Here is a 107996-nt window from a genome sequence, read left to right as displayed (position 1 = left end):
TTTTAAATTTGGATTCATTATTAACCGTTTGTTCTTTTTTTATTAGGTTCAACCGATCCGGGAACGGGATCAGCGCATGGATCAACCGTATGATGTACTCGGCCCTCGACAGGGGACATCCGACTTTCACTCACTTCCCTACCGACAAGCAGGTTCTGTGGTTTCGTCAGTTTGCGGTAAGTATTCTAATTTTTTACTTATATTTTAAATCTTTAATATAAATTTTCTACTAATTGTGTTTTTTTTCCAGCAAGAGTTCAACTGGAATTCCGATGAGACGCTCTTTATCTATCACCACTTCGTCCATAAAGTTATGGACAACTATGGGAAGCAGATCCACAAGTGGAAGAAGAAGTGGGAAATCAATAAGGTTCGATTTAATTTATTAAACTATTTTTTAATTTATTAAACTATTTTCTTTTTTTTTTTATTAAAAGGTCCCAAAGTCGATGAACGACACGGTCTGGAAGGAGTTGTGTGCGCATTGGGATAAGGAAGAGACGAAAGAAACTTCTTCCACCAACTCCACCAACCGCAGGAGCGACCGTAAAGGGAAAGGCATCTACAAGCATAACTTGGGTGCTCAATCTATTGCCACTCTGGGAGATCGCATGGTAAGTTCAACCGCTTTTTCTTCAATTATTTGAGTTTCAGAATTTTAATTTATTGTGCATTTCTTCTAATTTCTAATGTTTTTTTAATTTATGTTTTTTCAAGGCGGAAGAAAATGATGGCGAGCCGGTTGATGATCTCGCCCTAATGAGGAGGGCGTATACCAACAAGAAGACCGGCCAGATTGATGACGGTCTTGTGAGGGACGTGGTCGACCTGGTCCAAACTCAGGTGGTAGACGAAGTGTCTCAGCTTCAAACCGGGGATGACGCTTCGACGGCTTCGACCAACTTGTCCCGGTTTCGAATCAACGAAATCGTTGAATCCGTAAGTTCTTTTTTTTTAAAGTTCAATTCATTTATTTCTTGGTTTAAATTTTTAAATTTGGCTATTTTCTATTCAGTCGGTTCCAAAGAAGGAGGGACGTTTGGTCGGTTTGGGTCGTCGCACCCGGTCGGTTCTTCCTTCTTCTGCACCACCGCCCTTTGTTGATCCAGAAGTACTTACGGCTCAGTTGAAGGACAAGGATGATCGCATATCTTTGTTGGAGACCCAGATGGCGGCTCAACAGGCGGGCTATGAGGCACAGAGGAGGCTGAACCAGCAAATGATGGAGATGATGCAGAGGATGTACCCGAACGAGGTGTTCCCGGACGTGCCAGACCCGTAGTTTTTTTTTTCCAAAAACTCGGAATGTTTTATTTTTATTTGTGAAACTTTGAATATTAATTAATATGATTTCAATTTTAATTTTAAATTTATATTTTCGAATTTAAATTTCAAAAATTTTATTTTTTTAAAAAAAATTAATATTTTTTACATTCCGAAGAAATTAATTATATTTTTTATTCGATCGATCGATGCGTTATTGGACATAAATCCATCGATCGATCTGTTTATAAAAAAACGTTCTGAATATACCGAGGGACATCTTCCTCGGTATCCTCGGTATATACCGAGGGACATGTTCCTCGGAATATTCCGAGGAAGATTTCCCTCGGTATATTCCGATCGATCGATGGATATATGTCCAAAAAAGCATCGATCGATGAGCTTCCGAGGAAATATCCCGACGAAGTTCTCCCTCGGTATATTCCGAGGAGATTTCCGACAAACTAGTGATCCTCGGAATTCCGTCGGAAAATTCCGAGGAAAGAAGAAATTCCGAGGAATTATTTCCGAAGACTTGTTTCGTCGGTATATCGTCGGAATAACGTTATTCCGACGAAATTCCGACGATTTTTTCCCTCAGTATCCTTGCTGTTTTCTTGTAGTGTTCACTGAGTAATGCAGTTATCTGAAGCCTGAGGATTGTTGATCCACGAGCAATCCGTAATGTAGTTAACATGTTTACCAGTTCTTATCATTTCCGCTTCTAGATGAAAGGTAGGCGAAGGTAGCTTGCTCTAGGAACTTCACATGTTATTCGAAAAGGGTGAAATCCGGTTCTTCACTTAGTAGAGCTACCGGGTAGTGTACGACGACCTGTATCTAGCTCGTGGATCTACATATGAGTAATGCAGTTACCTGAAGCTTGAGGATCGTACCCTAAGTATTTACTTCACTGAGTAATGCAGTTACCTGAAGCCTGAGGATTGTTGATGAGATCAAGACTAGAATTTAGCACCAGGCAATTTTGTCTCGAGATTGTTAAGTCTCGCTGTTAACTTTGTGTTAAATGTATCAGCCCAGGGTCTTAACATACTTTCCATAAATTTCTTGGCACGTCTCCTGGCAAGTAACCTAGTGGTAGTGTTCAATATTCTCGTAGCTCTAGCTTGTACGTCAAGAAAGAAGTCACGAGACTTTAGCTGCCTTGATATGTTTCATTTTCACTCGGTGGTACGTTAACGTAGGGTACACTTCACCTTCTCTAATATTTCAGTTATATATGCTTTGGATCTTCTAAATCTGAATTAAAAATTTTTCGATGGTCCCTGAAACCATATAGTATATACAATACATGATTTGTCCCGTTGACCTTTTCCCCCGGTAAGTCAATTATCTCTTTGGGGACTAAATTTTCAGACAGTTAAATGGGTATATTCCCCGGATTTGGTGCCTGGATCAGTGAGAACACACAACACCCTACAAAATCTGAAAAAAATGTTAAATCCAAGCCAATGACACAGGCAAAAACTCACGAGGAGAGAGATGAGACGAAGGAGCAATTAAAACTATGGAGAGATGCAAATAAGAAGGAGCAATATCATGAACCTCCTCCTACCGTGAAGGTGAGATGAAATCAGCTAACAAGATTACAAAACATTTACCTCTATATATAGAGCTAAGAAATAAAGATCCATAATTTCATTTATATTTGAAGGTGCGTACACACCATAGTTCTGGCCTTTCCGATATGAAAATGGAATTTACGTTAGGATTGCCACCTCAAGTAGCTTACGACGTTTTAACTAATCCAGACAACATAACATACTCCAGAGAAATCAAAGGCCGCCCACTTCTGGTTTATTTCTTTAACTTATCATTATATAACTGTAACAAAAATAATCGAAGAAAAGCAATATTTTAGAGAGTGAGTTTTTTTTTTTCTTATGTAGAAAGCCGTATCAAGAAAAGTTATACCAGAGAAGGATGAAGATTATCAAGGGAGTATGGTGGACGTGGAGGTTGAGAACGAGTTGTCATGGAACTTCCTTTTCTTGTCAGGAACTATCCCAATACGTCTAAATGTCCTCGAAGACCCAAAAACACTTTATGTGAGAAACGTCTCTCTATCTCTCACGAGAATCAATGTTAGTGTTCAAGTCTTGGAAAATTTAATTAGGGTTTCTCCTGCTTATTGTCGGTAGGTACACTATCTGAAACAGCAAAATGGAATAAGGTTAATGGAAAATTTCGAGGGTAGGTTTACAGTGGAGCCAGTGTATGTTGATGCAGAACGCTTGTGCAAGCACAGGAAGCCAAAGAGTCGAGAAGAATACAGAAAATGTAGTGGTGGAAAAGGATTAATTGCGTCCAAGATTAAAGTGAACCAGACTTTTAGGCCTGCTTCTCCTTGGGATCTGCCACTAGTGTCTTCGTACGTTCGCCGGTTCACTGTCGAGACCACTAAGAAAGTGGCTGAAGATTTTCAAATGCGGGCTGGCGATATCCGAGGTTTTTGAAATGCACCAAAATCACATTATTATAAATTCGAATAGCATAATTTTTAAAGTTTAAAATTTCGTTATTTTCACCAAACAATGTAAGTATAACAAGTGAGCATGTTTAATTTGTCGTCTCCTATACTTTTCTGGCTATCATATGGCTTGTTTTTAACCACAATATGGCATGTCTGAATATATATATATGAGTCTTTGAGAAATATGTATTCATGTGAAGATTAATTTTAAAGATGGTTGTTTGCCAGGCAAGTAGTCTCGCATACAGTTTTGCCTAGAATATCCGACTTCTTTTCTTGAAGTTTTCTTGAATTTTAACACAAAATCAATTAATAAAGAATGTTGTATATTCTATTTATATACAAACTTACGTTACATCTTATTTCAGATGCGAAATTTGAAACATATAGCCTTGTGTGTGACATAATATCTGACGTTTGCAAGAGCGAAGTTACGAGAATTGAGCTGCCCACTTTCTTTCTTTTTTCCACAAACTGATTATATTAAAATTAAAAAGCCCTACGGCTTAGACGAACTACAACTGGAACAGTGTTCAACGACAAGAAGATAACAACTGGAGGTATACTCAGACAGTGTGACTAACAACAAATGTCGAACAATAACACAAAGGATAGATATGTTACAAAGGGAGACTTGCTCAAAGTAAAGAAACCTCTGAAAAGACTTCACTTGTACCTTTGAAACAATGCTCACAGCAGCGAGCAAGAAATAGTCGGAATCGACGTTGAAGAGACCTAACAGATAGGTTTGGACGGCAAAACTACCTGTTGAGGAGCTGGATGTGGCTGAGCAGCCCATTAGACCAGCGAAATCGGTACTAACACCGACTGAAATTTCCGACGAGACTATGTGAATCTCAAATAAGTCGGAAAGCATGGCCGTTAAGAGTTGAGAAACTCCGTAACAGTGACCAGAAGGCCTGAAATGCCTGAATTTAGATTTAAAATTCCAATATAGGGTTTTGCTGAGAGGTATGTCGCGCCAGTCTCACCAGAGAGCGATGATAAATCAAACTCTCCACGTCCGGTGGGACTCGTCGTTGTAGTGCAGAGCACAAGGGAGAATCGTTGTTGCAGGGCACACATAATGGAGATGGATACAGGTATACTTCGTCGAAGTGAGATAGAGGCGGTGGTGGTATTATCATTACCGGTGGGGAGGAGGTCAACATGAACGGCGGTGGAGAAGCAGGGAGCAGCAAGTACGGTGGAGCAGTAGACTCTACCGGCAAGGCAGATCTGGTTTAGCTTTGCCTCAACGCCACGATGTCGTCGGATCTCGTAGATGAAGCGGGTTGAAAGACCACCGGAGGTGAAGAGGAAGGGCTGAACATCCCCGAAGCAAATCACCACCCATACTTTAACAATCAAAAGCCAGTCCTCAAAGCTTTGATTTGCTAAGTATTGGAGAGAGACCAGCCTGGAGACGTTTTCTTCAACCAAAATCTCCACATTACTACACCAATCTTGCAGAGGTGGAGACCCGGCCCTTAAGGCTAGGTTTGGCACGTAACGATCAAGCTGCGTGTTCATGGATCTGAAGGGACGATAGGGATGCGTACTGGTTCGATTCAGAGGTGAATGGAGTAGATCTGGCGGGACCGGTGGGTCTGGTGGCTCTGGGGAACGAGGAGGAGGAGCGACGAGGTTCCCCGACAAGGTCCTCTCACCTAGAATGAACCGTTGTTCTGCTGAATCTACCTGACTCGAGGGTAGTAGCTTGAGCAGAGTCACACCTTCAGACAGCATGGAGCCAAACAGAGAAGAGACGCCGGAGTGAAGTGACGGAAAGGCCGGAGTGAAGTAACGGATAGACCGGAGAGAGTGGAGTTGCGGCGGTCAGAAGTGGAGCGGGGCGGAGGAGGAACACCGGAGGCAGAGGCTCATGTTGAAATCTTCGATCTGGCGGCTGCTTCGTAAGTCGTGCCTGGGAGCGTTGAAGGGCTTTTAATAAGACCCAACTCAGCTGCCCACTTTCTTATCTTTTGTTCGTAGCCGTATGTGTACGAAATTAAGGTTGACTTCAAGCATAACCAAATATCTCACGTCAATAATTAACCGACTTTGTACTTCGTATTGATTTAAATTCCTCTTGTTGATTGATGGGATGAAGCTAATCTTTAAAAAGTACAAGCTTTCCCAGAGAAAACATTGGCTAATGACTCGATAGAAAAGATCCCCACATGCCTGTTAAGAGAAACAAAAGCTGGTTTTGTATTTTGTGACAACTTTTTATTAATCTATGAATGCGGAAACAGAACATCAGTAATAGTTATAACAAAGTTAAATGAGGCCTAAACAAGATCCCATTTTGCCTGACCAAGAAAATGACAACTTAATTCCTCACAGAAATCAAATCTAGGTCATACGGATTTATATCGTATCCCAAGTTTTTCCTTTACCATGCTAGACCGCTTGGACAATTTTTGTAAATTTTAAACGATCGATTGGTTAATTCAAGATGTAAGAAGTGATGAAATTTTTGTTTCAGATAATGGAACACCATGTCTTCGAAACAGGTTGGAATGTTAGAAGAGATTTTATGAGGTCAATCTAGTGAGAATCTCCGTTGTTAGATCAATGGGGAGATCTTTGAGACTTGGACGGTCTTTAGACTCGTCTTTGTTAGGCTCTTGCTCCTCGCTTTTCATGTGGACAAGAAGTCAGGAGATGAGCATAAGCTTCCATGCATGTAGGTTCTCTAACTATATGTGGTCTACATTAGGGAATTTTAGCTATTTATACATAGATTTAATATTAAACCATTGAGGACTAGGAACCTGGTTGTCGTTTGTTGATGACTAACTGATTAAGTCGATGTGTTGATATTTATAAGTTGTTCTTATCGTTTCCATATAGCGTTCCGTTTAGTTAATTAGATTAGATAAGGAATTAGATGTCGAGAAAAAAAAAGATAAGGAAATAGATTTTATAACGAGTTTGGATTAGAAATGAGTTCACAATTTTTTTTTTTTTTTTTTTTGAGGGTGTTGACCATGTTCTAGACACAAAAGACACAAGTAACAAAAGTATTTCCTAAAACAATCCCAAACCACACACTCTTATTATTCTTTTAACTCAATAATTTCACTCAAGTCCTGTAGGAATACTTTGTTCATGTCTGAAGAAATTCTCAGGATCGAACTTAGCTTTAATCTTCACCAACCTCTCAAAGTTTCCCTTGAAGTATTTATTCCCCCATTCTCTTGCATCACTCCCCTTACCATTCATCCCCAAATCAAGATCTCTATAGTTCACATATGCGGCTCTAGGGCTTTTCGACACATACTGCTCCATGTAACTATACATATCCCTCATCCAGTCCATATGCTTGGCCTCGCTCGCTTTCCCGTCTTGCCACAAAGTCAGCCATTGGATCTTGAACAAAGTCCCACTCCTATGTGGGAAAGGTGTCTCTGTCTCAGGGATTTTCGCCATCATTCCTCCGTAAGGATTCCAGATAGTCAATGGTGAATCCTCTTCTAGAAGCTTTTTCCATAGCCCTTCTAGTCCTTCTATTGGAATTGGCTCCTCCACATAGTCTGACTTGGCTTTGAAGTAATTCTTGAACAAGGATTTTCCATCAAGTAGAGCTTCCGGTGGCGCGGTGCTCGGGAAACCAGCAATGTACATCAGTGACTTGATCCAGCTTGTCTCTACACAATCTTTCTTCATTAGTCCAAGCTGTGGAAAACTCCTCTGCATCACCTGTCAAAAAACCAGGGTTGAAAACTTGAAATTGTCATATTCAAACTTCTTTCCTAAATTCGTAATATACTTATAACCCAAATTAAATTGGGCGAATCTATTTTTAAGTTTTTGTTACAAAAATAACATTCAAGAAATAAAATGACCAAAATAGCCTTTTTTTTTTTTTTAACTTTTAATTTTTTATTTTTTTAAAGTTTGAAACCTTATCCCAAAGATCTTAACTCTAAATCATAAGTCTAGATCAATTAAACCTAGGGTTAATAAAACTTATTTTAGTCATTTTTTTAAAGCTATTTTTCTGACAAAAACTAAAAAATGTTTTTTAAGTCTATTTTTGTGACAAAAACAAAAAAATGGGGGAATTTCTCGATTAAATTTCATAATATTACAATATAAACCCATCACGTTACCTGCATCAGCCTATTAGCGTCACCAAGAAACTGGCCTTGGTACGAAACTGAGATAGTTCTTTCTTTGCTCTTAGGGGTCTTGCTCGCCGGCTGAATGATCGCGCGGATAAAGAGATCTTCGTCGAGCTTGTCGGCGACTTGTTGCCACTTGTACAAGATCCTAGTTCCGTCTTGCTCTAACGTCTTCGTGACAGTGAACACCGTCACTGTCTCAGGCACAGGAACGAGCTTTATTTTCCAAGCAAGAATGACACCGAAGCTTCCTCCACCGCCACCGCGAATTGCCCAGAAAACATCTTCTCCCATCGCCGCGCGGTTCAAGATTTTGCCGTCTGCGTCAACGATTCTGGCGTCGAGGACGTTATCAGCTCCGAGTCCGAACTTACGCATCATTGAACCGTATGCTCCGCCGATTATGTGGCCGCCGATGCCAAGGCTGGTGCATAAACCCGCCGGAAAACCATGGACTTTGCTTTTCTCTTGGATCCTTTAAACAGTGAAAAGTAAAGTGATTATATAATCAAAAGATGAAAAAAAAAGTGATTATATAATCGGGTCATAATCATAGCTTAACCATATTCCAGTTTTCAATATATTGGTTCGGTTTAAGAGTGGTTATAAAACCAGTCCCTTAACTGTAAAAAAAATAACGTAACAGTTCGGAATATTTCAATTGGTTAACCGGATTTTATGTTTGACAAACCGCATATATGTGATCTGCTCGGTTCTTTCTGGCATCTTATACCAAAAAGAATCACGAGTTCAAAAACGTTTTTTCTTAACTTATAGAGTGTGATAGTGACAACGCAGGAAACGCGAGCCGTAGCTTTAAAAGTTTTCTTAAAAACTAATAAGGTAAGAAAAAGTTATTAAATATTTTTACAATCCGTCCTGTTCCTTCTTTTTTAATAAATTGGAATAATTTTGTGTAAAACAAAATATATAAACATTATGTTTTTTTAAACTAGTGTAGCTAATACTACTTTTTGTGGCGTAGTGAAGGAAGGGTCGGGAGTATATAAATCGTTATAAAGGCGAGATAAATTAAAAAACTATAACAAATGATTCTCTCATCAAAAAGGACCAAACATACATAAAGATCCGTGGAGTAAAAAAGTATTTACCTGTAATAAACCTCTCCAATAGAAGCACCAGCGTGAACCCACGCGGTGTTACTTTCCAAATCAACGTTGATGTGCCTAAGCTTCGACAAATCAACGATCACAAACGCCGTTTCCATCTCGGAGACGTAAGATAGGCCTTCATAGTCATGACCGCCGCTTCTTAACCGCAAGTGAAGCTGCAGCTTCTTGGCACAAGCCACGGCGGCTTGAACGTGTGTTTCGTAAAGCGGCTCGAAAATAAACTCAGGCTTCGGATTTGAAGGCATCAAGTAACGGAGGTTCTGAGCGGACGTCTCTAACGCCATTTTGTAGGAAGAGGCGTTTAGGTCGCGAGTGAAGAACGAAGAGTCCATCGGAAACGAAGCGTCGGAGTTGTCGACCAAACACATCACGAAGTCTTGTTGGATTGTGGAAGATGAAAATGGAATGTGAGAAAGAGATAGTAATAGCAGCGCTACGAGAAACGCGTTTGCGTCTGTTATAATCGCAGACGCCATTTTTTGGTTTTTGTTTCTTGCTTATGAGGTTTTAAGGTTGCTTGATGAGTTCATATGTATCGTTGGGGTTTTATAGGGAGAGGGAAGAATTTTATACGTAAAGTTGATGTAATAATTACGTCATGCTCTTTTACTCATTACGATTACTATTTACGTAGTGTATAGTGTTCTGTTTTTTTTTTTGTTTTTTGAAAAAAGTGTTCTTCTGTTTTATTACAGTTTTGGAATCACTAACATTTATAGCCTTTTTGAAATGGGAGTTTATCCTTATAACATTTCCACAATAACTTCTTAATTTAATTAAAACTATCTTCAAATGCTATTCTATCTTTTCAAAAAAATTAGAGTACAATATAAAATGACTCCTAAACCAAAACTATTATAGTTTATTTATATTTTTATTAAATGTTAAATAAAAGAAATATAATTAGAATAAAATCAATCTTGTTTTGAAATTATTATATCTCTTATAAAAGAATAGGACTACTTTATTATAAAATAAAAATATAATTATACATTGGAGATGCTTTAATAGTAATATATAGTTTCTCAATATTCTAAAAATTGGTCTTGGAGGCGAATAGGCACCTGCGACAAATCTGGATGCCTAGGCGAGAAATCGGTTCTATCCAAAATAATTTTCTTAAAATCAGATTTATGCGATCTAAATCAGTTTAAACCGTTCTAAATTAGTTAAATCAATCTAAATTGGTCAAATCTCTAAAATCAAACAGTAATATTAGTTTAAATCAACAAGTTTGTCTAATTTCTTTTTTCTTTTGTATATCTAATTTTTATAATTCATCAAAATAATTTTATAATTAAACCTAAACCTAAAATCAAAATATCTTATATAAATGTAAAGTATATAAATAAAAAATTAATAATTTTTTAATGACTAGTTTCCGAATAATTTGCATAGTCGCTAGTCCTCTACTAAGCGTCTAGTTACCTCTAAAAATCTTTTTAACCATTGGAATTTCTAACTTAACTATGCATCTAATGAATTTTTTTTTAAGAAATAGTAACAGTGATTTCATTTATTTTGTACATATAGCTTACTTAATTGTGGAGATTTTTTTAGTTTGATGATTTGACTAAGAATTTATTAATATTTATATACATTAAGGGGATATCTTCAGCTGAGAGTTTGAAGTGATTTATTTTGAAATGAAAAATTCACTATAATTCAGACATTAGTTTTAAAAACTCATTTAAAATCTGTTATTATCGAACTTGACATTTTATTAAGTATTATGAAGTCCATTGTTATTGAAAATATTTTAAGTTGTATAGTTTTAAAATTTTCAAATGATTTTAGAGCGTTTAAATGGAGTTTTGTAGTTAAAAATAAAATAAAAACTCAAATTTCATGGTTTTATGTGATATTTAGAGTAGTTTAACAAAGTTCATTTTAAACTCTTAAATTCATATAAAATCATCTAAATTTTTATTAAAAAATCAAATCACCCGAAACTTTAAATTAAATATACTATATCTTTTCCCTAAGAGATATTGGGTTCAAGTTTTGGAAAAAATGTGATTATTAATAGGTATGTAGATTAATAAAATAAATTTTTTTTTTTTTGAAAATTGGATAAAATAAAAATTTACATGAGACATTTTTAACATTGTGCAAATACAAACGTATGGTTTACATCTTCACTAATAATCATATGTTACTTCTCATGAAGCATATAGAATTATTGGTTGTAAAACCGTTTTAAATAATACTCCCTCCGTTTGGGAATAGTTGACGTTCTAGTGATTTTTTTTTGTGTCAATATATTTGACGTTTACGGAGTCCAATGAGAATAATGAGAGAAGTTGATGTTTCTACCCTTGTAATATTAACGTGACTTTTAGCATCTTTATGACTAAATTACTAATCTAAAGCAATTGAAAAGGTTAAATTAGAGATTACATCAGTTTTCTTAATGTTTGTGCAAAACTGGAAAACGTCGAATAAAAAAATACTAAGGGAGTATTTAGAAAATTGGCATTAAAATTTTCTATTAGTCTTGAAACACTTTGGCATTAGTTCGCCCGAAAGCGCTCTTAAATTAAATATCTACGTATCAAATCATGAACGTGAATTATACATAGATGTCAATATGCCATCTTTCTGGATTGCACCGAATATAATGTCTTGCCTTGGCAAGTGCGAGTTCCCATAAAATCATAACTAACCTTTTTATTCAAATTATTTGTATTTGTTTCCTTATTTCTTAGCACAGCCATACGAGCAGGTTGCTAACCGAGTTATCTGTGACATTGGTGACTGAAAACCTAGCAGGATTTTATGGGAACTCCCATTTGGCAAGGAAACTTGCTCGTTTCTGTGAAGACAAAAATGAAAAATAAACCAAATAAAATTTCGTTGGTCAAGTGGTTTGACGAACAGTTTATTTACATTATAAAGTTTGGATTTTGATTCCTAAAAAATGTAAATTATACAGAATATTGAAAAAATCTTTAGAAAAAATCTTTACCATAACGTAAAAAGTACCATTTGGTATAGATCTCAGACGTATTCAGATGTAAATCACAGTTAGAATTGTAGTACGTAGTATCATATATGTAATGTCATAATTAACCGGCGTGAAAACATAAAATGAAATGAAATGAATCTGTTAATCTATAATTTGTTTTATTGCTAATTGATTATGACCCCAAGTTTATGGAGGAATACATGGTGCTCGAAAGTAGGTCATAATTTGTGGGCTTTGACTTTCGAGGTACAAGGTGCTTCATAATTTCAAAGATACTGACACCACCAGCTCCAGTAATTTTGGCTCAAAAGTTAATTTCATTTTCTTATATTTATCTTAGAATAAAATAATTTAATATAACCATATCTCTCCTTTTGACTTGTCTAATAAGATATTTACTTTATTATAGATTTTGATTCACATACATCTTCGGGAGTTCTGTTAAGTTCTATAATACAAAATGTCATATCAACCGTACACCCTTTGATATATTACATTGAGAAAGTTTAACATCTTTTCTTTTCTTATATGACTATTAGAAATGTCATATATGGTTATTAACTCAATGGACGTTAGATAGAACAAGAAATGTGTGAATTCTATCAACAATAAGTTCTAGACGACGTTGCATTATAACGTTTATTTTAACTACCTTTTAATATAAACATTTTACAGAGTTAACAACATTTTTTTTTTTTATAACCGAGTGTCTTGGCCCCACCGAAATGGTCTAGACCAGAGACCGAAGCGAGTAAAGATACTGTCAGGACGTCACTACGTGGTTCACTGTGAACGGTACCGGGTTTCACTGTGAACGGTACCGGGTTTAACAACGTTTCTTGTGGTTGTTAAATTTAAGATGTAAAACTCAAGGAATAGGAAGATTAAATTAATTCAATTATTTTCCTTGTGTTTTTCAAGAAATTCATTAGAAGTGTGTATTTCTAGAAGTAGACAAATGGTTGATTTTTTTTTAGTGCAGTACTATTTCTATTGTTTGATAAAAATATGTATAATACTATTTAACGATATAATCAACTGTTGAAACCACTAGACCACAAGCTCCACCATGCTTGTGAACGCGTATCCACTTTAGAAGTCAGCCTATAAAACGAGCATATAATTTTAAGTAATATGCCTCAGTTTTTTCATATCCTTTTTACTTTAAAGAGATTCCCAAAAATACCGTGTGTTTTACATCTTGTAGATTTCGGTTTTACTTGTTGTTCTAAAATGACTAGTACCTCGAATCATTTTTTTGATAGATTAGAAAAAGTAATAAAATATATAAAATTAACCTCCAAAGATTAACATAAAAAATCCATATTTGATATAACTTTTTAAAAATAACATGATTTATTAAAATGAAAATCAAATGAAAAATTTCATAGGATAGTATTTTTTAGTTTATTAAAAGGCAAAAATACACTTATACCCTAGAGTTAGCTAATCTAGATTTAGAATTTAGAGTTAAGGGTTAGAATTTTGAGAGTGTGATTTCCAATTTTAAAAAGTAAATATTAAAATTTTAGAATAAAAAAAGTTGTTTTGGTGACAAAAACTTAAAAATGACTATTTGAGGAATTGTCCAAATCAAATATACAAAGTTTAATCAATATATAAGCCACAAAATTTAACATTCTTTCTTTTATATAAAAATATTTCGAAAATATAAAATTTTTAAACAAACATTTTTAAAAATTAGTAACTTTATAAATTAATAAAATATCACAGTTTTGGAATTATTAATTTATAGAGATTTTACTGTAAGTTGTTTTGTGGATCAAATTGCTTAATTAAATGTGTTAAGTATAATATTTGATGAAAAAAATTACAAAATCAACAAAGTTTAATCAATATAAGGCGCAATAGTAAATTTCTTAAATGTTAGACTTAAGTACTTAACAATCAAATATGCAATATATACCCATAATCAAAAACTAGTATGTGTCTTTTGTCGTCCAAAATATATTTGTTCCATTATAGGAACTGGATTGCTTTTGCGTTTTGGTGTAAGACCTAAATAAGTAGTAAGATATTTTTCTCACAAATTCAAATACTAAGATAAGTGGTTATTTTTGTCACAGAAAAAAAAAAGATAAGGGGTGATTGATAGTATTTGTCGCCAATTTGGCTTAAATGCAACAAAGTGACATCAAAGGTCTTTATCTAAAGATTAATTATGCAATGGCATAAGTGGCACTTGCTTCCAAATCCTAGTTTTTAAAAATATTTTGAGATAATCACACTTAAGTAACTGTGAAATTTTACTTCTTTTACGAATCATAAGTCTTTCTATAATAGTATAGTATACCGGCGTTTTAATGATACGAAGTAGCCTTACGGGCGCACGGCGCATCAACTCTTTTTCTTTTGTTAAAGATACACCATTATCTCGATTCTTTAATACAAATGTAGATTGTATAACGTCACCTGGATTTAATGCTGTGCTCATCGCGCTATATTATAATTTGTAAATAGGGATTCTAATTTATGAGCAGTTTCTAGGGGTAAAAATGTGATGGGAAACAATCCCGTTAGAGGAGTCTAATTAAATAGCTAAACTTTGCCCACCACCTAAAAATTCTAAATCATTTTTATCGACACAGAATAGAAAACACTTCACGTGTTAGGATAATAATCTAATTTCTTTTAGTTGAAAAACAAACTCTACCGACAGTTCTTCTCAGTTGAAGAAAAATTGTAGGAAATTATTTCAAAAGTACAAAAAGTCAACTAATTTAGTTTACATAGGTATAAAATTATATGAAAGTTTTATAGAGACACTTCACATGTCTCTAAATAACAAAACAAAACGCTGTAGTAAGAATTAGCTGATTTTGAAAGAAAAAATTTACCACTATAGACCAACTTCTGGTTTAGATACGTCAAAATCACACGAAACACACAAAATTATGATTAATGTTTTGGTGTCAAGATCGACCCACTTAAAAAAGATGTTAATCTTATGGAATTATAGGTGCATGTGTATGTATTTTATCATTTTGAATTTGATCTAATGTTTTTGTTTAATGGCAAGTGTAATTGGGCATTGAGAAATTGCGCCGGTTAATGCGCGAATAGATAAAGCATTCAAAAGCTCGAATACAAATCAACAACGTCAGTTTTATATCTTCCAAATGATGCACTTCCAACTTTTGGTGGGTGGTCCGCTGCGTCGGTATGTTTATAATATGCACAGAGAGTGAGAGACATTTCCTAAGCTTTATGCGTATGCGGATATATTTCCTCTTCTGAAAAACAAAGCCACGGTTTGACATTTTTACATATTTTTAAAAAGGGGAAATTGGGCTCTGTAGCTATGAAAAAAACACTAATCAGCTAGATGGCCATTTTTCCTAATACACATGTACATGGTGTGACTTTTATATAATATTGTCATTTTGTCCTTCTATCCTACCTGCAAACAAAAACAATTTTCATTATTAATTATTAACAACAAAAGTAATTTGTGGTCCTACAACATACATATATTTTTTGCAAATTATTTTTTATTTGGTAAATCCATAATAGCTTTGGGAAGAAGAAGTCTATTTTTGCAAAGGCTTTAGCGGTGATGGACGGGAAGTATCGGAGATTCGAAAATCTACATATGCGACGAGCAATTCTAGGCGCGGTGCCAATATGACTGAACTCTTGCCGACTTCCCATGTACGTTTTGCGGAAAATACTTTTAACTAGTGTAAGTCATGGTTGCAATATTGTTCCATTCCATTTGACAATTTTATTATGTTTTATTCCATTTGACAATACTATTTTATCATGTTCCATTCCACTTGACAATCACTAAAGAGTGTTCTATTTTGTTTAAAAATAGAATTTGTAATTTTTTTAAGTTAATATTTGGGTTTAGGGTATATGGGTTTAGGGTTTAGGTTTTAGTATTTAGAAGGTGAGTGGTTATAGTTGGGGTCATCATTAACTTATTCTATGGAATCATAGACATTTCATAATTTCATCAAAATATATTATGCTATTTATTTTGTTCCATTCTATTTGAGTTTAGGGTTTATACTTTAGTGATTAGAGTTTAAAGTTTATATTTGGGTTGATGCTTATATTAGGGTTTAGGGTTTAGGGTTCATAATTTCATCAATATATTATGCTATTTATTTTGTTCCATTCTATTTGGGTTTAGGGTTTATATGTGAATTTATGGTTTAGTGATTAGGGTTTAGAGTTTATATTTGAGTTTAGGGTTTATTGATTAGGGTTTTAGATTTAGTATTTAGTATTTAGGGGTTGGGGTGGGATTGGGATAAAGTTTAGTATATAGAGGTTAGATTCATATACTATTTGAGTGGTATGAAATACACTTTTTATTAATTTTTTATTTATTTATATGAGGTAAAGAAGTGTTTGACGTAGCTGATTTACGTGAGGTGAAAATAACGGTGTTTTACTTTTATCTATAACACCAAGTGACAACGTTATGCATTCTCTTTTTTTATCACCGGAAACTTGCTAATAAAGAGGATATAACCAGAAAAAATATGAGACAAAAACTAGTTACTTAATAACGTCAAAATCAATGTTATTTTCTTAATTTTCATTCAAAACTTAGCTACTGAGCAAATTCTCCCTTTAAAAAGATAGGGTTAATAAATATTTTTTTACGGGAACTTTTGTTTTCTTTTTAAGAAATCTCCAGCTAGTCCATTGGTATTTTGAGAAATAAAACATATACCAGCAAGTGAAATTTTTTATTAAAAATAAGCAATATATAGTATATGATTATAAGGTTTTTATTGCAGGTAAGTTTCAACCCGCATAAAAAACATAACAATTTGGACTTTGTCTTGGAAAGAGGTCATATTAAATATATGTTTGTGAACATATGAATTACAATGAAGTGAAATTATGGCAAAGAAGATTAGGTTTGAATACAAGTTAAAATTTAATTTCAGCGGACCAAAACTCCCCAAATATGTACGGTCTGAATGAGTGTTATTTATATAATCAGACACATTAACAACCTTCCGTCAAACTAAAAAAAAAAATCAATAAATTTATATCGTTTTCTAGTTTCACCAACCGGCACATGGTCCGCATGCAAATCTTTAAATCTGCTTTGATTTATTTAACAATTAAAACCACAACACAAAAACAAATATTTATAAAATTCTCTGTATGGGGTTTTAACTCCAGATTGCATATTTATTTTCATTGTTGTACAACACTATTTTACAAGGGTCGAGACATACTAAACATGTCATGATCCACTATTAGTCATTCTCAACTTCTAGTAGATAATGCTTGCCACAAGATGCCAATAGTAAATATATGTTAGCATGTTACCACTTTTTCTATGACGTGGTGGTTGGATCGGGTCAACTCCGATTTAATCTGCCGATTAAGTGCTTAGTGAATATTGCAGAGCCAAACTATATCAAACAAATTAAAAATCAACATTAGATGTCGACCAATAGAACAAACATGATTTATGAACGTTTGGTCGAAATTTTCACATCGATCCTTCTGAATCTTGGATGTTAGTCATATACTCCTCACGTAGTTATGTGTGTTTTCTTGAGTGACATCAAACTTCTCCAATGTTTTAAGCGACATAAACTAAGACATTAATCATTTAACAAAGCCAAGTTCGCATGTTAGTTAGTTTAGCCATAAAGCTGCGAAATACTCCCACGCCCAAGCAGCAAGCACTAACAGAAACAGTCACATGTATCTATATTATTTTATTATATTATGCTAAAATATCTCTTCTGGATAAGCTCTAAAACTAATATCAATTTTATTGATGATTTGTTATGATATGTAATAATCATGATGATGTGAAAAAGCAAATATGTACTTTAAATCCTTTTATGTTCCTTTACATCCTTAATAATGTTTCATAATCAACGGTCTATATAATTTCACAACATAATGGACATAGCAAAATCATTACAATCTTCTTTTGTGTTCTTTTCCTAATAAAGGTAGGATATAACAAAGATTTTCTGAAATTGAGTTCAACTTGAAACTAAATTTCCCTAGTACTTCTTTTTTTAATGAATGTTAAATTAATTCAAAAAAACTCAGTTTTACATCTAGTGCTACTGGTTTTTAAACTTTACAAACCAACTCCACGACTAAGAATTTAATCTCGATCCAAACCAATATGAGAGAGCATCACGGTACAAGTTGTCTCCACTTCTCGATAACAGGCACAATCGGTTCCTTATAGCTTTGTCTATATGCTTCTCCATGGTGGCAGCCGGGATGTCCACCTCACCATGACGACGTTGGTTACGTTCTCTCCATATCATGTGAATGGCACACTGAAATGAGTATCTGATGCAGAATTTTGGTATACGGTCCAGTGTTATGTCTCCCACAAACCCTGAGATGGTAAGCCAACAGTTGGTATATCGTCTTTTTAAAATACCTCGAGTTAATTTCTCCCAAACCAGTGATGAGTAACTGCATTCGAAAAAAGTGTGGTCCCTTGTCTCCGTCGCACTTTTACACAACACACAAGTGGTGTCGATGCCACTGCTCCACTTCACTACTCGATCCATTGTGGATAATCGATTTAGCATTGCCAGCCATGTGATGAATGAGAATTTAGGAGTAGCATACTTGAACCAAACTCCCTCTGCCCAATGTACTTCTTGTCTTGCTTGGCGCAGCATGTGCCAAGTTTCACGGGTAGAATATTTTTTGTTGGATCACAATCGTCCTCATTCATCCTTTGTCTTTGACGGCAGAGAGTGATCTGCTGTTCAACCTCATTTAGCAGAGCAGTACGATGTCTTCTTCTTGCTCGCGTGGAACAGAGAACCTCATATACCGTTGCCTCACGTCTGAACCCAAGATCGATGATCCCTCTATCCCCCAACTTGTTCATAAGCGTACCCATCTCAAGCCATTTGTCATACCAGAACGACGTTGCCATCCCATTCCCAATGGCCTTCATATGAAACGTTTTTGCAATATCTCGTAGCTTTAAAAAATTTCTCCACATCCAAAAACCTTGCTGCGACTTCTCACCAATCTCCCAAAAATGTTTCTTTTTTGTTAGGTACATGCGAATCCATCTGCCCCACAAAGAGTTTCCTGACAGAAAACGCCATATTAACTTCAGTCCATTCACTGTGTTGACTTCCTTTAGCGAACGAAACCCCAAGCCTCCTTCACTTGTCGGCAAACACAGCTCTGACCAAGCAACTTTAACCCCTGAATTTTTCAGCTCGGGCCCAGTCCATAAGAACGCAGAACAGAGCTGCTCTATCTCCTTAATACACTTACTAGGGAGACGATAAGCAGAGGCTCAAAAATTCACTGTGCTCATTAGCACCGACTTTATCAGTTGCATACGACCCGCATAAGAGAGGAACCCATTTTTCCAGAGACTTGACAAAATAGAAAGTGCGTTGCATTAATTTCCCAAGTACTTCTCTTTACCGTGAAGTTTGTAAACCAATGTCAAGGTTTTTGAAATTCAGTTCACGAATCATGGTACCTTTTTAATCTGAGGAACTCGAAACTAAATTTCTCTAATACTTCTCATTACCTTGAAATTTGTAAACGAATAAGTGAAAACTTGTACCAAAACCAGTAACCTTTGTTTTTAAATGCGTCGTCCATAACTAACGAATATACAAACATGAAGCAGCAAAAACCAATATTAATTCCATCCAGCGTTTTGAAACCCGACCTGAACCCACGGTCGAACCGGTAAATCCAGACATCGTATAAAATCCGGTTTGGATTTTAGGGAAAAAAAACTATTATTTTAAAACGCGATAAAGCTACAAAAACCCGTTAAAACCCGAAACTCGTCTACCGCTTGAACCACTAGTTGAACCCATACATAACTCTTACTTATTATTTTCTTATTTTCAATTACATTAATAGAATTTTTTTTGTATTTTAATTGAGAAGCTATCTTTTTAGTTTTTCAAAAATAAAAAAAGATTATATCAACAATGGATTATGAATCTATTAACAATACTAGTTAATGTGAATTGGTATTAGTTTATTTTTGTTATTGATAATCTATTACAATTTTATGTTTTACCTTTGGCTTATTTTAGTTTTAAAGTTTAATTTTATTATTTCACTAGAAATATAAATATTTAAGTATTTTAAATCTTGATATATTATTATTATATGTCATAATCTTAACTTGTTACAAAATTGTTAAAATTCTAAATTATTTTTTGATATTTTGTATATAAAATGAAAATAAAAATAAATAAAACTAAAGTTAAGTATTTTCTAAATGTTTTTTAAAACATAAAAATTTAGTATATTTTTCAATAGTTAATATATTATTATATAACAAAATTAGTTAATTTATTAATCCATGGATCGTCCGTGGTCGATCCAATAACCCGGTGACTTTGGAAATAGTCCGGTTCGAGGGGTTTAAGAACATTGGTTCCATCTGTTTTCTAATGACTGGTGTTTAAAGTTGTTTTAATTGTAGTTGGAGTTTTGTGTTAATTTTCAATCAATTTTTTATTATTATAATCATTAATGAATATAATATTGATTTAGATGATACTGAGGTATATACTAGTATAGATGTCCTAACTATATATCATATTAAAGCTTTAAATTCCAATATTGACCAAGGAGAGACATGAGTACAGTTTATGTAAACCACCGTCTTCCCAACAATCTCTTCTTTCCCATTGTCCCCTTCGCTTCATATACATTTATTGTGTATAGACTTCACAGACCATAAAATTTTATCTTTTTAGTAAAATAACGGTATATACCAGTTCAACCCTCTTGTGCTAGGATTTCGATCATAAAGATTTGTAAAAGCCAGACCTGGCGATAAAATACATTTAGTTATTATACCCATACGAATTTGAGTTGATTACTCTTTATAACACATTTTGATTTTGAGTTTCTCTTGCATTCATAGACACTTTCCACTTGACACTTTTTTGTAAGGTTTACTGGATTTTTGGACAGCTATAACCTTAAGAGAAGGAAAATGTTAGTTTATTTATTATTTTTCTTATTGTGTACTCTATGATTTCATTTGCTTTCATTTGCTTTCATCTCAAAATCTAAAATATATTAAATAAAAATAATTATCATAATAAATTATATATAAAATTCTCTATCTTTTAAGATTCATTTTCATATATGTATGTTAACTTGTAAACAATATTAATTGTGGACGTGGATTCCAAAGCGTGGATAGTAGAGTTATACACTAGTTGTGGACCTGAACACTTTAACACAGAGTTAATTGGCTTATACCTTTAAGAGCTTGTTCTTCGCTATAGTCTCCGGTAAGAAGAAACCCAATAACCATGTTTCCAACGTTACTCTCACCGTCACCGCTGATACCATCACCACGATCGAGTTTTGGTTCTAACTCGTTAAAGGTCTCATATTTCGATCTGATGTACATCCATCTGCTGGAGACTTCCTCGTGACCACATCCAATACAACACAACTAACTCTCGATCTTCGATAAGACAGCTCGATCAGAGATGTCTTATCCATTGGAACTCGATCAAAGCTGTCTTATCAGAGATCGAGAGCTAGGTAGTTGCGTTGGATTGGATGTGGTCACATGGTAAATCTTCAGCATCCAAAAATGATATTTTTAGCGAGTTGGAACCGCTCGATCGTGGTGGTGGCCTCGGCGGTGCCGGTGACGGTGGGAGTAACGGTGGAAACGTGGTTATGTGGGTTTTTCCTTGCCGGAGACTATGGCGAAGAATAAGCTCTTAAAGGTATCAGCCAACGATTTTCGTGTTAAGATATCCATGTCCACAACTAGTATATAATTCTACACTTTGGTGTCCACGTCCACACTTAATTTTGTTTACACTTTATATATATATATATATATATATATATATATATATATGAAAATGGATCTTAAAAGATAGAGAATTTTATGTATAATTTATTATGACAATTATTTATATTTAATACATTTTATAATTTGAGATAAAAGTAAATGAAAACATAAAGTGAAATAAGAAGAGGGGAAAAATTCATGCGATGAGAAGAAAACATCTTTTATATTAAAAACATAAAGCCAATGAAAGAAAGCATAAAGTATAGGGTCATAAGAATCTTTTTGACATGAGAAAGTGTGTCTCAATGATTAATTGTCCTATAGTATAATTGAAAAGTGAGAAAGTGTCTCTAAGCAGCGTAAAAAAACTCTCTGAATTGCAGAAAGACATAAAAATATTGTTTTGTGTGAAACTATACATATTGACAATTTTAATCTAGAACCCTCACAAATATTGGCTCTAACTGATAGGCCTAATAACGGCCCAAATTCATAAATTTGGGCCGTATCATTTCACCTCTCCTACACACAGTCTTTCACATTTCACCCTCTTCCTAACGCTCGTCTTCGTGAGTTCATCTTCTTCCTCAAGAAAATAAACAGAGATCAAACAATTCAGTCCAATGAAAGCGAAAGAGAACCATCGCTCTCGATATCAAAACTTCAATCATACCGCATACTCCCCGAGTTTTCGGAATCCGTATCCTTCCGATCGCGGCGTATCGGAGAGTAATCATATCTTCTCCCTCTTTGTACTTTCACTGCCGTTTATTAACTAAGTTTTGACTATGCTTGAATAATATTGGATTATATTCTATTCGAAAAAAAGAGAGAGGTGAAAATGTTAAGTTGAGCACGTCAATGATCATGTACAAGGCCGGCGAGGTCTCATCCGCCGACTCTAGTCGTCTCTTCGTTTCGTATTTTTAAATTAAAATGAGAAAAATAAGAATAGTCGTCTCTCTGACTTGTCTAGAAGAAGAAGATGATAAGTCAACAAAACAAATGGAGCCATTGATTCCACGCTGCTTCCCCTTTGTGAGAAGGCTAATTATATTTAACTAAACTCTTCTTCCTCTGTTCTGACCTTTTCTCCGTCTCTTATTCACCAAGTCTTCCTTCTTGTCCCCACCATAGTTGCAATCCTTGAAGTCTTTGATCTTTTATTTTGTGCGTCTTATTTGGTCTATATTCTTGATTTCGTTTTTTTTTTCATAAAGCTCTTGTTTTCTGCCCGAGAGATTTGATTACTTGTTGCAGAAGACAAATGGGAACTGTTTGTTCATCTGGTTTCAAAGATGATGATCATGACCATGATGATAAGAAGCTGAGTCATGATCATGATAAGAAGCTGAGATCCACCGTTGATGATGATAAGTCAAGAGGTTTCTCTGGGAAGCTCAAGTCCATGACAAGAAGAAAGACCTCTGATCCGTATTATTCTGACCATTACGGTAGGAAAAGCTCCAAGCCTAATGAGAATCACGTCAACTTTTCCGGTGAACTCGGGCCCGTGCCTCCGTTAAGATCAGACTCTACCAAGGTTCTTATGTTTGTTAATATGTAATATGAATCATAATACTGTTTTATTGGGAACATGATCATATGAAATATTTTTCTTTTTATTTGTTTACCTCAGTTTATGCAGAGGAACTCGTTTCTGGGAAGGGCAGGGGTTATGGGGCTAGAGAAGGCGGTTGGAGTAATAGACACGTTAGGGAGCAGCATGTCTGGTATGAACCCGGTCAACGGGTTTCACTCGGGTGTTCTATCGTCGTCTCGTGGTCGCAAAGTCACTATATTGGCATTCGAAGTGGCCAACACGATAGCTAAAGGTGCTGCCTTGCTGCAATCCCTCTCTGAAGAGAGTCTCAAGCTTATGAAAAAGGATATGTTGCGTTCCAAGGGTGTTAAGAAGTTGGTTTCTACTGACACCATAGAGTTGCAAATTCTTGCTGCTTCTGACAAAAGGTTTGCTTGTTTTTTTTTCTATTTTATCTGCATTTGTTTATTTTTTTTTTCTTTATTTATTTCATATTTCTCTTTTGCAGGGAGGAACTTGATCTTTTCTCTGGAGAGGTTATAAGGTTTGGCAATATGTGCAAAGACCTACAGTGGCACAATCTTGATAGATATTTTAACAAGTAACTCTTCGTCGAGCAAATGTTTGTACAATGTGTTTTAGTCACTTGCATGCAAGTTGGATTTTCATTGTATCCGGCTCTATAACGTTTCAGGCTTGACACAGAGAACTCGGAGCATATAGTGCTCAAAGATGAGGCAGAGACAGCGATGCACGAGCTCGTCACTCTTGCCCGATTCACTTCTGTATGTTTTGTTCTTTTTTTTTCCCTTCACTTGCAAATAAATTCTTACATGACTCATTCTCATGTTGAAAGTTGCATTGAACTGTCAGGAATTATATCACGAGTGGCAAGCTTTGGATAGGTTTGAACAAGATTACAGGAGAAAGCTCGCAGAAGTGGAGTCTTTAAACCTTTCTAGGAGAGGTTGGTCTCCACGCTCGCTATTTATTCGATCAGCTCTACACTCTTTCTAGGACTCCCACTTCCATTTTCTTTTCATACATGTAGGAGAGAGTATCGTCATCTTACAAAATGAACTGAAACAACAGAGGAAACTCGTGCGGAGCTTGAAGAAGAAGTCGCTCTGGTCCCGGAATCTGGGAGAGGCAAGTGATTATTGAATTGCTGTGTCTTAGTGTGTGTTATATATGTTTATATATATATATATATATATATATATTCCAGTTATTATAATAACACCTTCTTCGGTTGCAGATAATCGAGAAGCTTGTGGATGTGGTTTGCTATATTCGTCAATCGATTGTGGAAGTTTTTGGCAACAACGGTAATAATTCTTTCTACTTATGGTCCTCTGATGACGACCCTACTTCTGTTAAATCGTGGATTAAAGACTCTGAACCAACAATAGGTCTAAAAGCCAATGAAGGGAAGCAGGGAAGAGAACGGTTAGGTGAAGCCGGTCTTTCGTTGCACTATGCTAATCTTATCCAGCAAATTGATAGTATTGTAAGCTTCCATCTTCTCATGCAGTCTTGTTATGATATTAAGAAGGGATTTGTATTTCTCTAGGTTGAAACTGATCTTTTGAAAATTCTAGGCGTCCCGACCTTCATCACTTCCTTCTAATGTAAGGGACACACTGTACAATGCATTACCTGTTTATGTCAAGACAGCTCTTCGTCCTCGGCTACAGAGTCTTGATCCTGAGGAAGAGGTTTGTCCCAAGAAGATCTCTGTTTCTTATTCTGTAGTCACTATTTATGCATTGTTTGGTTCTGTTTCTTCCTTGTTCCCTAACTTGTGAGTTTCTTCTGCAGCTTTCAGTATCTGAGATCAAAGCTGAAATGGAGAAGTCGCTTAAATGGCTTGTCCCATTCGCCACAAACACCACCAAGTAAGCTTTCCTTCACTACCATTCTTGGTTCAACATGTTCCTCCTTTTGTCATATCTTGAATCGATTTCTGCAGGGCGCATCAAGGCTTTGGATGGGTAGGCGAGTGGGCAAATTCAAAGTATAAGCCCGCCTCTCTCTCTCTCTCTTTTTTCCTCTCAACTAGAATTCTGAATCTTGAAAACTCCATATTATGCAAAACAGAATAGAGTTTGGGAAGAGTAAAAGCGAGAACAACGGGAACCCAACACGGCTTCAGACACTTCACCACGCGGATAAACTAAAAGTTGATTCATACGTACTTGAACTCGTCGTATGGCTTCATAGACTAATAAAGTCATCAAAGAAACGAGTTCACGGCGTTAAGCTTCCAGAAACCAACCATGGCTCTCAGCCCAACAACATAACCATCTCTAATACGCAACTATCTCTCTCCCCTGACTTCACCTATAAAAAACAACTCTCTCTAGAAGACAGGATGCTGTTGGACAGTGTACAAAGCACAAGATTTGGACCTAATCTAAGTAAGAGTCAAGAGTTCGTCTGCCTGAAGAAGAAGAACAAGAACAAGAAAGGAATCAAGATCTGGGCGCTGAGCAGAAGTACAGGTAACTCTCCAAAAGTCAATATTTCAGGTAAAAACTCTTCTAGTGATTTGGATGTCCTTGATGGTTTGAATTTCGCTTTCCGACAAGCGGTTTGAGAAAACCGGTTTTTGATACAATCTTCTGTATTTATATATTCTTATCATTTTTGTACAAAGCACACAGCATAAGGATACAATCATACAACAGTAATGTAATAGTTGAAACAGAACAAATACACACACTGTGGTTGGTTTAGTTGGATTTATGTTTCAGGTCAACTGTTTTCTTTGTTTCCATCAACTCCTCAGACAACCTTAATTAAAGAAGCTAACTACTCCACTTTGGTATGTCTATAAGATATGATACTTAGTAAACCGGAGAATGCACTTGAAAATAACTAAAAAAAAATAAACATGAAATTCGCCAAAATCCAAAAGAGGATGATCACAATCATTCTTCTCTGCCTTTTGGTTACATCATCTTCAGAGACTGCTCCACAAACCCAATTGGCCGCACCACTAGAACCAACAGGAGAAGTCACCAATTCACCAACAAAGCCACTAGGTTTTCCAGCTGAGAACCAGAACCAACCAATTCTTGGTCAACCATCTTCTGCTTCTTCTGTAAACCAGCCTTTAACCGGATTTAATCAGCCATCATCAACTGGACTCAACCAACCGATTCTTGGTCAACCATCTTCTTCTTCTTTAAACCAGCCTTTAACCGGGTTTAATCAGCCATCATCAACTGGATTTAACCAACCAATTTCTTCTTCATCTTCTAATTCTGCTCTCAACCAGCCATTTGGGAATCGAATCAACCAAAACAGTCTCTCCGGAAGCAACGTTCCATTTCTTAATGGAAACTCGAAGCTGGAAGTTCCCATTACAAAGTTTGTCTTCATCTGGATTGCTCTTCTCCTTGCTTTGCACGGTACAGACAGGAACTGAACCAATCTTATACACCATGTGGGACTTCTGTATAAAATTTGGTTTTCATGATATTTGTTCTATAACTTGTCCTTTTTGCTCATTTTGGATTCTACTGAAATGTTTGTTCTATAAGAGTGAGTAGTGTGTTATATGTACATTACTACTGAATGTTTTTTTACTTTTTTGTTATTTGATCAGTGTTCGGTTTCATGTCCAGGTGTGGTTCACTTTGATTTGGTTTTCCGTTTTCTAGCATATGGTATTATGGAGTAAATGAAGAAAACTGAAACCAACATATGATCCACTTTAAACTTCAACTCAAATTAAATATGATCACATTTTTAAAACTTTAAATTAAGACGAGTGGGTCTTCTCAACTTGTATAAAAATGTACCTTTTATTTCTAACTATTAAAGTAAAATGTTCATTTAAAACTCATACAGTGATGCTTAAGCTTTACCTTGCCAATAAAATTATCTCATCTAGAGAGAAGGAGAACATTTTTTTTTTTTATCAACAGAGAGAAGGAGAAGATTAAACCCGAGGTATAACGTTTTAGAGTAGCTAATCGGTCATTCGCTTTTATTTTTTTGGTATAGTGATGTTTTCCGAATTTCAAACACCCTCGTTGTTGAATCCAACACTTCATTGAATGGTCTTAGAGCATCTTTAGTGGTGAGAATCGTAAAAGTTTCTCATAAGAAAAAATAAAATAATAATTGAATTATAAAGTACGTAAAAAACGTTTAAACCATCGAGTATATGACAACTTTAATGCAGTCTCTTCTCTCCCTGAGAAAGTACCTTTTAAAGAAACGTTTTTTTGTCTCTTTCCTCCATCTGTGCACTCTCTCTCTCTTCACTTACCTTATTTTATTGATTTTTATTAACCGAAAATCAACACGAGAGCTTCCCAACAGTAGATATTTTGTTACTAGTTTTAGAAAAATGTTTTTGTTTCAAAATGTAACTAGTTTTCGTATTTCTAGGTAACTTTTACATTTATTGAATATAGTGTGACCAATCAAATTAAATAGACTTATTTTTTATTGATTAAATTATATCTAACCTATTTATTATAAAATACTTTTTAAAAACATAATAATTTTCTTAATCTTCGTGCTTTTATCCAAAACTACTTATATTATAAAACGGATGGAGTATTAATTAAAGAAAATGAAAAAGAAAGTTAAATAGGTGAGAGAGGTAAAAGTTTCTAAACTAACAAGTTTTTAGGAACCGTTAATATATTATGGTGACATATGCTTGTGTGTAATTGGTCTAGATTTAACATGACTGTTAAATTTTAGTTAGATAATCATTTATGTATTATTTGAGAAACATTACAACATTGTTTTGTATTCACGTGTCACCATGAGAATGAAACTCAGAATTCTTAGAAAAATAGGTTGGTTCATCTTAACTTATATTATACTTTTTATTAAACTAACTATTAAATTGATAAATAGTATACAAAAGAATATTCTCGCATTTTCCTTAAATAAAAGCTACAGAATTGCCTAATATGATTAACTTATATATGACAATCAATGATTATGAATAATAAATATTTGATAATAATGTTTGTATCTTAACTCTTTTTGTTTAATTTTATACTATTAAAAGATATTAAACAACCACATTAATCATATAATAAAAAAATAATTTTTTATATGTTATATTTTGAATTTTTAAAATGACTATAAATTATAAAAACGTTAAATGTCTCACGCTAAAATTTTATGATCAATGGTTTAACTTTTTTTGGTAATAACAAGATACAAATTATCATAAATCGTATGAATATGAAGTCTTATTTACTAGACATTCATATTATATATTAATATATAGTTTAAAATTAAACGATATAACATAGAAAAATATTTAAATATGATAATTTCTAATTTTTTTATTGAAAAAGTATTGAAACCTTAATATTTTAATTTTGAAATTTGCATTAAAAAAATCGCACATTAGAATTTTTATGTTTATCACACGAGTATGAATTCTCAATAATAAATATTTATATTAAAATATACTATATATCTATGTTAATGTCATTGAAATTTAGTTATATACCATAGAAAATAAATAAATTGATTTTTTTTTATTTATTTACCAAAAATATATCGTAAATAAACAACATGTATTGTTTTGATTTATGTATTTATTTTAATTTAATTATATACATTATACGTAAATGAATACAAATAAATAATAATAGATAAAAAATAAGTTTTATATATAACATTCATCCCGCGCAATTGCACGGGTCTTAAACTAGTTATGTTTTATTTAAAAAGCAATATTTATCACTTTAGATACTCACTTTTAGATTTTCACCGATGAAGATGCTCTTTGACACTACATACAAAATGGAGTAGTTAATTTTTTTTATTCAGCAGTTTAACCATTGTAAACGTTAGTTGGTAAATAGTACTCCCTCTGGATTTAAATGTATGATGTTTAAGGTTTTACACACATATTAAGAAACAATAAATACACTATTTTAATTGTTACTTTTTGGTTATATCAATAAAGTTTCACCACTCATAATTTTACTTTTTAATTTATGTTTAAATTTTAAAAATAAATACATTAATTATATCTCAAAATATCATACATTTGTATACAAAATAAAAAGATAGAACATCATACATTCGTATCCGGAGGGAGTATGAATTAAAAAAAAATGCATATGTGAATTAAAAGGAGTTGAATACTCAAAAATATGGGACATTGATGATACATGTTGCTTTCTAAAATTTTTTGATATTTTTATATCTTTCTAATCATTTAAAACCAATAATCTTATTATAAATTAAATAATAGAATAAATAATCTTATTAGTATTAGTTAAATAACTTATTTTTATTTGTTATATTGAAATTTATTATTTTGAATTCTGTATAACTAGAATTAATTTTATTTAATTTGGATACATAAAAAAGTAATTATTTTATTAAATAAACCATTGTATTGCGTAAAAGTTAAATGTGTGTTCAATGATGTGAAAAAAAATAGATGATGTAAATTGTTAAAAGATAAAAAAAAATGCTGAATGTTGAGACCATTTTACATAATAAAAAAGGATGAGAAATCAATATTTATTCTATTATAAATAGGGTTCATTGTTAAAATTTATTAAATCCATGTCCAATTCTATATTGTTTGATTATTATGATATTGTCCACTTTAGGTCTTAGGCGAGTCCGCATGGATTTACTTTTAGTTTCTTTCTCAATATGCCTCCTACTAATTAGAGTTAGTCATCTCTTTATATATTAGACTCTTTTTTGTCTAATTTCCAATGGAGGACTTTGTTTGATATCTCACATTCTCCCTCAAACTAAGGACCACATTCATTTCGTGTGTTTTTTTTCTTCCTTTGAGAATGCGTCTCCACAGCATCTTGTTCCTTTGAGAATGTTTATTCCACCCAATTTCACAGGTTCCATGATTTTGACTTGTTTCTGCCATAGATTTCTTCTTCCGATTTGAAGAATCTACTTCCTAGTTGAACGGTATTTTGGTTTTCTTGCAGATCTTCACCAATCTGGCTCTGAATGAATTTAATTTTGGTTTTCTTCAAACAAAATTCTGCTAATCAGAATTCGACATCTTTTTATATATTAAACTCTCTTTTATTTAAATTCCAATATGGCACTTCGTTCGATATCTCATATTCATACGTTTTTTTTCTTGTCAACAATAGTGTTCATAAATGAAGTGTAGACAGCATAAATGTTTTTCAGTTTCAAACAAAAAAAGCCAATAGTGTTCATACGTTAAACTCCCTGTTCGAAACTACGCTAGGCGCTAGTCGGACGGCATCCTCAGGCCTAGCGAGTTACCGAAAAATCGGAGATTAAACGGGATATACGCGGGCCTAGTTTTTAATATATTTTTATTTTATTTAATAATTAAAATTAAATATATAGCATAAATAACATTATAATGTGATAATTTATATATACTCAAATTTATATCAATAATTAACTTTAATAAAATCTATTTTTAAAAATATATATGTATATACACAGGCCTAGACAACAAATAAGGAATTAATTAGAGATTAGTTTTTGTACTTTTATTATAAGCATATGCGTAAAATGTCAAAGATCGGTTGTCTCCTAGTGGTCAAGACCACTGCTATCACGCTGAGCAACCTGGCTTTGACGTCCCATCTGTGCATTTTATTTATTTTCGCATTATAATGTTAAAATACAAGAGTCCCACATCGGTTACAGAAGAAAAAGGAAGGGAAATGCATCTCTATATATTGTGTCCTCTACATGAAATGTATTGTTAAGATATCGGGCCAATTAATCAGTTTGACGGGCCGCCTAGTCGGCTTATTGGACCGATTAAATAGTTTCCGATTTTATTGACCGATTTGGTCAAAATCGCAGCGGACAAAGTCCGAGTAGCGATTAGACGCCGCCTAGGCGGCTAGGCGCCTGCTTTTTTGAACAGGGGTTAAACTTAAGAATTACTCTCTCTCTTACGTTACTTTTCACCGCAACAAAAAGAATATACTATATAATAATACTCCGTCCATTTCTTATTGTAAGTTGTTTAAGGAAAAATTTTTTGTTTCAAAATGTAAGTAGTTTCCGAATATCTAGATAACTTTTACATTTATTAGATATAGTGTAACCAATCAAATAATATCAATTTTTTATAATTGGTTGAACTAATTTTAATAACTTAGCTTTTATATTTTCTTATTTAAGTTTCAACAAAAGCAACGGTACTTCTTAGGTAATGCCAAATAGTTGAAAAACTTATTTATCTTGAACAGGCTGCAACATACACGCGACTATATGTCCCTTCCAGATGCATTCTCATGTGACCCTGACTTGCTCGGTTGGTTACAGAGAGACTACCCTGAAATTAGTGATTTAAATATGGCAGTGGGTCGGTTAATTTATTAACTCGATACTGTTTTCAAGTATAAAGATCTTTTTTCAAAACACTCAAAACAAAAATGGATGCTTGGGTACTCAAGTTTCTGCTTCCACAACTTCTGATTGTGTTGATTATTCAGCTTGCTGATGCAAGCTCTGTCATCAAATATCTTCCTGGCTTTGAGGGCCCTCTGCCTTTTGAGCTTGAAACCGGGTTTTGTTCCGTTTCATTCTCCAAAATTAATTAGCAGTTTAATGAATGTTTATTCTGAGTTTTGGAGTTAACTTCATTTCAGTTACATTGGTGTCGGTGAGGCAGAGGAAGATCAAATGTTCTATTACTTCATCAAATCTAAGAGGAACCCTGAAGAAGACCCTCTTCTTGTCTGGTTAAGTGGAGGACCTGGCTGCTCTTCTCTCACTGGCCTTTTTTATGAGAATGGTAAGTCAATCATCTTTCAGCTCAATTCTTATTCGTCTCTGCAGTGTTTTCAGTGACTTGTGTGGACTGGAAAAATCAGGGCCTCTGGCTTTCAATGTTGAGCCCTACAATGGAAGTATCCCTTCTTTGGTCTCTACTACATATTCATGGACTAAGGTAACTAATGGGATGTACAAAGTATGTTGTTGGTTTTATTAGTTTGTTCCCAGCTATATGATGTAAACATTATTCAGAATGATAACTTCTTGATCTTGAAGTTTAGAATGATTGCTTCTTTTCAGGTTGCAAATATAATATATTTGGACCAGCCTGTTGGGACTGGCTTCTCCTACTCAAGAAACGGATTTGCTGATAGACCAAGTGACACAAGAGCAGCTAAGCGGGTCAATGAGTTTCTTCGTCGGGTAAAGGGAACATTCAAATGGTCTGTTAAAGCATCTTATTGTTGTTGTGCAGTGGCTAGATAAACAAACTTTTAGAGATTTTGTTATTGTTGTTATGCAGTGGCTAGACAAACAAACTTTTAGAGATTTTGTTATTGTTGTTGGTGACTGTTGTGCAGTGGCTAGACAAGCATCCTGAATATTTCTCCAATCCTTTTTATGTAACCGGAAACTCTTATTCCGGTAAGGTGGTTCCAGCCATCGTTCAAGAAATCTCAAATGGTAAGTTTGTTTTTGTATCACTTCAAAATCCTTATGCAAGCCCTTTTCTTTGACTCTTGATTCAGTTATTTTACCAATTAATCACAGGAAATTATATATGTTGCAAACCTCAAATAAATCTTCAGGTTCATCAATGTTTGCTTGATTCTTACTTTAGTTTATATACATTATCAAGAATTAAGAACTGAAATTTTGTTTTCTTCCTCTCTACGGTTTCCAACAACAGGGCTATGTGATCGGAAACCCGATAACAAACTTTGATTTTGATAATAACACTCGCGTTCCATTTGCTCATGGAATGGCACTCATATCTGATGAACTCTTTGAGGTACCAATTACAAACTTTAGGATTCATTCTTCTCTTGTGAACACAGTGAAGTATTTGAAGAACCATTCAAACTCTTACTTCTGTAGTCGATGAAGAGAAGCTGTGGAGGAGACTATTTTCATGTGGATCCTCTTAACACGGAATGCTTGAAACTCGTTAAAGACTACAAGAAGGTATACACACATTCTGGAATTTAGTTAGTTGATCACGAAATGTGACTCAATGGTAAACCACTAACTTTTATTTTTCTGTGATTCATTTACAGTCTGTCTCTAGAGTACATGAAGCAAATGTTCTGCAATCAAACTGTGACAAAACATCTCCTGATTGCTATGTAAGCTTCTTGGTATCTTTGGATCAAAACCTAACCACTTAACACACCACTGGAGAGGAGTATTTAACAAGGTTGTTTTTGTCCAGATGTATCGGTATTCACTATCCGAATACTGGGCTAATAGCGACAGTGTACGCAGTGCACTTACAGTGGCGAAGGTTATATATATATGACAACTTGTTTAGTATCATTGATCATTTGGTTAAATCTGATGATCAAACTCTATGATTGCAGGGGACTAAAGGAAAATGGGAGCAATGTAACTGGAGCTTGAATTGCAAGCAAGACATTCAAAGCAGCATACCATACCATATGAATAACAGCGTCAAAGGCTATCGATCTCTCATCCTCAGGTACAAAAATATTTAACAACTTCTTCACATGCTTGCTTCATTAGTTAACTGGTTTGTAAATTTTTATGACATTGATGTAAATTAATTTGCTTTTAAACTTTTCTAACATCGATGTCTATGGTTAAAAGTGGTGATCACGATATGACAATCCCTTTCATTGGAACTCAAGAGTGGATAAGGTCTCTAAACTTTTCCATTATTGAGAAATGGAGGCCATGGATGATACAAGATAAAGTCGCTGGGTATATATATACACCAATCACTTTTTCTTTCTTTTCTTAATTTCTTTTAGTTCGTTTTGTTTTGAGCTTGTCAACGTTTTTATTTGCAGATACACCCAAACTTATGCTAATAAGATGACATATGCCACTGTGAAAGTAACTGCCCATTCATTCTTTGATTAATAAATATAAAATTTAATCAAAAAAAAGAAAGTAACTCTTTGATCCCAAATTTTCATTAACACAAATGCAAAGCTTTTATATTCTATATCAGATATCTTGATTGGTTACGTTGATGGGTTTGGTTTATATAGGGTGGCGGGCACACGCCAGAGTATAGACCAGTGGAGAGCTTCATCTTGTTCGAGAGGTGGATAAGTGGACAAACTCTCTAAACCTAGAAACCTTAATCTTGGAGTTAATTATTATCTGTTTAATTGAAGCCAAAAGTGCTTTGTTTCCGAATGCATAGAGAGACGCATTATGTTATTATTGTATTGACTAACGTTTTTTCTTGTTTTGGACCGTTTATGAAGTTTGCTATGAACTTGATCGTACGTTGAGTATCCAAGGTTCGATACACAACTAACGTTCAAAACGTGGAATATGGTTAGAAGACAAAATTTATTCCAAGTTTCATGAAGAAACATAAACGAAAAGTAACAATGGTCACATGAACTAAAGTTGTCTACCTTCTCTTATGAGGTAAGGTTGGTATACTCTGCTCATTCCTAAAGAAATTCTCCGGATCTACAGCGGTTTTCACCCGAACCAACCGATCAAAGTTCTCTCCGAAATACTTCCTCCCATAGATTTCTCCCTTTCGATAACTATCCTTTCCATGGTCGTTAACCCCGATATCGACATCCCTATAGTTTAAATACGAGCTCCTAGGGTTTTTCGACACAAACGGAGTCATGATTCTATAGGTCGTTCTTAAACTACCAACGTAAAGCCTGTCCGCTTCTGGTCTAGGATCTGACCATGTCGACGAATGTTGGATTTTGTATAGTTTGTGCCTATGTGGAAATGCCGTTTCGTTGGTTGCGGTCGCGTTTAGATTCCCTCCGTATGGATTCAAAACCAAACCGGTTCTGTCTAACGTCTCCAATTGCTGAATCAACCGGTTTAGTTCGGGTTTGGTTATCTCCTTCTCCACGTAATCCGATTTCCTCTTGACAAATTTAGCGGAGCCCGGATCTCTTTCAAGTAAAACTCCCGGTTTTACTTTCTCCACGTCTTTGTAGTTCATCCACCACAAGAGTGATTGGATCCACGTCATCTCCTTACAATCATCTATCTTCAGACCCAGCTCAGGGAACTCCTTCGCCATCATTGAAACGACGTCGCTGGCGTTTCCCAGATACAAAGCTCTTACCTTAGCGTTCACCGTCTGCGTCTTGTTCTTGGTCGGAGAGGCTAACAAAACTCTTATGAACAGACCCGGGTCGGTTCTTGGAGCCACGAACTGCCATTTATAGACCATGTCGAGGGCATTTTGGTCCGTCGTTTTATCTATCCTGAAGACGGTGACGGTTTTGGGAACCTCCACGAGTTTCACCTTAAAAGCCAAAACGACGCCGAAGCTTCCGGCTCCTCCGCCTCGTATCGCCCAGAAGAGATCCTCCCCCATCGATTTCCGATCAAGAACTCGGCCGCTGACGTCGACGATGGTAGCGTCCACGACGTAATCTATCGTGAGCCCGAACTTTCGAATCATGTGTCCGTATCCGCCGCCGCTTACGTGTCCTCCGACGCCGACGGTAGGACATATTCCGGCAGGGAAAGCGTGCACCTCGCTCTTCTCCCAGATCCGGTAGAAAAGCTCGCCGAGCGTGGCTCCGGTTTGAACCCAAGCGGATCCTCCGTCGTCTTTCATATCGACGGTGATGTTTCGGAAGTTAGAGAGATCGAGGACGATGAACGTTACGGCGGAGACGTAAGAGAGACCGTCGTAGTCGTGGCCTCCGCTCCGGATCTTGAGCTGGAGATTCAGCGTTTTGGTGCAGATCACGGCGGCTTGAACGTGGGAATCAACACGTGGCAGCACGATGACGGACGGTTTCGGCGTTGATGATGTGTTGAAACGAGCATTTCTGATGTATGCGCGTAGAACGGGGGTGAAGGAAACGCTGGTACGGGGCAAAACGACGTCGGTTAGATCCTCGTCGGAGATGTTCGTCTTGTTTTTGAAACATCGGACAAAGTCTTCGTAGACATTCGCGGGATCTGCTGCAGCGCCCGGTGATGAATACGATGCAGCAAAGAAGAGAAGAAAGATAAGATACGTTTTATTCATCTCTCTTACTTTTAATTATTTTGACCACTTTTGAGTGTCTAAAATTTGGATAAATATAAAAAAATTGTGGCTTTTGCCAAACCAAAAAAAAATGACGAAATTTTTGGCCTTGTGCGAAAGTGCGGTTACTTTGAATATTTCTTGGTCAAACGTTGCCAACTTTCATTATGTAATTACGTCGAAGTCAATTATAATTTATGTAATATATATCCTGCCAACCAAAATGTAGGGTAATTGGCAAGGGTATCAATTGTGATCCGTGGTTGTCCGCAATTCCTGAAAATAGCTATGTTTAGAAATACATAAGAAACCTAAATGGAGATTTTTTTTAAGATAAAAATGGTAGGATATCAAGAATAATTTAAGGCCGTTCAATCCAGATTTTGGTCCTGTTTTAGTTTGGTTATTCAAATTTTTGGTTTTTTTGTCTATAAAAATCAGCTACTGCATTAAAACTATATCTAATTTGCCTTAATTTTGTTTATATACTGTTGATTTTTGGTTTATTTGGTTGTATACCCAAAAACTATAATTGTATTTATTTAGCTATAAAAACAGTTAAATAAAATGAATATTATAATCTTCATAAATAAAAATAACTAAATTTAATAATATCATAATATTATTACATAAATAAATTTTATCACAAATGTATGTCAGTATAAGCCTTTATTTATTAAATTAACAAATTATTCAAATTAACGTCTTAAATATCAAAATCATATAAGTAAAATAAACTATGTATATATGTTTTCAGTTATATTGTAGAATTTACATGTATCTATTCTACTATATTTTAATTAATTGGTGTGTATATACCAAACTATATCAATATAACGTGGTTTCTTAAAAATAACATACATTCGATTTATACGATATTACCAAATCTAAATTCTATTTTCTTTATTTTGGTTCAGTTTTAATTGGTTCGGTTTACTAGATTCAACACCCTTAAGAATAAATTATCCAAATCCCACAAGTCATAATGCTATCAAATTTGTAAACAAAAAAAAAGTGTGCATGAAATACACAAAAGATTTGACCCAAAAAATACACAAAAGTTGTAGGTGCTAATAAGAATGTGAACTTTCTATTCAATATGGGATGTGTTCATTGTTTCCGATCAGATTTTGTGGTAAGAAGAATAGTCACCAAAGTAAAATTATATATTTAAACAAATTTGTGTTATTATAAACAAATAAAAGAAAAAAAACTGTCACTTTATTGAGATTCAGTTTTACAGCAAACTAAAATAAATATTATAACTTAAGTAAATATATATATGATATATGTACATGTTATCACGTTATATGGATTGCTCGGGTATTATCCGTCCCCAATCCGAACTTGATGACTTTAAAAAACTCTGTTGGTTAGAATACTCGAAATGAAATCATATTACTTTTTTGGTTTGGTTGGTTCGGATTAATTGGATTGAGCACACCTTATATACTTCCATATGACAATTCATATCTTATATTATATGATAGAATCATAGAACTATCTCGCTCTGGCCATGTACGTTATGATATAAAAGAAAGAAAGAAAATGCACATGCCTATATCCTCCAACCAAAGATCTCAGTACATTTCACAACATTTTATTGAACAGAATCTTAATACATATTTCTTGCTTTATTTTCTGAAAAACTTAATACATGCATGTCACAAATCATAACACTTCTGTGATCATGTAGTAATTATTTCCGAACCGGAATACTTTGTTCGTTCCTCCAAAAGTTTATCTCATCATAGATGGATTTAATATTCACTAACCTCTCGAAGTTGTCTTTGAAATATTTAGCTCCATAGACTTTACCTCCTTCGTAAGTGGTTGAATTACCACCTGACCCTATGTCAAGATCACGGTAATTAAGATACGCTTCCCTCGGATTACTAGACACGTATGGGGTCATGAACCCATGCATCTCACGTGCACGTGACAAGTAATCCTTCTCCACCGCATCTCCAGCTTCCGACCAGTCTATAAGATACTCAATGTTGAACAAGTTTCCTGCTCTATGTGGGAATGGAGTCCTCGAACTCGTGATCTCACCCATTCTTCCTCCGTAGGGATTCCAATTCATTTCAACCTTTTCAACTTGCACCAATTTCTTGAGTATCAGATCGAGACCGGTTCTCGAAATCGGCTGCTTCACGTAGTCTGATTTACGTTTCATGAACAACTTGTTCGCAACTGTCGTGTCCAACAGTACGGAAGTTGGTGTACCGATCGGATAACCGGCCCAGAATAGAACCGAATCGATCCATCTCATTTCCGTACAATCGATTCTCTTCAGCTTTAGTTCCGGGAAATCCCGGTTCATCACGTTCAACGTCTTACTCGACCCACCTAAATACATCCCAATGAAGGAGGCTAAAACCGTCTTCTCACCAGGCTTCGTACCGTTGACTATAGTCAACGACAGCTTCACGAACATGTTCCGATCTGTACTGGGAGCGAAACTCTGCCACTTCATTATAAGATCAAAAGCTCCTTCTCCGACGGTTTTGCCGACCGTGAACACCGTAACTCTCTCCGGCACCGGGACCAGTCGGATTCTGTATCCCAGCACTATGCCGAAGCTCGCCGCTCCACCTCCTCGAATCGCCCAGAAAAGATCTTCTCCCATTGAAACTCGATCGGTATAGATATTCCCATTTGAATCAATGATTCCGGATCCGATAACATTGTCCACGGACAAGCCGTACTTTCTCATCATAGTTCCGTACCCTCCACCGCTGAAATGTCCACCAACGCCTAACGTCGGAGTCAAACCCGCTGGAAATCCAAAGACATTGGTCTTCTCTGCGATACGGTAGTAAAGCTCTCCGATGGTGGCGCCGGAATCTACCCAAGCTGTCCCCTCTGTGAGGTTGACGTCGATCGATCTGAAATTGAACATGTCGATGACGAAAAACGGGACTGTGGAGGTGTAAGACAGACCTTCGAAATCGTGGCCTCCGCTTCGGATTCTGACCTGGACAGAGAGCTCGCGAGAGCATGCTAGCGCCGTTCCGATTTGCGACCAATTTTTTACGGTGACGACGGCGAGGGGTTTTGGGCTGGTGGGTTTGTCGAAACGGAGGTTGGGTATGCGGCGGCGGAGGACGGTGGTGAAAGAGGAGTTTGTTGGGATGTAGGTTACTTCAGAGGTTTGATCCGGTGGGTTCAATCCCTGTCGTACGATACATCGGAGGAAAGTGGCCGAATCAATCACGGACTGTGAAGTTGCAACTGAAACTGAGAGCAGTAGCAGACAGAGCACGAGCATGTTTTCCATATTTGTTTGTTTCTGTTTACTTTTGGAAAGTTTGGATATATTTTTGATAGGTTGTGTGTGTATATTTATATAGAGGTGAGAGTTCGATCCTTGATAGCTTGTTGGTTCAATAGTACTCACTACTTAAGTATTTTAATTAGTTTTGTTTTGTAGATTAATTAATTATTGAATGTCTGTCGAGAAAATAACAATTATTCAATGTCAAAGCTTGCAAATAACTAACTCCTAGTCACACTATCTTATCCAAACCTAATTGAAAATATAATTTCTCCGTCTAAAAGGGTTATTGGGAGATGAATTTGTGTAGAGTTTGTGAATTTTAAGAATCCATTGTTATTGGTTCATGGATTTCAAAAATCTTAGTAGAATTCATTATTATTGGTTTAAAAAATTTCAAAATCCATTCAAATCTCTTGTTATTCAAAAAGTTTAGTTATTATTGATTCTCTAATTCTAACTAAATATAGTGTTATTGGGAGATGAATTCTATTCATTTTTACTCATAAGACTCAACTTTAAAAATATCATATGTATCCATGTGATTTTCAAAATCCTTGTGATAAATATACTAGAAAACAAAATAATTATTCTTACCAAATATTTATTGCACCTTAAATCGAAATTATATGTTCAAAACTATAATTCATTACATTTATATACTTTTACATTTTTGAATATATAATTATTTTTTTTAAAATTATATTTTAAATATAAATAATAATAATTACATTTACAAATCTTAGCAATTTTAAAATATATATTTTTTTAAATAGTTTCAAAAAACATTTTCGAATTTCAAAAGAAAATTTGAAAAAAATATTTTTTTATAAAATAGAAATATTATAAAAATGTTCGAATTTGAAAAAAAAAAATATAAAAACAACTTTTTTATATATACATTTATACTGTAAGGGTAAAATAGTCTTTTATATTTTTAATGAAACTTCTTTCGGTTATTTTCTTTTTTAAATGTTTTTTTGTGACAAAATCTTATAAAATTTCTATTTAAGAAAATTGTTCAATTTTGTATGTATCAGTATTATTTTCTTTTTAATTTGAAAACAAAAAAATAAATAATCACGCTATATGATTTCTATATTTATTTTACAAAAAATGATAGAAAAGATGTAATACAAATTCATGAAAATCTATATCAATTTAAGAAAAGTTATGATCGAATTTCATAATTCAATGTATATAAATTTTCACAATCCAAGTAACTTTTTTAAATCTATCAATTCTCAAAATTCACAAATTCTACACAAATTCATCTCCCAATAATTTTTACGTATTTTTTATCCAAAAAAAAAAGATAATTTTTACGTACCAGCGAAACTGTAAAAGGTTAAAAACAAAGTGTCAACTGGTACATTAATCTTCTTCGGTGTATATACTACCCTATATAATCGACTATACAAATTACAGAGTTTGGTATAGGGTTTCGGTCTGTGGATTGAAATCAGAAACTAAATGATCCCATATAACTTTTTATTCCAAACCTTTGTTACCACTATAAACATCATATCCCACGAACCAGTGGTACGTTCGGATTCAATTTCCTTGAAAGAAATTATTTACATTCTCATAAAGAAATTATTTTATGAGAATCACATTAATCACCTTTTGTTAGTACATATTTTGATATGAGAATTTCGGTTCTCTAAAAGAGTTCAATTTGTTTTTCACATAATGTTACAGCTAAGATGCTTTTGTCATTTAACATTTACCAAAAAAAAAATATTTTTTCCCAAAAAGTTGTGGTAAATTATTTGTCTCTCAATTTTATACCTATCAAACTAAATTTTTCTTTAAATTATTAACAAGGGGATCTCACTCTATTCTTCTAAACTACTTTTATGGACAAAAGAATTTATGAAAAAAAGTTTTCTCTCTAATTTTTTGTTTGCTAACCGAGTATCCTGGCCCAACCGAGATGGTCCAGACTAGAGACCGAAGTGAGCATGGACGCTGCCAAGGCGTCATCATGTGGCTCACCGTGTAACGTTCTTCGGTCTCGGGTGCTGCAGCCCACATGTAAATTTCGCAATGGCCAAGACTCGAACCCAGGGACGAGCACTCCAGCTGGAGCTCCTATACCACTAGACCAAAGCAACTTGGTTTTCCTCTCTAATTTTGATGAAAAATAAACAAAAGTTCATATTTTTTATCTTGTATTTAATTTCTCGAATGAAATTTTGTTTATTTTTTCCGTTCGATCAACCAATCAAAAGCCGTAGTGGACTTAGGATATTTGACTTTAACTTGTACCTATTGTATTTTTGAGCACTATACGATTAGCCAATAACGCGTTTCATAATCATAATCTATTATATAATAGGAGAGTTTCTCTCCCATGAGGCGACATGTCGACAATAGGTCCCACGTTTTTTATTTTTTTTTTACGCTGACGAGTGGGTTTTCGGACAGTGGGCCTCACGTGTTTTATTTTTCTCGTGGTCTGTTTTGTTTTTATCAGGATTTTCAGTTGTTATTGGTTGGGCCGTCTCTGACTTCTTTCGCGACTCCTAGGGTTTCATTTTACTTCCAGATTGTTCTTCGACACAGAGACGCTTCCTCATCTGACGATACGAGTTCCGTCACTCATCTCATTGACGCACACTTACACCGCCGCTGATACGATTTGGCTTCTTCTAACGCTTCTCCAGTCTCCATTATATAGGGGCTTCTAAGGTTAGCTCTCGGTTGCTCTTAACTTTTCTTTCTACTTTTTCTCCCTGCTTAGCTCTGTAACGCCCGCTCCGAAAATGACTTCTGCAGTTTCTCCAGTCGCTAACGCCGTCGTCGCCCACTCCACTTTCAACTCTCTCCGCCTCGGAAGAACTTCTCAGTTCGTTGTTGGTCGTCTCATTCGCTTCTGGGATTCCCGTAACATCAAGAAGAATGGAGAGTTCATGGGGATCACGATTCTCCTCCTCGATGAACTGGTACTGACTTTTGTATTATAGATCTTCTAGCTTTCCGTTTTTTTTTTATTAAAATGTTCTAATATTTCGATTCCTCGATGAACTGGTACTGACTTTTGTATTATAGATCTGCTAGCTTTACGTTTTTTTTTTTGATTAAAAAGTTCTAATATTTTGATTTTTAAATTTCCTTGCAGGACTCGGTTATTCACGGGTTCATTCCCGCTAATCGAGCGAGTCACGACCGTCCTGATCTGAAGTCCGGTTCTATAGTAAAAGTGGATCGTTTTGAAGTTGCAAGGTGCGCTTCCACGTACAAGATCACGGAGCATCAGTTCGTGATCCGTTTCACCCCTTCCACGCGTATCTGTGAGGTCCTCACTGACGCGCCTGTGATCAACTCTGAAAGATTCATGGTGCGGCGCTACGACCACGTCCCTTTCCAGTTTTCACATTTACATAATTAATGACTTTACAAGTTTGACGTATGCAGTGTTCATATCAAATATTTTGGCGGTGAATAGATATATTTGTAACCTATTCGTGAAGCAGTACGGATCGAGTATTTTTGATTAATAAACTAATTAAGATCCGTCAAAGATTATGTATCCGATCATATATGTATATCGTGCGAGTCTTTGCTTAGATCCCGCGTTGTCCATTAATGCCCTGAGAAGCGTTGAATGTCTTGGTCAATAAATGTATACATCTTTCATGCACGTGAGTGTATTATACTTTACAGTAAAAGTGAACGGGAATTCTCCTTGACTGACATATAAATTTCACAACAACTAGACATAATAAGACCATGATTAACCCAAAATTCTTAGATTGGAGTTTTTAACGGAAGTTAAAAAATTATTTCTTAACTTTTAAATAAAAACTTTAAGAACCGGTTCTTAGCTTTTTTAGTTAAAAGTTAAGAAACAGTTTTTTAACTTCCGTTAAAAACAATTATTTGCTGCCTTACACAAAAAAAAAAAAACTTCCATTAAAAACCTCATTCTAAGAACTCCTGGTTAATCATACTCTAAGAGCACTAGCAGTGGTACCGGTTGTACCTAAGTTTCTTATAATTAGCCGTTTGACTAATAGTATAAACCACCGTTTAAAATTAATAAATATACTAATTACAAATGGTTTATAAATTATTAAATTATAATAATGGTTTGAAGCCACTTATAGCTCAAACTGGTTAGAAGGGCTGGGTGTTGAACTGATTACCAAGACCATCTCTAATGGTTTCCCTCATTTTTGTTTAATTATTTTTCATACATATAGATCATAAAATAATTTAAAATTTATCAAAAAGTGGAAACTATAGATTAATTAATTATAATTTGACTATTTTGTAAATATTTATATTTGTGCTTAAGAACGGGAAAGTCACCTAGTGAGTAATATATGAAAAGTTAGAGTAAGTTCACTTATCGCAATTGGTTTTAAGTAGGAAGTTCATGATAAGTCTGAATTAAGCATGGTATCAGAGTCCGACACACCTTTCCCAACTGAACCGAAATCGATCGGGCCCTTTAAAAGAAGGAAAGATACCCTATCAATCCTAAACCGGCCTGGCCCGAATGTTCATGCGGTCTGACTGAATTGAATCCTAGATTGGGATATTGTCAAGATTAATAGTTATAGGAAACATCATCTCGAGGGAGACTATGAGAATATAAGCTCTCACATCGGGAGTCTAACTGAGACATGAGAAATATCTAAAGGTTTATAGCCAATCTATTTTATATATTAAAACAGAAGTCACAACTTTGATTCATGTGTGATTTTTTTAAAAATGGACCTAATGGACATATTCCTAAAAAGTCATGTTACATTTAATCTCTAATCTTATCATTTAAATTTTGGGCCTACCAGATATTTTTATTGGGCTATCAATAATTGAATTTAAACAATAGATGATGTATTGGATTTATAGATATTATAAATTAAATAGATATAATTTAATGTTGTAATACTATACCTCCATATGTTAAATATCTAAATATTTGTCGATGTTAACTTTTAAAATTATAAAGATATTTTTTAAATAACAAAAATTATATTATCTATCAATGATTAATCTTTACTACCTTAAACCAATGAAAACAAATTTTAAACTATATAGTTTATTTTAAAAATTAAACAAAAATTAAGTGTTTAATTATTTACTCGATAATATAAATCTATGAAGCGAAAAGTTTAATTTTTTAAAAAAAATTCTAAATTTGTGAAATGTTACAATATCTTTGAATATCACAATAAAAAATATTTTACTAATCTTTATATATATAGTTACGATTTTAATAATGAAATAATAATCTGAAAATATATATATAGAAGAAGATACAAATACATGTGAAAGTTTGAAACAATCTATTCATTGAGAAAAATATACCGTAAACTTATTATGTTTTAAAATTGATAGACACATATATATTATAATATATACCAATTTAGAATTGAAACAAAATATTTATATAAAAATAAATGAAAACAAAAACTGCGCGGTTGCGCAGATCGAGATCTAGTTTAGTTTTAAATTAGAAGCACAATAAACTCGAATTTATCATGTTCAGCACAAATGATGAATAAGAAAGGAATTAATGGATCTTCATACCTAATTCCCTTTTACGGAGTGAAATGCTCATGAGATTCTCCATTGATCAACCCTGTATAAGAAACAGGTCGAACACAGCTCATCACCCAACTAATCTATCGCCTATCAAAACCCATGTTCACAAACAAATCATAGACTATAATACAAATCGAGAAATAAATCAATTACTATTAGCTGTATATAACACATCATTGGACTATTAATCATCGTTTCCAACACATGCATATTATTTTATTGATTTATCAAAAATGTTATCAACATTTTGTAACCAATATGACCTAGAGAGTGCTTATAGAAAACATATTATTCTCATAGATATAGCAAACAAACAAATATTTTCGTGTAAGATCATAATAGATCAGCGTTAAAAAAAAAAAAAAACAAGTCTTTGCGCATTACTAGTCCAACTCTCCCATATACAAACGCAATTAATCTCGCGAAACTGATTCTTAAAATCCCTAAATCACACAATTTGCCCAGTAAAAACGGAAATTCTTTTTTCTTTTTTTGCAAAAGTAAAACGGGAAATTCTTCCCGGCATAGAAAGAGACGATTAGTTTTTCTTTTACTCAACTTCAACTTTCATTTGCCAAAGGTCTGATACAACCAATTGTGACCACAGTGCTTCAAGAGAGACTTTAGCCACAATGTGATATATGGAAGAAGATATAGCATCATCTAGGATCACTCATTTGGATCCTACATTACCCTATCCTTTATATATAAAACACAAGTCACTCAGCCAATCGTATTATGCCACATAATTTTAAAATTAAATTAGTTTAAAATATTAAAAAAAAACAAAACTTTCCAACCAATTTTGATATTCATTAAACAAAATAAAATAAAAAAATTCTGAGTCCATCACGCCACTCACTATGATCACCCACTAACCACCAATCTTCAGATAACTGCTCTATGTTACGATCTATGTTTGTGGAAGGTTATTCTATAACTGTCTGTTACTAAAAAAAACACTATTCCTCTGATCTACAAACCCGATGTGGGAATGCAACAGTTCTTCTCTAAAATAAATTCTTCTATCATATTTGCATAACTTTCTCTTGCTTAATATATTTGGTTCTCACTCTTTTGAGTCTTTTCTCCACTTCATACAACATTTTCATGCAAAAGTTCTTCTCAGTCAATTTTAAGGTAACACTTATTTTTCAAATCTGAGACAGAGGGCAAAGTGTACAAAAAAAAGTTTTTCTGTCTCTATGTTACTCTTCAAAAGTCTCTATTTTATTTTTCTTTCTTTGCATGTTTAATGAAATTGTATCTTATGGCTAACAACATACATAATGATTAATTGATGCAGATTTCAAAAAACGTGGAAAGAGCAAAAATATCTAACATTACCAAAAAGACTATCAGCAACAATGGAATTACAGGTATGAGTATCATATTTTACTAAACTCTTAATCATAATGAAGTGTTGCATTTCTTTTACAGAATAAAAAAAGAAGTGTTGTATTTTGCATAGTCTTCTTTGGATTAATATTTGTTTTTTTTTGTTCCTGCATCAAAAATAAAATCCATGATGAAAACACTATAATATTTTTTTTGTTCGTCCCTCCAAAAAAAAAGAATAAAATGTTATCATTATTCTAATAGAACTCAACGACTCAAGTATATGTTTACTTTCTACAAACATTGCAATACATTGTATTACCAATTTACCATGATTCCAGTAATAAATTTGGCTACAAAACATACTACTTTTACATGATAAATTAATCATTTTCTTTCCCGTACGCAGTACGGGCATAATCCTAGTATATATATATATCTAACAAGTAACAACCGATCACGTTGACCACCATGAAAACAAATTCATTTTACCAACCGGTGAAGATGAACGGAAAGAGACGATTGGTTAGGTCCGATAGTTAGGTCCGTAATAAAGCGAGTCGCAAAAATTAATTATATATGCCTCTCCACATGCACGGCATAGACCAAAATAGTTCATTGCACTAGCTCAAAACTGTAAAGTCCATCCCGCTTTACTTCTTGAATTATCACAAGCCCAAGCGAATCCTTATTTCCCAAATGTTAGCATCTGCATAAGCGATCTCAATCGTATATCTTAGGTGATTGATAAAAAGTGTTCATAATTCATGGGATTCTAAATGTACTAATTATCAAAATAGCCCAAGAAAATCCTTATCCCACCTCCACCCTAAGCAGAACCGGCTTTTGAGCCAAACTAAAGAAACTCATGTTTACAACTGATATTCAATAAATAACTTTTAACCAAATATTTTATTTGAAAATATTTCAAAGCTCCAACCTTTTAGTATCAAATCTCTTTCCTGCTCTGACTAGTCTGACTCTTGGTTATGCTTCATTAGAATTATGTGACGGTAAAAGGGTCTATTACTACGAACAGTGGTGCCGTGGTGCTCCAGAGAACACAAGAATAGTGTGAGATCTTCAAATAAGAGTTCAATGTTCCTTTTTTATTGTCAACTTAATCAATATTTCATCTATATACTACTATTAGTAAATTCTACTATAGGCCCGAGATTCTGAATCTAATACCCATATAACAATCGAACTTTATTTACTATAAACTTCATAAGAATTACAACACAATCATTACACAATAGCAATTTCACTAAATAAATATATTGAAACTATGGTTTCACAGGAATACTCTGTTCGTTCCTGAAGAAGTTCCCACTATCAACTCTCGTCTTAATCTTCACCAACCTCTCGAAATTTCCGTTGAAATATTTCTTCCCGTAACGTTCACCTTCCACGTAGCTCCGGACAACTCCGTCGTGAGAATTAATCCCCAAGTCAACATCCCGATAGTTAAAATACGACTGTCTCGGATTCTTGGAAACAAAAGGAGTCATGAACCGGTACAGCTCCCTAGTCAGCTCCATATACCGGTTCGTCAACCTATCTTCTCTCCAGTTCGCACCGTACTGAATCTTCCAGAGGTTCCCTGCTCTGTATGGGAACGGAGTAGCCGTGGACGGAACCCTCCCCATCATGCCGCCGTATGGATTGAAAGCCATCGTTGGGATTTCAAGCTCGATCATCTTCTTCCATATAGATTCTAAACCGGTTCTTGAAATCGGTTCGCGGACGTAATCGGACTTCCTCTTGAGATAATTAACGGTTTGGTTCCTCTGGAGGAGAACTGTCTCCGGCGTACCAACACGGATATTCGTCCAGAAAAGCACTGATTGAATCCAGCTCGTTTCGGTACAATCTGATCGGACCAGACCTAGTTCTGGTAATCTCCGGTTTAATATAGACAGAAGCGTCGTTGCGTCTCCGAGGAACATACCTACGAAAGATGCCCTAACGGTCTTTTGAGAAGAAAGGGTACCGTTTACTACGTCAATGACGACTCTTATGAAGAGCTCGTCGGGAAGCACTGAAGCGACTTGTTGCCACTGGTGAACGATCTCCGTCGCGTTTTGTTCCAACGTCCGGGAGACTCTAAAAACGGTGACGTTTTCAGGGACTTCGACGAGGTTTATTTTGTAGGCCAAAACGACGCCGAAGCTTCCTCCTCCTCCTCCGTTGATTGCCCAGTAGAGATCCTCTCCCATCATTTTTCTATCCAAAATATTTCCTGAAATTTTAAAATATAATATAAACACATAATTACGTCTATAGTTTATATAATCTGTTTAGGTGATTGTCTAAACTGAATAATCCGTTGATTATGTTAACCAAAGTTTTAACCAAAATCACTGTGTTTTAATGAGTTTTGTTGATTTTAGGACTTGAGTAATACTTAAAACTTTAACCAGCTCATAAATTAGGGAAGCTAGAGATGTTGATTATACCATTGACGTCGACCATTCTTGCATCGATAGTATTATCAACGGTGAGACCGTACTTCCTCATTATGTTTCCGTACCCTCCGCCGCTAATATGGCCACCAACACCAACCGTCGGACAAATCCCTGCCGGATAAGCTAGGGTTTTGCTTTTCTCCCATATATAGTAATAAACTTCTCCGAGAATGGCACCGCTTCGGACCCACGCGGTTTTACTGGCTAGGTCAACATTAACCGACCTGAGATTAAACATATCGAGGACAAAGAACGGCTTCCCAGAGTATGTCACGTATGACAAGCCGTCGTAGTCGTGGCCACCGCTTCTGATTTTCATCTGAAGGTGGTGACGTCGGCCACAAGTAACTGCGGCTTGAACGTGTGATTCGTGTGTTGCGGCGATTATTAGGAAGGGTTTTGGGGTTGTGGAGGTGTTGAACCGTAGATTACGGATGTAGGCTTCTAGTACTGAGGAGTAGGAGCTGTTTCCGGAGAAGATCACGGCAGAGGAGATGGGATGTTTGGGGTCGGATTTTGACGTTAGGCATTGTGTGAAAGTCTCCGAATTTGCTAATGATGAGTTTGATTCCCATATGGTGACAATGAAGAAGATCAAAGCGAGCAACGTTGTTCTTGAACGTTTCATTTTGAACGATGAAATAAGAACAAAACAATTTTTTGTGTTTGTAGATTTCGTTATGGCTTTTGAAGGTATATATATAACGATAGAGAACTAAGAGAAGATCATGCATGACGCCAAAATGTTTGACCAAGAAAAGTCAAATGTGGGTTCAACTTGTCTCATAATTATTTATTTTGCGTGATGACAATGTTCTAGTATTTAGTTATATTTAAATTTTAAAGAATATTGTTTATACAACAATGCATGTGTCAACGATAGTAGAGATTGCATTAACTCCAAAACAAAATTAACGCTCATTTGTTACTTTTTTTTGTCTAACTTTCGAGCCACGACGGCAAACCCGCACAGAGGAGAAAGCCTCGCTTTAAAAGGTAGGAAGGGATTGAACCCCTGATGCCAAGGTTCCAGAGGGCACAGAGGAGAAAGCCTCACTTTAAAAGGTAGGAAGGGATTGAACCCGTGATGCCAAGGTTCCAGAGGGACTGTCAATGACCACTAGGCCATGAACTACTCGGCAACGCTCATTCGTTACTTAATCAGACCAGATTTTAAAAATCAGAAGTTGCAGTAAGTATGTTGGAAATTTAATAGAGAAAAAATGAATCTGTTATTGCTAGGCAGTGGAAGGTGTGAACATCATCTTCATTTACAGATCAAATGGATACTCAAAAATATTAAACTAAAAGTATATATATAATAATATATGAGTATATAAAAATTTGAAATACTTCCTTAAGTCTAATATTATTTTAGAATACATATTAAATTCTTGCACAAAGTATACAGCTTCGATGGATTTAGTAATTTCGAAGTTTTGGATTGAACTCATATTAATATTCTCATCTGCAACTTTTACATAAAATTCGGAAAGATATGGGAGGTTTGATAAAATTTTGAAGTTAACTTAAAATCAATTGTTTTGCTCTGAATTGTAACCTGAACTCGAGTTGTAACCTGAACTCGAGTTTATAATGTAGGAGTTAATTTTGAAACAACATTTGTGAGTTCATCAGTTAGGCTATCCACGTTGGGTAGAGATAACTTTTAGTATAATTTTAACATTTTTAAAATATAGGCCATTCACAAATTGACAAACATAAAAAAGTTTCTCAATAAATTGTTAGAATCTCTCAAAGAATAAACTCTCTCACTCCTTTTTTTTTACATTTTCTACTTTTTCATTGTTTTTTTAGTGAGAGATTCCTTATAAGACCATCTCCAAAAAATAACCTTATTTTAAAGTTTGACAAAATTTTAAATTTAAGGTTTGATGATGTTTTTCTGCTAAAGAAAAACCTTATATTAAACCATAATTTTTCATAATTTATATTTTAGTCCTTACTATTGATATAAATTAGTTACAATCATCCAAATTTTATAGATAAATGTAAAATCTACAACTGATGAATATTGTTTACAAAACTACTGTTATGGATTTATTCAATGTGAACATAAAATAATAATATAACGCATTCATATTTAAGTCAAAATTATATGGATAATGCTTTGGAGATTTTGTAATTTTAAATCAAATTTACATAAATTTTAGTAGAATTTTAATATTTTTACTTTATATATGATAGTTAAATTATAAAATATATGTAAAATTTTATGAGATATAAAATTTTAGGGATTAAAATGATAAAAGAAAAAAGTTAATACGATTATTCAAAAAACATAAGTGTAAAAAATTTAAACTAAGAAATCTTAAATATAAGATTTTAAACAGTGAAACCTTATATTTATTGCTTTACTGTTTAAAACCTTAAAATTTAGAGTTTTGTTTGCTTTTAACATGTACAAAATTTTATTTTTGAAATTTTGAAGTTGTCTTTTGGAAAGCTCAAATAACTCCACCAATGCAAATGCTCTTATAATCAGCTAAGGATCGTTAATTACTAACATTTTTTCCGAACTATGATCAAGACAGTTAACGACCTAATTATTTGAATCAAATTGTTGATAAAGATTGTATGATTGTTTAAATAAAAAATATATTCAAGTTCTACAAGATTAAGTTACGTACGTATGCTTTTTTTGACGGAAAAAATTACGTATGCTTTTTTTGACAAAAATATTTACGTATGCTTTCTTCATAAACAAAAGGTATACACGATGAATACGTGTTTTTATATGTGAGAATTATTGACTAAAGTATAACATGAAGGATACCGTTGAGCGGCTGGTTTGACTTTCATAAGGTATTGACCTATCATTGGAGCCGTAAACAAAGAAAAAAAAGGAAAAAGGGTACTAGAGATGTATTCTTCTTGTACAGTAACAAGCTGATAAGAATATTGTTTAGAAATCCACAAAAACAAAATTTCTTATAAACTAACACAAAAATGTATTAGAAACCTTGTTATAAAGAGATTATATATAAGTTTTAGTTCCAGCAAAAAATGATTAATGCATTGTATCAGCTACGTGTTTTTTTGCCGTACGAAAGCAAAAGATGATTGACGAAAGCACTTGGGTTAGGAGGAGAAGTGCAAATCTGACACAAGTTACAATTTTTCAACTAAATTAATCATAAACATGAAAAGAGATTAGTGCGTCTAGTCATCTTTATCTCTGATCGCGAAACATGTAAAATAAAACTGATTAACGCACGTAAACAAGATGATGCCATGCACGCATCATGGTGTCGTAATCACAATAGCAGATTTGCTCCAAAGTTGATTTTACCATTTTAAGCAAAATGCAGTAATCATTATGATTCTCTGGCCAATGAAGCGGCTCAAGCCCGATATGCAATTATGCACCGAGAACAGCACAAAGAATGTAGTCTTTTGTGGCACTCTTTTTTTTTCGCCGCGTAGGTCCATTAATTAGGCTAAGGTCAAATGACTCACTATTCTAGTCTTCTTTTTCCGTAGAACATAAGAAAATTACTTACATCGTCCTAAATTTTTTTTTTTTTTGGTAAAAACGTCCTTAAAATTTTAATATTTATGAATCACCCAAATTTAGAGTTTTGTTTAATCCGATTTCGATAAATATGAAAGGTATCACGAATTCGATGGTAAATTATTTGAAAGATATTTTATTAAAAATTAAAAAGACGATTACATGAGAGATGATTGAACTTTACGAGTTTTAAGTTAAATCGACAAGAACACATGTAAAAATGTAAATCCTAGTTTTTGTACTTAACTATATTTTTTTGATCCCTTTCTAGATCTTAGGTGTTCTCTTTTTATGTCTTCTTCCTTCTTCTTTTTTTATAGTCGGCCTATATGTTAAACGACTTTGGCCAATATGTGGTGTTGTTGGACCGAGTTCAGTTTATTGAGTAAGCTTTGTCCGAGAAATATAATCCATTTTCAACAAGTTAACTCGAGCATGTTTTCGGCAATGGATAACTTTGTAGCTAGAAGTTATCGATTAACTTTTTTTTATACAAAAAGTTTAGTTTAAGCTTTTGGTTATGCTCAACAAAATATACAAGTACTTTAAATTTACAGCAGTAAGATAACGAGAGAAAAGAGGCAACTTAACGAAGTAAACTAGAGAGAATGTACAGAGGTTGAAACCATGGAAAGTTGGAAACGACCAGGGGTACTGGGTAGACATAACTTAGAGCATTTCCAATGTACACCTCTATAATTTCCTCTAATATTTGTTCCAAGTAATTCAAACTCTATGATAATGTTCCTCTTATGATAACTATCGGGTAAAGTTTTTGCTGGATTCGCCCCTAGAAACAACTGATCCATATATTTGTTAATATTAGTACCTATCTATAAGCTTGCCTATGGTTAGAATTTTCAACCAAATGTCGCTTTCTTCGAACCAAAAATAGGTGTTCAGAAGTTGTTTCTTTTCTATTTGACAACTAGGCTGTGATTATCATATGATTCATGACTCGGGATGAGTTTTATTGCTTTAATCGTCTTTCGTGTTGTATCTGCTATCTTATTCCTATTTTCCTGCAACGTATTTACTAGCTTTTAATCAATGTTTCTAATTGGTGATTTCAAAAATAAAGATGATGTTTTCAACTTTAGGCAAGAGTAATTCCACTTGCCCATTCAATACATGAGTTTTCCGGGTCATGTATGTATTGCTATCCTGCAAAAGATGTTGAAGGTTAAAGATATATTCTAACATATGTTTTCTTGTTTGTAAGAACTTCTCTGGACAACCAAATTGTAATGACCCTAAATGTAATGACCCCAAAAATTAGACCCAAACTATCCCCAAAGGCCATTTTGCCTTTCTTTAAAAGAGAGAGAGAGAGAGAGAGAGAGAGAGAGAGAGAGAGAGAGAGAGAGAGAGAGAGAGAGAGAGAGAGAGAGAGAGAGAGAGAGAGAGAGAGAGAGAGAGAGAAGAGGAAGGGAGAAAGCTCACCTGAGCTCGTCGCCGGAGCAACCGTGTGCCGTGTGAGCTCGTCACCACCGTTCGCTGCAGCTTAGAATCGCCGGAAACCGCCATGGCAGTTAAGCTTAGTTTCGTCCGTTTAGTAATTCGCCGATAACTCTCTAACCGTTGCGAATCTCGTGCATCCAAGACCATCATCGTGTTCCTCTCGTCAAGACGAAGCCGTAGACACCAACCACGCCTCAATCGGAGCCCGGAAGAAGCCGCACGCGCCTCCCGAATATTCGCCCAGAGCGCGTGAAACACACGCGCCGCCGCCGTCCGCCGCAACTCCGCCGCCGGACCACCATCCTCCGCCGCAACTCCGCCGCCGGACCACCGTCCTCCGCCGCAGCTCCGCCGTCGCCGCCGGCCAACCTTCCGGTAACCACCGCCGGATCTCCGCCGTTGCCGCCGGTGACCGCCACCGGTGACTCGCCGGAGACTCGCCAACTCGGCCGAGTCGACCCGGTGAGTCAACTCGGTTGACTCGGTTAACCGGTTGGTTAGCCGGTTTAAATTGATTTCAATTCGGTTAGGTTAAACCGGTCGGTTAAAATCAATTGGAAATCGGTTAGGATAAACCGGATTAATTAATTAATTAATAAATTAAATAATTAATTAAATAATTAATTAAATAATTGATCTTTGACCAGCGGGTTGACTTTTCCGTAAATACCCGTTTTAAACCGTTCGAAAGGCGTTCTGACTCGAAATTTCGATCTGATTTCAGATTTGGAGTCCATTTGAGCAGCTGGAGTTCATATATACCACTTCTCTTCATTGCTAAGGTGATGGCTACTCCGTTAAATCCCGAGCTAGTTTAGTACTACCATTATGGAAAGTTTAGTTTCGAAACATGGATCCGTCTCTTTGAATCGAGTCTGTTTGAGAGTCTTGGTTGTTCGTTATTGATATTGATTGTTAAACCGGAAATAGAATAATAGAGGATTCAACGGTTGATTGAAATGATTGCTGCTAAAAACTGTTAATTATATATATGTATATATGTTAGTCCATGTGTTGAGATTGCGGGGTGCATAGGTATCTGCACTAGGCCGCGGAATTTGCGGGGTACAGAGACGTTTGTACTAGGCCGTGTGATTGCGGGGGCACATGACGTATGTGCTAGCTACGCCTTGTTTGAGAGATCGCGGGGTACGGAGATATCTGTACTAGGCCGTGTGTTTAGCGGGGTACATAGACGTATGTACTAGGCCGCTTGTTTGTGGAGATTGCGGGGGTACATAGTGGACTACTGTACTTACGACGCTGTAGAGTTATATATATATATTTATATCCTTATGAGGAAATTCGGTATGTTATTATCGCATTGGTTGTAGCGTGTCTAGTCCACTAGACATATGTGATTGTTCTGTGTGGTGTAATAGAAACCGTGTTTGCTTCATGCTAGAGCTAGGCCTACATAGTTGTAGTGCTATGAACTGAGTCAGTGGTTTGCGGTTTAGCATCCCATACCTTACTGGGTGATTCCCCTGTCGCTCACCCCTCCTTCTTTCCCCCTTTCAGGTGAGACCGACGAGCAGGAGTGATTATACCGAACCGGTGCTTTTGGGCTTTTACTACTATTGGGCTTTTGGGCTTCTATCGTTTTATCGCTTTTATCGTTATCGGGCCTCTAGGCCTTTGGGCTTTTATCGTTTATGTTATTTCGTATTTCGGACTCTCGGTTTATGTCGTACTTTATGTTTCAGATTTTATTTTATATTATGGAATTCAAGCGTGGATGTTGACTTTCAAATATTTATATATGGATATTTCAGATATTTGTACTTATTGAATTATTTTTACTATTTCGAAAGTGACGGGTGTCACACAAATGTTATGATCCAAAATATCAGAATTATTGTTATACCTAAAGTTAACCAAATAACTTAAACGAGGATGAAGACAGTTTACAGTTAGTTGGCCATTTTATTACTGAAACATCAGCCCATATTCTCGCTTGAACATAATTATTTATAAATACAATAATTTAAAGGCAAATCTCCAAAATAGCACATTTCTAAGTTTATGTCACAAAAATAGCCTTCAAAAACTAAAATGACCAAAATAGCATTTTATCTTTTGAATAATTTAATTTTTATTTATTTTCCAAAATTTGAAATCTTATCCCAAAACTTCACTCCCCAACTCTAAACCCTAAACCTTAAACCCTAAACCCTAAATCCTAAACCCTAAATCCTAAACCCTAAACCCTAAATCATAAACCCCACCCCTTAACTCTAAACCCTAAACCCTAAACCCCACCCCTAAACTCTAAACTATAAACCCTAAACTCTAAACCCTAAACCCCACCCCTCAACTATAAACCTTAATGTCTAAATTAATTTACCATTGGGGTATAAGTGTATATATTTATCTCTTTTGATAAAATATTAAATGTTATTTTGGACACTTTTATTCTTATAGGCTATATTTATTACAAACTTTTTTAGTGCTATTCTAGTTATTTTCTCATAATTTAATCCAAAAACAAATGAATCCAATAGAAACAAGAAGAGAAAGAAATCTCATAACACAAGATGCAAAAGATTGAATTTCAATAAAACAATGGCAGTATCTCTTTCTCACATTACGACGTATCACTCAAAAATAATAATAACAACACAAACTTTTAACTGTAGCAAAAGAATATTTTATATCCAGAGACTCGCTTTAGATGATTTGCTGAAAAAGCCTCTATTTCAGCAAGAGGATTTCAATAAATCTCATAACACAAGATGCAAAAGATTGAACTTCAATAAAACAATGGCGGTATCTCTTTCTCACATTACGACGTATCACTCGAAAATAATAATAACAACACAAACTTTTAACTGTAGCAAAAGAATATTTTATATCCAGAGACTCGCTTTAGATGATTTGCTGAAAAAGCCTCTATTTCAGCAAGAGGATTTCAATAAATCTCATAACACAAGATGCAAAAGATTGAACTTCAATAAAACAATGGCGGTATCTCTTTCTCACATTACGACGTATCACTCGAAAATAATAATAACAACACAAATTTTTAACTGTAGCAAAAAAATATTTTATATCCAGAGACTCGCTTTAGATGATTTGCTGAAAAAGCCTCTATTTCAGCAAGAGGATTTCAATAAATCTCATAACACAAGATGCAAAAGATTGAACTTCAATAAAACAATGGCAGTATCTCTTTCTCACATTACGACGTATCACTCGAAAATAATAATAACAACACAAACTTTTAACTGTAGCAAAAGAATATTTTATATCCGGAGACTCGCTTTTTGCTGAAAAAGCCTCTATTTCAGCAAGAGGATTCCGTCTTGGTCTTGTACCTGTACAGAACTCTCTTCTTCTTCTTGCTCGAGACATTGTCAACGGTCAGAACAATCTTACCAGACTCACTGTTCTTGAAACTGTTCCTCAACGGTCCTTCGTTTGATCCAATCTTCTTCCCCTTTTGCACAATAATGGTGTAAGCTCCTTCATTTGTTGGCACAAACTCTTCCTTGTAACTCACTTCCCACCCCAAAACCACAATGTCCCAAACCAATGTACCTTCAGACTATCAAACAAACAAAGACACCATTATTAGATCGATCTTTTACAACTCCTGAAACACGAAAGAAGTTTGGTTTTTAGATTCTTACCTCAGGAGCTGGGATCTCTATGGTTTCAGATGATCCAGGCTTAACAACAACTTCAGATACAGCTTCGTTGGAGAATAATTCGGTATCATCATCTCCTTTGAAACCACCGTACTGAACCGGGATCTCATCTGCTGAAATGTACCTTCATCAAGCCACAATGCATAAATGTTATGATAAAGATTAGTAACATCCATATCATATTGGGGGGCTTAAGTATTAGTTGCTTACTTGAGAAGAGTCTCTGTGACATAAGCGGGACGAGTCACAACAAACTTGCTCTTTGTTCGTTGTGTTAAGAATGGAGACAGGAGAGTGCTACCAGCGTAGAACCAGAAGGGAACATTTATGAACACCTGCAGAACAATAAAAACAATTACACAAGTCAGGAGATTTGGTAACAGAGAGACAGTGAGTGATGATTGATGAGCTCACGTTTCTGGAGACGAGTTCCGGGTAATTGTCCTGCAAAGCTACTATTGCGTTCTTGATTGCGACCCAGAGCTCTTTTTTAAACAATCCAGGACAGTTTTTGAGATCATGGATCTGGAGAAGAGAAGTAACACCTCCTGGTTTCAGAACAAGCTTCTGGATTCCCTTCTCCATCAGCTGAAACCTCCATCTCAATAGATTCTCTCTGCTCTGCTCTGACCCAAATATCCTCTGGTAAAGCTCCTCGTTATCGAAAACGCTGTAGATGTTGTAACAGACAGGGCGTGATTCGAGGTCAAGACCGTTCATGTAAGCTGCAGAGGCGAGATCCTCCCAAAAGTCTTCTCCAAGGATTGAATCAATCTTGTGTTCCTTTCTCCACTTGAGGGTTTTCTTGAGCATCTCAAAGGCTTCGTTGACTTTGAAGTCTCTTGCTCTCAAGAACTTCAAGAGGATTACATCGGTGGCTTCAGCACCTTTGCTTGGAAGCAGTGGCACTCCCCATAGCTCGATATCGTTATCCACACTCTCATCTTCTTCCTCCTGCTCCACACTCTCAGCTTTGGCTTCTTCTGTAACAACAGCCTCGGTTTTCTTCTCTTCTTCTTCTACATTCTCAGCTTTCACTTCCTCCTCAACAACAGCCTCAGCCTTTACTTCTTCTTCAGGGCTTTCCTTCTCAATGGTCTCAGCTTTGGCCACTTGGGTCACATCAGCATCAGTCTTGGCTTCTTCCTTGGGGCTGTCCTCAGCAACAACCGCTGGTTCACTAGTCTCAGCTTTGGCTTCTTCTTCGGTAGCAGCAGCCTCTGGTTCCTTCTTCTTCTTCTCCACCTTGACAGGACTTTCTTTCTTCTTCTTGAAGAGAGTGTTTTCAATAATAACTTCCTCAAGCTTTGTCTTGAGATCGCTCAGAGCCTTTTTCTCAGACTCTTTCAAATCAGAGAAGAAATCGCTCTCTTCCTTGAAAGAGGAGATCTTCTCCACACCCTTAGGCTTGGCCTCATCTTTCTCTTCCTCCACTGAGGCAATAACAACCTCAGACTCTACTTGTTTCTCCTCTTTTTTAACTTCAGCAGTCATATTTAATCTTTTGCCTACAATCAGATATAAACAATCTTTAATAATAATAAACATAACAAAATCAATTCTCCTTCTTGATTTGTTGAGATCTGAAAATCAACACAGGATTCTTACTAAACCCCTAAAAACACCAGACTCAAAACCCTAGCTCAGCCGAATCAAAGCTCGAAAAGGAATCGACTTTAACCTTAATAAGATGATTCGAGTTCTTCAGAATCTCTCAGCTTCGTCCTCTTTCTATTGTTTTAACTTTCAGGGTTTCCATCAAAGAGAGGAGAAAGGATTGAGCTTTATGGAGAGAGAAGAAGCCCTAGCTTTGAGGGATGGACCCCACCCACTCTAAGCAACGGTCAAATATTAGGGTCCACCACTAAATTATACTACTACTAACAAAAAGAAACCGTAGCCGTTGGATTAAAAACTTTTAATATCTCTCCTTCCATCCAATGTTTTACACAAAAGATATCCGCTGGGTCCCCCACGTCCGTCTTCGCACGTTGCAACAGTCGTCTCTGCTGATCTGCTCACCCACCCAGAGAACGACACGTGGACTATTCGACAGAGTATATTCGGCGCGACGGACGGATTTATTCAACCAAAGTCCCTACTTCTTTTGTGTGTTGTTTGCTGCTGTAAAACCAAGATTCAATGTGTTCTTGTGTTTGTTTGATGCTGCTGCTTTTACAATTTTGGAGTTACACTAACTATAATTTACACTTATATAATTAGATTGTACTATCAGTATCTGAGTATCTTTTCCTTGTAACGGTTATATGCTTTCCTCGTCAAATATTTTTCTCAATAATGATTCATCATTACAAATATAATTAAACTAATCAGTCTCTCATAGATGCTCTCTTTAAGCTGTTGAAGCCAAATACCAACATATCTATTCAAATGTGTGGAGGGTTAAATCAACTTATTTTTTTAGTTACTAATTGTTTGATTGGATTCCATTCATACAACATTTATTAAAAAAAATATAAATATTCAGTAAACACTTATCAAGATGGTGGTGTTTACGATATTTAACTAAATCAAACTAAGGATTATTAACACCAATAATTTTAGTTAATAAAAAATTGAAAGTGAACACTTATTAAATATAGTAAACGATATATTCAAGACATGCCTATCTTACACCAAAACAGAAAGACATGCATTTCGATAGGTATCAATAAACGTTGGTCTTTTGGTCATATCTTTGACGCGAGAAATGTATTTCCAATATTATTGACCTCCCAATTATTATTATTATCTTTTCGTAACACCGACCTCCCAATTAAAGCGCACTGCCGCAGTAAATTTGCTTTTAAACTATTAGTATTAGTGCGTACCAATAAGCAAAATACAGAGAAGTAAGCCAAAAGCAGTGGAAATGATTGAAGCAGTTGGCAAAGAGTTGCAATAATTATAACAGAGAAGTTGTTGAAGTCAACAGTTCCAGCTAACTCACCCCGCCAAATCTGGCGGTAGAAAAGGATGATGAAACAGAGACAAACAGCACAAAAGATCATCAAGCTGTACACAAATCAAATCTAAATTCACGTTTTTGAGTCAGACCCACCAGACAGAAGAAGAGAGAACACGTAAACCATCCACATTAAATTTAATTCTTACAAAAGGTAAAGCATCTCACAAAAAAAGGGATAAAATTTAGCAGACAAATGTTATCGACTATGTCCCAAATCCCAATGTGTGTTGGACGGTCTTTCAACTCAACAAACCGCGGATCATGGCCGTCGGCTTGATCTCCTCTCAGGCTTCTCAGGTGTTATAGGAGAATCTGAGAATAAACCAGTTGCCCTGTCCAACAAAAAAAAAAAGATTTCATTACTGAACCAAGATCCTCTGAATCAATCTATGACTCTTGAGTGCTTGGGATCAACTTCAACTAGTTTCTAGTGCCAAAGCAGACCATTAAGTTCTTATGAGCTAATATTTGCAAAAAGAGAGAAGTTAATGTACCTGTCGTAACACAAGTATGCATCACCAATTTGTCCTGCAACCTTGTTTCGCACTTTCCTCACACAAATCTGAAACACACAGAAGTTAAATTACCTTTGTTAAGGACAAGTAGGCACCTTTTTAAAAGTAAATTACCGATTAAGAAGAACAGAATGGTACTTACCTGCACTAGATCAAGAGGTCCAGCTTTTTCATCACGGTTTCTGTGAATAACAATCCCATTGTCACATTTGTTAATGAAATGTGCACTCCCGCTAATATCATAAAGGTTTGGTGGACCTCCGTCCCACTGTTGCAACTGTTTTGGATGTGCAACAAACCAGACATGACAGGAGTGATGTTGCGCAAATCGTTTTATCTTCGTTAGCATCTGGCTGACATATTCTGTCTCCGTCCTATCCAAAAACGAGTAGAAATACCTCATGTTTCAGAAAGGAAATAAGGTAAAAGACTGATTGAAGCGAAAACATTTTTTTCCATCACTCACTGTCTTTGAGTACGTTGATGATCAAGCTCATTGTAAGGGTCTATGACAAGTCCTCGTATCCCATGCCGAAGAACAGCAGCTTTCGCACGTTCCAAAACCCATCCGATACTTGGAAGTGAATCCAATTCACATCTGATTTAGTCATGAGAACACAAAAACACCAAAAATATTATTTAACACAACATGTCAAAAGCTGCATAAGCTCTACAAAGGCGGAAGGTTTTACCTTATGAGTGTGAAGGTGTCATCTAACCACAGTTTCCCTTCATCCAACTCCTCAACGCTCATCCGTGGGACACTTCTCCCATAACTGTTGAGCAAATAAGGAGAAACATAAGCATACACACCACTTCAAAGAAAGAACAAAGTTAAATACAAGGCGCAAGTTTTTGTGCTTGAATCAGATAAGTTTGGATATTTTCAAAGGAGAGAAGCTTACTCTGCATCAAAGAAGGGTTTCTTTACATGTTTCTCCAAAAGTTTCCTGCCGTGATCTCGTACCTGCAAGCAGCAAGAACAAGAGCCAATCAGGGAAAACTAGTATAAAGCAGTTTATTTCCATTAATGGACTAAATCAAGAAACGCACTTTATTTTCCATTGAGCAGAGAGCAAACTTCCAGCCAACACTATGGTTGAGATTACATAAGAGAGCATCAATCCATTCACTCTTTCCGGAATTAGGAACCCCTGTCACAACCGTCAACTCCCCTGGCACAACCTGATCAGCAGAAAATTGAGCATATGATATCAGATGATGATCATCATACATGAGTGTTAATTCAAACATGACTTACAACGCTTACACTATAGAAGTTGTCCAAAGTTTTCCACCCGGTTGAAACACCATACTCATGTCCATGAGTCCGATGATAATAGGCATCAATTTCGTCAAAGAAATCTTTGAAGGAGAACAATCCTTGTATAGGGTATGGCTCCGCACTTCGAACAGCTTCACTGAGTGAATGAGGTCCCATTGACATAAGCACCTAAGAAGAGAATCATCCAAGTAAGGAATCATTGGCGGTCATCTATAGTACTATACCAATGAGGCAATTGCATAATGTTTACATATCATCTGATCTGACCTCATTTGCATCTTTGTAATGCTCATCTTCACTTTTCTTCGGCCATTTGACACGCCAACATCTTTCTTTCCCCAGACGCCGTGCAACTTCTTCAGCCAGAGCTTGACCAGCTCCATCTCCATCAGTAGCAATAACAATCCGAGATGCCTATAGATTAATAAAAAAAACTTTTATATCCAGATTATTGGAACCAAACAAAATAATAATTTGCCACACATACCTTCTTTAAGTAGTCATTGCAATTCCATAGGAACTTATACTTGGTGTCCTAGCTTCACAGAAGAGTAAAGTTCTTAGGGAATCAAATAAGAAAACTTGGATAAAAAAGGGTATGAAACCTAGAGAGCAGACAAACCTTCTCTTCAGATGGAGTTTCCTTTGAAGAAACAGACGCTGGAGCTCCATCAGGAACGGACACACAATTTCGGAAACCTGCCTCTTCCATCGCAAGTTTGTCTATTTCCCCTTCAACCTAAAGTTATTGACAGTTTAGCCATCATCAATACCATGTGATCATTCAATAGGAGGGTAAAGGCAGACGTACTATAATGATTTCAGATGATTTCTCAATGTCGTCAAGACCATAAAAGATCCTCCGTGTATTCTTTTCCTGAAGGAAACACAAACATAAAAAGCATGTAAGATATAGAAACCTCGAGAGAGAGAGAGAGTTGTTCATGTCTGATCTTAGAAAGGGAATTTGAATGACATGGACCTGAAAGAACTTCTTAGTTAGATAACGGTACTTGCAACTCACAAGCTCCCCTCTTTGCCAATAAGTAAAAGCAATTACAATCTGCCGCACAAAATGAAACAATTGCAATCAAGATGGAGCAGTGAGAGCCAAGTAACATCTCCTTAAGACTCTGACAAGAGAAAATCTTGAAAAGTAACAGATTCAGAAGACTATTCGTAAGTACCTCATCACCTATTCTTTTCTGCATAACCCGATTTCTCTTGAGTGTTTCTGCCGAAATCATTCTTGCAGCGAAATAATCCTCAATCTGAAGCATAACCAAGAACACAATACGGTATTATCAAACTCATATAACTACAGAGAGATGAAGTATCAAATTCAGATGTTTTTTTTCTAACGAAAGCAGTAAACAGAGAAGAAAGAAAGAAAGAACAATAAGAGTATGTAGAAGACAACAACCTCATCGCAGAGAGGTTCTAGCTCTAAACTCTCCACCGTAACTTTTCTTTCAGCCTTCTCCATTGGAACTACAGATGTTGCAAACCTACCATCCACCTGCAGAAAGGAATGAGGATAATCAATTTGTATTTCAAGAAACGAGTGTCATGCTTGTGTTGCAACTCACCCGTACTCCACCTTTCAACCCACACTTCCCTCGAAAGCAGTTCCATGTAGCCGAAGAACTGTGAATTAAAAGGCAGCATTAACTACAGTCTCATAAACCAAAAAGGAAAATTCAAAACCAAAGCTTATTTTGGTGAGAAAAAGAAGATTTGCATACCAATCAGCAGCAATGAAAAGAGACAAGCTCTTTTCTCCAGAGTCACCACCTTCACACTGATGTGCACATAAAGAACAGTGTTAAGTATATAAACTTAGCCTTTCAAAGTTACTCAAATGCCAAAAGAAAAGGACAACATTATAGTACTCTCAAGTCTCAAGTCTTGGTATATACAACATAAAGATAAATTTTTATACCTCGGGACATATCAAACCACTGTATTGTCCGGAGGGACAGTTCTGAGCATCAATTCCATTATCAGCCAATTTAAGCCTCAAGTTGGCTAATCTAGACTGCACAGCACCATCTTCAGGATCAACTACAAGTCACAAAACGTTGAGAATTTATCAAACAGCACCACTAATAGAGGAGCAATTAACTCAATTGCATACACATGGAAACAGAGAACTCAATTGCATTCAGGACGTTACCAGGATTTGGGGCTCTGGAGATTGAAGTGTAGGGGGATACACCATTGGGCCTTTGGTGATAAGGGCTGCTTTTGGACACGGGTCTCGAGGCTAGAACCGGACGAAATCTTCTAGAAACGGAAGAGAGTTGCCTCTGAGCACCACGGGTGCAAGAAGGAGAAGAAGCTGCAAAAGAAGGAAGAAGACAAAACTCGAGGAACTGCTTCGAACCCATGAGTACTGACATCGAACTAGACAGTTTCCGCAGGTGGGTCTGAGGAAGACGAAGCAAGAAACGCATCTCGAAAAAAGTCTTCAGCTACTACACTTCTTCATAGCGCTTCTTAATTCCGACAAGGGTTTTAGACTTTTTAGGGGTTCTTTCTTTTCCCTCCTCCTCCGTCTGCGTCTTACGGAAGAAGAATGAGAAGAAGAGAAGAGATTTTGATTTTGTTCTCTTTTGCCGTAACTTGGGTTTCTGAGCAAAAAGGCCCATTCTTTATTTGTTCAGGCACGTTGCATTTATTTGGGCCCATTGTTAAGTTTCCGCATTCTTTTTAGTAAGTTATGCAAAAAAAAAAAAAAAATCTCACAAATACTTATGTTCATATCACCGCATTTTACACTGACCACTTTTACCATTACTTTTACCATTGCTTTTAATGAAAGGTAAAAGACATTTATACCCATAGGATTAACTAATCTAGACTTAAGTTTTATAATAAAGGAGTGAGATAAGGTTTTTGGAAAGTGAAATTTAGGTTTCTAATAAATATATAAATAAATACTTAAATTTTTTTTAAAAAATAGTTGGGAATTTGTCAAAAATACCACTTTTCTTGTACCACATTTCATTTATATCTTAACCAATTTTACCATTAAAATTTTAATAGGCAAAATACTATTGTACCCCTGACTAATTAAACCTAAAACATCTTTCTCTTTCCTACGATTTTTTCAAAGCTCAAATTCCTCAAATTTCAGATTCTTCACGTTGACCAATTCCGGCGAGACTTGACGACCCTGACGAATTTTCCGGCGAGATCTGACGACGCTGACTAATTCTCCGGCGAAGCTGACATACTCTACAAGCTCAGACAAACGAGACGATCTCTCTCCCGACGCTAACAAAGGTAAAAGGAGAATATATTGTGATTTTCATCTCTTTCTGTAATTGTAGCTTGGTTTATCAAAATCGATCTATTTATGGGAAGGAAGATGAAGTTTTTCTCATGAAGTTTTCAAATTTCAAATTTATAAGACCTTATAAATTGGGTCCTTTCGAATCTTACTGTTGATCTGTTAGCAATCAAAAGACATAGAGCTTAACATATGTTTAATTCATGAGAAAGTACTAACCTAAGAGTAAGATTATTCCATGATTACTTCTTCTCTTGGTTGATCAGGTAATGTTGCAGGGAATTACAAAGGTGTGCTGTGAGCTTTTGGATTTAAAAGATGATGTGGAGAATATATGTGGTGATATGCATATCAAGTACCTCACTTTCTTGATGTAATACAATGCTACTATTTGTAGTTTGACTAGCAAGGTTTAGTATGTGCAGTATATAAGGTGGAAGGTTAGTGTTTTGGTAGTGTAACGTTCTGTTTGGTACTTTATGTGATTCATTTTTTCTATGTCTTGTTTTGTGTATAATATCTAAAGAAGCAGTGGAGATGGAGCATGAGTTTGTTGAGTTAGGAAAGCATATTATTTTTGAATCTTGTTTTTGGAAGTGAGTGCTGATGCGTAGGAATAATATATGGTTGGCTTGCGTTCAGATTTTGAAGATCGACGAGGTTTGTGAGCTGTTTGAAGAAGCAAGAGGGACTCTGAACAAGAACGTGGTTTGTGCCATCAAAGAATTACATATTTATAAGGCTTTATAAAGGTTGCAGAGTTGGCTTCTTAATACATTCTTCTCTTTCATCTTCTTCAAATATCTCTTATACCAAAACAATTGTATATCTCTCTTACGAGTTGCATAGTTGAAGAGATTAGTTGGACCTGTAAGTGAGCTTGGTTCCAATCGTTTCTTTTATAGAAGAGTGAGATATGAAGAAGCCTTGATGTTCTCAGATTATGTTAGTAATAACAACTTTTTGTTGAAAACAAGGAATTATCTCTAATGTTTTGATGAGAGCCGTATATAGTCCTCTTAACTCATAGTCTTGCTCTTTCCATGAAATGTCCTGTTATTTTGCGGCTAAGTAATTAAGACTACTCTTTTTTACCACATTTTGTTTCTTGTTACAAAAATCAAGCTTGGTTAGGTGGACATTGAATGGTCTATATTTTGTGACAATACTCATGTTACCAAATGAATTACATGAAAGGAAACTTATACGAAAGAGAGAACAAGAAGAGGAATAGTACATTGTATCCGGAATTAAATGACTTTTAAACCTTATGAATAATATATAAATACTTATAAATGATTTTATATATACTCTTATAAGAGTTTTTAAATTTATTTCATAAAGTTTGTCAACATTCTATAATATTTTATAAGTTTTTTGGATTTTATAAGGTTTTATAAATTATTTGTAATTCCTTATAAACAAACTAGTACGTATGAAAGCTTTTTTTCTGGGTGGCGATGACGAAGGTGATTTAGATCTAGGGTTCCGATGGTGTTTCGAGAGTGGGATCCGGGAAGAAAGAGGGTCGGAATAGCACATGAGATACCGAATCTTCATCAGGATTACGGTATTAGCAAACAAGGAAAAGTTCACGATGATCTGATCCGAGGGGATCAATCAGGATTGATTGGGTTGCAGGGGAATATGAAAAAGACCGAAATTGATAGGGGCTCGAAGATATTACGATCTACGATTTACACAGATACATGTGATCTCGGGTCTTCAAGTGGCGATGGCTTGGATAATAAAGGTATGATTTTTCTTCTATTCAATAGGAGATTCGTTTGGATTTACTTGGCGTGTCGACAAAGGAATCAACGATTTGCTAGAAGTAGGGCCTGGAAAGTTTGGATTGGGTTATTAATGTGGCTCAGGATCATAGCGATACTCGAAGATAACCAGATTGGAGAGAGAGAGGAGAAGAAACAGGGGCCAGGAAAGGTTCTGTTTAAGAACCAGACTGTTGCAGGTCGATCCATTATGAAGAAACTGGTGCAAGGGTTCGTTTTACCTCACAAACGTACGTCTGCTGAAGATGCTAAAGCAGGCATCAGAGCTCATCCAAACCATGATACTTTTATGGATCAGTCTGATAAGGAAGTCAAGCTACGGTGGCAGGTTGTGGTGTTTGGTTTTTCAAATTTTCAAATTTTAATAAGCTATATGAGTATGTTGTTTGCCTGTGTGTTTGTGGCTCAGTGTATTTGTGGCTCAGTAAGCTCTATGAGCATCTTTTCTCATTTTTTCATTGTGGTTTATTGGTTTTGTGATGGCCATTGGTTTACTGCAAGTCTTGATATCAAGATTATGCATTTGAATAAAACTGCTTTGTTTGGTTTTTACTTCAACGGTGTTATGGATACCTTGTATAGTTACCTTCAGTGGGCTGAGCTTCAGTGGGCTGAGCTTCAGTGGCAGTTTACTCATAACACACTAGTTTTCAGGCTCTTTGGTTATATTATGGTACATTGGAATTTATAGGTTTTATTATTGGTACCACAACAGATTCTGCACTTGGTCTCATTAAACCTACAGTGCAAGATGGAATGGAAGGAAACCACACGGATATGTTGGGTTAAGGATGATCATTGGTGCTTACTAAGGATTTGGAATAAAGACACAATCGTATTGTCGTTATTGTTATTTTTCAAGTATTGGAATAAAAATGGTGATTTATGTTGTTGGTGGTGTGTGCTTACAGAGTCTGGTTTTGTTGCGGTTCTGTCATGTCTCTTGACGAGGAGAATGATGTATGCTACTGGTGGTGGACCTAAGCACATATGGTTTTCTATTTGGTTTGGTCTTGTGGTGTTGGATTATGGACACAGGTGGGACAAGAGTGCATCGCAACAGACGGTGCAAATGGGTAGAGATAATGATAACAAATGTTCTTTATGTTATTTTGATGCAGTTTTTTGTTATCATAGTAGTCTATCGATTACGGTATGTAATGTCGTCTTGTCAATGTTTGGGAATACAATGGATTTTGCTGGTTTTTATTTTGGGTGCAATATGTCTCTTTCAAGAACATACTTCCGGTGGGGCATTTGGTCTTTGTCCAATATTACAAGCTCAGAAACGTCCTTGAATACTGGTAAATATGGGATGTTTTCATTGGTACGGTTGATGCAGTGGATGCATTTGACCCTTATTTTGTGGAGTGGGAGTAAGATTAGATCAAATATTGGTGCTGTGATCGTAGGTTTCGATGTCAGACTTCATACAAAAGTGTAGTATGCATATATGTTGGAATCAAGTGTTTTACTAGGCAATTGGCCACACTTAAAAGAGTCTCTCCTTGGTACTTATATGGAATCTGTGGTTAAGGTATTGGTTTGTGGAAATGAGGAGAAATTATACTCACACTGGCTGGAATGAATTTTTAGTTATAGTTAACTTGAAGCTTATAAGAATTTATTTTTATAAGGTATTATACCATGAGTGGCCTAGTGTAATTCTATTGGCAACACTTTTTTTCGTTGGACACGTTTGGGGGTTTTGGAGCTTACTGATATTAGAATATAATTTAAACTTGGCTTTGGTAAATAAAATGAAGATCATGGTCTCGATTCGAGACTGGCGTTTCTTTGGAAAAAATGGGTACAATGGTTATCACCAGAATGCTGAACGAAGACGGCGTGCGTTTATTTTAAATAGGTTTGGTGAATGCTTGAAAGTGGTTCTAATATGGTGGCTGTGGGCTTTTGTGGTTACGATTATCGGGTATCATTGAACATGTATCTCTTGGCTCGAAGGAGCAATACAAATATTTTTATATATGAAAATATTAAGCTGGAATTGTAGAGGACTTGGGAGTCATTGGACCATAAGTTATCTTCGAGAGACATGGCATAAACATAAACTAGATTTTTTATTCTTATCTGAAACGAAACAGGATTTCGAATTTGTACAAAGGTTTCAATCACACTTTGGATATAATAGTTTGGCTACTGTGGATCCAAACGGGAGGAGCGGTGGTTTAGCTCTTTTTTATAATAATGAGTATCAAGTTAAAAATCTATATTCTAGCAACAGAATGATAGATATTGAGGCGGTGGTCAAAGGAAAACAAGTTTTTCTTACTTTTGTTTATGGGGATCCGGTGCAAAAGCTATGAGAACAGGTATGGGAGAGATTAACTCAATTTGGATTAGCACATTCGGAACCTTGGTTTATTATTGGAGATCTAAACGAGATCACTGAGAATCATGAAAAGGATGGGGGCTCTCTACGTTGTACAACTTCATTTATCCCTTTCAATAATATGATAAGGAATAGTGGCTTATTAGAATTTCCGGCTCGAGGTAATACACTGTCTTGGCAAAGAAGAAGGGGCAAAGGAAAAGTAGCAGTGACGGTCAGATGTTGCTTGGATCGGGCTTTGGCAAATGAGGAATGGCACACGCTTTTTCCATGTTCTTATACAGAGTATCTAAAGATGGTGGGGTCTGACCATCGTCCAATGGTTGCTTTCTTAGGGGATAATTTTTCAAGGAAAAAAAGGGGGCAATTTAGGTTTGACAAAAGATGGATTGGTCAAGAGGGCCTCATGGAGTCGATTGTAGCCGGTTGGACGGAGAGTCAGGAAGGACAATTAGGCGATCTTGTAACAAAAATTAATAATTGTCGTCATGAAATATCTTCATGGCGTAAAGATAATCAACCATATGGAAAGGATAAAATCCAAGAGCTTCAACAAGCACTGGAGGAAGTTCAAATGGATAATAATAGATCACAAGAAGAGATTATTGAGGTTTCTAGGAAATTGCAGGAAGCCTATAAGGATGAGGAGGAATATTGGCATCAGAAAAGCAGGAATATGTGGTACTCATCTGGAGATCTGAATACTAAATTCTACCATGCTTTGACGAAGCAGCGTAGGGTTCGTAACAAAATAGTGGGACTCCATGATGAAACGGGTAATTGGATAACAGATGAGAAAGGAGTTGAGAAGGTGGCAGTTGATTATTTTGAGAGTCTGTTCACGACCACGGATCCAACGGAATTTGATAGTTTTTTGGAAGAGATAATACTATCTATTTCTCCCCAAATGAATCAAATATTACTGAGAATGGCAACGGAGGAAGAGGTCCGACAAGCTTTATTCATGATGCATCTGGAGAAAGCGCCAGGACCGGATAGGATGACAGCTCTTTTTTTCCAGCATTCCTGACATATAATTAAGAGAGATGTGGTTGAGATGGTGAATAATTTCCTTCTTACAGGAAATATGGATCCACGTTTAAACATTACTAATATATGTATGATTCCGAAAGTCAAGAGACCCACAAGGATGACGGAATTACGGCCGATAAGTCTTTGTAATGTTGGTTACAAGATTATCTCGAAGGTTTTGTGTCAAAGATTGAAAATTTGTTTACCAAGGCTAATTTCGGAGACACAATCGGCATTTGTGGCGGGGAGGTTAATATCGGATAATATTCTTATAGCGCAGGAAATGTTTCATGGACTGAGGACTAATAAGTCATGTCAGAATAAATTTATGGCAATCAAAACGGATATGAGTAAGGCATATGATAGGATCGAGTGGAACTTTATTGTGGCTCTCCTTCACAAAATGGGATTTGATCCTCGCTGGATTAACTTGATGCTGGAATGTATCTCTTCGGTTCAATATAGGGTACTTATCAATGGTCAGCCACAAGGTCATATTATCCCTCAACGGGGCTTACGACAAGGGGATCCTCTGTTTCCGTATTTATTTATTATGTGCACTGAGACATTAATCGCGAATATTAAGAAGGCGGAGAGAGTGAAACAACTTACTGGTTTAAAGGTGGCAAGAGCGTGTCCAGCAATCTCTCATTTGCTATTTGCAGATGATAGTCTTTTCTTTTGTAAGGCAAATAAGGAGGAGTGTCAAACCATTCTCAGGATTTTAAAGGAATATGAGGCTGTCTCAGGGCAACAAATTAATTTCTAGAAATCTTCAATTCAATTTGGGCATAAGATTGAAGAAGCTAGTCGTCAAGAATTAAGGGATGTTCTGGGAATTCAAAATATAGGAGGCATGAGATCCTACTTAGGTTTACCAGAAAGCCTTGGAGGATCTAAGGTACAAGTATTTGGCTTTGTATAGGAACACTTGAATAATAGGGTTAATGGATGGACCTTTCGATTTTTTACTAAAGGAGGAAAAGAGGTAATTATTAAATCGGTGGTTACGGCCCTGCCAAACCATGTTATGTCTGTTTATCGGTTACCGAAGGCTACCATTAAAAAATTAACAAGTGCAGTAGCTCTGTTTTGGTGGAGCCCATGAGGAAGTTCAAAAGGTATGCATTGTACATCATGGGATAAATTATGCGAAACCAAAGATAATGGTGGTTTAGGCTTCAAGGATCTTATTGATTTTAAAACGGCAATGCTTGGAAAGCAACTATGGAGGCTTATTGAGAAGCCAAATACTCTTTTTTCAAGAGTCTTCAAAGGACGGTATTACAGGAATGCTTCACCCCTGGAACCGATTCGCTCTTATTCCCCGTCATATGGCTGGAGGAGTATTATTTCCGCTAGATCTCTGGTTTGTAAAGGACTAATTAAAAAGGTGGGAACAGGTTCGTCTATCTCTGTATGGAATGATCTTTGGATCCCAGCCACTCGCCCGAGACCAGCAAACAAAAATTTTCACAACATTTATCCGGACCTCACAGTGGATTCCCTCATTAATTCGGAATCTCGCTCGTGGAATTTACAGGCAATCAAGGCTCTAGTGGATCCTAAGGATGCAAAAATTATTGAAAGTATTCCATTAAGTAGGAATCAGATTGAGGATAGGAATGGATAGCATTTTACTAACAATGGGAAATATTCGGTCCAATCAGGTTATCAAATGGAACGAGTCTATCCTAATAGGGGAAAACCACCAGATTTTTATGGCCCCACGGTGGATATACTTAAAGCTTTCTGTTGGAAAGTGCGGTGCCCCCCGAAAATAAAGCATTTCTTTTGGCAACTTCTCTCAGGATGTATATCGGTAATGAAAAATCTAAAGACAAGAGGGATACACGGAGATATATGTTGTGCTCGATGCGGAGATCCGGAAGAATCAATAAACCATGTATTTTTTGAATGTCCCCCAGCACGTCAAGTGTGGGCATTATCCAAGATTCCATCACCTCCTAATATCTTTCCTAACATTTCATAAACCATTATAAGATCTTATAACTGAGTTTATAAGGGGTTATAAGTTGTTCTCATAAATATTGATAATGTTTTTATAAACCCTTTTACATTATTATATGAACTTTTATAACATTTTATAAATTCTTATAAAATTGATAATAATGCCATATAAGAAATATATTACAAATGTGTAATTACTTATTATGATACTTTATAAGCCCTTATACTTTCTGTATAATACATAACACATTCTAGAAGCAGTGTCAAATCTAGACATTAAAATTGACGGGTGCACTACGTCTATATTATGAATCAATGGGTGCAAAAATATAGTTTTATGCTTTATCTAATAATTTTACCTTACAAGATAAAAATTGTAAAAAGAAATTTTGGGTGTACATGCACCCATTTTATGTTGGCTGTGCGTTTGCCCCTGTTTTATGCATTTGTTTAGATACTTATAATTTCTTAAAAAACCTTTACAATCCTTTAAAAAATTTTATGAATCTTTATGTATTATTATTCTTTATTTCACAAACTCTTATTAATGATTTTGTAAGAGTTATAAACCATTTTTATAAGGTATTATGAAGTTAGTGAAATACAAATTTACCTATTAACTTCATAAACTAAGGAAGAGTCATAAACTCCTAAACCTAAATCACAAACTCATACAGTATTCAGAGTTCTATAAACAAAGTTCACCAAATACACGATAATCCTTCTCATTGTCTACTTGTCCCCCTTTGCTTAGCATCCAAAGATAAGGTTTCTTCAAATTTTTGAACAACGCCTCTTTTTTTGTTTGATTTTCCTCACAAGCTAAGCATGTTGTCAAAAAAAATCTCCACATTAAAAACCTCATAGGTTGATCAGAGAATGTAAACCAGAGATCTTCCTCCTTCGTCAGTATTCTTTGTTGCATGAGACAATGGAACAAACCCCCTGAAAGTTGAACACTTGTCCTTCTAGCCAGTTTCACAACATTTATAATGTGTAGGTTCTCTATCTGAACAAACTCTTTCTTTCCTAATATATAAGCAATCTTATAGACATATCCATATTTGAATGGTGGATAATCACTTTTGGATTGTCTGGTGGTTCTATTCTAGCATAATAAATCCTCACATGCAATCTCAAAGTTGTGCAAAATTCATTGCTATCTAACTGCAAAACAAATAAAACAAAACTTATCAAGTATATTACTTTATAAAACGATGATGAGAACTTTTAATCATGGTTTAAAGAAAAATCAGGGCAAGGATGGCATAGTACCTTGGAATGTTTTGATGGATTAATGGGAGCAAGGAATACAAGAGCGAGTCAGTCGCCACTACATTTGGAGATAGAGGCTCTCATATGGGGAATGGAATGCATGAGGAATCTTAAACAGTTCTCGGTTACATTTGCAACGGATTATTCTCAGTTGGTAAAGATGGTTTCGGAACCAGAGGAGTGGCCAGCTTTTGCAAGTTATTTGAAAGACATAACATTTTTGAAGAGAAGTTTCAACAGTTCAGAGATTATTCATATACCACGGACGCATAACTCAAGGGCGGACAGTCTCGCACGCAGTGCAAGGAAACAACTGTCGAGATGGATGGCATTTTACAAACAATGGGAGATACACGGTTAAATCTGGATATCAAGTGGATCGAGTGTATCCGGATAGAGAAATAATATCACCAGTGTATGGTCCTTCGGTCACCCCGCTGAAGGCTTTCTGCTGGAAAGTACGCTGCCCACCTAAGATGAAACATTTTTTATGGCAACTGCTGGCAGGATGCATAGCGGTTAAGAAAAATTTGAGGTCAAGAGGAATGCAAGGGGATACAATTTGCGACCGATGTGGAGCTCCTGAGGAGTCCATAAATCACGTTTTCTTTGAATGTCCACCGGCTATCCAGGTCTGGGCACTTTTACGAATCCCAACGAATCCGGATATCTTTCTCACTCAATCGCTGTTTAAATATGGATCATTTATTTTGGCGAGTCTCCCCGGAAATGGAAGATCATCATTTTGCATTGATTCTATGGTATATATGGAAAGGAAGAAACAATAAAGTTTTTAGCAATTTGGATATGGATCCGAGTGATACTCTCAAATTGGCAGAAACAGAATCATTACTCTGGGCTGAAGCACAAAACTCTCCTATACAGGGAATAAATCATACTCAATTACACGTACCATCGGTAGTACCGACTATACCAGGTAGATGGCGATTTACGGACGGATCTTGAAAAAATCAGGAGAACTAGAAATAACTAGAAACCTAGATTTATAAGAGGTTATAATTTTTCAAAAACTCAATGTTCACTTTCAAAGCTCTTTCTCTTAGATCGAACAGTTCAGATGACAAGTGTAAACCAACATTCTTTGATTTTTTATAACCAGAAGAACAAAATAAAAAAAATTACTTGAGACAAACAATAAAATACACAAATTAGAAACATACAAGTTGTGAATTGTGTAAAGGAGCTGACATTTTGAGGCTTTGAATCGGGAGTCTCCCAAACAGACGTGATTGTGTCGCTAGCTACTTGAGAGACAGAAGATTGTGTTGCCGTCTGATTACGTGAGGAGCTGATTGTGTGAGCTGATTTTTTGAGGATCTGATTTCTTTGCCGGCTATGTGAGAGAAAGAAGACGCTCGATCTCGTCGCCGGATCCTTACGAGAGAGAAGACAATAGTTAGGAAAAATAAGGTAAGGTTAATTTAGTCTTCTACACATTAATGATTGAGGTATTTATGAAAATGTCCTCTTATTGGTGGTAAAAATGAATGATGGTACTAAACAATGTGTATAAGTAAAATTTTCCCAAAATAGTTTCAAACATAATTTTCGATTTTCAAAAACAATTATGAAAAAAAAATTATAAAAAAGTTCGAATTTGAAAAAATATAATTCGAAAACAGAAAAAAATATATTTTATTTAAATAATGATTTGTTATATATATAGAGAGAAAATAGTATAAGAGTCTTTTGCCATTTAATGAAGTTGTGGTAAAGATGAAAAAGTACCATGAAAGTGGTAAACATGAAATTTCCCCCCAAAACAATTGGCGACAAAGGTTAGTAGAAAAAATATTTAATTAATAAAAGATAACTAGGTGATTTTTCTGTGCTCATGCACAAGTATAAATATTTGTAAATTAAATAAATCAACATGTGATTTTATGTAGAATATTTAGTCGGTTCGGTTATCATACATGATTGGTTTGGTTATTTTTGTTTGTGTACATTAGATTGTAGAATTTTTTTGTTTTAAATCCAATTATTTTTTAAATATAATTTAAATTAATGTTGTTAATTAATATACTAAAGTGTTGTTAGTTGTTATACTAACAAGTAAAAAAAACAATCCAAACATTTCTAGTGCGTTTATGTGATTGGCCAAAGAGAAAAATGTTTTCACCCTCTTCCTCTACTGTTATCTATATACATTGAGCTTTCATAAACAAATTATCTACATCTACTATTTTTCTCTCTTCAAGCATTTTTTTTCTATCATAAACTATATTTTTTTCTTCAACTTTTTGAAGTGCATTCCAGTTTGAATATTTTTCTGCATATTCTAGATATCATTGAGTCTATGCTTAAGTTTCTTGGAACTAAAGTTACAAAAGGTTTCTACTTTTACTGGGGTGTTTTATTTTTCCAAGCATTTCTTTCATGCATCGGTATTATAATATGTGTTGTTGAAGTTTAAAGAAACCTCTTAAAAGGTCCTCTGACTAAAGCAATTTTTGTGCATAAGGTTTTTACTTTCTTATGTGGGGTTTTCACATTTGGTTTCTATCGACCTGAGATTGTGTGCATAGATATTATATAAAGTTATGGGATGTATTGCAGCTTGTAAAGGTTTTGTTCTTCTTTTAATAATTGTGGAGAAACATAAAAAACTAAATGGTTGGGTTATTGTTTTTATGTTGTTTTCTTTGTCTAACAACTTTAGTAAAACTTTTTTTCTTAAGTTTCTCCACAACTTTAGTAAATCTTTATGGCAGAGAATATGCATTTGGTACTGGGGATGACTTAACTGTTATTGCTAATATGGAATTTGTTATTTTACCAAATGAAAAAATAAAATTTAGAAGTTATTGGATTATTTTCTATGCTATTGTTATCCTTCAAATGGTTTTCAAAGGGTCACTGTCACATTCCTTTGGAATGAAATGTTTAGGAGACTTGCTGAAGAAGATGATAATGAATCACAAAATTCATCTCGACCAACACTAATTGAGAGTGCACCCCATGGAGAAATATAGAGGTTTCTTTTGAATGCTAGTTTTGTTCTTGGAGAATCGGATGGTATAAAGCTTAACTACGTTACGTTATCTAGTTCGATTTTGGTGGTAGAATATAGAGATTGCCTATGAATGCTAGACTTGTTCTAGTTTTTCTATGTTGTAGTTGTTATCGTCGTTTGTTATATTCTGTTTATTTTTAGAATATGTATTTTCTTATTTGTTATGTACTTTCAACCAGATTGAATGATCAGTAAAATTTTCTCTTGTTCTTTCTATATTATTATTTAAGAAGTGATTTTGCTGATTTGTCATGTTCTCCATAGTTTTTTTTAATTTGAGTAAATTTTTTTTTTACTAAAATTGTTAGACAAAGTAAACAACATAAAAAAAACAAAACCCAACCATTTAGTTTATCATGTTTTCCACAACTTTAGTAATTATTTATGGCAGGAAAGATGCATTTGGTACTGGGATAACTTAATTGTTATTGCTAATATGAATTTTTTTTTCTTTTACCAAATGAGAGAATCAAATTTCGAAGTTTTTGGATTATTTTCTATGCTATTGTTTTCCTTCAAACGATTTTCAAAGTGTCACTCTCACATTCTCTTGAAAGGAAATGTTTGTGGTATACTTGCTGAAGAAGATAATAATGAATTACAAAATTCATCTCGACCAACGCTAATTGAGAGCGCAATTCATGGAGAACTATGGAGGTTGCCTTTGAATGCTAGCTTTGTTCTTAGAGAATCGGATGCTATAGAGCTTAACTACGTTACGTCATCTACTTAGGTCTCTCTTGCTGGTGGAATATGGAGATTGCCTATGAATGCTAGATTTGTTTTATTTTTCTATGTTGTGTTTGTTATCTTCGTTTGCTCTATTTTGTTTGGTTTAGAATATGTATTTTCTTAATCGTTGTGTACTTTCAACCGGATTGAATGATAAGTAGATTTTTTTCTTATTTTTTCTATACTATTATTTATGAAGTGATTATGCTGATTTGTCATGGTCAACATAGTTTTTTTGTTAACTTAAGTAAAAAAGTTTTACTAAAGTTTTTAGACAAAGAAAACAACATAAAAACAATAACCCAGCCATTTAATTTATCATGTTTCTCTACAAAATTATTAAATTTTATGGCAGGGAAGATGCATTTGGTACTAGGGATAACTTAACTTTTATTGCTAATATAAAATTTATTCTTTTATCAAATGAGAGAATCAAATTTAGAAGTTTTTGGATTATTTTATATGCTATTTTTTCGGTTTGCAAAGGGTCTCTCTCACATTCTCTTGAAAGGAAATGTTTGTGGGAGACTTGACGAAGAAGATGGTAATAGTGCGTTAGACAAAGAAAACTACATAAAAACAATAACTCAACCATTTAGTTTATCATGTTTTTCCACAATTTTAGTAAATCTTTATTGCTGGAAAGATGCATTTGGTATTGTGGATAACTTAATTGATATTTCTAATATGAAATTTGTTCTTTTACCAAATAAGAGAATAAAAATTAGAAGTTTTCAGATTATTTTCTATGGTATTGTTTTCCTTTAAATGGTTTTCAAAAGGTCACTCTCACATTCCCATGAAAGAAAATGTTTGTGGGAGACTTTCTGAGAAAAATGATAATGAATCACAAAATTTATCTCGATTAACACTAATTAAGAGCACACCATGAAGAAGGATGGTGGTTGCCTTTGAATGCTAGTTTTGTTCTTGGAGAATTAGATGGTATAGATATTAACTATGTTATGTCATCTTCTTAGGTTGCTCTTGGATATTTTTTCTTATTCTTTCTATGCTATTATTTAAGAAGTGATTTTGCTCATTTGTCATGTTCTCCATAGTTTTTCTTAATTTAAGAAAAAAAGTTTTACTAAAGTTGTTAGACAAAGAAAACAACATAAAACAATAGCCAAACCATTTAGTTTATCATGTTTCTCCATAACTTTAGTAAATATTTATGGCATTTTGGTACTAGGGATACCTTAACTGTTATTGCTAATATGAAATTTGTTCTTTTACCAAATGAGAGAATAAAATTTAAAAGTGTTTGGATTATTTTCTATGCTACTGGTTTCCTTTAAATTGTTTTCAAATGGTCACTCTCACATCCCCTTGAAATGAAATGTTTGTAGGAGACTTTCTGAAGAAAAAAAATGGTAATGAATCACAAAATTCATCTCGACCAACACTAATTGAGAGCGCACTCCATGGAATACTATGGAGGTTGCCTTTGAATGCTAGTTTTGTTCTTGGAGAATCGGATGGTATAAAGCTTAACTACATTATATCATCAACTTATGTTGCTCTTGGTGGTGGAATATGGAGATTGCATATGATTGCTAGATTTGTTCTATTTTTTTATGTTGTAGCTCTTATCGTCGTTTGCTCTATTTTGTTTGTTTTAAAATATGTATTTTCTTAATCGTTGTGTACTTTCAACCATATTTAATGACCAGTAGGTTTTTTTCTTATTCTTTCTATAATATTATTTAAGAATTGATTTTTCTGATTTGTAATGTTCTCCATAGTTTTTTCTTAACTTAAGAAAAAAAAGTTTTACGAAAGTTGTTTGACAAAGAAAAAACATAAAAAAAATAACCAAACCATTTAGTTTATCATGTTTCTCCACAATTTAGTAAATATTTATGGCAGGAAAGATGCATATGGTACTGGGGATAACATAATTGTTATTGCTAATATGAAATTTGTTCTTTTACCAAATGAGAAAATAAAATTTAAAAAAGCTTGAATTATTTTATATGCTATTGTTTTCCTTCAAATGGTTTTCAAAGGATCACTCTCACATTCTCTTGAAAAGAAATGTTTGTGGGAGACTTGCTCGAGAAGATGATAAAGAATCAAAAAATTCTTCTCGACTAACGCCAATTGAGAGCGCACCCCATGGAGAACAATGGAGGTTGCCTTTGAATGCTAGTTTGTTCTTAGAGAATCTGATGGTATAGAGCTTAACTATGTTACATCATCTACTTAGGTTGCTCTTGGTGGTGGAAAATGGAGATTACCTATGAATGTAGACTTGGTCTATTTTTCTATGTTGTAATTGTTATCGGCGTTTGCTCTATTTTGTTTATTTTAGAATATGTATTTTCTTAATCGTTGTGTACTTTCAACCATATTTAATGATCAGTAGATTTTTTTCTTATTCTTTCTATACTATTATTTAAAAAGTGATTTACTAAATTTGTCATGTTCTTCATAGTTTTTTCTTAACATAAGAAAAAAAGTTTTTTTAAAGTTGTTAGACAAAAAAACAACATAAAACAATAACCCAATCATTTAGTTTATCATATTTCTCCACAACATTAGTAAATCTTTATGGCAGGGAAGATGCATTTGGAGCTAAGGATAACTTAAATGTTATTGCTAATATGACATTTGATTTTTTTACCAAATAAGAGAATCAAATTTAGATGTTTTTTTATTATTTTCTATGCTATTGATTTCCTTTAAATAGTTTTCAAATGGTCTCTCTCACATTCCCTTGAAACAAACTGTTTGTGGGAGACTTGCTGAATAAGATGATAATGAATCACAAAATTCATCTCAATCAACATTAATTGAGAGCGCATCCCATGGAGAAGTATGGAGTTACCTTTGAATGTTAGTTTTGTTCTTGGAGAAATGGATGATATAGATTTTAACTACGTTACATCATCTACTTAGGTTACTCTTGTTAGTGAAATATGGAAATTGCCTATGAATGCTAGACTTGTTCTATTTTTGTTTGTTGTAGTTGTTATCGTCGTTTGCTCTATTTTGTTTGTATTAGAATTTGTATTTTCTTAATTGTTGTGTACTTTCAACCAGATTTAATGGTTAATATATTTATTTTTCGTATTCTTTCTATATTATTATTTAAGAAGTAATTTTGCTGATTTTTTTTTTGTTTTCCATAATTTTAGGTCACTTTGCTTATTTGTCATGTTTTAATAATTTTGAGTGATAAGCCATCAGCTTAAATTTATACTATTATTTTAAACTTTATTTAATAATTAGAGATAAGAACTATGATTTGAATATTTGGTTGAATCCAATATTTAGATATGTATCGTTATATACATTAATTAATTTGTAACAGATTTTAATTAGTTGGAACTCTATCATATGTAAATCATATATACTATGTGTTCATAATTGTACTAAGTATTTTGCTCGCACTTGCGGGTTTAATAATTTTACAAAAAATTGTAAATAGATATATTATCAATTCAAAACTATTAGAATAAATGATTTTTATACTTTTTAAATATTAAATAATTAAATAAATATTAAAAGTTATAAATAGTCTAATAAATATATAAATAAATACTTAAAATATATTAAAAAATTAAATAATAGTTTCATAAAGAATTTTCAATTTTCAAAAGAAATTTTGAAAACAAAATCGAAAAGAATTAAAAAAAAAACAATTTATAAAAATGTTTGAATTTGAAAAATATAATTCAAAAACATAAAAAAAAATATTATTATTTTATAAAATTTATTATATATAGAGAACAAGGGTATAAGAGTTTTTTTGCCTCTTAATGAAAAATCTATTTTTGAAAATGTCTCTTTAAGTGGTAAACATGAAAATCCTCCAAAGTTCAAAGTTCTTTATATTTACAATTGATTTCAAATTATTTGTGGTGGATTCTCTTAAACAAATTATTGAAATCAAAATCTTAGGTATTCTGCATAGATTTTAAAATTCATTAACTAAAAACTATGTTTAAATTTTAAATTTTAATTGATTGCAAAATTTGACAATTGATTTTAAATCACTGATTGAATAACACCCTTTAAAGAGAAATGATTGATTTTATATTATGTGTTATAGATATTAAAATAGAGTCGAGTTAATATTACTAAACCAAATATAATATAAACATATATATAATATTTTAATATTTTAAATTTACTAAAGTAAATATAATATAAATTTAACTATGATGTTACGTTAATTGTTTTTCAAGATAATGATAAATTATCAGCTAAATCACTAAAATTATTTATTCAAAATAATAATTGAGCATAAATATGATAAATACATATTTACTAAAAATCATGGAGAACATGACAAATAATCAAATTTAATTCTCAAATTGTTGAAGCTGAATTCTTGTATATATATATATATATATATATACAAAGGATGAAATCTAGAATATATTAAGTTCCTTAGCAGTTGTATGAATAGTGAATATAAGACAGATATAGTATTAATTTAAGTAACCCAAATTTGATTAGTATTCATACTTGTAATTTGTAAATATTGATTTAAATATATATATATACACAAAAATATATTATAGTATTAAGATTATAATTTTATTAATTTATATAATTATTAACATATTAAAATTCTTTACATTAGCATCAGATTCTCCTGCATAAAAAAATCTGAATAAATCAGACGAGTAATGGGTCAGGCTCACCACTCTTAAATTAATCAGCACATTTTTTGGTTTAGCTGTCACGTACTAAAAGTCTAAGCACTAAACTATTCAGTCAAAAATAATAATTCAGTCAATGATTTGATAGACATCAAACTTATCCCTCCTTTATTTCCATGTTGTAACTATGATCTTGTTCTTTGATTTAACTTTTTATGTGTGAAATAATCAGTCTTGATTATTTGCAAACCATCGTTTTCATAGAATGCATGTTCACTTTAATTGATTTGAGGTAACAAAGAAACTACTCCAAAAACCTTAATGATGGGACATTCCGCTAAATTTTTCATTTTAGTTCTTACGTCTATTATCATACTTATTGATACATATTTTGGTTCTGAATGTTTAGAAATCACACCACACCACACCACACCACACGCATCTAATATCAACAAAAGTTTCTACGTATATTTATGTATCTATATGTTTTTATTATTATTAAGATTTCACCGCAGTTTGTCCACGGTTATTCTGAATGTTACTATTCATATTATTTACTTTATAAAGTTACTGCAGCTGCTAAGCAAAAGAAATAATAATCTAGAAATTACATTGACGGAAAGTGATAGTTACAAATTAATGGTAACTCCGAACTTATAAATATAACGAAATTAAATTAAATTATGGTACGCTACAACCGTATTTCATGTGGTTTACATGATAAATGGAGTTTTAATAGAATAATCAATGCATGATAACATTTGATTGTGCAAAAATATTTTGCAGTTAATATAGAATAAGCGGTGCAGAATAAGGTTTGATTGAAGAAAAAATATTTTACGGTTTTACTAGATAAATATTTAAACCAATGTAAGATATTTTGAAATAATATTTTAAATTTACTACTTTTATTGTTAATTAAAATTTTGAAAAGCCGAGTTATGATATTGAACCGACTTACCGGACTTGACAAATTTGATTAGTTTGTGTGCCATTTGCTGATTTAACTCAAATATGATATTTAACATAATTTTTAATCAGATAGATGAACGAGTCATGGTTTGATTAATCAACCACTTGCAATTTTCAGAACACTGGTTAAATAGTGATTTATGTTTTGAATTAGGAAATTAATTAAATGTTTTATTAATTTAGTTTCAAATATTTATGAATATATGGGTAACTTTGAATATAACATAAAAATTAGTTTATAAATTATATATTTGATTTTCTTTTTTTGGGCAAACCTTCATTATATAAATTCAAACAACAGAGTTATTCCATGAAGGAGGGGTTACAAAGAGAAGACAGGGCTGATTTAGCTAAGCCATCAGCAACTACATTGTTCACACGAGGAGTAAAAGTAAAGGAGATAGAGGAAAAACTTCGACTCAACACCGAGATGTCGTAGAAGAGACTTTTCAGAGCCACCGATGAAACATTTGAGTTGATCAAGGTGACAAGGCTTTTGCAATCCGAGAAGACTTCTAGATCACGGTAGTTTGCATTTGCTGCAGCTAGTAGTGCAGATTTAATTGCTTGGGCTTCTGCTGCTATAGCAGACACCACACAGCGACGGGAAGATGTTCCTTTATAGAGTGGAGTCCCTAGCTTGGTTTGGAAAGTCCAACCCAGCCCGCAATTACCATTGCTCTCCTGCCAAGCCGCATCAGAGAAACATTCTATCGAGAGAGAGTTACCTGAGCCTCTTGTAAGGTGATTGATGGGGTTATGGTGGTCAATCTGTGGACAAGATCGTGGTTTTTGCCGAGGGAGCTGCGCTTTGGACCAAGCAAGAGCATCTTTAAGAGCTTTCGACACTACCTCCTGTTCAGTGTACTTTTTATCCTCAAAGATTAATTGGTTGCGTCATGTCCAAAGATTCCAGAGTATCCATGGGAACAGGGGGGAGCAAAGCCCAGTAGGAGGGAGATTAACCGATTTTGAACATGCTTGAAGCAGCAGGGGAACAGTGTTGATGGAGGGAGATGGTTTAGAGAGAGACGGTGTCAGATCCCAGACTTTGGCTGCGAAGGGGCAATGAAGCAGAACATGGATCTCGCTCTCCACTGCTCCACATCTTTTGCAAGCTGTATCAGAAGTCATTCCTCTGCGAGAGAGGGCAGAGCCGACGGGAAGTGCTCCGCTTGCTGCTTTCCAGAGGAAGAGATTAAGTTTGGGGGAGCATTGCAGGTTCCATACATTTCGTTTCCAAGCAAAAGAAGGGGAAGGTAGGTCAGGCGAGGCCTGTAACTTTGCAAGAGCATATCCCGATCTTGTAGAGTAGTTGCCACTCTTCTCTGGGAGCCATTGTAGAGAGTCTGCCATGTCCATTTGGCTCGGGACCAGCTTCCGAATGGTATCCTCATACTGAGGCAGGTGGGTTCTTATTGCTGTGACGTCCCAGTCGAGTGAGACAGGGGAGATGAGATCTATAACACGCAAGGTTTTGTTATCAGCACACGGGGGACCTCTAGGACGCAACGGTGAGGAAGTAGAGAGCCAAGGGTCCTTCCACACGTTTATATTTTTCCCGTCTCCTACCACCCAGCCGAGCCCCAGTTTCAGTACTTCTCTACCAGCCAAAATCCCTCTCCATCCATGAGAAGCTGAGCTCGGGATAGGACAATCCAAGACGCTGATGGAGTGGCAATATTTTCCCAGTAATGTTTGCCCCAGTAGAGAGTCTGGTGATTGGAGCAGCCGCCAAGAGAGCTTTGCAAGAAGCGCATCGTTGAAGACCTCGATATCTCGGAATCCCAATCCTCCCGCTGATTTTGGGAGGGTGAGTCTTTCCCAAGCAACCCAACATAGTTTCTTAACCGCTGGAGAAGAGTCCCACCAAAACCTTGTCATTGCCGATTGGATTTGTTTACATAGGGATTTTGGGAGTTTAAAACAGGACATAGCATATGATGGCATGGCCGCCAAGACAGTTTTGAGAAGAACTAGCTTCCCGGCACTCGATAAATACCGAGTAGACCAGCTGTGTGAGCGTTGCCGAATTCTATCCACAATGCTGGCAAATATGTCTCTCTTCTTTCGGCCAAAATGTTCGGGGAGGCCTAGGTACTTGCCCATTCCCCCATCGTTTGAGATATCCAGTGCCTCCCGAACTCTAGCTTTCACTTCAGGTCTTGTCTTCGCAGAGAAGGTGATTGAGGATTTGGCTTTATTTATACATTGACCCGAAGCCTGTTCGTATCTGGATAAGATGGAGAGGAAGGTTGTGCAGCTGGTGACATTTGATCTACAAAAGAACATAGTATCGTCTGCGAACAGTAGATGATTGATCGGGGGACAATTTCGGGCTACTTTCACACCCTGCAAAGAGCCATTCGCCTGCGCTTGGAGACAGAGACCCGAGAGGACCTCCGTGCACAAAATGAAGAGATAAGGAGAGAGGGGATCACCCTGTCGCAGGCCTCTGGTTGGTAAAATGAAGCCTTGGGGAGCGCCGTTGATAAGGAAGGAATAGGATACAGTGCAGACACACTCCATAATCCAACCGATCCATATTTCATGGAATCCAAACCTCTCTAGCACTTCCCGAAGAAAATTCCATTCAATCCTGTCATATGCCTTGCTCATATCTGTTTTGATGGCCATGGCGCACCTAACCCGGGCTCCCGAGGTGCGAAGGTAATGAAGGATCTCATGGGTAATAAGGACGTTATCCGAGATAGCTCTTTTGGGAACGAACGCCGACTGGTGTACAGAGATCAAGCGGTCCAGCATTGGCTGTAATCTCTTTGTGAGGATCTTTGCAACAATCTTGTACTGAGTGTTACACAGCGCAATGGGTCGGTAATCTGACACCCGCTTTGGTCCAAGCCCCTTGGGGATGAGACGTACATGGGTTTCGTTTTGCCGGTTGCGCAGAGAACCAGAGGCAAAGAAGTTCCGGATCTCCTTAGAGACGTCATCACCAATGATATCCCAGAAGCTTTGATAAAAGCCTGCTGAGAAACCGTCAGGCCCAGGGGCTTTGTCGGCGTGAATAGCGAAGACGGCTGCTTTTATTTCCTGATCATCAGGCAGGGCAATGAGGGCTTCGTTCATCTCTGGTGTAACTCGTGAGGAGATCGCCTCTTGAACTACTTGTAGCTGACCAGTTGAGGAATAAGCGAAGAGGTCTCTATAGTAATCCGCAATCGTGTTAACAATTTCTCCTTCCTTGTAAAAAGCCAGGCCCGTTGCATTCTCAATGACAGAGAACCTATTTTGAGCTCGTCTACCCCTCGTGACTGCGTGAAAGAAGCTCGAGTTGCGAGCACCGCTGTTAAGCCACTAGATACGGCTCCTTTGTCGCCAGAATTTTTCTTCCTCTTCATAACACTCGAGAAGTTGTGCTTTTAGATCATCAATGGAGGCTTGGTCAGGGGTGGTACGAGAGAGTTCCGCCTCCAGCACATTTTGGAGGTTTAAGACTTGGGCTTTGGAGGTAGCATTCTGTGCTTTTGTCCATTCCACCAGTTTAATTCGTACCCTGTTGATCTTGGTAAGGAGAGAGTCTTCGCCAGAACTCTTCCAAGTGTCATCGATCAGGGTTCTAATCTCAGGTTTACTGCAAAGGCGTCTGTCAAACCTGAAAGAACCCCGCTTCTTTGTCAGGTTTTGGTCGAAGTAGGTGAGCACTGGCCTGTGGTCTGACCCTTCAAATCTCAAGTACTCACAACGACCAGCCGGGAACAGTTCAGACCAAGTGACATTGGCCATGGCTCTATCCAGTCTAGACTGGATGAAGTGATTATAGCGTGTCCCGCGCCAAGAGAAAGCGTTACCGAAGTGTTGCAGATCCCATATACCATTCTGGGTAACGATGCTACGGAAAGCGAGGAACGATCCTTCCCATCGTGCTGGACCGCCCAATTTCTCGGAGTTATCCAGAAGATCGTTAAAAGCACCGGTAATGAGCCACGCCTCGGTTCTTGCATCTCCTATCTCGGAGAGTTTTTCCCAGAAGAGGGTTCTATTTTCCTTTTGTGGGGCACCATACACATACGACACAAAACATGATTTTCCATTAAATTGAACGTGAGTGTCAATAATGTTTTGAGAAGAGTACAACACGTCCACATGGACGTTATCAGTCCAAGACAGAGCCAAGCCACCACTAAGGCCAATGGGTGGAACAGTGTAGTGATTAGTGTAAGCTGAGCCCCGAAAATGCTTGAAGACGGCTTCATCTTGATTCTTCGTCTCCATGAGAAACAATATGTCAGGAGAGATCTTATTCTTGATCTCTTTTAGACGACGAACTGTCAAGTCGCTTCCCATTCCTTGACAGTTCCAACTCATACTTGCTAAGGAAGAGAGCTTGGAACGGTCCGAAAATCCATTCCCCTCTTAGATGTCGCTGGGATTAATATTGCTCTAGGTTGAGTGTTGGTTAAGTTTGATTGTGCCACAGCATTTTCTTTGGAACCCGCAACCTTACTCCGCCGCTTTGGTGAGCTCTTGGTAACCCTTCTCTTCTTCAGGGAGATACCAGGGAGAGGGCTTTGATTACCTCTCTTCCTCGAAGTTGTTTTCGTTGCAAGGCTGGAGACTTTCTTTTTTCCAGTTGCTTTGGCTGCCTTGGCTGCTATGAGAGCAATTATTGCAGAACGTAGAGGCGCCTGAGAGTTACCGGGAACAGAGTGCTCGTCAAGGTCGGAAAACACTGGTCCTAGTCTGAGGGCAACATGTAAGCGATCTTCACTCAATGAACGAATAGGTGAGTTGCCATGCAGTGCTTCATTAACAGTACCAAAGTTGAAAGTTTGAGCCCTCGAGCTTGAGCCTAGAGAGAGACCCCCAGAGACAGGTGGGAGAGTGTCTTCCAGGTACTGAATGTTTACTTCCTGAAGGCGACCCGAGTCCAGATTGGCCACTCCGTTGTGGAGAAGAGGAACTCGTGTTGGTTGACCCGATAGACGTTCTCGAGCTGGGCGTCTGTCACTTGCGCCAGGAGCAAGTACATCTGGGGTCTCATGGTAGGGGTCATGCATTTGCTGAGAGTCAATGACCCCATGCCCTGGGGTTATAGGTGAGGTTAGACGTTCAAGAGCAGAACGCCTTTCCTCTGTTCCATGTTGCTGACTTCCTGGAGATTTCGTAGAGGATACTTTTTCATGTTGTGCCTCTGTCCTATCTGTATCATGACCAGGGACTGAGATACGTTCAAGAGCGGAGCGTCTTTCTCTAGAGTGAGGTTCATGATCTCCTGTGTTTCGAGCTGTCGCGTTACCTGGAGGGAGCATAACTTCCCTCAAGGGTCTTGGAGAGGGGGTATGGGAAACTTGAGACTGAATCGACTGAGTTGGAGTCTTTAAGTTCCCAGCCATAGTGACAGGCCTCCAAGTGGGAGGAGGGGGATGCCCTGGCGGGGGTCTAGCAGTATGGTTCCTCTGGTTTTCAGAGCGACTGAGTGAATAATCATCAGTTCTTCTTGCAAGAGAGGTCCTATCGCGCTCATAGCAACCCTGAGAGTCATAGTTTTTCCTATAGTCCCTTCTGATATAGTCAGAGACGTAGGTCTTGTCGGAGCTCCTGTGAAGGGAGTGAGAAGGTTCTCTTCTCCATTCCTTGTCACGCGAAAGGGATAACTGTCTTGGAGGTCTGCGATCTTCCAGCCTCCTTCTATTAGCTTCCAGACGGTCAAGAGTGTTGAGTTGAGTTACTCCGAGATGACTAGAGGAGGAGCGAAGGGCAGGAGGAAGTAGAGGGCAGTCTTTCTTCTCATGAGAGAGGGCGAAGCAATGGAAGCAGTGTTTCTCCAACTTTTCGTATTTGAGCTCTACTGGAATCTCATCACCTGATGGGAGACTGATATTCATCTTCATCTCCAGAGGTTTTAGTCCATTTAGGAGGACCCTTACTCTGCAGTGATCCACATCTTTAGCCTCTACCACTCCAAGTTCACTACCTATAGTGTCTAAGGTTATTAGTGACCAATAGTGGAGCGGGATACCATGTACTTTGATCCAGAACGGAATCATGGCTGGGAAGGAATCTGAAACAACTGGTTTCCATCTTTCTAAGAGGAGCATCCAGCGTTTAAAGTGGTAGGGGGCTTTTGTTAAGACAGACTGCAGATCTTGTTCTGATTCAAAGTTGAACTGCACCAGATTAGGTCCTAGGTCGCGCCCTGTTATCGTACCCACCACATGCCAGTGGTGAAGGAAGAAGTCCACCAACGCTCTTGTATTTTGAGCTGCAGGGTTTGTAACCCTGCCAATAAGGGTGCGATTGAAGTCTTCAAGGCGTGCCACATTCCCTTCAGCTGGGATACGAACAGGGAGTTTGCGGCGTGGCTTAGAGTGTTCCGCAAGGCCTTTTCCTTTTTCGGCTCTAGAGTAGCGGTGAGACATGCTGAGAGATAGAGCAGAGAGAACCAGGGAGTGTAGTGAGAAACACAAAGATAGCTACTGGAAAAGACAGAGAAGGAGGTCTGTCTCAATCACAGTAAGCCCAAACCCCTCAGTGCACGAGGTAGTAGTCGAAGCAGTCGACAGGAGACAGGAGGAGCCTGTATAGTGGGTAAGTGGTAACCAAAAATTCCGATAGTCCCTCAACGGTGAGGTAAGCAAGGGAGAATGTAGGGATTCAAGGGCGGGACACCTCCAGGTGCTCCATGTTTGAGAGAGGGCTGGAGAGAGAGAGCCGAGGAATGTCAATGAGAGGAATAGAGAAGTCTTCCATAGGGTAAGGGGGTGGAAATCCGGTGAAAAGGAGTCGGAAACGGCGACCCTTCGACCAAGTCGGGGGTATGAACCCGGGTTTGACTTTTACCAGGCGGTAAAATTTGAAAAAACGTTCTAAAAGAGGTAATAAACCAACTTAAGAAGAAACAGTGTGCTAGAAACCAGAAAGTTGGAAACTAGCTCGAATACTGTGCCTGGGAGCAAATTTTGACACTCTTAATCCAAAATTTTCATGAGAAACTTGGCTCCAAAAAAAGTTTCTATTTGATTTTTTAAAAATTGAATTTGTAAAGGGCTTTAATTAGACACATTAAAAATATTTTATTATAAAAATTATGTTAAACATATTTATTTGGTATAAAGTTATTTCTATTAAATTGTGTGCTGTTTATTTTTATCATTTATAAATTAATACAAAGATAAAGTTTTAGTGTGGTACTAAACACGCAAGTTAATAACTGGTTTGAAAAACTAAATTTGGAATATCACATAGTAAGTGATGTGATGTAATTCACCTTTTTTATTTTTTAAAAATTGAACCTCATGCCAAAACTTTATATATTAATTAGCAAAATACCTAATTTCACTATTAAACCCTATTCAATAAATTATATTACTATGTTGCCCCCGTAAAAATTTAAGCAAGATATGAGTATATATAGGGAATGCATGGGTGGGGAATGCAATTTTCATTTATTAATTACATTTTACAATACACTCACCCATATCATTTGTCTCTTTCCTTTTCAGTAAGAAAAAACTCTACTATTTTCCGGTTGTGAGAAAAATCAGTTTTTTCTCCCAAATCTTTGATGTTTACCACTATGTATGCACAAGTTAGATGCATTATACGAAACAACCAACGATCCAAAATTGTTTTGTCTGGCGAGGAGGAAGGAAGATAAGGTGGACTACTTTTCTTTCTTTTTTTTGAAAAAGAAAGGTTGACTACTTGCTCAAACTAATTAACAAAAAACACATGTTCTTGACCAAGGAGTATGTTATACTGATGTGTGAAGAGGCAACTTGGAAACCTACCACATGTAAAGCAAGAATTGAGGCTGTGGGAAAATGGTGTATATCTAGAATATGTCTGTGGTTGCTGTGAGGGAGTATTGTGGGACTGTAGGAAGGCGTTATGAGCATGTATCTTAACCTACTAACATATCTAATAACATTATAACAATTTGATGTTATTGTCAACTTTGAATTAGAGTTTGAGATTTGTTGTTAAATGGCTAACTTATTTAATAACAAATAACCACTTATTTATCTCCTCGCTATTAATCATGAATGTGTGTACAATATAAATTTTTATTAAAGATTAATAGCAAGTCTCATAGATAAATGTTAATAATGAATAAATCTGTCACGATCAAACAGTTTTTATGATGTTTGCCAAATTTAATGTTAAACTGCTTAAATTTCTAATATTTAAAAAAATATTTTAACAGCAACATCTAATGTTTAATTATTACAAAACAAGAGATTTATGTTTACTCGCATAGAACAACCTAAAATATATTGATTTTTTTATTCTAAACAAAATGAGTCAGCATTGCTGTTTTATATCAATATTTCACATTTTCACAGCCTAAGTTAAAGTTAACATTGGTGATATTGAGTCATTGTTAGACGTTTAACCTTTCTTATTACGAGCTAGTATTATTTTTAGCTGGGCTCTGAATGTTTTATCTAGTTAACAACACTTTCAAGTATTTTTGTGTTTCGTTTTGTTATAACTAAAATTATGTTTAAAAAGACACATACAGTTTTAGCCGGCTATACACCATCATGTAGTATAACATTTGCATTTATTCATATGTTTGTCTAATACTATTTACAAATAATATTTCTAATTATGAACGTTAAATTTTATTTAACTAACATGTAACCATCATATCTTATATTACGTCATTTACCTAAATTTATATTGATAAGCTACTATTATATTTTATATAAGGTCATGTATTAGAATATCTATCTTTTGTATTATAATAATAAGGAAATAATGTGTTAACAATATGTAAATATAAAATTAGCAGTCCATGTTTTGTTATTAGCGACTACTATCGTTTTATGCAAGGTTTTTTTTATTTCGCACATGTATCTTTGATCGACCCATTGCTGATGTGTTGCATCACTTAAAACAACCGCGATTTCCGCTACAAGCAAGAGTTACACCACCAAAGAAGGTCGCCTGAGTAACATCCAGTAAAAACTAGAAGTGATAATCATTGATCTAGCTTTCTCTGAATACCTTTAGTTAAACCTCTTGTTGTCACCAAGAGCTACACCGCCAATGCTCAAATCTGATGTCGATCACACAGGAGAAGATATATAAGACCTTATGATAGCGACAAAAACTTATCGAAACCATCACGTGAACACGGAAAAGAGTTTTGATCATAGCATTAGGAATTAATCAGTCTCAATAACACACGAAATCTAACACACATATGCTTTAAAATATCTACATAAACAAGCAAAGAGAACACATGCACAGATAAATCGTTTTTGATAAGTCGTACGAAAGAGAAGTACAATCAATCTTTACCAATTCTTCACAATAACTTTTTCAAATCTTCACTACTACTTTAAAAACCTACAACATGGACCTATGTTCGTACTAACCTAAACTAAATGCAAATAAACAGAGGGATACAAAGATAATTTAGATTATGAAATGCATATTGTGCATCTGCTATTTTTACTGTGTCGATCGCCATAATTTCAGACTTAGTTTTGGTTTTCGACCCAATTCACTCTTTATTGTTTTCTGAAAAAACATAAATGACAAAAAAATAACGATCGGTGATAATCTGCGGACTTTTAGAAAATAATAACTGAATTCTACTTTTCTATGTGTCATCATTCATTGCCAAAATTTTCAAGAATAAAGTAGAATTTGTATAAATTAGGTTTGTTTATTCACAAAACTAAATAAAGAGTATAAGTAATGTATATGATAATTCATTAATACATTAAATATTAAACTCTTACAAAAATTAAAGGATTAAAAATAGATAAATGATTAAAAGAAATTAAACAACGTTCTGGAATTTAAATTACTAGATTAGATAAATTTTCATGGATATTAAATTCCTATGTTAATTCATGTTAAATTCAGTAACCTAAACATGCATTGCAATTAAGTTTAATATATTCATAAAACCTAATAATAATAATTGGTTAATTAATATTGTATCTAATAAATTCTAATAGACAATTTAATAAACACTACCAACACATAAATAAATCTAAGATCATAAAATAGGTAAGTAATCATGCTTTAATACTAAGAAAAACATAGATGGATTTCTTTGACAAAAAAAACATGGGAAATTTGCCAAAAATACCACATTCTTAATACCACTTTTTCATGTTTATCTTAATTACTTTTACCATCATTTTTAAGAAAGGAAAAAGACATTTATAACCATGGGGTTAACTAATCTAAATTTAGGGTTTAGGATTCTAATAAATATATAAATAAACACTTAAACTTTTTGATTTTTTTTTCTTAAAAATTTTTAAAATAGTTTCAAAAAGAAAATTTGAAAAAAAAAATCAAATTTTTTTTATAAAAAAGTTTGAATTTGGAAAAGAATAATTCGAAAATGGTATAAGAGTCTTTTGTCTCATAATGAAGAAAATATTTTTGAAAATGTCTCTTTAATGAATGTAAACATGAATAATGGTACCAACAACTGGTAAACATGAAAAAAATTCAAAAAAAATGAAAAATTGCTTGAAATACTCTATGTTGGCTCCCACTTTTTGAAAATACATTCATTCAAAAATATCCTAACATTTGGGCTTAGTTACTATTGTTTAAGCTTTACTATTTATGGGGTGGAGTTGGATTTTTTAACTTCTTCAAATGTTTAAAAAATGATTTTTTAACATTTATAAATGATTTAGGAGAGTTAATATAATATTTTTATCATAAATTTAAATTATTTTTGAAATAGTTATTTTAAGGGTAAATTTGAAAAAGGGTATCAAACTTGCGGTAAAATTGAAATTCTCCCCAAAAACATAGATGGAAAAATCAAATGACCATTTCTAAAACTAAATATAAAATAACTTTAGCATATTTTTTTAAATCTAAAATTATTCACACATTAAAATAATCCAAGTAAAAATAAAATAAACAAAGCCATAATTAAACAAAAACAAACATTATACAAAAATATTTTTTCAAAATTAGTTAATAATTCTTCTTTCAAACATATAATTAAAAATGGGAATATGTATAATATAAAAATATACATATTTCCAAAATGACATAAATAAATATAAATAAATCTATAAGTGGATAAATTTAAGATGAGATGACTGTATATGGTGAAAAAATAAATTTAAAGTTTTTCTATGTGTGGGAAAAGGTTCGATTGATCCCAATATGATTTTTTTTTAAATCACCTTTAGAATTTTTATGTTTTTTATTTGGTTTTAAATTTTTTTTGCACATACTTCTTCTTCTCAAGAGAAAACTTAGCTGTATAATACATAAATCTACACAAATTAGTTATATATTTAACATATGTTGTTTTCTAAATAATAAAATAAAATTATTTTAAATCAACTATACATTTAAACTTACATTGCATAACATTTTTATAAAATTATTTTTAATTAAATTTTTAAGATTATTTTAAATGATGATTTTACATTATAATATGGGTTAAAACTAATCATTTCCGTGAATATATTTTTACAATTAAGAATATTATTCTTCACACAACCCAAACTATTATAAATATAATACAATTAAAATTTTCCATTTTTAATATATTATTTCTTATATAAAATTTTATTATTCAAATGAAAAAGAACAAATTCTGCCTTTAGCGCGGGTAGAAGCCTAGTTTTAAAATTAACATTGCAAATCATTCTTAAGTGATTGATATAAAAAAGTTAGCATGTATATATACAATCAATTTATCATTTGTTATGCATTACACGGTTGGCTTACAAATTATAAGCAGATTCGTATGGCTTTGATGTTATTCTGTGCTTATAAAGTTTTAAAAATAGAATTTTGTAAAAATATTTTTGGGTTAGATGTATTTAACAATAAAGAAATCAATGTTATCCGAATAAATATGTAAAGTAAAATAAATACTCTCTGTTTCAATATATAAGTAATTTTAGATAAAAAGCACTATTACTAAAAAATATTACTTTAGAAAAAAAATATTATTTAATTAATAAGATTAACCAATTAGTCATACAATATTCAATAAATTAAAAGACGCATTGAAATGAGTATATTGTGAAATATTTTCTTTTTGGCTAAAACTACTTATAATATGAAACGGATGAAGTGCAAAATTTATTTTCAATGTATATTTTCAAAATCTAGCCCATAAATTTAACTAACACAAAAAATCATAAATAGTATCACCAACAGCACCAATACACCAATATCTAATGGCAGTAGTTTCCACGAGAATACGACCTACATATTTCACTATCTTGTCATGACACCACCCACACACCGACGTGCATCTCAGAATAGAATCTTCGGAGCTCTTTAAACGGACGAATTTTCAAATCTTCATATGAAGCTAGAATATTCCTATGTAAACTTTTTCCTACAAAATTTCAATAAGATCATAATACCACATCATCACTTCATATTTGAAAAATTACACTCATCAATTTATATATATTGTAACTCTTCAGTAATAGTTCTTGTCACACACATAGTTCATGGACAACGTACGTTCTTTCAACTTTAGCAGTCATGTTACTTATAAACGTTTGCCTAACTTACTTCCCTTTTTTTCTTCATCGTCAAGGCTCAGTTCATATAATTCATCCATAAACCCATCTTTCCCAGTCAGGCCGTGCCTGATACCAAGCAAATCAAGCATTGGTTTTGGGGCCAACAAGAGAATATTTATTTTAGGGGCCAAGAATAAGTGAAGTTTCTCTTTAGTTTTGGTGGCAAAAACTAGATATATAACAGCGGGAGATTATAGGTTCGAATCACATGGAAACACCTTTTAATATTTTCATGTTTTATATAGATCATGGGCCAAATTTTTTTTTTGCTTCTGGGCCCGAAATTGTCAGGCCCGGCCCTGTTCCCAGTCAGTCCCCACACACTAAAAATAAAAGTCGACCCGCCAACCCGCACGACCCGCCAACCCGCGGATCGTTTCTTTTTTTTTAGTTAAAATTTCGACCCGCTCAACCCGCAAAGAAATAAACTAATACCCGCACCCGCCCCGCTTTATTTTGCGGGTAACCCGCGGGACCCGCGGGTTATATTTTTAATTAAAAAAATAATTATTTAATTAGTTTTTCTATAAAATAATATATTTATAAGTAATTTTTTATATTATTTTTTTAAAATTTAATTTTTTAAAAAAAAATTAATTATTTTTCTAAAAAAAGTCGAATTTTTCAAAAAAAAAGATTTTTTTTTATTTTTTATTTTATTTTGCGGATTGGCGGGTATCCGCAAATCAAAATCCACCAACCCGCACCCGCCCCGCAAAAAATAGTCTTAACCCGCACCCGCATCCGCGACTTGATTTTTTCAAAACGCTCGACCCGCACCCGCCCCGCGGCGGATCAAATGGGGCGGGCCCCGCGGGCTTTGATTTAAATTCCCAGGCCTATGTCTATGTCCCATGATGAAAGAAAATAATCGAAATGTAAATTATTAGTTAGCAATAAAATGTCACGACTGTTCTTCTCCCCTCGTCAAATCAAAAACAATTTGTTCAAGAAACAAAGAGTTGTGATGAATTTTTCTTTCAATCAATCGGAGTGGATGGATGATTTGACTTAACTTAAGGTCACTGCTCCCATTATATTTTAGTCTCTCTCAAAATCCAACAACAAATATTAGTACTTATTACCTTTAATTTTCGTAATTTATTTTTCTATTTATTAAAGCTCCACAATTTTTTTGTTTTGGTATATCATGTTTTTTGAACAAAATAAAGTATATCTTCTTTGGAAAAAAAGAAGTATATCATGTTGGAAAAAAAACAAAATTTAATTTGGTGGCCACAGCATGTCCAACAATGTGGGTTGTCATTACGCTAAATCACTCATTCAATAAAGCAATTCGAAGATTATTGGCTTCTAAATTTTTTTTCTCAATGTTAAGTATATAAATTAATGGGAAATGAGAAGATTTTCTTTGTTCAGTGAAAAATAAATGCTCTTTGTTGAAAGAGAAAAGAGATGTACCATGTAACCCCCTAAAACTATTTATAACTCTTGTAAATTATGATACAACATTGACATATAAACTTAACTAGAGATTGATTCGCGCATCCGCATAGATATTAGTTTTTTCATATATTTTAGATGGATCGTAATATAAATAATTTTATTCAAAAGACCTGTACCGAATCGGATAACATAGTTATTTTCGGTACAAATATTCGAATTCATTTCAGATAAATTTGTTATTTAAATATTTTTAGGTTATTGTACATAATAATCAAACTCATCTAAACCTAGAAGGGTCCAACTCAAAACTCACACATAAATTTATAATATTCAAACGGGGCTTAATTTCAAAAGAAAAAAAAATAATACCCGAAAAGAACAGCTTGTACCTAAATGGATAGCCAATGTTCATGCCTAACTGATTTTATAAACTAATAAGAAAGACTCGTTACATGTGTATGGCTAAATTAAGTGAAATATAAATAAATTTTATTTAGTAAAATAATTATATGGAGTGAAAAATTGAGGGACAATAAATGTAATACTTTTTTATTATTTTGATTTAAGTTATTATTTTATTCAAAAAATATGTCTTTGAATTATGTTTTTGGCAACGTAATTTTCCACTGATCGAAACTAAAATTAAAAAAATTAGTAAAACAAGTTAAACTGAAGGTTTAACCATATGCAAAACCCAGTTATTTTACATTTTCGATTTTATAATTGGTACAAAGCTAATATTGATTAACTAATAAATAAAAACATGCACTACTATTATTATGGTAATATAAATAATAATATGATGTATTGTTAAGGTAATATAATTAATGAAAATGTTAAACTGAGTGAAATATGGAAAGACAATTAATGTAATTACTATATCCATATTTAATGCAATCTATATTTTCAAACAGTACTAAAAAGTAGTTCAATTTTAATAACATAGATAGATTCATCAAAAATTTAATTTAGAAAACTAGCGAGAGAAAAAACCAAATCTAGAATTAAAGTTGACACACACATCGGTTATATTGGTCGCCTAATAGAGCGGGACAATAGGCCTGAGACGGATCGGATATCCGGACAATTTTAAGATATCCGGATCCGGATCCTTATCCGGCGGATCCATAATTTTACTATCCTTATCCAGATCCGGGGTTCGCGGATATCCGGGTGTCGGATATCCTTCTAAAAATTATAATATCCGGATTCGGATTTGAATCCTTAAAATAAATAAAAAAAATAATATTAATATATTAAATATTAACAATAATTTAAAAATAAAAATATATATAATGTTTTATTATTATTTCTATGTATAATATTACAAAATTTACATAAAATTTATATATAATATTATAAAAATGAAAATTTATTTAATAAAATTAGTTTTTATATATAGATATTATTCTTTTTGAAATAGTTTTTAATAAAATTTACGGATCTGGATATCCGAACTAAAAAATCAAGATATCCGGATCCAGATTCGACTTTGACGGATCCAACATTTTACTATCCGGATCCGGATTCTACCTCTCCGGATATCCGGATTTTCGGATTGGATCCGGATCAGATCTCAGATCGAATCCGGATCTCGGATAAAAGTCTCAGGCCTACGGGACAACATAGTGATAAAGGCTGCTCTGTGTGTCTAACACACTCATAGATCATTTCATATAATTCACTTACAAACAAAATACCCATTTAAAGATATCTTGTAGTTATGACTCCGAATGGTAACGTGGAGGTAGAATAACTACGGTGAAGTTTTAATAGTAACAAAAATATATAGATACATAATTATATATAGAGATTTTTGTTACTATTAACAACGGTGCATGGCGGTGGTCCGTTACCATACGAAACCTATATATGTCAATATATATTGTGTATAATAAAACATATATATGTGTGTGTGTGTGATTGCGTGTATGGCGACAAAATATATAAATGTGTGTACGTGGAAGTACTGTAGCCTACTGGTTAAGGTTTAAAGGTTTTTACTTCCAGGTCCAGAGTTCGATTCCTAAACTATGCAATTTCTTGCAGATTATATGATGCGAAGTTTATTAGAGGTTTCAGAGTACTGTAGGCAGAGCCGTTCGTTGTAGTCGTCTGCTGCGAGAGCCTGTCCATCGAGGATGTCGTACATGCAGAACCGTCTGTCGATCCAAGTGTTTCGGAAAAACTTTTATCGTGGAATCCTTATATGTGGAGCTGTTCATCAATATTGCATATGTTGCAGGTAGTTGATCATCATATCTAATAAAATTAGAAATTATCTGATGATGTAATGTGTTACCCTATTAAAAAAAATTGTAGCTACACCAACTATATAATTAACATGAAAAATTTTAATTACGTATATATTGGTGTAACATTTTCCTCCATTTATATTATTTTTCTCCCATTTACTCTAAAATTACTAATCAAAACCTTAGACTAAATGGGAGGAAAATAAAAAAAAAATGAAAAAGTGAAAAAATTAAAATAGAATACAGACAAAAAATAGAGTAAATGAGAAAGAAAAAGAAGTGGAATAAATTTTAATTACGTATATATTGGTGTAACATTTTCCTCCATTTCAACAAAAATAGAAGAGAATAAAGAAAATGATGTTTTCTCCTGATTGGTAGATTATAAGAGTAACTAGGAGTAATTACATTTTCCATTCATATTATATCACTAGTCGTGCTTTGCGGTCACAATATATGTGAATAGCTTCAGAGATATGTATTGGGGTGCGTCTGGTGTGATTGAACTGTGTAGATGAACGAACTTATTCACTTTGTGTCCCATCCACCTAATATTCCTTCGCCCCACTTTTCCTGCTCCCATACCCGCAGCAAAACTTGATTACATAAACATCAATAGCTCATTAAATCATTATTAATCACATACTAATATAGCAAAACAACTACCTTTACCTCGGATCTATTAGAGACTGTTTGAGAGTGTAAGAAGAAAATAAAAGTGTTCTAAACTATACAAGCGAAAACAAATTTTGTTTTGTCCATGTAGATATAAGACATAAATATTATACAAACCGAATTTAAATAAGTAGCATTGAACAAGTATTGAGAACTTAATATTTTAATTTTCAAATTTATATTAAATTTTCAAGAATATTATAAATTATTAAAAATATAAAAGTTTTACAATAGTTTTTTTATGATTAATAGTTTAAAATTTTGTTATCAAATATAAATAATCATAAAATCATATGATTAGGAAGTTTCATTTAATAGATAGTCATATTAAAATATAATATATTTTTATGTTACTATTATTTAAATTTAATTACATATCATAAAAAATAGAGAAAATAATTGTATAAATTTATTTACTACAAAATGATTGTAAATAAACAAACAAGATTTCTTTAATTTATGTATTTGTGTTAATATAATTATATACGTAATAGTTAATAGTTAATAGTTTTTCAATTATTCAACGTATATTTATTAATTTGTTTCATCTTATCTATTAAAAGATAAGTCACAACTTTTTTTTATGTGTGATATTTTAAAAATGGACTTCACTAGAAAATCATAAATTACATAACATTTCATTTATTATACATTATTAACGTCTAAGCTATTATCATCCGAGTTTACGTAGGAATATTCCTTTCTCTTAAACAAACAGACTGTAATTAAATAAATCATTCACCACATATTAAAATCAAACCAAACCGGTTCACTCTATCATAGGAATATATGCCAACGTGGCTCATTTTTCATACCAACAATAACTAATACTAAATGTCCTAATAATCAAACGCAAATCTACCGACATAAATATATAAGATAAAAAGCTACAAATATAAGTGATGGTTTGAAAAAATTAATGAGATAACAAATAAGTAAACTAACATTATTATGAATCTGTGAATACACAAATGTTTATATTATAATATATACTAGAGCTTGGTTGTTTTTTTATTTTTATTTTTATGAATTATTTGATGACAGTTTTAAACATGTGGGTTATTTGAATATTTTAGGTTCATACAAAGCTATTCGAATCCGGAAAGATCCGACTCGAACCCCGTTTAAAAATTTTAAATATCTAAATGGAGTTTAATTTTAAAACCAAAAAACCTCGATATAAAAAAAGAATTAATTCGTATTCGAGTGGGTTATCGGATGCATATATTTAACTGATTCTTTAAACAAATAAAAAATTTATTTATTAACAGGTTTGAATTTTTATCACAAATGAAGCAATTTCTTTAAAACTGGTGAAATTATTATTGTTAACATTTAAAATAAATCGTGTTGAATTATTATAATAAATACAATTAATAAAGTTGTTAAAAAGAGTGAAAAAAGAAAGATAATAAAACATTTCAAATAGGTAAGTTTTATTTTATATTTTGTAATAAATGCTGTCTAATTAATTAGAAAAAAATAAACAGAATGGTTAGAATTAGTTAAAAAGTACGAAAATCCGTAAGAACCCACTTAAAATAGATAAATATTATTTTGTGTATCTATTTAATAGAATATATAACTAATAATGTAAAAACTAAATGTTTCGTACATATAAATGAAAACAAATACGTGCGCGGTCGCGCAGGTCAAGATCTAGTAATATGTTAAAATATGTTAAGCAAATGATAATAAGTAAAAAGAATTTGTATATAAAATGTTTATCCTAAGGTGCGGATTTTAGACTAGTAAATAAGTAAATAGATACTCTGTTAGTACTCGCGTAGAGTGTGACACAATAATATCTTCGACATTCTGTAATTAACACTATCTATATTCTATAACGACCTTGAGTCTCGGTCGTCGTTACTATTATCTGCCCCAGACCAACCGCCGAAATTGCTGATCCCATTGGACGCCGTCGTTTTATTGCTCCCGTAGCCGGCGACGCCTTGAGAAAGAAACATGCTTAGAGAATCTTCTTCTAGCTCTTCAAGATCTGCGAAGAAATCGTCTGGCTGATGCTGATCGGGGAGCTCCGGTCTATATGGAGCAAACTGATTATCGTAATCGTTTTCTACGTTTTCCAATTCCATATCTTCTTCTCTTTGTTCATCCTTGACGGCGGAGGCTGGCAGAGGAGAAGGAGAGGCGGGGGAAGGCGAGTGGGTGTTGTTTGGAGGGCCATTGGATGGAGCGGTTGCGGTTGAGGATTTGGAGGAATTAGGGTTAGAGGAGGAGCGTGTGGAACCGGCAAGAGCGTTGCGTTGAATGGGCCAAGGATGGTTGTGTTCGGAAGTATATGTAATCACCAACATGTTTGGATCGGTTCGGCTTCTTTCGACTTGCTTTCTTGCTGAACAGCCTTTTGAGCTGCTGCATCTATAGTAACCCCTGAGAGAATACAACCAAAATTAAGTAATCATCAAGATTAGCAAATCCACTATAATTATAAGAATATAATGGTCACACTATAATTAAGTATTCATCCGTCAAATTTCAAAACCATATTGAATCAAGAAAATTCATCAACATTATTGTTTTATCAACTGTAAAATTGTAAACCGAAGGATGAAATTAGTAAAACGATATGATGTAAGAATCTCTTTTAGTTTGTAGTCGTTAATTAAATTTCAAAAGGTAAATTATCACTGAATTGTAATCTTACTCCACGTGATTTAATTTGTTTATGTTCGTAACACAAATGTCAAATTCGCGGGTGGGTATATATATGGACCAAATGTCACACTTATCAAGAGAAATGTTGTTAATACTTAAAAGTATCCGAATCTTTGTAACAACTTGAGCCAAGAAGAATGTGGTGGTGAAAGAAAGTTTATTTTTCGAATCTTTGTTTGATGATAGATACTGATGAATGAGTGTGTGCAAACCAATACCTTGGAAAAGGAGAGCCTTTAATGGGTTTTTGACCGTACTTACGCCAAGCCCACAGATCAGACGGAACCACTTCACCGCTTGACCGGCTGTTCATCGCAGCCGGCGCTGGTATACACACCACCTTCTTTGCCTGACTCTGCCTGCACGTATATATGGATACTTACACACGTGTAGTTTTTTTTCTATCTATATACATGCACGTGTGTACATGTAAGTTGTGAAAGCTAAGTTTGGTAGTGGGACATTATTATTATCAACTGGGGGTTGAGATATGATGCTACGCAGTTATATGTTCTTTAATTGTGACAGTTCATAGATTCTCCTGCATGTGTCTTCAACCTCAACCCTCCTTCCTCTCATGAATCTAAACAATTATAATGTATAGTATTTGTATATATACATAAAAAATTCATGATTAAGAAAAGACAAACAAAAAGAAACTAGAAATCTTAAAAATAAAAAGCGTACATATAACATACACATAAACAAACCATAATTCATTCTATTATTAGCATATGCATATGCTACCTAGAACCCTAATTCACTTTACTCTATATGCTATCATAGAACTGGTGCAAATTATTGCATAAAAATTATATTGTTAATACATATATATAATAAATTAATACCATCTTGGGAATTATTATTATCTATATCGTGTAAACATTTAATGAAACATTTGATCAAGATTTAAAAATTCAATATGTACCTTCTCTTAGGACCTAGATTCGGAGGGGAAGATATCTGAATCTGAGACGAGAACGTGTTACCATCGACTAATAGACAGTTTCTAGGACTGTTTGTATCGACGTTGATGACCCCTCTCGGCGAGGCGGCAGCTGCGGCTGCGAAAACGTGAGCCGACATGGCCGGAGAATTACACGGAGAGGAATCGCTAATGATGTTACTATGCGAGATCCGGATTCTTGGGAAGACACTGCATTGACTCTTTATATGATCATCCTCTAATACCTTAGGAACTAAGAAGCAGTTGTTGTTATTGTTGTCGGCTGTGGAGAAATAGCCAGAGTTTGTGACGGCGTTGAGTTCTTGGAGGAGAGGATCAGTCATGCTCACAAATGGATCTCCAAAGGGATTTATGTGATGAAGATCTGACGGCGATGGTTGTGGAAGTGGCCAGATTCTTGGAGGAGAAGGAGGAAGTTCCGGCGATAACACGTGGCCGCCATCGATTCCTCGTAAGATGTCCCTTAAGTCTCCTTGATAATTGTCCATCTCAAAGACGCTGCACATAATATCTATGTATGATGAGTGTGTCTTCGTGTATATTATATACAGCTATACGAAATAATCTTTAGCGAAAATCAAGATAATGTAATCATCAGGAATCAGAAGATGAGATTATGATTTTAGCATCGTGTTTATGAGTATTTTCTTGATACAAATTGAGATTTTCTTGAGAAAATATTGAGAAAAGGGGCAGAAGAATGAAGGTTCATTAGGAAGAGAGAAACGCGCTGACTTTTGGTGATGCGAAGAACATCTTCCCCTTCTTCTTTTTTTTTTTTTTTTTTGTCAACACATCTTCCCCTTCTACATGCAATATGTTGATGAGAGATAAATAGATATATATATATATATATATAATATAATATTAATAGATATTAATATTTTAAGTATGGACGGAAATATAAACTAAAGCAAGTGAGATAATCTATTTATTAATCATATAGATAAATGGATCAAATGGCCAAGTCTTGTACTCTTTAGTTTAGATTATCTTTCTGAGTTTACTTGAGTTTGTGAAGTTCTTATATAATAATGGTTCTTGATTACTCGTTGCAAATAATTCGTTAGAATAGAAGTAGGATGTTGATTATAAACTAATACCTTTTCCGCTCGCAAGAAGAATAAAATATTATCGCATTCTTACATTCATATTATCAAAATCTTAAATCTTCATTATGTCATTATCATATTATTAAAAACACATCACTTTTAATACACTTTCAAATTTACTCATGATACTTAAATATTAACGGGATACGAACAAAGACCTCATTTTACCTCGTTTTTGTTGTTTTCTGTTTTAGATGATTTTTTTGAACTGTTAGATGATTTATTGTCATGTCATAATTTCGTGATAAGATCACTCCCAAATGAATTTGATAATCATGTAGTAAGAGCATCAAGATAGTACAACTGACATCATTATGTATTAGCATTATAAAATAAAATAATTGATTTTGCGAAAAGATATGAAATAGTACACCTGCGAAAAGAAATGGTGAAGTGAAGAGATGCGGCCGCAATATTCGGAAGACATTTATTTGTTAGCTAATCAGAATCCTCCACGAGAACTTTATGCTACCTTTCTTTACAAAAAAAAAACATTATGCTACGCAAAAAGTATTTGTATACATGTACAAAATACTCATGCTACGCAAAACATCAGTGAATTTTTTTAAAAAAAATCGATGTTTTCCTATAACTTGCAATTCATTTATTACCATGAAAATTGTCAAAAGGTCACATATTTACTAGTGGCCAAAAGGGGGGAAAATCATTGTGATGGAAGTTGGAAACACCATCGATTTCGAATATTCTTTAGAAGCAATCGGTTGAAAATCCAAAAAAAAAAAAAATACCTATGATTTGACTGATTTGTGTCTATGGAATAAGGTAGAAGATTGTGGGATTTAGGGTATGAGGCTAATTAGGATAGAAGTGTAGTGTAGGGAGTGCAATTTCCCTATTCTTTATTATCTTATTTTCTTTTTCTTTTAATTATATTTGGGATAATATTTTTTTTTGTCAACTTGTTGGTTTTCATTAAACTATTGGTACAAATTGGGTCAGAAAAAAATTCAAATAGCAAAAATTACAATTTAATCTACTAGAAAAGCGGTCGTGACAAGGTTTATATTTTTCCACGTGCAAGCTGCTAGGTCTTCACCGGACACGGACACGTGGGAGACGCACATCAATCTTGGATGAAACAACAATCTCACCACCGTGAAGCTCCGCTGTGGGTAAAATCGATCAAGACACAAAACTATAAAAATGTTTCTTTGTTTTATTTCTTTCTTTTCTTTCTTTCTCAATAATGTTGTAGAGATCATCTTACATTAGATCTTTTTATATATATGATCCTCTTAACTTATCCTATTACAAGTATATCTAGGAATCTTATCATTATCCTAAACATATAAGTTATTCTACTTATCTTTAATGAATAACTTGTTTCCTAAGTAATCTTTCTTTGAAGCTTATCCAACATTCTCCCTTCTAAGCTTTACACCATTTTCACTTAGGTCTTGTACTTTGATCAGCTCCCTCATCTCCTTGAACTTGATCCTTGCTAGTGCCTTTCTTAGTATGTCTGCTCGTTGCTCTGCTCCCGGTACATGTTCCACATCAACGAGCTCTCTTTCAATACATTCTCTGATGAAGTGGAAACGCTTGTGAATGTGCTTACTGCGTCGATGAAAGACTGGGTTCTTGGCCAGTGCTATGGCCGATTTGTTGTCCACACGAATCAGTGTTCTTTGAGCTCTTCTTCTTATGATCTCACTTAGTAACTCTTGAAGCCAAATGGCCTGATTAGCGGCTTCTGTCGCTGCCATGTATTCGGCTTCACAGGATGATAGCGCCACCATGTCTTGTTTATGTGAGCACCAAGATATTGGCGTGTCACCGAGACAAAACAGATGTCCAGTAGTACTTCTTCCATCATCTGGATCAGTGTTGTGGCTGCTGTCGCTGTATCCAACAACTTCTTGAGATCCTTCATTCTTAAACCTTAAACCGAACCCACTAGAACCTCTCAAGTACCTTAGCACTTGCTTTAAGGCTTTTTCATGCGACTCTCTTGGAGACTGCATGAACCTGCTTAGTATACTGACACTGAATGCTATGTCTGGTCTTGTATGCATTAGGTATCTCAAACAGCTTATCCTCCTTCTGTACTCGCTTGCATCTATCTCAGGTTCATCCATTGCTTTTGAGAGATGAACTCCAAACTCCATTGGAATGTGCGTTGAGTTGCAAGTATCCATGTCAGCCTCTTCTAGTATACGTCGAGCATAGGCTTCTTGCTTGATCGTGATGCCTTGCGCGCTTTGTTTCACTTCAATACCGAGATAGTAGGGTAGTAAACCCAAATCAGACATCTAAAACTTCTGAGACATTGCAGTCTTGAATTCTCTTATCTTCTGAGATGAGTTCCCTGTAACATACAGATCATCAACATATATGGCCACTATGAGTAGCTTGTCTCCTTCTCCCTTGCGATACACGGAGCTTTCTTTAGTACACTTAACGAACTTAAAACCCTTCAGGATTTGATCCAGCTTTGTGTTCCATGCCCTAGGGGCTTGGCGCAGACCATATAGAGCTTTCTTAAGCTTGAACACTTTGTGTTCTTCTCCTTTCTTCTCGAATCCCTCTGGTTGATTCACGTACACTTCTTCAACAAGCTCGCTGTGTAAGAAGGCTGTATTAACATCTAGGTGGTGGATCTCCCATCTACACGCAGCAGCCAAACCAATCAACAAACGTATTGTCTCTATTCGAGCCACTGGCGCAAAGACTTCATCGAAGTCAATTCCTTGTTCTTGAACGTAGCCCTTTGCCACAAGTCTTGATTTGAATTTGTTGATGCTTCCGTCTGCGTTACGTTTGACCTTAAAGATCCACTTGAGTCCGATCACCTTTACTCCGTGTGGCTTCTCAACCAAGGTCCAAGTCTCATTCTTAACTATAGACTCGATCTCATCCAGACACGCCACTTTCCACTTCTTGTTCTTAAGAGCCACTTGTATGCTTCCTGGTTCGTCATTTAACGCAAG

General features: G+C 34.8%; 12 protein-coding genes and 2 long non-coding RNA genes across 18 annotated transcripts; 7 read left to right on the top strand and 7 right to left on the bottom strand.

Annotated features, from left to right (window-relative positions):
- Positions 1 to 2520: 2520 nt before the first annotated feature.
- Positions 2521 to 3923, top strand: BNACNNG68830D. Its single transcript, XM_013850501.3, has 4 exons — positions 2521 to 2846; positions 2939 to 3079; positions 3174 to 3332; positions 3426 to 3923. Exons 1-4 carry the CDS (start codon positions 2649 to 2651, stop codon positions 3738 to 3740), a joined length of 813 nt encoding a protein of 270 aa, XP_013705955.1. The 5' UTR covers positions 2521 to 2648; the 3' UTR covers positions 3741 to 3923.
- A 2855-nt stretch (positions 3924 to 6778) lies between these two features.
- LOC106407151 (berberine bridge enzyme-like 13) lies at positions 6779 to 9559 on the bottom strand. The gene is made up of 3 exons (XM_013847951.3): positions 9003 to 9559; positions 7879 to 8365; positions 6779 to 7465 (listed from the first exon to the last, which is right to left on the bottom strand). The coding sequence occupies exons 1-3, from the start codon at positions 9497 to 9499 to the stop codon at positions 6845 to 6847; spliced, it is 1605 nt and encodes a 534-aa protein (XP_013703405.1). The 5' UTR covers positions 9500 to 9559; the 3' UTR covers positions 6779 to 6844.
- Positions 9560 to 22106: 12547 nt separating this feature from the next.
- LOC106411159 (protein PSK SIMULATOR 2-like) lies at positions 22107 to 26094 on the top strand. 2 transcript variants are annotated; one of them, XM_048757061.1, is made up of 13 exons: positions 22107 to 22519; positions 23011 to 23333; positions 23430 to 23761; positions 23842 to 23934; positions 24028 to 24118; positions 24207 to 24300; positions 24385 to 24482; positions 24592 to 24661; positions 24746 to 24843; positions 24935 to 25051; positions 25155 to 25231; positions 25306 to 25350; positions 25434 to 26094. In XM_048757061.1, the coding sequence occupies exons 1-13, from the start codon at positions 22414 to 22416 to the stop codon at positions 25930 to 25932; spliced, it is 2043 nt and encodes a 680-aa protein (XP_048613018.1). In that variant the 5' UTR covers positions 22107 to 22413; the 3' UTR covers positions 25933 to 26094. The 2 variants fall into 2 exon arrangements, with proteins under 2 accessions (XP_048613018.1, XP_048613019.1); XM_048757062.1 differs by having other exon boundaries at positions 22337 to 22519; positions 23051 to 23333.
- A 44-nt stretch (positions 26095 to 26138) lies between these two features.
- LOC106409960 lies at positions 26139 to 28140 on the top strand. The gene has a single exon (XM_013850492.3). It carries the CDS (start codon positions 26230 to 26232, stop codon positions 26764 to 26766), a length of 537 nt encoding a protein of 178 aa, XP_013705946.1. The 5' UTR covers positions 26139 to 26229; the 3' UTR covers positions 26767 to 28140.
- A 1710-nt stretch (positions 28141 to 29850) lies between these two features.
- On the top strand, positions 29851 to 34530 carry LOC106407226 (serine carboxypeptidase-like 14). 2 transcript variants are annotated; one of them, XM_013848052.3, is made up of 14 exons: positions 29851 to 31872; positions 31955 to 32100; positions 32180 to 32256; positions 32382 to 32504; positions 32663 to 32765; positions 32853 to 32890; positions 32992 to 33093; positions 33180 to 33266; positions 33359 to 33427; positions 33514 to 33585; positions 33662 to 33780; positions 33909 to 34022; positions 34112 to 34157; positions 34316 to 34530. In XM_013848052.3, exons 1-14 carry the CDS (start codon positions 31739 to 31741, stop codon positions 34394 to 34396), a joined length of 1311 nt encoding a protein of 436 aa, XP_013703506.1. In that variant the 5' UTR covers positions 29851 to 31738; the 3' UTR covers positions 34397 to 34530. The 2 variants fall into 2 exon arrangements, with proteins under 2 accessions (XP_013703506.1, XP_013703507.1); XM_013848053.3 differs by lacking the exons at positions 29851 to 31872; positions 31955 to 32100 and having other exon boundaries at positions 32231 to 32256; positions 32382 to 32524.
- Positions 34531 to 34608: 78 nt separating this feature from the next.
- Positions 34609 to 36552, bottom strand: LOC106407225 (berberine bridge enzyme-like 12). Its single transcript, XM_013848051.3, has one exon. The coding sequence runs from the start codon at positions 36298 to 36300 to the stop codon at positions 34690 to 34692; it is 1611 nt and encodes a 536-aa protein (XP_013703505.1). The 5' UTR covers positions 36301 to 36552; the 3' UTR covers positions 34609 to 34689.
- Positions 36553 to 37863: 1311 nt separating this feature from the next.
- LOC106407667 (berberine bridge enzyme-like 11) lies at positions 37864 to 39661 on the bottom strand. The gene has a single exon (XM_013848538.3). It carries the CDS (start codon positions 39581 to 39583, stop codon positions 38000 to 38002), a length of 1584 nt encoding a protein of 527 aa, XP_013703992.1. The 5' UTR covers positions 39584 to 39661; the 3' UTR covers positions 37864 to 37999.
- A 1014-nt stretch (positions 39662 to 40675) lies between these two features.
- Positions 40676 to 44292, top strand: LOC106409928. The gene is made up of 2 exons (XM_022702505.2): positions 40676 to 42528; positions 42705 to 44292. Exons 1-2 carry the CDS (start codon positions 42349 to 42351, stop codon positions 42972 to 42974), a joined length of 450 nt encoding a protein of 149 aa, XP_022558226.1. The 5' UTR covers positions 40676 to 42348; the 3' UTR covers positions 42975 to 44292.
- A 559-nt stretch (positions 44293 to 44851) lies between these two features.
- On the top strand, positions 44852 to 46743 carry LOC125586999. The gene is made up of 2 exons (XR_007323554.1): positions 44852 to 46279; positions 46446 to 46743. It is a non-coding gene; the product is annotated as an uncharacterized LOC125586999 (long non-coding RNA).
- Positions 46744 to 47665: 922 nt separating this feature from the next.
- LOC106407414 (berberine bridge enzyme-like 8) lies at positions 47666 to 49630 on the bottom strand. The gene is made up of 2 exons (XM_013848271.2): positions 48937 to 49630; positions 47666 to 48719 (listed from the first exon to the last, which is right to left on the bottom strand). Exons 1-2 carry the CDS (start codon positions 49571 to 49573, stop codon positions 47764 to 47766), a joined length of 1593 nt encoding a protein of 530 aa, XP_013703725.1. The 5' UTR covers positions 49574 to 49630; the 3' UTR covers positions 47666 to 47763.
- A 3830-nt stretch (positions 49631 to 53460) lies between these two features.
- LOC106408969 lies at positions 53461 to 55719 on the top strand. The gene is made up of 3 exons (XR_007323553.1): positions 53461 to 54316; positions 54666 to 54723; positions 55463 to 55719. It is a non-coding gene; the product is annotated as an uncharacterized LOC106408969 (long non-coding RNA).
- Positions 55720 to 57073: 1354 nt separating this feature from the next.
- LOC106410591 (patellin-4) lies at positions 57074 to 59459 on the bottom strand. Its single transcript, XM_013851129.3, has 5 exons — positions 59273 to 59459; positions 58006 to 59099; positions 57802 to 57926; positions 57574 to 57715; positions 57074 to 57488 (listed from the first exon to the last, which is right to left on the bottom strand). The coding sequence occupies exons 2-5, from the start codon at positions 59083 to 59085 to the stop codon at positions 57228 to 57230; spliced, it is 1608 nt and encodes a 535-aa protein (XP_013706583.1). The 5' UTR covers positions 59086 to 59099; positions 59273 to 59459; the 3' UTR covers positions 57074 to 57227.
- Positions 59460 to 60596: 1137 nt separating this feature from the next.
- LOC106406957 (twinkle homolog protein, chloroplastic/mitochondrial-like) lies at positions 60597 to 64943 on the bottom strand. Of its 2 annotated transcripts, none has more exons than XM_048757059.1 (19): positions 64536 to 64943; positions 64302 to 64423; positions 64105 to 64160; positions 63949 to 64006; positions 63783 to 63878; positions 63547 to 63630; positions 63342 to 63422; positions 63171 to 63236; positions 62982 to 63098; positions 62847 to 62894; positions 62627 to 62773; positions 62336 to 62527; positions 62128 to 62259; positions 61980 to 62041; positions 61767 to 61850; positions 61541 to 61672; positions 61217 to 61448; positions 61054 to 61121; positions 60597 to 60891 (listed from the first exon to the last, which is right to left on the bottom strand). In XM_048757059.1, the coding sequence occupies exons 1-19, from the start codon at positions 64813 to 64815 to the stop codon at positions 60819 to 60821; spliced, it is 2130 nt and encodes a 709-aa protein (XP_048613016.1). In that variant the 5' UTR covers positions 64816 to 64943; the 3' UTR covers positions 60597 to 60818. The 2 variants fall into 2 exon arrangements, with proteins under 2 accessions (XP_048613016.1, XP_013703170.2); XM_013847716.3 differs by having other exon boundaries at positions 62345 to 62527.
- Positions 64944 to 101964: 37021 nt separating this feature from the next.
- Positions 101965 to 104775, bottom strand: LOC106409423 (probable WRKY transcription factor 14). Of its 2 annotated transcripts, XM_013850065.3 has the most exons (4): positions 104669 to 104775; positions 103895 to 104431; positions 103185 to 103325; positions 101965 to 102681 (listed from the first exon to the last, which is right to left on the bottom strand). In XM_013850065.3, the coding sequence occupies exons 2-4, from the start codon at positions 104419 to 104421 to the stop codon at positions 102126 to 102128; spliced, it is 1224 nt and encodes a 407-aa protein (XP_013705519.1). In that variant the 5' UTR covers positions 104422 to 104431; positions 104669 to 104775; the 3' UTR covers positions 101965 to 102125. The 2 variants fall into 2 exon arrangements, with proteins under 2 accessions (XP_013705519.1, XP_013705518.1); XM_013850064.3 differs by having other exon boundaries at positions 103895 to 104756.
- Between the last annotated feature and the right edge of the window lie 3221 nt (positions 104776 to 107996).

Source organism: Brassica napus, chromosome C5, assembly GCF_020379485.1.
Source record: "Brassica napus cultivar Da-Ae chromosome C5, Da-Ae, whole genome shotgun sequence".
In the NCBI taxonomy this organism is placed as follows: domain Eukaryota; kingdom Viridiplantae; phylum Streptophyta; class Magnoliopsida; order Brassicales; family Brassicaceae; genus Brassica; species Brassica napus.
This window is presented reverse-complemented; position numbering and strand designations above follow the sequence as displayed.

Excerpts from the sequence above, each read along its gene's own strand:
- LOC106409960 (XM_013850492.3), top strand. The coding sequence starts at position 26,230 with ATGAAATTCGCCAAAATCCAAAAGAGGATGATCACAATCATTCTTCTC.
- LOC106407151 (XM_013847951.3), bottom strand. The coding sequence starts at position 9,499 with ATGGCGTCTGCGATTATAACAGACGCAAACGCGTTTCTCGTAGCGCTG. Across the intron at positions 8,366-9,002 it reads ATTGGAGAGGTTTATTACAG|GATCCAAGAGAAAAGCAAAG; the intron begins GTAAATACTTTT and ends CACTGTTTAAAG. Across the intron at positions 7,466-7,878 it reads ACGCTAATAGGCTGATGCAG|GTGATGCAGAGGAGTTTTCC; the intron begins GTAACGTGATGG and ends GTTTTTTGACAG.
- LOC106411159 (XM_048757061.1), top strand. The coding sequence starts at position 22,414 with ATGAAAGCGAAAGAGAACCATCGCTCTCGATATCAAAACTTCAATCAT. Across the intron at positions 23,935-24,027 it reads CTTGATAGATATTTTAACAA|GCTTGACACAGAGAACTCGG; the intron begins GTAACTCTTCGT and ends ATAACGTTTCAG. Across the intron at positions 24,301-24,384 it reads TTTAAACCTTTCTAGGAGAG|GAGAGAGTATCGTCATCTTA; the intron begins GTTGGTCTCCAC and ends TCATACATGTAG.
- LOC106407226 (XM_013848052.3), top strand. The coding sequence starts at position 31,739 with ATGGATGCTTGGGTACTCAAGTTTCTGCTTCCACAACTTCTGATTGTG. Across the intron at positions 32,891-32,991 it reads AACCTCAAATAAATCTTCAG|GGCTATGTGATCGGAAACCC; the intron begins GTTCATCAATGT and ends TTCCAACAACAG. Across the intron at positions 34,023-34,111 it reads ATACAAGATAAAGTCGCTGG|ATACACCCAAACTTATGCTA; the intron begins GTATATATATAC and ends TTTTATTTGCAG.
- LOC106407414 (XM_013848271.2), bottom strand. The coding sequence starts at position 49,573 with ATGAAACGTTCAAGAACAACGTTGCTCGCTTTGATCTTCTTCATTGTC. Across the intron at positions 48,720-48,936 it reads AAGAATGGTCGACGTCAATG|GAAATATTTTGGATAGAAAA; the intron begins GTATAATCAACA and ends TTAAAATTTCAG.
- LOC106407225 (XM_013848051.3), bottom strand. The coding sequence starts at position 36,300 with ATGAATAAAACGTATCTTATCTTTCTTCTCTTCTTTGCTGCATCGTAT.
- BNACNNG68830D (XM_013850501.3), top strand. The coding sequence starts at position 2,649 with ATGGGTATATTCCCCGGATTTGGTGCCTGGATCAGTGAGAACACACAA. Across the intron at positions 3,080-3,173 it reads TCAAAGGCCGCCCACTTCTG|AAAGCCGTATCAAGAAAAGT; the intron begins GTTTATTTCTTT and ends TTTCTTATGTAG. Across the intron at positions 3,333-3,425 it reads AAGACCCAAAAACACTTTAT|GTACACTATCTGAAACAGCA; the intron begins GTGAGAAACGTC and ends TATTGTCGGTAG.
- LOC106406957 (XM_048757059.1), bottom strand. The coding sequence starts at position 64,815 with ATGCGTTTCTTGCTTCGTCTTCCTCAGACCCACCTGCGGAAACTGTCT. Across the intron at positions 64,424-64,535 it reads CTCCAGAGCCCCAAATCCTG|TTGATCCTGAAGATGGTGCT; the intron begins GTAACGTCCTGA and ends TGTGACTTGTAG. Across the intron at positions 62,260-62,335 it reads ACTTCTATAGTGTAAGCGTT|GTTGTGCCAGGGGAGTTGAC; the intron begins GTAAGTCATGTT and ends TCTGCTGATCAG.
- LOC106407667 (XM_013848538.3), bottom strand. The coding sequence starts at position 39,583 with ATGGAAAACATGCTCGTGCTCTGTCTGCTACTGCTCTCAGTTTCAGTT.
- LOC106409423 (XM_013850064.3), bottom strand. The coding sequence starts at position 104,439 with ATGTGCAGCGTCTTTGAGATGGACAATTATCAAGGAGACTTAAGGGAC. Across the intron at positions 103,326-103,894 it reads AATCTAGGTCCTAAGAGAAG|GCAGAGTCAGGCAAAGAAGG; the intron begins GTACATATTGAA and ends ATATACGTGCAG. Across the intron at positions 102,682-103,184 it reads AAAGGCTCTCCTTTTCCAAG|GGGTTACTATAGATGCAGCA; the intron begins GTATTGGTTTGC and ends GTATTCTCTCAG.
- LOC106409928 (XM_022702505.2), top strand. The coding sequence starts at position 42,349 with ATGACTTCTGCAGTTTCTCCAGTCGCTAACGCCGTCGTCGCCCACTCC. Across the intron at positions 42,529-42,704 it reads TTCTCCTCCTCGATGAACTG|GACTCGGTTATTCACGGGTT; the intron begins GTACTGACTTTT and ends ATTTCCTTGCAG.
- LOC106410591 (XM_013851129.3), bottom strand. The coding sequence starts at position 59,085 with ATGACTGCTGAAGTTAAAAAAGAGGAGAAACAAGTAGAGTCTGAGGTT. Across the intron at positions 57,716-57,801 it reads GTCACAGAGACTCTTCTCAA|GTACATTTCAGCAGATGAGA; the intron begins GTAAGCAACTAA and ends GGCTTGATGAAG. Across the intron at positions 57,489-57,573 it reads TAGAGATCCCAGCTCCTGAG|TCTGAAGGTACATTGGTTTG; the intron begins GTAAGAATCTAA and ends TTTGTTTGATAG.